Consider the following 141,656-nt stretch of genomic DNA (forward strand, 5'->3'; position numbering starts at 1 on the left):
CGAACCGACACGTAGTATTAGGGGATCGGGTGTCATGAACTGACACGTAGTATTAGGGGATCGGAGTGTCACGTTCCGACACAAGAGGAATAAAGAGAATGAATCTTGAATTATCTTAATATACTCAAAGTTTAATGAACCTATTTCCCAAATGAGTATGGTATGGAGGCTTGAGTCCTCATGGGTGTACTTGGCGTTATTATCAATGATTCTTGTACTTATTGTTGCTACCTGTTGAGTATTGTAGTTAATTTTATGATATTATCTGATATATACTGTTTTCTATTTTGAGTTGACCGATGATATCTACTCAGTACTCGTGTTTCGTACTGACCCCTACTTGTAATTGTTTTTCTTTGTTATTTGTGGAGTGCAGCAAACGTACCGTTGTCTTCAACTCAACCGCAACTCTAGCCACTCTTCATTACACCGGATTTCAGGGTGAGCTAACGCTTCTAGCTTGGACTGGATCTTCTTCTTCATGTCTTGATGCCTTGAAGTTCCGGCATGGACTAGCTTTTTATTTATTCTAGCTTTCTAGATACTCTTAGAATTAGTAATTTGAGTATAGATGTTCTTGTGATGATGACTTCCAGATTTTTGGGATAATAATAAGTGTTTGAGTTTTAGAAGTTATTAATCTATTTTTGTTAATGAGTTTTAAGTCTTCCGCATTGTATTCTGTTTATTATGGTTAAAATGTTGGGGTTTAGATTGGTTGGCTCGCTCACATAGGAGGATAAATGTGAGTGCCACTCACGGCCCGTTTTGGGTCGTGACATCGGTAATGAATATATTCTACCTGATTCTATCATGGTGATTAAAGCTTGATTCAATAAAGTACTTATCTATTATTTTATGGTTCACAAGTTAATATAAATACTCGTAATTGAAACAATTATCGATAATTGTTCACTTCCCTCTTATGGAATTAGACTTAACACTTATGATGTGTTGTTGAATAGTGTAAGATTTGACGCATTATCACATAAATATATACCGACAGAAATATTATTGAGTTCTTTGTACAATCCTTTTGTAACTACTTGTGATCTCATAACAATATACATCTAGAATTGTCATCCTAAAATAATCTAAGCTTAATCGCCAAAATTTACGGTGACATATCTCTAAATTTTTTAATGAACTATTTTGATTCTAAAAGATATGAATTTATATATATTTAATTTGGTTTACTAATTAATAAGTCTATATAAAATCACATTTTTACTATAAAAGTCCATATCTATGTGATCTCCTAACAACGTACACTAATAAACTAATTTATTTTTTTTGTGTGTATATAAAATGAATACTTTCATCAACAATGAAGATTTCAACAAGAAGAAAGTGATCTTCATAATGTGGGTCACAGGAACGGGAAAATCCCGTCTCCCTATTGACCTTGCCACCCATTTTCGAGGAGAAATAATCAACTCAGATAAAATGCAAGTTTACAAGAGACTTCAAATTGTTACAAACAAGATCACACACACTAAAAAACTAGGTGTACGACACTATTTGTTAGGTATATATGTTTAGTCTAAAAAATACTTATATCAAATGACTACCTAGATAATTTTATAGTAGTAATTATAGAAACGTCATCCTAAAATAATTCAAGCTTAATCGCCAAAATTTAAGGTAACAAATCTCTAAAAAAATTTAATGAACTATTCTTATACTAAAAGATATGAATTTACATATATTCAATTTTGTTTACTAATTAATAAGTCTATAAAATATATTTAATAATAATTACCAAAATTCAAGTTGACATTTCTACAAACTTTTAAAAGTCATTCTTATCCTAAAATATATCAGTAATTATGAAATTGGTATGTCAACTCATAAGTCCTCAAAAAGATTTTACTATAAAAGCTTAATGTAATTTTTTTTTAACATCCACCATCAAGAAAATATTATATTTTTAGATACTCGAATGTTAATTTGTAACCAACTTGACAAGATTCAACGATTAATAAGCGATAAAATGTGATCAGTGCATCATATTATTGCTATGAACGTTTTCAAAGAAGATAGAGAAGAAGATCTTGACGAAGCATGGACGAATACTGTTTTGCAACCATGTCTAGATAATGTGAAGAGATTTTTAAAAAACGATCATGTAACGACCAAGTTCGGTCATTTTGAGCACTAGAACTTTTTATGTCAGAAAATAATTTTCGATAGATTCTAATTGATTTTTTGGACTAATCATAATTATAATTATGAAATTAGGGGGGTAGTTTTAATAATTAAGTTAGTAGGTGGTTAAAGGAGATAATAATAAAATAAATAAGGGGTAACTTTTACCCCATTATAATATTAAGGTATACAATTAGGGTGATAACTTATGTGTAGAAAGGAGGAAAAACAAAAGAGAAGGGAGGCGCGCGAATTGTCAAAGCAAATTCACGAAGGGAGTTCAGGTGACCTTTTTCTTTTACTTTTCGTAATTAGATTAATGGAATGTTTATTCTTTCTGGGTTAATGTAGTAGCGGTGGCTATGAAAATTATCATGTGTGTGATCTTGTATATTACAAATCAATTATGTTATGTTGGAAATTCTGTCAACAAAATATATGTATAGAATACTTATTAAAGTCTATTGAAATCATGGTGAGTTGAGGACTTAAAATATTATTATAAGGTGAATTAATTAGGAAGAGAGAAAACATACGTGTTTGATAATGAAGAATGACGGCTCTGCCTTCAGGTAATGTTTCGATAATTCTGATTAAATATTTTTTATGTACGCTTGTTGCTTAGTAAAATGGTTAATGTTTGTTTTATGGATACTATTACTACATTGGTGTGGATTGAAAAGAGATTCGAGTATAAAATTTCTCATGGATGGTGTGAATATGAATAACTTGATGGATAATTGTCTTCTGTTAATAGCCAGTAACTTTAATGGGTTGGACTTGGAAGAAATTTGTCGGAGTGATTGTTAAGGTGTGAATGTTAATCAAATTATCAAAATTTATGTCAAGATTATAAGAAATAGCAGTGATGTGAATTAATTGTAATCAGTAATTTGTATAGATATACTTTGATACTAGTAAGTTGTATCAAAGTGAAATTGTTCTCAAATTGAGGTGGCAACAAAAGTGACTGCCACTTTTGTTTTTTTGATGTCAATTCAATCATAAAACATCACCAACTGAATTAGGGGAAGATTATTGTACAATTGTAATGTGATGATTGGAGGAAAGTAAAATAATATAGTGACTTAGATGACAAAGATGATTTTGTGATTAACAATAGTGGACTATAATTAACTTATATTAATCTGGGGTTATTTTCTTTTGCTCTATAAATTATATCTTCATATATTGAGATAGGTAATTCAATATTATGTGTATCGAATTATTTCAATCCCATTATAGTTATGCTAATGGGAGAAATTTGGACTTATATTTAGGTTTGAACTTTAGCAATTGATTATTGATTTAGGTGAATTTTTGGGTCTAGGATAAACGTATAGTAATAACCTGGGGGTTTGTAGAATCATTAACTTACAAATGGTGCATATATACTTGATAGATTGGAAAGGTTCAGAGGCATTACGGAAGGGAAAAGCGTTGGAGAATTAGTTACTTGACTTCAGTTCTTCGATGGAGGTCGGTTATGGTTTATTTATATTTGATAGATAAACTCTAAATAACGATTAATATGTATTGAGTGATATTGTAAAGTCTCCTATGTACTTGATTGTGGTTGTATGTTTTGATTGTGTGGTTTGTGGTTGGCCTAAAATTATGAGACTGTTGAATTTCTAATCCTGAACCCTCTCTATTAAAATGACGCCTTCAATAAAGAATGCTTGATGAAATAAAATAATGAGATAATTGGATCGGAGTGTCACGTTCCGACACGGTATTATTGGATTGGAGTATCACATTCCGACACGGTATTATTTGATTAGAGTGTCACGTTCTGACACGATATATGGAATTGGAGTGTCACGTTCCGACACAATAACATTAAAGGAAAGGAATCCTGAAGTAACTTAATATACTTAATCTCAAAGTACTTATTTTCCAAATGAGTATGGTGTGTAGGCATGAGTCCTCATAGGTGTGCTTGATGTTGTGATTGATGGTGTACCTATTATGGTGTTGTTGTCAATGGTTCATGTATTTGTTGCTTGCCACCTATTAAGTATTGTAGTTGATTTTATATTATTATTCAATATAAATTGATTTCTATTTTGAGTTGACCGATGATACCTACTCAGTATGTGTTCCTTGTACTGACCCCTACTTGTATTTTCTTTTCTGTTCTTTTGTGGAGTGCAGCAAGTGTACCATCGACTTCTACTCGCCCTCAGCTCTAGCCAGTCTCCAGCACATCAGATTTCAGGGTGAGCTATTAATTCTAGCTCGTGCTGGATTTTCTCATTCACGTCTTGATGTATTTGAATTTCGGACATGGACCATCTTTTTGCTTATTTTGGATCTTAAACACTCTTAGACTTGGTAATTTGAAAAAAGATGTCCTTGACGTGATAACTATCAGATTTTGGGATGATAAGTATTAAACTTTAGAAACTTATTTAAATTGGTTGCTTAATAAGTTTTGGAGCTTCCACATTATTTATATTTTTTATAGTTGAACTATTAGTATATGTTGGGGTTTAGATGTGTTGGTTCGCCCACCTAAGGAGGTAAGTGTGGATTCCACTCACGACTCTTTTTGGTTTATGACAAACTTGGTATAAGAGCGTTAAGTTCAATGATCTCATCACACAAGGAAAAATCTAGTAGAGTCTTGCGGAATGGTATTGGTTCGCCTTTACTTTTCTTGGAGAGGCTATAAGACTTTAGGAAAACTTCATTCCTTCTCTCCTTCGTGCTATTACTTGGATCCAATTGGTATCTAGGTGATATAAGTTGGTATCTGACCTTCTCACTCTATTTTGCAGATGGTTAGAACTAGAGCAACAACTGTGTCAACACCAACACCGATAATACAAGGTGCATCTGAGCCAACCATTGGGGCTGTAACTCAAGGAGGAGCAGTGACAAGAGGTCATGGTAGAGGTCGCAAAAGGATGCCCACTAGAGGCAGAGGACAAACATCTGGTCCAGCTAGGAATAGAGTAGTGGCTGCTCCACTGACTGGTCAGGTAGTGAGAGAGGGTGAAGAAGGGGAAAATGAGAAGATTCAGGATAAGGAAGTACCACCCTAGCCTACCCCTGAGATGATTAATCAGGTTCTTACTTATCTTAGCGGGTTATCTCATCAGGGAAAGACACCTCCAGTGTTCTTTGCACCAGCACCTCAGGTTCAGGGAGTACAACATGCAGCTGTTGTGGCTCCCTACATGGATGGATCATTGGAAGTAGGCATGTTTCCTCGATTGACTAAATAAGTTCTATAATGACAAGTGATAAGCATGACCTTTTCATTAGGTTCTTAAAGTTGAAACTTCCAATCTTCAAAGGTGCTGAATCTGAAGATGCCTATGATTTTCTTGTTGATTGTCATGAGCTGCTTCATAAGATGGACTTTTTTCAATTTTAAAAGGATTTATAATCTAATTTATCTTAATTAAATACTGCATTCATAACTCCGATTTTAAGTTAAATTTAATATTTGTAAAAAAAAAATTATAAAATCTAATACAACATAATTCTCCTTATTTTTGCATTATGTTATTGTTAGAAAGACTATCCTTGTTAAAATAAAATATGTCTTACTAATTATATCCTTTTTGGTAATTAATTCAATTCCCATTTCCTTTTTGATTATTTATTCAGAATCCCCAAAATAATGTTTCAAAAATCAACTTCTCCTATCACTATGATAACTCTATTAGGTCTCTATAAATTTAACAATATAAATAAAGAAAGAAAATCAATCGATTCATACTACACAAAGAGTTTTTTATATTAAAGAAATCTCTCTTGTCATATAGAAGTGTCAGGAGCTTTAAAAATATTTTTTAAGATTTTATTTTTATTCATATATCATTTTTTTTAAATGAAAGAAATAATTATATTTTTTTAATATGTTACTTATTTGGGAGCATTAGAAATTTTATTTGTGAATAATAATAATAATAATAATAATAATAATAATTTGATGTAAAATTAGTATTTTATTCCTTAAATTTAAAATACGGCATTTATCCTTAAAAAATAAAATTTGTTACATTTGAATTCATACTATAACTATATACAAGTTTGCAACAGGAAAATACATGTAGATAAAGTTCGTTATATCGCTAATGATTGATATTGTTCAAGCTTGGGGTCGTGACGAATTCCTTTCACAAATAAGGCCATATATATGTTGTTGTAACGACCCATTCAGTCATTTTGAGTACTAGAGCTTTTTATTTCATAAAATATTTTTCGATAGATTCTAAAGAAATAATTTAGATTATTCGTAACTTTAACTATATAAGTGATGGGGTTAATTTAATAATTTATTTAGTTAATTGTTAAAGAAAATAACATTAAAATTTATAGTGTGCTACTTTTATTATATTTATTATAATAAGTAAGGAGGGTTTATTAATTTTTAGTCATTAGATAAAAAGAAAATAAAAGCGAGTTCGGGCGATTGTGCATAGGCCGCACATGAGAAAAGATCGATTCAGGTATGAACTTAGCTTGGGATATTTTGTTTTAGGTAAAGATCAAAGGATGTAGGTTTATAATTAAGGGAGTATTACAAATTGGGTTCCGTAAAACATAGGTTATTAAATTGTTAGAACAAATGAATACGAATGATAAAAATATAAGGAATCCAAAAAAAAAACTTGCTTGATTTAGAGGTACGTTAATTAGTTTCTTGAAAATAGTTGGAGTCTCTCCCACGAGCAATCGGAAGAATAAATAATAACTCTATCTTCAGGATTCAATTAAGTCACAAAACAAGTAGCATTCAAGAATGTTGCTCTTCTATTCTTGAATTGGTGATTTTACCTTTTGATTAATGTCTCACAAGTATTTTTCAAGGAAAAGTAGTTTTCTGAATGCTTCTCTTTTCAATCAAAAGAAACTCAATTGTAGTAAAAATATGTTGTAAGAAAAAGACTTTAATTAAATTGTATTTATTATAGGTTCATGAATTAAAAGAAAAAATTTATCTTTCAAAAATCCATAACATAGAATTAAAAATTGTCTTCTAAAAGACTCGTAACGTATTTAAAACAAAAGTGAATATTACAATTCACATTCATGCATTTTGTATACTTCAAAAAACTTTTATTAAAAGAATTTGTTTCAAAATTAATTGAAACGCTAACACTTACAATGCTCCACTTGTTTCAATAAATTTTATCTTTAAAAAATTCAAAAATATTTTGAGACACTAATCTAGCAACATGCATCAATAATGGTGTCTTTTGGACTTGAACCATTAGCTAGTGAAGGTTTTCTAAATGATTGACTACTTAGTGAACACATCTTGAACCAAGTGGTTCATTGAACGAAGTTAGAAAAATACTTCAGCATATCACTATGTTCCGGTGAAAATCAAAATTCTTTCACACTTTACGACCATGTGTTCTGAATCCTTTTAGCCAAGTGCTTTAACATTTCCCTATTAAAATCTTATTGAAGCGGCCTCCACTTCGCACTTAGTGCGATGAATTCATCAAAATGACTTTTCATACTCCGACCTCATAGTCTATGAACTTCATTAAGAGAAATTAATCTCATCCTCCTTGACAACAAAGTATCGATAAATCTATCAAGAGTATACCTACACACTCCCATTGAAATCGATTTATTGACTTATTAAGAGAATATAATCCCATCCTTCTCTTCATTAGGAATATCAAAAATATTTATCAAGAGTTTTCTTACTAACTCCAACCGAGATCGGTCTTATAAATTAATTAAGAGAAAAGAATCTTAATCATGCACATCTACTTATTTCATTTTATTTTGAAAATAGAAATTTTATTGATGTGCTTCACAATTGTAACTTTATTTGTTTTTCACTTTGAACCCAAGATTACATCATTATGTAGGGTTTCATAGAGTATAATTAATTTACAACAAGCTTTGTTCTCATACCATTACAGATTTCCACCACTAACTCTTTGCCTAAGCCTTTAGACAAAGGATCCGCTAAATTAAATCGGGACTACACATATTGAAGCGATATCACGCCTTCCTCCACTAATCTCCTCACATAATTGTGTTTGAACGAACTTGTCTCGACTTGCCATTGTAGCAATTACTTGAACCTGAAATATAGCAGTTTGATTATCACACAATAGATAGTTAAAGGTGGTACTAACTTACTCCATAAAGGAATATCTATAAGCATAGGTCGCAGCCAATCAACTTCTTCTCCAGCAGAAGACGTAGCTATACATTCTGACTCCATGGTTGAATGAGTAATACATGTTTGCTTCTTTGATTTTCAAGAGATCGCAGCTCCAGCAAAAGTGAAAATCCAAGTAGTAATAGAGTCATTCGGATCAGAATTCCAAGTAGCATCACTATAGCCTTCAAGAACAACGAGAAATGGAGAATAATGTAGGCTAACATTAATTGTATCCTTCAGGTATCTTAAAACACGAATTAAGGCATTTCAATATTCAATTCCAAGATTACTAGGAAACTTGCTCAAAATTTCTGCGTAACCAATATCCGGATTGGTACAATGCATGGCATACATAAGACTCTCAACAATCTGAGAATATGTCAGCTGATCGAGGACATCACTAGATTCCAGATTAGTTTGATGCAAGGATCAAATGGTGTAGGAGCAGGTTTGTCATCAAAGATACCAAACCTTTTCAGAACTTTCTCAAATATAACTTGATTGAGTAAGAGTCAATCCATTCGTTGATCTTATAATTTTAATACCCAAAATTACATCAGCTTCTCCAAGATCTTTAATTTCAAATTGAGAAGCTAGAAAAGATTTGTTTCTTTGACTCTTTCAATATTTGTTTCGAAGATCAACATATCATCTACATAAAGACATATTATAACACCAGATGTGTTTTGAAATTTACTAAATATACAAATATCACCACCATTGATTGAGTATCCATTAGAAATCATTACTCGTCTAAATTTCTTATTCCATTGTTTTGGAGCTTGTTTTAATCCATTAAGAGATTTAAGAAGCTTACAAACTTTGTGTTCTTGACCAAGAACGACAAATCCTTCTGGTTGTTTCATGTAGACTTCTTCATCTAGATCACCATATAGAAATGCAGTCTTCACATCCATTTGATGTATTATCAAACTATAAATTGCAGCTAAAGCAATCAAGAGTCGAATAGATGTCATTCGAGTTACTGGTGCAAAGGTATCAAAATAATCAATATCTTTCAATTGAGTAAAACCTTTTGCTACCTAGAGAGCTTTGTACTTATCTAAGGTACCATCTGATTTTAACTTTTTTTAAAAAAAATTATCTACAACAAATAGATTTACATCCAGAAGGGATGTCTGATAAAATTCATGTATTGTTTGACATAATATAATGCATTTCATCATCAATAGCTTTACTCTAGAAAGGAGCATCATGTGAAGCCATTGCTTCAACATAAATTTTAGGATCATTTTCAGCTAAATAGACTTGAAAATTTGATCCAAAATCTCTTGGTTTGGCTGATCGTGCACTATGTCTTGGTTGACTTTCTTCCAAAGGTTCAACTATTTTTGTTTTAAGAGTAGATATAGAAGAACTTGTATTTTGTTCCAAAGACTCTTTTTTCTTAGGAAATATATGCTCAAAAAGTTAGTATGAAACAATTCAATCATTGTGCGAGGGCTTGGAGTCTCAAGATTCAAAAATCTATAAGTCTTACTGGTTTGTGAATAACCAATAAATACACAATCTATTCCTCCATATTCAACTTTAGTCAATTGTTGATATGGTAATCTAACATGAACCAAACAACCCTACACTTTAGAATAATTTATATTCGGCTTTGGATTCTCCCAAAGTTCATACGGAGATGAATCATATTTCTTGGAAGGAATTCGATTCAAAATATGACATGTAGAAAATAAGGCTTCAGTCCACAAATTTTCGGTGATATCAGATCCATAAAGCATAGAGTTAATCATTTCAATGAAAGTTCTATTTTTTTTAGCTACACCATTTTGTTGCGGTGTTTAATACATAGTCAATTGTTTCTCAATGCCTTCTTTTTCACAAAAATCAATAAAATCTTATTTTAAATATACCCCACCTCTATCAGATCTAATTGATTTAATCTTTAAACTTAATTTATTTTCAACTTCTGCTTTATATGTTTTAAAATTCTCAAATGTCTCATCTTTTGTTTTTAATAGAAATACATTTGTATACATTGAGTAATCGTCAATGAAAATGATAAAATATCTCTTTCCATGACATGATAAACAATTAATCTCACAAATATCAATGTGGATTAACTCCAAAAGTATGGGTGTCATTTCAACAGACTTAAAAAGTTTCTTTGTTATTTACTTTTACTACAAGTAATACACTTACCAACATGATCCTTTCCACGGTCTTTAATTAATTCATTTTTCACCATGAGTTGAATGGATTTAAAATTCACATGACCAAGACGCTCATGCCATAAATCTAAAGACTCCACAACATAAGCAAAAATATTTTTATTTTCGATATTGAGTTTGAACATGTAATTTGTAGCATAACCTTTTACAACAAACATGTCTTGTTTAGACAAAATAAAATTATATGCCTCAAAAATCATGCTTCGAAAGAAGCGTACCTGACACCAAGTTCTTTCGAATATCAGGAACATGCAATACGTCTGTGACCATCTTTCCGAAAGTGAATTTTAGTTCAACAGTTCCCTTTCCCAAAACCTTAGCAGAGGATAAGTTTCTCATATGCAAAACTTTTTTACCCTACACTAATTCATAGGTCGTGAAAGAATTTCGATTACCTGATATATGACGAGTTGCACCAGTGTCTATCCACTATTTCCCTTGATCTCCCACTACAAATGCTTCTGTGACCATTGCCACCAGTTCATTTTTTATATTGTTATTTCCCTTTTCTTTCTTCTTTTCAGCTTTAAGAATTTTACGATCACGTGCATAGTGACCAATTTTATGACATAAATAACATTCATTCGACTTAGAACTAGAATTAGTACGCTTAAAGTTATTACTCTTCTTTGCGTTCAAAAATTTATTATTGACACGTTCCTTCTTGATCTTTTCTTCAGTAACACGAGCAAACATGATGAATTCTTTCAAGAGGTTATTGTCACGGTATCGTGTCTCTTGTTCAATTTGCAAATTTTGCAATAATTGTTCAAGAGTCAAATCTTCCTTCTTGTGTATGATATTGCTTCTGAACTCCTTCCAATATAAAGGAAGTTTGCACCTAACATGGAAGTTTTCACCAAGAGCAATTTCAGATATAACAATTTTATTAGTTATAAATTGAAATTCTTGTACTTGTTCAGTGATTGACTTGTCATCAACCATTTTGAACTCTATGTAATTTGAAATAAGAAATTTCTGTGAACTTGCATATTCTGCAAAATGAATAGCTACAAGAATATTTCAAATCTCCTTAGCAAATTTACACTTAATATAATATTGATCATAATATTTATTGGACATTCCTCCAAGAATATGATTATTGCATAAGTAATCATCATCTTGACATTTGACAATTTTTCTTTAATTAAAGTAGTCTCGTCTGCTACTATCTCAGAACCAGGAGCGTCAGGACAAGGTTTCTCAAGAACATACGGCAATTTTAATCGTCTTAAAAAGAATTTCATCTTTCCACGTCATCTAGGAAAATCTTTGCCATCAAATATTTCAAAATTAGGATTAGGCAAAGATGGAACATTGTTCGTTATTGATGTGGATGCCATAGAGACAATTATCTTCAAATTATTACTCCCTCCGTTTCAAAGGATGACCTAGTTTGACTTGGAACGGAGTTTAAGAGAAAAAAAAGAATTTTTAATCTTGTGGTTCTAAATTAAAGTTATATCAAATGTATAAAAATGTCCTTTAATCTTGTTGTCTTAAACATGCCATGTGAAAAGTTAAAGTTAAAGTATTGCCAAAAAAGAAAAGGGGTTTTTCTTTTTTAAACAAACTAAAAAGGAAATGATGACATTCTTTTTGAAATGGAGGGAGTAGAACAAATGAATAAGAATGATAAAAATACAAGGATAATACATTTCTTGAAGAAAGTTAGAGTCTCTCCGACGAGCAATTGGAAGAATAAATAACAACTCTATCTTCGAGATTCAACTAAGCCACAAAACAAGTAGCATTCAAGAATGTTGATCATCTATTCTTGAATTGGTGATTTTCACCTTTTAATGTCTCACAGCTGTTTTTCAAGGAAAAGTAGTTTTTTTGGATGCTTCTCTTTTCAATCAAAAGAAACTCAATTTATAGTAAAAAGGTTTTGTAAGAAAAAGATTTTAATTAAATTGTATTTATTATAGGTTCATGATTAAAAGAAAAAACATAAATAGATTTAAAACAAAAGTGAATGTTACAATTCACATTCATATATTTTGTATATTTCAAAAAAAAAATAACGAAAGAATTTGTTTCAAAATTAATTAAAACACTAACTCTTACACAAACTTGCGGGTTACTATACTTGATGGATTTAATTGCATATAATGATGGTGTAATGATTGATTGAAGAATAACAAACAATTTGAATGTTTTAAATTCTTGTACGTGATTGTTGATTGGAAAGTTGAGGCCAACATTATGACGAGTAATAGAGTAAGGTGGGTTAATCAACTTTGATATTTATATGTTAAAATTGGGAATATTTGCATCTGGATGTTTTAGATTTTATTATGTTTTGTTTTGGTGTACCCTAGTAGAGGTTACTGGACATAAAACGTAACCTTAAATTTTTAATTCTTTCTATAGTTATCTTGTTATGAGTCAATTTTTAAAATATTGTGTTAGGTAATTAAATATTAGGTGTTTCGGGTTATTTAAATTCCATTAAGTTATGCTAATTGGAGGAATTAAGACTACCCTTAGGTTTGAACTTTAGAAAAAATGATTATAAATTAGGTGAGTCGTTGGGTTTAGGCTGGACATAAAATAATATGAGTGTTTATAGACTCGTTAACTTATAAATTATGCATATATATACTTGATAGATTAGAAAGGTTCGAAGGCATTGAGGAAAAGAAAAGTATTGGAGAAGTAGCTTGCTTGACTCCGATTCTTCAGTGGAGGTAGGTTATGGTTTATTCTATTTGATAGATAAACTCTTAATAGCGGTTGATATACATTGAATGATACTGTGATATTCTCTATGTACTTGATTGTGTGATTCAATGACTTGGTTGTGTGGTTTGTGATTGGTCTAAAATCGTGAGACCGTGAGATTGATAATCTGAAAACCTGTCTATCGAAGTGATGCCTTGAATAAAGAAGGCTTGATGAAATACTATTAACGAATGGAAAAGTAATGATAACAAATGATAATTAATAATATTTGTGGATTGGAATGTCACGTTTCGACACGGTATTTTTAGATCGGAGTGTCACGTTTCGACACTGTATTGGACTGGAGTGTCACGTTCCGACACGATATTAATGGATCGAGTGTCATGTTCCGACACAATATTGTTGGATCGGAGTGACATGTTTCGACACATTAATATTAAGGGAAAAACATATTGTTATAACAGAATAAACTCAATCTCAAAGAACTCGATTCTCAAAACGGTTTGGTTTGAAAAGATGAGTCCTTATGTATAATCTTGATGTTGTTGACTTATTACTTACTTACTTTAGTGCTGGTTGACAGTGATTCATGTTCTTTGTTGCTTATCACCTACTAAGTGTTATAGTTGATTTTATACTATTATTCTTTGTATATTAGTTACTATTTTGGGTTGACCAATGATATCTACTCAGTACATATTGCCCCGTGCTGAGCTCTACTTGTGCTTTTCTTTGTTTTCTTTTTATGGAGTGCATCGAGTGTACCAACGACTTTAACTCGCCCTCAGCTCCAGCAAGTCTCCAGCATATCAGGTTCCACGATGAGCTATTCATTCAAGCTCGTATTGGATTCTCTCGATCATGATATATTTGATACTCTTAGAATTAGTATTTGGAGACTAAATGTCATTGATGTGATGACTAGGCTGGCAAGGGGACGGGGACGGGGACTGGGGGACGGGACGAAGGGGGGCGGGACGAGACGGGGGACGCGGAGGGGGGATTTCACCGGGGACCAGGATTGGGGGGACCAGGATTGGGGGGACGAAAATAGGTCTCATCCCGTCCCACTATATAAATGGGATGGGATGGGATTGTGGGGGGACGGGACGGGACGGGACGGGATGGCATGGGACGGGGGATTCTTTTTTTTAAAATATTTATATATTTTTATTGATATGGTATGTCTTTAGCTAATACATTTTAAATTTAATTTTCGATTTTCAAATATCAAAATAAATTTTCTAATTTAAAGTTTCAATTTTCAAATTTTAAGATTCATTTTTCAAATTTCAAGTTTCAACTTTAAAGTTTTAAATTTCAAATTTGAGAAGTTTAAATTTGTAATTTAAATATTTTAAAGTAATGTAAATTGTAAACTTTAAATTAAGTATTTTAAAATTAGTTTAGTACTTTAGTATATATATTTAATTGTATATATTAAAATTAAAATTCAAAACAATAATTGTATAAAAAAAATTATTCAATAGAACTTATAAGTTACAACTTACAATTAACAAATATTAGTGGAGTAACTAATCTACGCAGCCACCTTCTAGGAAGGGTTCTGTTTCAATAAGTTCTCATACGTAAAACTAATATTTGTTACAGATATTAGATGAGTAACTAATTTTACGTAGCCACCTTCTAGGAAGGGTTCTGTTTCAATTAGTTCTCGAATGTAATCTAATAATATCTGTTTTCTCCTTTAAAATTTAATTCTAATTGTCGCATCATATCGATGGTGATATCCTCCGTTGTTGGCAAACTTGTTAGAAATTCTTGAGCGTCTAATTCATCATCACTGCATTCAATACAAGTTTTGATCCAAGTTGCTTGTTTTTTACTTAACTTTGGCAAATTGTTATTCCTCCTTTCGGCATTGAACCAGTCTCTAAATAAAACTGTTGTTTCCAAACTGTCTTCCACCAATGAATGTCTATGATCACCGATTTGAAACCTTGCCGCACTGAAAGCAGCCTCTGATGCAACTGATGAAGCTTGAATAGCTAGAATATCACGAACCATTTTGCTCAAAGTTGGAAATGCATCTCTTCGTCTACTCCACCATCCTAATAAATCTTCATTTCCATCTTTGATTTCCAAGATTTCTAAAGATTGATTAAGATATTCTTCAAAATCATCACGGTTAGTAGAATTAAGACCAAGAAAACCTCGCATATAACATGAAATTGGAAGTGAGAAATCAATCTCAACATTAAAAGTTTGACCAACTTCTCCTTCAAAATTTTCACTAGTTCTATATTTTTCATACAAAAGTTTTGCTTCTATTTTTATGCTACACTTACACGTTTCACAATCTGGAGTTTCTTCCAGTAAAATTTCTAAAGTTTCATAAAAAGTGTCGACAAGGTCTTTCACACCTTGTAATTTATAAGCAGGATGAAGTAAAGTAGCCGTTAAAAAAACTTGAGGAATAGGAAAAAAATATTTTTTAAATTTGTCAATCATACCTTCAATTGCAACTCTAAAGTGATCTATTTTTTTATATTTAGAAAATTGAATTGAAAGAGCACAAATATTTATTAATACGGATGAAATAGTAGGATAATAAATTCCCGAAAATATGGTAGTAGCATCATAAAAAAGTCTTAAAAATTGTAACAGTTCTTTAGTTTCTTCCCAATCTTCATCACAAATTCTATCTAATGGGTTAGCATTATGACCATTAAAACCCATTTGTATGGGTCTTCTATATTTATAAGCAACCGAAAGCATTTCGTAAAAAGAATTCCACCTTGTTTTAATATATTTTGGAATTTTTCTAGGTGACAGTTCACATAGTGAACAACGCTCATTAAATTTCCTAATTCTAGCAGCATTGTTTGTATGAAAAATCCAGGTAAGAGCATATTCAACTTTTACACTACCACAATCAAATAATGAAATACCATCTTGTACAACTAAATTTAATATATGTGCAACACATCTAACATGAAAAACTTTATTGTCAATTGGACATAATCTAACTTTTAACATGTTAGCAGCATTTGTATTATTAGATGCATTATCTAATGCGACAGACATTATTTTATCAATAATCATGTAATAATCTAAAACACTTAAAATATTTGTAGCTAAATATGCACCAGTTTTTTTCTCTATTCATAGTTTATAACATATAATTCTTTTTTGCAAATTTCAATTATGATCAATCCAATGTGCAGTTACAGTTAAATAATCATTTTCATTAACACTACGACCCATGTCCGAAGTAATAGACACTCTACTATCTAATATGCTAAATAGACAACGAAGAAATTGACAATGTTTACCTTGATATTCAAAAACATCAGTTTTGACAGTATTTCTTGAAAAGCCTCTATAATCCGGATTATAAGTTTGTTGAATATATTCGACAAAACCGGGATTTGAAGGAAAACTATAAGGCAAACCACAAACAGAAATCATTTTAGCTAAATATTCCCGATCTAATTCCTTATTATATTTACGTTGTGTTATTGGACCAGCGGGGTTAAAAGGATCTAATGTTCCTTGAACCATGTTAGAAGCCGCTATCGATGCATTACCGGTAATATCTAATTCATTAATTGAAATTTCCTTTTTTATATTGGCTAATGCTTTAGCTTCTTTATATTGAATCGGCACACAAGATAACAAATGTCTATTTAATCCCCCCGTTCCACCTTGACCCCCACCTTGTTTATGTTTAAAAGCTTGCTTACACTTATTACAAATAGCAACACTATTTTCTTTATCAAAAGTCATAAATTGCCACACAATAGAAGTTTTAGGTCGTTGATACTTCACCTTCTCCCTTGTGGGAGGTATAAGGGGTGGATGTCCAAAATTTTGCTCCGGTAAATTGATAGTCTCATTTGGAACTTCTGTCACCGGATTAGTAGGTGTTTCATCTAACTCCTCTTCTCCCAAATCAGCTTCTACTTCTTCACCTGAATTTTCATCAACATTAAAATTAATATTACCATAACGTCGTTCTAAACTTTTGTGACCGAGTTGAACATTTGAATCAATATTATAAGGAGTATCATCAACATAAGTAGAATCATTTATGTTAAATCTAACTCCACTCGTTGATTTAGATGAAGTACCACCACTTTTACTACTCTTTTTTTCTTTACTATTTTTTTTACCAAAATTAAATAATTTAAAAAGTCTACTTTCTTCGTTATCCTGTGCTTTCTCTTTTCCTTTACCGCTATTTTTTTTGCTAGAACTCATACTTAATTATATATATATATATATATATATATATATATATATATATATATATATATATATATATATATATATATAAAGTGTAATATAAAAATAATAATAACACAAAAGTAAAGACGAATAATAAAATATAAATATTATGAAACGAATGTACCAAACGTCTGCGTTAATAGCAGACGTTAAACCGATTGTTGAAGCTTGTGATTTGTTGTAACTTGTAATTTGTAACTCCAAGCCAATACTTGATAACAAATATGAGATAATATAATTATATTTATTGATATAATATGAAAATTTTGAATTGAAAATTGAAAAAAATGGATTCTAATAATATGAGAATTAAAATTGAATAGATATTAAGATTGACACTTGAGAGTTGAGAGTTGATAGAATATAGAAAATAGATAAGAGAAATGAGAATAGATGATTTTGTAAGAAATAGTGGAGGATAGGTGTATTTATAGTAAAAAAATGGGTTAAAATGTAATTATAATAACTTGAGGGTTTAAAATAAGTTTTTAAAAGTAGGGGGGTGGTAAGGGATGTTTGGGAAGTCAAAAAGAGGCATAAATCCGTTGGGGGCCCACTAGCCGTTTCCCCAACGGATAGTAACGGCTACATTTTTAAATTTAAAAAAAAATATCGAGGGGGCGGGGGATCCCGCGAACCGGCCGGTTCAGCCGGGCCGGGCCGACCGGGACGCAGGGGTGAACCGGCCCCTGACCGGTCCCCTCATCCCCCATCCCGTAATCCCCTTAAACCCTGGGGATGGGCCGGTTCCTGGGCGGGTCGGGACGGGACGCGGGCCGGGGCGGGATGACTTTCAGATTTTTGGGATAATTTGTAATATAACTTAGAGGTTTAGTTGATTGGTTACTTTAATAAGTTTTGGAGCTTCCGTATTATTGTTGTTATTCTAGTCGAATTATTGGTATATGTTGAGGTTTGGATTCCTTGGTATGCCCACTTAGGAGGTTAAGTGTGGGTGTCACTCACGACTCGTTTTGAATTGTGACAGTTGCTCTCTTTCATATTCAAACAAATACAAATCAGACATGAAAATTACATACTAAGATAATAAATTATGGAGACAACATGATAATGCTAATATAAAAACAATTAAAAAAAAGGGGAAAAAATAGAAAGAAACTTCTTAGAAAAAGAGTTTCAAATGAAAAGAAGCAAAATAAAAAGAAGAATTGAGAGGAAATTATGAATGAAAAAGATAAAATGTTGTGCAGTATTAGACATTTGTTTTAATATTTATAGTTAGTAAAATAATTAGTAACATACGAATATGGAAAGATAAATAACATCTATTGGAGTAATTACAATTTGAATGACTTTAATTGTAAATATCTTCATGTAAAAAGTGACTTTTTTTTGTATTTTAAAATTTTTAAAATGATTAAAAAATTACAAAAAATGAATATTTTCTAGCTCTTAGAAGCATGTCACATTAGCGATTTTAGATTCAAATTATATATATACATACATACATATATGAAATACAATTGAGTATGCATGAAGTGTTCATCAACTATTCAATCCGATCAATTCAAAATCACCTCTAAACAGTCTCAAAAATTAAATATGAAATTGTTTTCATATTTCATGTCTTTTGATATATAATTTGCTCGAAATTATTCATATTTATGACACAACAAATTTTTAAAAAGAAAAAAAAAACTAAGAGAAGAATAAGAATTGGAAGAAGAAACTGGCAGCAAACGACGACAATAACCAAGGTGGAGAAAGAAATTGATCATTTTTTTGGTTAATCAAATTAATTGAAGGGACATTTGATGTAATTATCCAATACTCGGGTAATCCTTTTTTTTTATTTAAGCAAAAATTGACATAAATAGTTATCCATTAATAAAATAGGAGGAACTTTTAGACATATCCACTCAGAACTAGTCTAATTACTCTCCATAACTATAATTTGATAATTACAAATTTGTAGCTATGTATTGTAGGGAGGAGCGAGGTGAGCGAGACTGGGAGAGAAAGGGAAAAGAGTGGGAGGAGTATTTGTATATATGGGAAGAGAGATTGAGAGAAGAAGGAGAGATGCGAGCAAGATTAGGAGAGAGAAGAGAGACGCGAAAAAGGAAAAAATGGGAGAGAGATGAATTATATATATATATATATATATATATATCGGTTAGATATATAATTGTAAATTTGTATATTCTGACGAATTATACATATACAAACGTGACTAATTATCACAAGTGATAATTATAACAAAATATAGCTATAATGATTAATTAAATAGTACAAATTTATTTAACCGCATAATTGTCTTCTACTTTTACAAACACACTATTTTTTCCTTAAAAAACTTTTAACCTAGACAATAGAATTACCCCAAAATCAGATTAGATCTGTTGTGTCATTTTCAATTATGCAGTATCACATGCCATAGATAAAATCTGTGCGTGGATCCAAGAGGTAATGGGGGGTCCATTATCTTCACAAGTTAAACAACTGTTTTATGCTTCAATTAATTACATTGTTAAAAAAAATAAAAGTTGCTATTTGTCCCCCATCCCCCTGAAAAATAATTAACTTAATTATGACTACTTTGACCCTGTTAAAATTTGAAAATAATGTTAGTAACAATGCCAAATATTCATATATAATATATATATATATTTCGCTTGACATTCATAGTTAAAGCGATAAAAGTTTATTACATAGATGATATAAATATATATATTTACATTCATTTGCTTGATGTAACATCGACATATCATCTAGCAATTTTTATTTTTCCCATTGCCTTGAATAACTTTTAGAATTGCCTTGAATTTTACCAAAACAAAGACTATAGTGTCATTTACTAATCAAAAAGAGTACTTTTAGATACTTTGTAGATGTACTCTGACAATCTATTTTCACTTGTCAGTTGTATTAAAAATAATTGTTTAATAATATTTATTTAGGTTAAAAATTCAAGAGATAATTTGTCCCTTTGTGTCTATTTTACTTTTGGAATTAAATATCATTCAATATATGACACATCCTAAAAACATTAAATTTCATATATTCAAAAAATAATACATTACATTAGCCCTATTATTTATTATTGTATGTCAATATAATAGTGGACAATTATCGTTGAACCAGAAAAGTAATATTTAACAAGAAATGGTGGAGCAGGGTGGAGCTAAATTAATTAATTTTTGTCTAAACCTTGAAGTTATATTTAAAAAGTTATCAAATACAAATTATCAATTTAGAATTAGTAACTTAAAAGAAGATTTAAATGTTGAATTCATAAACTTTAAATTCTGACTCTGTCTGGACCTTTAAAAGCTCAAAGTTTAGATGCACATAATATACCAATATTATATCTCCAAAAGGAAGAAAAGGTAAAGAGAGTAAACATTCACATTTCAAAATTTTGTTTCACACACACACAAAAAAATTATCTTAAAAGTTTCAAGCAACAAATTAAATTAAAATAAAAGTTCATTTACAACACATAGATATATTATATATTATATATCAATAAAGGTGATTTATGAAAGCTAAAGCATTACTAGCAAGTTTAGTAACATAAGAAATAGCATCACTAATCTTAGCTTTGACAGCAGGATTTACTTTCCTATCAGAGAAACCATCCAAACAAGAATTTGCATCACTTATAACAGCACTTGCATAAGTCTTAGCATTATCCCATTGAAAATCTTTGTCTGTGTCATTAAGATGATTCATAGCACCAAGTGTTTCTTTCAACTCATACACTGCATCTTTCAAGTCACTAATACAATCTTTAATAGCAGCCGTTTCGTATTTCGTTATCCCTTTATTTTTTCCAAGCTCTGATACCATGTGAGAAGTGTTTTTCGCGCTATCTATCGCGATGTCAAGGGCAGTGTCACATAACTTGATGGGGTTTGTTTGGACATAAGAGGCATATGGGAGAAGGGTGTTTAGGCAAAGTGAAGGGTATGTTGTGATGTTGCATTTGGATTTGATGTAGTTGGAATTTATGTTGCCTTGTGCTTGGGAGATTGTGCATACTAATAATAGAAGAAGAATTGGTAAGAGGGTTTTGGTTAGTTTTTTGGAATTACAAGGACTATAATTTTCCATTGCTTTATCTTTGTGATATTGGAATGTTTTAGAGTTTTACACAAAAGTGTAGATATATATAGAGCTCAATGTCAGGTGGACTAGACCTGTGGTGTTGGGATTAATTTGCGTCTATTTCAACTATTTCACCCCATGTCTGCTATTTCTTTTGTTCATGTTTAATTATTTATTTTACTAAGAATTCCTATTTATAATACTTGTTCACTTTGAAAAATTAAGAGATAATTTATCTTTTCATGTCTATTTTATTTTTCTATTGTTAAATGTTATTCAATTATCTAAAATATTTTACGAAATATCAAAATTTAATATATTTAAAAAAATAATATAATAATATTACCTCTGTCATTTATTGTTTTTAAAAATGTGTGTCAAAGTCAATAATAATGGAACAAATTAAGGGAGTATTAGTGAGGGAAATAAAACCATATTTTTGTTGACCTGACTAATTAACCTGTTCATACTAAACTTGGATTCAACCTCCCAATTTGCTAACCAATTTTCAACCTGCAATAAAATGGATGAAAAATTAGTTAGATTCAATATTTATGATATTGTTAGTTGGTAATCATAATTTATTTGGTATTAGCTTAATATATGTAACATAATATCTAACTAATTATGATTATTAATATAGTAGAGAATTATGACTTTGACTTTTCAAGAAGCATCTCGATTGTATTATTCTTATGACTTCAATATTTTAAGAAACATCTTAATTGTATCGTACTTATGAGTTATGACTTTGAATTTTAAAGAAACATCTCAATTATATCATACTTACACCCGATATATATAGAAATATTCAAAAGAAATTACAAGAAATTTCATTCATTAACCAATCACACAAAAATATATTTAAATCAAGATAGAATAGTTAAAGTCCCGATGTCAAAACAATTAATTTTCTACTATATGCTAATTATATATACACTATGTCTATCGACATACAAATAGGAAATAGGAAGACCTACTGCAACAAAAATAATCTTTAACGACAATAAAGTAGACACACTAATAAAGAGTGTTAATGTCTTTACCGGCATTAATTAAGTGCCATTAGATTTAATATTGCTAAATCCTTTAGGAACATATACAAAAAGTGTTAATTGCCACAAAAATTAATAAAAATATAATGACTTATTTTTAATTAGTGCGTTTATTAAATTGCTTCTAGGAGTTAAACTAAAATTAATTTCTTATAATATTTAATCACTTTATTAATCGCTAGATTACATTCCAAATGCCATTTAATATAAGAGCCATGATTGGTGATGCATGTATGTGTATATATATATATATAAACATATTGCCCAATACCATACTAAATTATTGGACTTGTGGTTATAATAAAGTTAAGTATGTATGAACAAAAATGTGAGTTGTGAAAGACAGATGTGAACAAAAATTGTTGCTGTCATATATGGCAGCTAGCAATCACATGCAGATTTAAGTCACATGAACTAAGATAAACAGTTCACTCAATAATTGTACTGAAAAAAATATCATATCAAAAGTAGTTAGAAAAGGAATGAATTTGGCATTATCAACATTAAATCCTCATTAAAATAAGAGAAAATCTAATCAAATGGAATTTCTTAGTTGGAATTATGACTATATTTCTACCTGCATTTGATGATTCATGAAATTTTCCCTAATAATGTGTAGCTACTGTCCGGGAGGATAAATTACGATCGAAATTTCAAAAAAATATTTTTTTATTATTGCATTTTATTTATTCCTAAACTATATCCTTTTGTGTTGAGGTGACATAGAGAATGTTTTTCACTCTATTAGAAACAAGTGAGAGGCGGAAAATATGAGAAAAATCTCATCAATATTGGACGTATGTTCTTTATTAATTGGACATTATTTTAGTTAGTTCACATAATTATTTATTAAGACTTATACAAATTTAGTTATTTGATTTCTTTCTCTGAAAAAATATTTATTTTTTATCTCACTTAAACATAAACAACCAAAATACAAATGTATCCAGAAATTGTTATTTAATTTTCTCTTTTATAGAATGCTAGCTTCTGATCAATTGTACAAAGTAATTAAAATGATTAAATGGTGATAATGTCACAGTGGATCTGAAAAGATTAGGTACAAATGTTTCTACAACAATTTGTCTTGGTTGTCCATTTGTGTTTGAGGTGCATGGATTTCTAATTTTTTATTGGCATGACAAATGTCTTTTTAGTTAATATATATATATATATATATATATATATATATATATATATATATATTATTAATTTTCTATTATATCGTGGCTTTACTTAAAACAACGAAATTAATTAGAGCAATGATATAATTAACTTTATACTCCTTCGTTCAATACTATTCGTCTATAATACTAAAAATAAATGTTGAATAGTATTTGTACACTTTTTTAAATTTATGAATAATGTTACACTTAGTTTCTGATTTATTCTTATCATTAAGTATAATCATTTTTCTATTATATTTTCAAGACATTTATTTATTATATTAAATGGTGATATACTAAAATTACTCTTATATTTATAGTTTCTTAATGAGTGTGCCAAGTCAATAGTAGACAACAATTATTATTGAACAACGAAAATAATATAGTTGACTCCAACTTTAATACGACATTATTAGATATTGTACCAAATTAAAATTTGATTTACCAATTAATAAATGATCACAAATTATTTACTTTTAACTATAGCTTACCAAATTATCACACTAAAATTTATAATTTTAATATCTATATTTACTTTTAACTATTTATCGAACTCAAAATTTATAGATTCCTAACATCCATTCCTACCTATTATTTTGAAGTCATTAGAACTAAAATTAGGTCAATTTTTTTTTTTTGGAGTTCTAACTTTTCTCACTATCGGGGTCCGCTTTCTACCATTACGATAGCCCCAATCTCCTTTTGTTTGGAATTATCGATTTTTAATGGTTTGAATTTTTTTTTTATAAAAAAAATAGATTAATTGACAATTTGATAGCAAATTAATAAATAATAACTATATCATTCTTTTCGGCATTAAAGTACTTAGGATTTAATTTTAGGATAACTACAAGATGTCAGTGTTTATTTTTTAGCAAAATGTTATCTGTCAATTCATATGTATTATTTATTTGGTTTGTCGCCTTATATCTAATTAGCAACTCTTAATAAAAGAAATGTATATGAAATCTTAATGGTTAAATTAATAACGAAAGCAATAACATTCAATTATCATAAATTAATAATTAATGAATCGATAAGTTAATGATTCTATAACGATTCAACGTGCCTTCAAATGAATAACTAATATGTCAAACCGAATACTTTTAGAATCAAATCTAACCGATTGATATGCTTCAATGCTTCATATTATATTATCTCTCAATTCTTTATTTGTTATATTATCCTTAATAATAATGGGAAAGCAAAAATAGTTTTTTCAAGATTTTCAAAAGTAAATTCTTAAAAGTTTCAAACAGTTGACTATCTGCATGTAAAAAGTCAGTTGATAATATAAGTCTTTGTTTCCCTGCTTTATTCTTTTACTAACTTCCCTCTTTCACACAAACACAATGTTTTTGGGTCAATTTGAATACCCTTTTTCACATTTTGAATGCTTGCTAAATAACTTTTTCTTTTGAAAGTGCTACATGAAAAATGTTTTTCTATACTATTGATTAATCATTTTAAAAAAAATATAATTTAATCATATTTAAATTTAATTTTGGCAAATAATTACATTGACCTTTCATAATTGAACTTCAAATTTATTTTTAAAATAAGTTAATAAAGAACATGCCATCCTAAGTTTTTAACCTTTTGGAAATACTTGGTTTTTTTTGTTAAACGCTAAACAATATAGTATTCAACATCAAGATTATAGTGAGACTAATATGATTTTTTTATCGTAATCAAAGGTCCAGACGAATTTAACTTATCGTTCACTCTTTCGTCAAACATTTTTCATATTTTAAAGATTATTTCTATTTGGGGGTGGGGGTGGGGGTGTAAATGCCCATGTGGTTGGCCACAATGAGGGGTATTGCTGCATGCCTACAATCCTATGGAGGCACATGATTGTATGGACTTTTGGTTGGTTGTAACATGCCATCCCAAAAATAAGTAATTTGATAACATTATCACTTACTTTGGATAGGGCATATGTATAGGCGATGTTTGCGGACAAAATTGGTTACAAAAGGATACTTGGTAAAAGCTTATTATTGAGTGGTAAAAGCTTGACCAAAACCTATTTTATGACAAATTGAGCATCATATGATAATGTTTCAAGCATGTTAGGTTGATATATATGATGTTGTTATACATGTGTTTTAGACTTTTTCGTTGAGATACTCATCAATTGATGTTAGTTGTATGTACTAAAATCAAATGATGTATTTGTCTTGTAAATTCAAGTGCTTTTTATGTAAATGTACCGCCGCAAAAAAAAAAATCAACAAAAATGGTCGCATGTATATATAATGTATCAATATTACATGAATATTATATAATTTGTATGTATATGATGTGTATCTATGTATAAGAGATATATACTGCTTTACAATATTTATACATTGCAACAATTATCTTCCTCAATGAGCTAAATTTTCGTTCCCAATCCTGACAAGCTCAAATCTCCTCGAAATAACTCATAATGATTCACGTTTTTGGGAGGTTTAATTTTAAAATTGAGCTTCAGAGCTCTTCAATGACAGATTTCAATAAACATCAACTTACATCTTACTCCAAACAACTCAAAATTTTAGATATGAGTTCCTCTCGATATCTTATTCTTTTGATGCATAACTTACGGTAAATGATTATACACATTGAAGTTCTATGGGACTCTACAAGATGCTTTCAATTAGAGTTGAAACTCTAGAAATTGTGGTCAACAAATTAGGATTCTTGGAAGTTACTCAACCTTAAACCCCTAGTGTATGCTATATAAAGGTCACTAAATTCTCTTAAAAGACATCTCGAAAATTTCATAAAGAGATCAAGACCTCAAATAATATGCTAATTGATGGATTATTCATCTAGAGAGGTCAAATCTAAATTATCCTAGTTTGAGAAATATGCCACTAAAGGGCCTAGGAGAGTAGAATCAAGGGATCAACAGAATTGTACCCGCAATATTTATCAATAAAATCATGTTTCTCCAGATTTTATTTGTGATTGCAGTTTATTTTTAATCACTTTAAAATTTGTTGCAAAATTGGCACGCCCAGTGGGACCAGATTTGCCCTTCATCTCTTCTCTCCTAAATCAAAAGTGAAAATCTGAAGCTGCAAATGTGGAAGAATGAATACTTAAGTCTCGTCTTTGAGTTTCGTCAAGTCTATACTCCGACAAGCCTTGAAGCAGGGCATTTATAGACATTGAAGTTTTGTGAGACTCTACAAGATTAATTCAATTCGAGTTGGGACAGTACAAATTGTGGTCAACTCAAATTAGGATTCTTAGAAAGCACTCAACCCTAAAACCCTAGTTTATGCTTATATAAAGGTCACTAAATTCTCTTAAAAGATATCTCGAAAATTTCGTAAAGAGATCAAGATCTAGAATACTACATAAATTGATGGATTATTCTTCTAGAGAGGTCAAATCTAAATTAGCCCAGTTCGAGAAATACACCACTAACGGCCCATCGAACATGGATAAATCTTATGAAGTGGAGAATTAAGGCAGGAACAAAATTGTACCCATAATCTTGATGAATAAATTATGTTTTTTCCTTTCTTTTTTGCGATTGCAATTTATTTTCTGTCACTTTAAAATTCGTTGCAAACAAATTGACACGCCCAGTGGGACCAAATTTGCCAATCTCCAAAGGTGGAAGAACGAGTACTTCAAGTCTCGTCTTTAGTTTCATCAAGTCTACACTCTGATAAGTCTTGAAGCAAGGGGTACTTGTAGACATTGAAATTTTGTTAGACTCTACAAAAAGTGTTCAGTTCTAGTTGGGACTCTACAATATGTGTTCAATTTCATTTAGAATTGTTGGAGGCTACTCAACCTTAAATCCTAGTTGCTTATATAAAATCCCTTAAAAGGCATCTTAAAAATTCATAAAGAGATCAAAATCTCAAATATTATCCCATAAACTCTTAGGTATTTTTTTAAGATCAAGATCTCGAATATCTGCAAATTCATGAAATATTCATATAGAGTTAAATCTAAATCATCATAGTTTGAGAAATAGTCACTAACGACCCATCAAATCATGGATAAATCTTATGAGAGGAAAAACAAGGGAGGAACAAAATTGTACTAGCAATCTTAATTAATAAAATTGTATTTCTTCATATATTTTTTGTGATTGCAATTTATTTAGTTTTACTTTAAAATTTGTTACAAACAATGATAAAAGAAAATATGATCGTTTATTCCTCCAAGTATATTTTATTATATATATGTATCTTATAATCATGCTCACGTGTGCAATTTTATCTACAATGAATTAAATAGGCAAGCAAGAAAATCATTTTGTTCTATAAAATAGGAATTTCAAGGATAATGAATCCAATTAATTACTATATATATTTTTTAATATAATAGACCGAAAAGGTTGGCTCTTCAAAATAGAGATGGTATATTGGTGCAAATTCAAGTGTTTGAATGACCCAAATAAATATTTAGTTAGGCTAGTTTGGAAAATGGAAAAGGGTCATATTTGCCCAATATTTTTTGAAAATGGTTATATTTATCATTTCATTATACTTTTTGGATATACTTATTCTTACAATTAAGACTGGCGATGATACTGGAACTAAGTGAACCGGATCGATAAGTTTTGGAACCAAGATAGAATTGGTGTTGTGCGAATCAATATCGTTTTAAAATCGGGATCGGAATGGATTGGTAAACCGGTAAATTTTATCGTGTTTTGTCCCGATCTGAAAGGGAACCGGTAGTATACCGGACCGAACGGGACCGATAACTGGGACTGACCGCAATTTTTAAAAAATTATTTAAAATTTAAAGATTTAATTTTTTGATTGAATATAATTTTTAATATAATAATTAAAAAAATTTAAATTTAAATTTCGAACTTTAAAAGTTAAAATTTTTTAAATTTTCAAACTTTAAAGTTATAAAATTTAAATATCAAACTCTTAAAGTTTGAAATTTTTGGATTCAAACTTTGAAGTTTAAATTTAAAATCTTTGAACTTTTAAAGTTTGAAATTTTTAAATTCAAACTTTCTAAGTTTGGAAATTTTAAATTCAAATTTTAAAGTTATAAAATTTAAATTTCAAACTCTTAAAGTTAGAAATTTATAAATTCAAACTTTAATGTTATAAAATTAAAAATTGAAATATTAAAAATTAAATTTAATACAACAATATTAAAAAACAAATTAAGGCGAATTGCCTACATTTTTATTAATATTTATTTGATATTACAATTACATTTACAAATAATATTAGTAGAGTATTAAAAGATTTAATCTACACAGCCACCTTCTAGGAATGGTTCTGTTTGAATTAAATCTCGAATCATCATACTTTTACAAATAGTTGGTGTCACCATATAAATCCTTTCGTAAATTATTTATAAACATTTCTTTAGTAACATGTTCGGGAATTGATTGAATATAAAGATCTTTCATTGCTTCAATCCCATCGTCACTATAATCATGCATTACTTCATCAACGTCATCATGAAATTTGGTCGATAGTGGTTCACGACCCAAATTTCTTCTCTCGGCATTAATCCAATCTCGAAATAATACCGATATCTCCAAGCTGTCGGCTTCTAGTGAATGCCTATGTTCTCCAAGTTGAAACCTTGCTGCACTAAAGACGCCTTCTGAAGCTACTGATGACTCTTGCATTGCTAATATATCTCGAGCCATAGGTTGTAGTTTTGGAAATCCTTTGCCGCAATTTCTCCACCATGCTAGAATATCTTCAGTAGATTCTGTATTTTGATTAACATAAGTATCAAAATCATTTCTATTATCGTGAGAAAATTCAAAATAATCATGTAAATAAGTATCAATATTATCTTCATCAAATCTACTCCTAGAGCTTTGAAGTTAATTTTCACTTGATAAATTTATATTAACATTATATAAATCATAAAATTTTCTAGCTTCAATTTTTATGCTATCTTTAACTTGTTGACAACTAGGAATTTCTTCTAATACATCATTAATATCTTAGTTAAAATACATTTTTTCAACCATTTTTGATGCACCTACATCTTTATACTGAGGGTTTAACAAACATGCAGTTAAATAAATTTGAGGAATAGAAATATAATATTTTTTAAATTTTAGAATCATTTTTTCAATGATTTGTTGAAATCTTGGTTTATTTTTAAATTTATATAATTTAGAAGAAATCGTACAAATATCAGGCAAAACAGTAAAAATTGATGGACTATAAAGTACAGATGTTCTTTTTGTAGTTAAGTAAAAAAACTTTTAGGAAATCTTTAAGTTCATTTATATCACGCCAATCACTATCATCTCGTCTATATGTCATAGCAGAACTATGAGCATTCCAAACCATTTGTAAGGGTATTCTATATTCATAAGCGACTACAAGTATTTCATATAAAGTATTCCATCTAGTAGCCACCGTTTTTGAAATTTTTCTAGGTGGAAGATTATTTTCAAAACAACGATTTTGAAAATCTTTACGTCTAGACTTAACTTGACATTTAAATATAAAATCTCAGGCATTTTCAACTTTCGTACATCCGATATCATACATATGTACACCATCTCTAACCATCAAATTATATATATGTGCAGTACAACTAATATGATAATTATCACCATAGAAAGGACAAAGAGTATTCCATAACTTGAAGCATTATCTAAGGTTATACTACTTATTTTATCACATATTCCATAACTTTATAAAATATCTAAAATAATTTGAGCAATATAACTACCAGTTTTTTGCATTTGACAACCTTTATAACCTAAAATTCTTTTTTGCATATACTAATTTTCATCAATCCAATGTGCAGTAACAGTCAAATAATCGTTACCGTTTACACTACGACTCATATCAGAAGTAATAGCTATTTTACAAGTATTACAATAAAATAAAGGGATAATGCCCAAGTACCCCTTCAACCTATGCCCAAAATCTCAGAGACACACTTATACTATATTAAGGTCCTATCACCCCCCTGAACTTATTTTATTAATATTTTTATCCCTTTTTAGCTTACGTGGCACTATCTTGTGGACCCAACGATGGTTGACTTTTTTTTCGAACTAGTGCCACGTAGGCTAAAAAGGGTAGAAAATTACATATAAAATAAGTTCAGGGGGGTAATAGGACCTTAGTATAGTATAAGTGTGTCTCTGGGATTTTGGGCATAGGTTGAGGGGGTACTTGGATATTTTCCATAAAATAAACAACGAAGATATTAAAAATGTTGTACATGATAATCAAATACAATCTTTTTATTTTATTTCTATCAAAACCTTTAAAATTTGGATTATATAAAGTTTGAATATAATGTATAAAATCGGGATTTTCAGCAAAACTAAATGGCAAACCCATAACACATATCATTTTAGCTAGTTCTTCAAGATCTTTTTCTCTATTATATGAAAGTGGTAAACTAGAGCCAGAAACATTAGACGGATTTACTTGTGTTTGTACCATGTTAGAGCCGCCTACTCCTACATTTTCAGGAAGGGGGGTACCGTTTTTTTAGTTTCCGCTACCGCTTTAGCATGCAAAAATTCATTTTTACAACAAGACATTAAATGACTACTCAAATGTCCCGGCCCGCCAGATTTACCAACAATTTTATGATCTAATCTATGTTTACATTTATTACAAATAGCTTGTGTTTTATCTTCGTTTTGTGTCATAAATTGCTAAACAATCAATTTTTTAGCACGTTCTATCTTAGGCCTAGGATGTACGGGGGGAACAGGGACAGGACAAGGAAAGGGAGCGGCACTGGGAGTATTAGTAGCCGTAGGTGGCTCAGTTTCATCATCATCATCATCAAAAGTAGGCGTATCAGTATAATTATCAATATCATTATCATTATCATTATCACTAGGCAAATCCTCATCAAAATTACCAAAGCGACGTTGTAAATGTTCATGATAAGGATCTAATCCTGAATTACTATCAATATTAGAAACCGTATCACAACATGTGTATAATCATCCGTATTTATTCTTAATGTAGTAGATTTTTTAGTTTTTGATTTAGAGGAACTACAGGTTTTTGCATTATCGGAGGATGTAAAGTTACACATATTTTTTACACGCTCTAATGCACTTTTTTACCCTTTCCTTTTTGAACAATATTTTAATCAAAATTCATATTAAAATATTAAACGTGAGATTATATATAATATGGAAAATGTAATGCAAATAATAAATCACAAAATAAATAAATAATTATTTAAATATAAATGAAATGTAAAATAAAAGTTGGAACGAAAAAAAGTAGACGTTTATAACCGCCGAAAGCCGAACGTGAAAAGTTGAATTTTGAAGCTCCAAATCCAATTTCCAAAGACCAAATAATGCAACACCAAAATTTAAGATATTATATATTAGAGAATTAGAGATTAGAGAGTAGAGAGTTGAGAGTTGAGAGAGTAGAAGATGAATAGATGATTTTCTGATTTAAAAGAATGCAATTTAGGGGTATTTATAAGTAAAAAAATGGGTTAAGATATAATTTTTAAAACTTTAGGGTATTAAAAAAGTTTTGGGGGGGGGGGGGGGGTAGGATTGTAAGTGGCTGAAATTTGGGTCAAATAGCCGTTTGGAGAGCCCACTAGCCTTTACCCAACGGCTATAAACGGATAGATTTTTTTTAAAAAGAAAATTGACCAGACTGGTAACGAACCAGTAATTTTCGGAACCGGGAGGGGTAGGTAAATCCCGATTTCCATCTTGTTACCTGTCTCGGAATCGAACCGAATCGATTTATACCGAGACTAACGAATATCAAACCGAAATCGAACCGGACCGGTAACCGGGACTTACCGGTTCCGCTGCCATACTTACTTACAATCTAACTTTAAGTGCATAGTTGCCCTTGAACCATTAAATCTCATTTTTCTCATCCCATGTAGCATCCATCTATCTATCATCTATCTCTCTCTCTCTCTCTCTCTCTATATATATATATATATATATATATATTTATATATATTAGTCTTATTATATATTCTACCCAACTCAATTATTGAGATTCACTAAATCCAATTCTTATACCCTTTCTCCTCTCGTCACTTTACCTACAAAGAAACATAATATTGATATTATAATTGATATTTTTTTATATCGGAAAGGGAGCAACTGACCCATTTCATTCATTTTAGTCAACATTGATACATCCTAAAAATAAATAAAAAATTTAACAATTTGAACTTAGAACATCAAATTTAGCAATGGATCAGAAAGAACTTTTCAATACTAGGAGAAAAAATATAATTCATCAGGTCAACATTAAATGATTTTTATAAAAAATATTATCACAATCCAAAGTATATCCTAGGTATAACATGGTATATAGGACTTCGAGAGCCCAACACAATCCACTTAGCATACATCATACAAGATAATAAAAATAAAAAAGTTCAAAAGATAGAACTTCATATTTCAAAAGAGTTTGACCAAATGGAACTCTAACATAAGTCTCTATAAGCCATCTAAATACATCATAAGGAAAGTGATTGAGATGTAACTCATTCATCACATACAAAATCTGAAAACGAAAATGACATAAAACTATAAAAGTATATCGGTTCCCGGAACATGAAGACCTACCAATCATGAAGACTTACCAATTTTCAAGTCAAGGAAAACCAACTAGCCACAAGTATGGGAGGTAGGATGCATCGGACCTTACATTAGTGAAACAATGTGGAACAAATAAGCATTAGTACATAGAATGTACTAATTATGGAGCAATATGCACAAATAGACATGATAATATGAATGACTTAAAACATACGTAGGCATGATCATTCTTTGAACATTTAAAGGCTTAACGAAGCAAACCATAAAAATAATTAGATATAATCAATGCATTTGAAATAAGGGACGTAAGAAAAGATTTGAAAAAAACATAGTCAGTTAGTGGGATTTTTAACTTTTAACCGATAAAAAGATCATGAGAGCTATATCATAAAATTCGGTATGTCCCTCATACCGGAAGAGGGGGAATCTTCTTGCCAAGGTATAATATGTACATATTATCATTTGCTAAAGTGGATCCACTAGCTAGGTCATTTAAGACAACTCTACAAGGGCACATAGTTTGGGACTAGAAATTTATACTAAAGGCTTTCCTATGTGAGCCTCCACCTCAAAGCCCTCGCAGTGCTAAGTATAAAGTAACTTTGTCTACTGAACTGAGGCTTAGAAACACAAACACAAAGTACTTGATTATTTTCACCTTTGTACTCTGGGCTCTCATGGTCCGTTCATGTCACAATTCAATTATTATAACTAAATCCACACTAGCTAATTTACCTATGGACGAATCATATTTTACTAATCAAAGTATTATACATGTAATTCTTTTAATATAATTATACGCACAAAGACAGAAAATAAGAGTTTCAAAATTAGTAAATAAAAGAAAGTAAGGAATTTAACAGCTATTACACTTTCCAAAATTTGCTAATCACCATACAAGTACTTAAACAAAAAATGTCGAAGAATAGCAAATAATTAATGAAGTAAAATAATGTCCGAAGAAAATAGAAATCGATTCTTGGGAGGATTTGTGTTAGCATGGATAGGAATGTCTCACCCTCGTATAAAACTATTGTTTGGTTAGATATGACGTCGCGTACGTGAAAGATTTCGGATCACAATCTACACTCAAAGAAACATACATGAATAACATCAACACAAATATTATTTACTATTAGATAACATAGACCGAATAAACTTATTAACTAATTTATTCGACAAAGTGTAACACCTCAAAAGTTAGAAAGTCAAAAGAAAAGGGAAAGTTCTTATTTTAGGCATTGCGAAGGTTCTACGATTCTAACCTACAGATTATAGGATGTCCTGCATACTGTAGGAAGGAAATGTAGGCCTAGAGATGTTTTTATTGGAATTTTAAGTTTTTGGAGTTTGACTTGGGAATGAACCAGGTGAACTGTAAGAGTTTTAATGGGAAGTAGATGACACTCATAAAATGGAATCAAAGATTTGATTTAGGACCTCAGGTCTATGAAAGGTTTTGATCATTAGTGGTTGGTTTTACGGGTCATAGGTGTTGGGTATGTAGCAAGAATTGATGGGAAATAGAGGGAAGGAGAGGAATTTGAAAAGTTTAGAACTTGAAAGGTTGGGAACTTGAAAAGTCCTCTAATGCTTTATTGAAAAAGGCAATAGTCCCTCATCGGTAATGGAAATGAAAATAGAAGAGTTTAAATAAATAAACACTCCTATTAGTTGTTAAAAGGGTTGGAAAGAGGGACCCCCTCGTGCCGTCGTCGTCGCTCGCTTCGGCTTTGGCAAATGATCGAGAGATAATTTTTTGGAAAAAATTTATTTTAATTTTTATTAATTAATTTAAATGGCCAAAAATTATTTTTCAATAAATTAGTTGATAACAGAATTTAACTGAAAACAACTTTTTAGTTAACCCGACCCGACTCGGATCCGCGCGAGTGACCCGTTTTAAATTCCGTTATATTCAAAATTTCCCGCCATGACTGTTCTGAAAGGTTGCAACTTTCAGGAACAGTCAATACCATTTGAAAGTTTGCAACCTTTCATTAATGGTCGTGTCAATTCTGAAAGGGTAGCAACCTTTCAGAATATATTATTCTTGCCTATAAATACCATTCAGTATTCAGAATATTTAAAAAACGAATTTTCTGATCTTCCTTCTTCTTAAAACCAAATATATTTCTTCGTGTACTTTCCTGCTGTGGATTGATTCGCTGATAGTAGAGTTTTTGGTATCTATACTCTACTGATTAAGATCATTTTACCCTGGGAGGTTATATTCCAAATCAAACCTCGGATACTAGAGGGGAATAATTTCCTTAGGGGGACACTGTGAATTCAGTGGACTTGATTTTCTTCCTGAATTTTTCAAAAGAGTATTCCAGATTCTGGTAAGCTTTACAGATTAAATTATTTTTTACAAATAAATTTCTGTTCATCTTATTTACTGGTTCTAAAAATCTCATTTACTTCGTGTTTCTGAATGATTTATTTCAACCAGTAATTTCTATTTTTCTTAACACAGATTGGCAACAATCTTAAGGAAATTATTTAAATCTGTGTTTCTGGTGGAGACAAAAATCTTTGTGATTTTATACTCCTTTAAGTCTGCAATTATAATTTATTGCTTACTTATATTGTATCAATTTTGTTTATCAGAAATGGAAAACACTGGTGTTACAGTGGCTGTTGCTGCACCAACCCGAACTCTTGTATCATAAGCAGAGAAACCGGGTAAATTCACAGGTGTGAATTTCAAAGGATGGCAGCAACGAGTATTTTTCTGACTTACCACTCTTGGTCTGCAGAAATTTACCAGTGAAGATACTCTAGTACCTGCTGATGATATGCCAGACAGGGAAAAATTTATGATTGTTGAAGCATGGAAACAGTCAGACTTCCTATGTAAAGGTTACATCTTGAGTGCTTTAGAGGATGACTTATATAATGTCTATAGTGCAATAACAACTTCAAAAGAGTTGTGGAATGCACTTGAGAAGAAATATAAGACAGAAGATGCATGCTTGAAAAAATTTGTGGTCGCAAAGTTTTTAGACTATAAAATAGTAGATAGTAAAACTGTTGGATCACAAGTGCAGGAACTTCAACTTATTCTCCATGATCTGATTGCTGAAGATATGGTAGTAAATGAAGCTTTTCAAGTGGCTTCAATGATCGAGAAGTTGCCTCCTTCGTGGAATGATTTCAAGAATTATCTAAAGCACAAGCGTAAAGAAATGAAGCTTGAAGATCTTGTGATTCGTCTCAAGATTGAGGAAGATAACAGAAATGCCGAAAAGAAGTCGCGTAAGAGTTCAACAATCATTGGAGTTAATATTGTTGAAGAAGCTCCTACCAAAGACAAAAAGAGAAAGAAGTCCAACGGGCAGAAGTCAGAACAGGCCAAGAAGAAATTCAAAGGCAACTGTTATAATTGTGGCAAGGCTGGTCATAGATCTTCTGATTGTCATGCTCCAAGAAAGGACAAAAACAAAGGCAAAGGCAAAAGTCAAGCAAACATCGTGGAAAAGATGGAAGATGCAGATGACTTGTGTGCAATGATATCAGAATGTAACTTAGTTGGAAATCCCAAGGAGTGGTTTCTCGACTCAGGTGCTACTAGACATATTTGCTCTGCAAAAGAAGCCTTTGCAACGTACACTCCTGCTGAGTACGATGAAGATTTATTCATGGGAAACACAGCAACAACAAGGATTTTAGAAACTGGGAAAGTAATGTTGAAAATGACATCCGGCAAAGTGTTGACTTTAAACAATGTTCTGCATGTCCCTACTATTAGGAAGAATTTAGTTTCTGCTGCACTACTCATTAAGAACGGGTTTAAGTGTGTCCTAGTTAGTGATAAAGCTGTAATAAGTAAGAATGAAATGTTTATAGGAAAGGGCTACCTCAATGAGGGTCTTTTCAAACTAAATGTAATGGTTATTGACAGTATTAATAAAAATTCTGCTTCTGTTTACTTATTGGATTTAAGTGATTTATGGAATGCCCGTTTGGGACATGTAAATTACAAAGCCTTGCGAAAATTGGTTAATCTAGAAATATTGTCTGATTTTAAATGCGATAAGTCGAAATGTGAAATTTGTGTGGAAAGTAAGTTTGTTAAACATCCTTACAAGTCTGTTGAAAGAAATTCTAAAACTTTAGACTTAATTCACACAGATATATGCGATATGAAGTCAACACCATCTCGTGGTGGGAAAAAGTATTTTATAACTTCTATTGATGACTGCACTCGATTTTGTTATGTATATTTGCTTAATAGTAAGGATGAAGCAATTGATGCATTTAAGCAATACAAAAATGAAGTGGAAAACCAATTGAATCTAAAGATAAAAATGATTCGGAGTGATAGGGGTGGAGAATATGAATCTCCTTTTGCAGAGATATGTTTGGAATATGGTATTATTCATCAAACTACTGCACCTTATACACCACAGTCAAATGGTTTGACAGAACGGACGAACAGAACATTAAAGTAAATGATGAATGCCTTAATGATCAATTCTGGTTCACCGCGAAATCTTTGGGGGGAAGCCATCCTTACAGCTAATAAAATACTCAATAGAGTACCCCATCGAAAAACACAATCAATTCCATATGAGTTGTGGAAAGGAAGAAAACCCAACTTGAAATATTTCAAAGTGTGGTGGTGTTTAGCCAAGGTAGAGGTTTCTTTACCTAAGAGGGTTAAAATTGGATCCAAAACAATAGATTGTATCTTTATTGGGTATGTTGTGAATAGTAAAGCCTGTCGATTTTGAATTCACAAATCTGAAAATCCTGAGATTCATGTTAATACGATAATTGAATCAGATAATGCAGAGTTTTTTGAAAATATTTATCCGTATAAAACTGAAAGTGAGTCAACAAGTGAAAGACCTAAGCGACCACGAGAAGAATCAATGGAAAATATTCTAACTAGTGAGGAACCTAGGCGAAGTACTCGACAACGAAAATCTATTTCTTTCGAACCAGATTTTGTAGCATTATTGCTTGAAAATGAGCCTCAAACATTTAAAGCAGTTATGTCTTCGTCAGAGTCAACTTATTGGAAAGAAGCAGTCAATAGTGAGATTGAATCAATTTTAAGCAATCACACTTGAGAATTGACTGATCTTCCTCCAGGAAATAAACCTTTAGGATCAAAATGGATCTTTAAAAGGAAAATGAAACCTGATGGGACTATTGACAAATATAAGGCTAGACTGGTAGTCAAAGGGTACAGACAAAAGGAAGGTCTGGACTACTTTGATACACAGTAACAAGGATAACATCAATTAGGATGTTAATAGCACTAGCAGCAGTGCATGATCTTAAAATCCACCATATGGATGTAAAGACAGCCTTCTTAAATGGAGAGTTAGAGGAAGAAATTTACATGGAACAGCCTGAAGTTTTTATAGTTCCTGGTAAAGAAAAGAAAGTGTGCAGACTTGTGAAGTCACTTTATGGACTCAAACAAGCACCCAAACAATGGCATGCTAAATTTGATCAAATAATGTTGGCAAATGGATTCAAGATTAACGAATGTGATAAATGTGTTTACATTAAAAACGTTATGAATCATGAAGTCATTGTTTTTTTGTATGCTGATGACATGTTAATAATGAGTAAAGAAATTGACGATATAAATGCTACTAAGCGCATGTTGTCCAGCAAGTTCGATATGAAAGACTTAGGAGTTGCTGATTTGATCTTAGGGGTCAGGATTATCAAAACTCCCCAGGGACTAGCATTATCTAAATCTCATTATATTGAAAAAGTATTGGATAAGTTCAATTACTTGAATTTCAATGTAGTCAAAACTCCAATTGATTTAAGTTGTACATTTAAAAAGAATGAAGGTCAAAGTGACTCTCAATTGGAATATGCCAGAGTGTTGGGAAGTTTGATGTATATTATGAATTGCACGCGACCAGATATAGCATGTGCTATTAGTAAACTGAGTCGGTACACTAGTAATCCGAATCAAACTCACTGGATGGCTATGAAACGTGTGTTAGGTTATCTAAAATGGACACAACATTATGCTTTGCATTATAATAAATATCCTGCTGTGATTGAAGAATATAGTGATGCAAATTGGATCACCGGGTCAAATGATGTAAAATCCACGAGTGGTTATGTATTCATACTTGGTGGAGGAGCTGTCTCTTGGAAATCTTCCAAACAGACATGTATTGCTCGCTCCACAATGGAATCTGAATTCATTGCTTTGGATAAGGCTGGTGAAGAAGCGGAATGGCTCCGGAATTTCCTAGAGGATATTCCATTCTGGCCAAAATCTGTTGGACCAATTTGCATACATTACGATAGTCAAGCAGCAATAGGTAGGGCAGGGAGCGTTATGTACAAAGGGAAGTCTCATCATATACGACGTAGACATAACACCATAAGACAACTGCTCTCTAGTGGAATTATCACAATTGACTATGTAAAGTCGAGCAATAATGTGTCAGATCCACTAATGAAAGGCCTAGTCAGAGAGGCAGTTGAAAGATCATCTAAGGGAATGGGTTTACGGCTTAGGACAAGTCAGCATGACGGTAACTCTATCTAGCAGATTGGAGATCCCAAGAGCTAGATTCAAGGAGAAAAACAAAGTTGTGGTTGACGGTTCGACATTGTCAATTAACTCAATCCATTCTCATGATGAAGACAATGTTCAGGAAAAGGTTAAAACTTTAAGGCTTGTTAATGAGGTAATAAAGCTTAAAGTTTTTAATGATTTGCTAAGTTTGGTAGATTTGACCAAATAGTGTATCTACGAGATGACACGGTTAGAAATCACCTATGTAAGTGTGAAGTGGAAGCCGCTTCAAAGAGAATTTCATGTCAAAAGCCTATTCTCTATACACTCATGAAACCAGGAGGTGTTCATGGATGAAACGAACACAACCGTAAGAATCATAAACAGTAAAGGGTTAATTGTGTGACATATGGTTGTTTAGGTATACACCAAAGTTCGACGGTTCAAAGATATCACATCTACCGATTGACTGAGTATATCCGACATATGTTCACTACGGAAAGTCCAAGGGGAAACCTACTTATCCAGATGCAATTAATCCTTGCTTGTAAAGTACACAATTGTCCTTTCATTCCTATGTTATAACTATTCCCCATCAATGTGGGGGATTGTTGGGTATGTAGCAAGAATTGATGGGAAATAGAGGGAAGGAGAGGAATTTGAAAAGTTTAGAACTTGAAAGGTTGGGAACTTGAAAAGTCCTCTAATGCTCTATTGAAAAAGGCAATAGTCCCTCATCGGTAATGGAAATGAAAATAGGAGAGTTTAAATAAATAAAAACTCCTATTAGTTGTTAAAAGGGTTGGAAAGAGGGACCCCCCTCGCGCAGTCGTCGTCGTCGCTCGCTTCGGCTTCGGCTCGGCTTTGGCTTTGGCTTTGGCTTTGGCAAATGATCGATCGAGAGATAATTTTTTGGACAAAATTTATTTTAATTTTTTATTAGTTAATTTAAATGGCCAAAAATTATTTTTCAATAAATTAGTTGATAACAGAATTTAACCAAAAATAACTTTTTATTTAACTCGACCCGACTCGGATCCGCGCGAGTGACCCGTTTTAAATTCTGTTATATTCAAAATTTCCCGCCATGACTGTTCTGAAAGGTTGCAACTTTCAGGAACAGTCAATACCATTTGAAAGTTTGCAACCTTTCATTAATGGTCGTGTCAATTCTGAAAGGGTAGCAACCTTTCAGAATATATTATTCTTGCCTATAAATACCATTCAGTATTCAGAATATTTAAAAAATGAATTTTCTGATCTTCCTTCTTCTTAAAACCAAATATATTTCTTCGTGTACTTTCCTACTGTGGATTGATTCGCTGACAGTAGAGTTTTTGGTATCTATACTCTACTGATTAAGATCATTTTACCCTGGGAGGTTATATTCCAAATCAAACCTCGGATACTAGAGGGGAATAATTTCCTTAAGGGGACACTGTGAATTCAGTGGACTTGATTTTCTTCCTGAATTTTTCAAAAGAGTATTCCAGATTCTGGTAAGCTTTACAGATTAAATTATTTTTTACAAATAAATTTCTGTTCATCTTATTTACTGGTTCTAAAAATCTCAGTTGCTTCGTGTTTCTGAATGATTTATTTCAACCAGTAATTTTTATTTTTCTTAACACAGATTGGCAACAATAGGGTGTCCTCGTAGAATGGTCCCAGACTTAGAAATTTGTGAAGTTTAACTTGAGTTCCATGGATAGGTCTACAAACCGTACAATGGACGGCGGATTGTAGGAAGTTCTCATCGGAAATTATTGAATTTTGAGTTTCTGAAATTGGTTCTATGATTGATCAAGACGGGTCGTAGAAATTCCTACAAGCCATAGGTCACATCCGTAGGAACCATGCAACAATTATTTTTTATAATATTTTGATCTTTTTCTATGCATCTAATACCTGTATTATGTCGTTTTGCCCCTATTTAAGACTTAGAAATATCCGTATACCCCCCAAACTTCCCCAATTATCTCATTCACTCAAACCCCCAAGTCTCATACACATTCAATCCCTCCAAGTCTCATCCACATTCAACCCCAACAACTCTCTATCAAGGTCAAGAACAAGAATCTAGTCTATCCAAGTTAAGTCTCCTTTTCACCATTGATTTTGGGATTTGAATAGAAAGTTATGTAGAGTTTCATCAATGGCTTCCATCAGCCATTGAGCCCCAAGGTTTCTCAAATATATAAGTTTAAATTGATCAAAAATTGATTAGGTTTTCATTCAATTCTTCATGGTTCTAATTGTGTTGATTAAATAATTTGACTTTAACCTTATTGCGATTGTTTTGACTCAATTACATACTTTTCAGTTGTTTTCACCATGCATTGATTATGTTGAGTATGTACCCTAATAGACATGAATTTGTGGAGAAACTATGAATCTATGAATGATTTTTTCATGAAGTTATGCATGATTTGTGAAAAAGAAATGTTTAACGATCTAGGTTTCTATGATGTGGTGAGTTATGAAGGGTGATTAGTGCGTCATGCGGAAACTTATAATTAGCAAATCATATGATTGATTAATCAGATAACAAAAACTTATACTGAAAATCAAAATATTATTATATCAAAACTAATATAAAGAACGGAAAAGGGCCTAAAATACCCTCGAAGTATTGAAAATGGTACACAATTACCCTCCATCCACCTATTGGCCCCCAAATACCCTTCACATCCACCTTTGGGTCCAAATTTACCCCTTCATTAACAGACCAAAATTAAAAAATAATTAAATAATAATTTTTAATGACGTGACACTCAACCATTGGTTGTAAATTAATTATTTAAAATAATTTTAAACCCATCCATTTTAACTAAACCCACCCATTACCCACCCATTGAATCTCATATTAGGAAGGTTGTAGAAGAAGAAGGAGGCGGAGGATATTCTGTTTGTCGCTGTATTGGGAAGATCTGTATGGTCGATGTGATTTTCTTCCTCTGTACGGAAGAGAATTTGGCTGATCCTTCTAAGGCTCTTCAAACTCCTATGGAACAGATTTTGCCTAAAGGGAATTCCATTGTCAGACATTTAGATCCAAATTCTAAGTTATTATGAAGATTTTTTTATAGAATTAGAAATTATATTGGTGTTGTTCCTTTTGCAATCACATGTTCTTCAAAGGTTAACGGCTTGATTTCTATTTTGCTTCTGTTTTAATTTTTTTTTTGAACCATTAGTTTTTAGAATGAATTGGTATTTTGAGATACTGTGTAGGAATACTGCTAAAGGATTTGCTGAAAAGAAAAAAAAACCTTTTAGCTTTATATGAGATTCAATGGGTGGGTTTAGTTAAAATTAGTGGGTTTAAAATTATTTTAAATAATTAAATTACAACCAATGGTTGAGTGCCACGTCATTAAAAATTATTATTTAATTATTTTTAATATTTGTCTGTTAATGAAAGGGTAAATTTGGATCCAAAGGTGGATGTGAAGGGTATTTGGGGGCCAATAGGTGGATGGAGGGTAATTGTGTACCATTTTCAATACTTTGAGGGTATTTTAGGCCCTTTTCCGTATAAAGAAAACCATTGAAACTGTAGAGAGAATAAATCTCCCCATAAACAAAAATCTTAAACGACTACATTGTAGATGTTATTGTTATGTTAGAAGAAACAAATCTATATTTATAGAGTCCTAAAACCTTTTCCTATTAGAAAAGGACTAGTTACTCCAAAACCTTTTTCCAAAAAGGAAAGAATAAACCAAGTATGAAAAAATATTATATTTTCCTTTCAAGAAAAGTAAAAACATTTATGGTAATGTTTTGACTTTTCTTCAAGGAAAAAAAATCTTAAATTATGATAAGAAAATCAGGACAAAACCTTAAACACGATGAGCATCTATGAAAATGTGAAAGGATCTTCTCACATATTAAGAATCATAGTTTGGTAAATTGTTACCTCACATATGTCTTATTCAAGATTTAATGAGCTACTTTATGATATTTTCAGTTTGAATTAGTAACTTAATTGTACTTTTCCATGTATGATGATATGCTTATGTTTGTGACTATTTTATTGGAATTTAACTTAGCACCGAGAGAACTTTGAGACTCGAACAGGATAGTCTCTAGTAGCAAACCCTAGTTTCAAACTACGTGCCCCAATACATTTCCCTTAAATGACGATATATGTGTTATGACACTACGCTTTACCTTTACAAGTAGACTCTCCTTTCACGTTATTGAAGTTATGTAAAATTTCATCTTAAAGCTTGCATGATATATTATTGGTTAAAGCTAATATCTCACAAAATGAACTAAGTTGTCCTTAACGATTTTATGAAGCTTTCTTGTGATTTTAAGATGTATTGATGATGTTCATATATATTTTATGATGTTTCTTTAAAGATTTTACTATGCTTAGATTGGTCATGCATTTCATGTTGGTTTTTCTTACGTCCCTTTATGATCATATTTCACATTTTTATTCATATCCCTCATACATAGTATTTTTCATGCACTAATGCATACTTGTACTTACATTATTTAATAATATAGGGTGTGCCGCTTCCTCTCCTCTCGCTCGTGGCTAGTTGATGACTTCAAGGATCTGAAGACTTGGTGAGTCTTCATAATCTAAGGACTATGTCACCATTATTGATTTTATGTGTCTTTATTTATGGAAATTGTATGTGGTGTACAGGTTACGTCTCGATCACTTTTTTTGATGTAATAGAAGGCTTGTCAAGACTATTATGATAGATTTCCGCTTTAATGTCAAACTCTTCTACGTATGAGATTCTTTACTTCGTCTAATATATTGTGTATTTGTATTTTAAGTGGCTTGTCCAGGAACTTTTGGGATCCTATATGTCATGTCACATCTAGGGTGTTCTTTGAATCGAGGCATAAAGGTAGTAAAGCAAGTGGACATATACAATAATATATGATCGATTAACTCAACAATTCAACTACCAATATAAGCCAAATGAATAACTTCATTTTCGACATATCACTTGGCAAAAATCAGTCATTCACAACTAGTAATGAAGTATTCCTTGAAAAGTATCACACAATGACTGAACATGCAAATCACCAAGTGGATAATCTAAAGTTAATATCTTAAAATGTCACTGAATTATGAAAAATTACCTTGTAAAGTCATTAAACTTTGTTTTGTATCACTAGAATCACTCAACCTAACGTTTTTATCTTCTAAAAACATTAAACAATATTTATCACCAAAATAAATCTGGCATGGCAAAATAAATATATTTTATGCCATGTTATCATGGCCCCATAAATAAATAAAATCATAAAATATATTTATTAATATATCCACTACTCACAGTTATCTTCTTCTAAAACACTTAAACCCTAATTCTCTTGCCAAATCTCCCGCTTCCTTTTTCTACTTCTTTCTCTATTCTCCCAAAATTCTCACCTCACAAAGAAACGCTGTAATGTCTATTTTAAGGTTATTGATGCTGAATTTTTTCATTAACAATTAATTCCTTCATTTCTTCGAGAAATAATGGGCTGAAATCTGTAAAAAAAAAAAAACGAAAAGGACCACTACGCGCTTGCTAAAGCAATCCTAATTCAATTGAGGTAAAAATTATAAATATTTAGCTATATTGTCCTTTTATTGTAGAATATCTAAAAATTGGTTTAGGACTTTTTGTATTCTAATTATTTTCCCCCCTGTATTCAGAGGAGAGGAGACAGAAAGACTGACTCTTTAAGAGAAAAGTCATGAAGGAGTACATTGTTGAAGTTTAGTTGAAGAAAATATTAGAAATCATAGCAAAATATAGAATTATCTTTGTAATTTTTTGTGGTTACCTATTACAACACAATATATTCTTTTCTTTTTGGCTACAATGATGCTCATAACAACCTAGTATATAATACATTTTTAGAAATGCTCTAATATTATTTGTGTGTTGCTTATTTATATTGGAATTGATGTACATGGTTGACACGGGAGATAATTTAGTCAGTGCTACTGAATTTAACATTTATTTCCAGTGTTGATTAGAATTTTTTGATTGTCGGTAATAGTCTAGAAAAATAAATTTTATTGCAAAAACAGAATTTAAGAGGGGAAGACATGAAATTAATAAATTTTATGATTTTGTTTATTTGTAGGTTCATGATTACAATACATTAAAATAAATAAATTTTATAATTTTATTTATTTGTGAGGTCCACAATGACATGACATCAAAAATAATTTAATTTATCATGTCAAATTTGTTTAAAAATAAATTGTAATCGAGTGATTTTAAAGAATAAAGGTGTTAAGTTGAGTGATTTTAAAGACACAAACTAAAATTTAGTGACTTTACAAGATAATTTCATATAGTTCATTGACCTTTTAAGATATTAACTCAAATAATCAATAGGTAGTCACACACAAAAGGCGATTGCAAAGTAAATTTCAATTTTTAGCATAAGCTTAGTGGGGAATACCAATGACGAATCTAAAAGTATCAATACAAAAAATAGAAGCTGAAATGGATAAAGTGTTGGTGTCACCATCGATGTCATGAGTTCGATGATGAGAGAAGGAATGTGGCTGAATTTATTGATGTCGTGTCAAACATTATGCAATGTACTGAAATACCAAACAAAATGAAATCAAACAAATTTGAGAATTTTATATGGGAAAAAGACTATAACCACTAATAATTTCTTAAGCAAAATGTAATCCTAACAATGGTGATCTATAGTAATCTAAAAGAGAGATAATAAATATGGATCAAAAGAGAGAGGGGGGTGGGAAGAGAATTTAGAAAGAGAATATTCGTGAGCCTTTGGATAATGTGAAAATGAACCATATGAATCAGAATTAATTTTTAATATTAATTAGTTATGTGTAATAATTGATTACAAAAATGTCCAATTAAAATGAACACATGCTCATACTAATCAGTTCTTAATACTCACTCTGTTTAAATCTCCTTTTTTGTTTGTTTGTTTAAAAAAAATGACCTCTTTTTTTTTTTGTAATAATTTTCCAAGTGGCACGTTTAATGACACAAAATCAAAGGACAATTTTGTATATTTAACCTAACTTTAATTTAGGACCATAAGATTCAAATTTTTTTTATACTCTTAAACTTTATGTCAAGTCAAACCAGATCATTCTTTGTAAAACTGAATTATTACTTCTTTTTTATTGTTCACATGCTTGCAAGAATCGGATTTGAAACGACACTTTTCAGACGCACAGTCTGAATTTAAACTGTTTTTATCGTGATAGAAACTCATGATTAATTATAGTAATTCGAGAAGAGCGCCAGAGCAGCAAATTCCATAGCCGCGACAGTTGTTCCTCCATCAAAGGCTCTGAGCCTGCTACGTAGCTAGGCTATGAAATTGATTTTCTGATAATAAAAAGAGAGAGAATAGAAGATCATGCTTACAAGCAGCCGTTTCCATCGTCTTTTGCTAACCCTGATTTTATCAAACCCGTTTCTTCAATCCTGATGAGAACTTTTTCTTGCCTCAAAGAGAATGAACATATTCTTTATGTAATCTCAAAATCAAAGAGTATGAGTACATTTAAAATAATTTAAGACAATATATAATTAAGATGTGTGCTGAAATTTGTAGTATAGTTAAAAAATAAAAGGAATACTTGTGCTTCTTTCTTAAAAAATAAAAATAAATAAAAGATGTTTCAATTAGAAAGGAAGCGTAAACTATAAAAACGAAAGGGAAGGGCAGATCCACTTCTACAATTTCATTCACTGAACACAACAATGGTTCCTTTTCGCTCCATTTCGATCTTCACCTTCGGCTTCCTCCTTCTCTTCCGATGTTCCTCGTCGGCGGCGGAGCAGCAACAGTTCGCCATTGATGGGAAAGTATTGGAACTCGATGAATCCAATTTCGAAGCGGCTATTTCCACTTTCGATTATATGTTTGTCGATTTCTATGCTCCTTGGTGTGGTCACTGCAAACGTCTTTCTCCTGAGGTCTTTCTTCCTATCGTTTTCTTTTCTATTTGCTTGATTTGCTTTCTTTTTCTTTTTTTCTTTTTTTTTTCAAAAAAGGTTTGGATTTGTTTATACTTCAGTGCTGTATTGTTAGAGTGAAATTAAGGATGATTTAAATTGAATTACATAGTTAATAACAGAGATAGTTTGGATTTGTTTATACTTCAGTGCTGTATTGTTAGAGTGAAATTAAAGATGATTTACATTGAATTACATAGTTAATAACAGAGATATACTCATTGCTGTAGTTTTCAGGAAGTAATCTTCCACCAAAATCTAAAGATATTAGAATCAGAAAATATTAATGTGCTTTAGTTTTAGTGAAGCTTCTAATTGTATAAACATTATTTTCAAATAGTAGAAGAAAATTGGTGACATTGTCCCTCAGACAGTGGCTGTGATGGAACAATACTATAGGATATAAGTAATATTATCGTAAGGTTTTGCTTCAAAGTTTTAATTATTAATTAACTATATATGGAAGTTTGATGCCTACTGATGTAAAATGATGGTTTGGTACATGAATCTACTCTGCCTCAGATGCTAGTGTATATATGTTTGCACTCTCTTATGGTACCTAATAAGGTGTTGATAGTGTTATGTTTGACTCTTGTGAAATTCTTATAAAAAGAAATAGGCACTTGAGAAATAGATTTTTATGATCTAACCTGATTTGAAACTGTAGAGGGATGGAGGGCTGACTTATTATGGTCACGTAATTAAACTCATGTGAAAAAGGAAGCTCTCCTTTATGCTACGAAAGAAAATAGAATGATTTCATTTACAGTGAAAGAAGATTTTGGATGTCACCCATTTAACTTAATATATGTTCACATTCATGATACATGAACTTCCAGAAAAAAGCTTTTTTTCATGAACAACAAAGTTCAAGAGGCTGAGGAAACATTGCTGGAGGCTGATCTTAGCTGTTGGATTAACCCTTTTATGGTCACTAGTGAGGAATTACTCATTTTGTAACTTCTTGTGACTTTTTTTTTCTGTTGTGGTACTGGTCAAATGCTTAAAAGAATTTGTAAGGTTCATATGCAAAGTCAAATATCCAATCAGGAGAGGAAAAAAGGGGTCAGCGATGACGATACCTTGGAAAGCATGTCATTCCTCCAGTACATAAAGTGGAGAAGAAAGATAGGAGCAATAGAGGATTATTGAGAACAAAAAAGGATATTTTATTAAATGTAAAAGGCTTAAAGTAATCTTGCAAAGGAAGTTCATTGATATCAGACAGGATCATGATATGTCATGTGAGAACTAAGAAGTGATTGTTACCACATGTTAATAGACTGATAGGCATACTTGTTTGTCGTTCTAGTCTTATCAACTGTTCCCTGTCTTCTAAGAGAAACTTTCTCCCCTTAATAGGAGTGCCTGTATTTTGGGTGGTCAAGTGTGTTGCTTGTGATCACTGAAACTTCTTGAGGGATGAGATTGAATTGTTTCTTTCTAAAGTTTGATGATATTGATATGTTCATCAATAAAAGGTATTATCAAGCTCTTTACGTGAGTTCACTAAGCTTCATATTCTGCATTCTATGTTAGAATTTTTCCCCAACAAAGGGACATTTTTCATTTGCTTGTTTTATTGGATAATAGATATTTTTGAATGTGACATCACGAAGCACTCTGACAAAAGTTCCTTGCAGTTGGACAAAGCATCTGCCAATCTTGCTGTATTGAAGCAGCCCATTGTAATTGCAAAAGTAGATGCTGACAAATACAGTCGTCTTGCTTCTAAATATGAAATTGAGTATGTCTGCTTTACACATATTAGTTATTACTACAATTATTTTGTTTAACCGTTTTCATAATGTGAAACTTGCTTTCTGGTTAAATCAAGTTGCTTGAACCATAAAAGAGAATAAGTTTCTTTAGTTTGGTATAACATTTTTATTAGCATTATTAGATCCACAGTTTGTTATCTTAATCAATTTGTTAGTCTGCTATGGATTGTCAAAGACTGTAGATGCAGATCCTATAAAAAACTTCCTATTCCTAATCCAGTATTTCTTTTTTTCTTTTTTCTTGAGAAAGGTAACTGTATTAAAAAGAAAGAAGCACTGAGAAGGTGCTGTTCAGAAGTATTTACAGAAAATTCTAAGATGATTTTTATTCTTAGAGGATTCTATAAGATTTATCATTGCTTCAGCTTCATTAAAAAAGGTCTATTTACACTAAAAAGTAAATGTTTCATCTTTATCCCCTGACTAGAATTTTCCTCGTCTTCAAAGCATCTGTCATTTCTTCCTCTCCAAATATTCCACCATATACATGTAGGTTAGTATACCACCATTTCTTCTGCTTTGTATATCTTCCTTTAATGTTCCAGCACTTTAAAGTTCACATGTATCTCTGCGCATAGTCCGTTTTAAGCCCCATCACGTTAAGGAACAACTGCTACAATTGATCAGTAGCATGACAATGCAATAATAGATTATTGACATTCTCAGATTCTTTTTTTTTGTTACATATATAACAGTTTAAGCACAACATGATTCCTCTGTAGATTTCCATGTGTTAAGCAAGCTATTCTAGCCACCAACCAGGTGACCCATGCCACTTCATAAGTGACATTTGTTTTCCAGATTTTTCCTCTAGGCCAACATCCTCCTTGCTCTCCAACAGAATTCAGAAGCCTATAACAAGATTTTACTGTAAAGGCACCATTTCCATGAGCTTTCCGGATTAGCTTATCTTGTCCTTGAGTCCCTTTGAAAGGTTAGAGTATTTAAAGAAATCAGACATTATGCTCAATTCCCAATCATTTAAATGTCCCTGAAGTTGAAATTTCATCCTTCCCCTCAGAATAGCCAAACTAGCATCAGGTAGAACAGTACGTCTGAATAGATCAGGGAATAATGTCTTTAAGGGAGATACCTAATTCAGTTAATATCCCAAAATCGAAATCCTTTTTCCATCACTCACTACAAACCCAATATTACCTACAATGTTTTGCCAAAGAGCTTTAATAGTCCATAAACTCGCTCCATATGGTGAAGTCACTACTTTTGTAGTCCAAAAACCTTGAGAACCATACTTTACACTTATTTCTTCTTTCCATAGTGCACGTTCTTCTAAAATCTAAAGTGAATCTTCACAACCATTGCATCAGTAAGCTCCAGTTGTGTTGCCTCAAAATTCTAATGTCTAAACCCCTTCTCTTCTTATTAAGTGTAAATGAACTCCATCTAACTAATGGAGAGTTCTCTTATCTCTGTTGCCATGCCAAAGAAAACCCCTTCTTAGTTCGTCTAATCTCTTCTCCACTTTGACTAGTAATAAAGACATCACATATGTGGGAAGGGCATCAAAGATACTATTTATCAGCATTGATCTTCCCCCAGTGTCGCTAACCTCTCTACAACCCCCTGCCAAGTGGCTATTGCTCTGTTGCTTGTTCCTAGATCCCATTGCAACCCCATTCCTGATCCATTATTCATCCCTATATGAAACCATTTTTGGATTGCAACAGACAAATTGACTGAGGACACTTGTTTAAATCACATAGGTTATGATGCACGCACACAAAAACATGGAACGTAGCTTGAGCATCCTGCCCAAGCCTCTTTGCTGTCTATCTACACCTGACAGCTGCCACCACCATCCACTGCCCTGCACCTCTCCCGGAACATCTTCTCGGAGCCTCCTTATCTTACCTCCCTCTATCCCAATTCAGAACATGATCTCAATGTGCCTTCTCTTCCAGACTCTCCCATATCTAAGTAGTTCCAACATTTCTGGAATTTCCTTGTTCATCTAATGTTGCGTTCTGATGTAGGATGCTCTTTATTTGGTGAATCCTAGTCAGAGGAGCTTGGTCAGATAAGCATCAAGGGATATGATGAGGAATGTGCTGCTGGGTAGAAGATGATGTAAGGGGGAATGGGAACGTAATTCTGAGTTGTGGACTTTGTGGCCAAAGGATTGGGTGAATCGGGGTCTTAATTAATCTATGGAGGATGTTTCCTATAGAGTCCCCATGAGGCTGAACCAGCTAACATCAATTCTTTTCAGTTTCCTTTTTCACTATAGTATAAACATTGGCTGAAGTCCAAACATTTTTTCCTCTTTGGGAGAGGATGAGAATATATTTTCTTCTCTTTTCATGAGACAATTAAAATCCAAAAGACAGACTATACCTATTCACATGTTTTAGAAATTTTGGTAATCTATTCTAGTAAATGAATGCAATTGCTGCCTGAGATGAATTAATGTGGAGAAACATGGTCAATGAGGATTCATATACCGGACCCATTATGTTTTGAATTGAGGCGTAGTTGTTGTAATGCAGTTATTGGGTAAAAAGACAGTGAAATGTTTCTTTTGTTGCAATGCAGTGGATTTCCAACTTTGAAGATATTCATGCATGGAGTTCCAACAGATTATTATGGACCTAGGAAGGCAGATTTACTTGTGAGATTCTTGAAGAAGTTTGTCGCTCCTGATGTGTCCGTACTCAATTCTGACTCTGCTATTAGTGAATTTATTGAAGAGGCTGGCAAAAATTTTCCTATATTCATAGGCTTTGGTTTGAATGAGTCTGTCATATCACATTTGGCGGTGAAATACAAGAAAAGTGCATGGTTTTCTGTGGCAAAAGATTTCTCAGATACAACCATGGAATTCTATGATTTTGACAAAGTACCTGCATTGGTAACCCTTCATCTGAGCTACAATGAACAGAGCATATTTTATGGCCCGTTTGAAGGTCAGTAAGTTCATGAAATTTTGGTGTAGTCACAACCCTTGTGCTTGCTTTATTCCCTTTTCATATGGAACACACAATTGACAAATACTGAGACATGTTTATTCTTGAACTGCTTCAGCTTATATGCTTTAGTAGCTGCGCAAGTTCCATGGCTATGAGCTTTATACAGTGTCTTTCATTTTAATCGCTTGGTTCTGCATATTAAAGAACAACTGAGAACTATTTTCAGCTGAAATTGTGCCTTGAATTTTATTACAAACAGTGTCTGGATCTAAGCTTTCCTGCTATGGTTGCAGAAAAGTTCCTTGAGGATTATATCAAACAGAGCTTGCTCCCTCTGGTTTTACCTATTAATCAAGACACTCTGAAGTCGTTGAAAGACGATAAGAGGAAAATTGTTCTAACAATTGTAGAAGATGAGGATGATGAGAGGTCAAAAAGACTAGTAAAACTCTTGAAAGCTGCGGCATCTGCGAACCGTGACTTGGTGTTTGCTTTTGTTGGGTTCAAGCAGTGGCAAGACTTTGCCGAGTCATTTGAAGTATCTAAGAAAATTAAACTACCAAAGATGATTGTGTGGGACGGAGACGTGGAGTATTTTTCAGTAAGCTTGAAACCTTCTTTTCCTCTCCCTCTCTTTCTCTCTCTCTCTCTCTCTCCAAGTGTAGTTTTCCCTAGCAATGTTTTACAGCTCTAAACAAGATTTTGCTTGTGTCCACCTTCACATGTTAAGTTAGCGGCCAGCATGACCTTGCACATTCTATAATTTCTCATTTAAGTATTGCAGTGACATGAATCTGTAGTTAGCCTACTTTCTGTTTGGACTTCCTCCTTTTTTGCCAATTTCCTTAACTATTAATTAACTAGCTGGTAAAGGAAGTACAAACATTAATTATTCGTGTATTATATACTTGTTTTAGAGGTTCAGATTTCCAACAACTGATCTTGAACTATGGATGACCTGATGACTTTAGTAGATATCACCTAGGTCATCTAAGTACTAAAAGAAAAAGAGAAACACGGAACATAAAGCCCAAACACGTGAAATAACGTTGTAAATGCTCAGTTTGATTGTTATCTGCTCTCCAGCTAATAGATTCCACCAGAAGCTTCAGGGTGACTACTATTGCAGGACTATGTCAATTTTAAAACCATTGGACATGGTCTTAATTTAATCTTTAATTGTACATGAATTTGGGAATTTAGTCTTTGTTCATCTATGAGTATGTTTATTTTGCTTCATGTGGAGTATGAGTCACTTTTGACTTTTAGATTTGATGCCTTCTTAGGTTCTTATTAACTGATAAAGCTCTGCATGAAACGCTTGAGTTGATTTTATCTTGAATCCTTGTTAGTTACCTAGTCCATACATATTTGCTTTATATTTATATGCTTCTCTTCTCTGGGAAGAATCGATGCTGGATGCATATCGTGAAAGCTATAGGGGAACCTGGAAGAAAATTTTGAGTTGAATCTTGAGATGACCTTGTTATGTATTGCATTTTGTTGGTGCGCTTGGGATTATGTTATAGGTTTTAACAGCTTCTTACCCTCATTTTTTAAGTTTCTGACTGACATATAGTGTAAAACACATTTTTAAGTTTACTCCCAACTTTAGGACTAAGGTGAAACATTGAGGTGATAATGATATAGTAATTGACTTTATTTGCTGATGTTGAGCTTTTACACGAACAATAGGTGATCGGCTCAGACAGTGTTGAAGACGAAGATCAGGGGTCCCAAATTACGCGGTTTCTTAAGGGATACAGAGATGGAAGTGTTATACAGAAACACATCATTTCAGATGATTACAAGGCTTTCAGAAACTCAATGTTTCTGATCGGAGCACTTATCCTTGTTCTCGTTGTGATACTGGTGGCGATGATGATGCAGGCTGTTAAAGAAGAGCCCTCTAGGGAACAGGTTGATCATCCAGGGAGCTCCACATCTCTATCAGAAGCCAGAGAAGCACTTCGTTCTGGCGATAAAGAAGAAAAAATAGATTAAGTTTACACTTTTCGGAACATTAATTTCAATCTAACAGAAATAAGTAGCTTGAGAGATTTTTGACAAGATGACCAATTTTTCGTAGCAGCCTCAGAAAGATGGTTTAAGTTTATCATAAACGAATACACCAACAGCTATACTTATAGAATTGCTTTAGTGAAAGGACTGGTGATTTATTAATTATTGAAGTTGTAGAAGAAATGGGTTTGTGCTGTGTATAATATGAGTTAAAAACGAAAAACTAGAATACTACTTGTTTTGATCTTATACATAATAAATATATGTTGTTAAATCCCACAGTTTGTTGAAAGCAGGACAAGATAACTCATCTTTCTAACTCTAGAGTTGAAAAAATGTGATCAATTTTACAACCCATACCAATTAGATACTACTATTTTTACATCTTCATTTTTGCAAAATCAGTAATGATGGCTGGAAAATTGCTGTTCTTTGGTGAAGATCTTGTATCCAAATTGAGACGAAAGATGAAAACCATCAACCTCATATTTACATTGGCCAAATAAACAGAAATCATTGGCCACTTGGGGGGGGGGGGGGTTGATCAATTTAAATAAGAAAATATGATTAGTAAAGATTCATATAACCAACTCCAATCGATTTGAGTCGGGACCAAGGCATCATCCTTATTGTGAAACGTTAAACGTGTTCATCCTCTGATTACAACTGACCCAATTCATTCAAACTAGAAGCTTTAGTCATGTGTGCCAATGATCTATACATAGAAGCTCAAACCCTAAGCAAAAAGATTTCAACTAACAAGACCTAAACCATCTAGAAAATGGAGACTGTTAACATCCATAGCACTAAACAAGAAGGGTATGTAAAAAAGGGCTACTGCATACAGCATGAACACCCATCGCTTTGCGCGTGCACTCGTGAAAACATCAAAATAAAAATAGTAAAAACCTCAATATAGAAACCAAATCTATAACATAAGCGTCACACTAATAATATACAAATCCAGCGCTTCCCGTCATTTTCCAGTCTGCACATATGCCAGAGCTGCATCTCCAAAGCTGTTGCTTTGTCTTTAGGTGTGATTTGAGGTGAAATTGACCCAACTTCACTGATCTTTGGTTAAAAGGGTAGTACAGACTTGAACCCAGATTTTCTAGAAACGACACATCATGACTCACATCCCGGAAGAGACTGAGCTGAAGCAAATGGCGAAAAGCTAGTAGTTGACTCACTATGACGCAGTGGGTTGGGATGCCGACTTGAGGAGCCTATATAACTGGACGAGGCATTTCCTGGACTAGGAATATATGGTGACATGTATCTTGAATTAAGAGGAGATAAAGAAGGATAGCCCAATGAGTGAGGGGAAATCAAATAAGATGCACGAGATCTCTGGGAAGACGCATTTTGAAGGTCAAGTGAACTGCGGCTTATAGTAAGATGAGGTGACTGATGGTAGGACTGAAGCGACTGATGATTATAAGGAGTACTAGAAATTGATTGAGGACGAGAAACTGAAGGGGATCGGGATGCTCCTTGGCCTATTTGTATTGCTGATGATGAAGCTAATGATGATCTTAGGGATGACAACGAAGATAAAGAAGCTAGACTAGAAGAAAGCAATGGCGTAGATTCTGATGCTGGTGGCTCACCATTGCTAGTCCTTGCATCACGTTTACAGACGGGGCAAAACGTTCTCCATGATGTAAGCCACGCATCAACGCACATAGCATGAAATTCTGCAAAAATTCCGAGGAGATCTGATGAGAACAAACAGAATATGACATATATCAACAAATTACTCCCCCAGATTGGGGAAAGTATTCATATTAACTATAAAGTAAAACCATAGATACACCAAAATTAGCACTTTCACAATGTGATATAGCAGCAGGGACGAGGATAATACTCTGATATCCTCTGATCACACTTTTACTGTAGAATTAAGGTTTTACCATAGTGTGCTGCCTAGAATCTTGACAATGACTAATGCAGAACTGATATTCATAGATATGGATCCAGAATATAATTATTGAATATTACTCAATATTTTTTAGAAGTGGAAAGTGCAAGAGAACAACAACAATCCTGGGAGTTTTAAAAAAAAAATCACGGGTAATCCTTCAATGTAAATTGCATTATTCACAGAAAATACAAACTTATCAAATTTCAACCAACATTATCAATCTCAAAATCTATGAAAAAAATCAGCATGTTCCATTCTATAAAACAATCTACATGTACCCTTGAACAACATTCTCTTCATGTTGTTCTTTTTACATCAATAAAACACCTACTTTGCCCATAAAAAAAAATTACACCTCCGCAATAAAACATGAGAGCTAAAATGCTTGGGGTTTTCAGAAATAGTTGGCAGTAATCAAACCCAGCACGTGTACTAAGTTCTGCAGCAATAGCCATGACATGCTCATGAACTAAATTTCTCTTGGCTGCCTTAGCTGTGAACTCTGTGATACCCAGCTTAGGGAGTTCTGATCCCCCTGAAGAATACAACTCCACTTCTACAATATTAATGCAAGGGCTTTCGACTAATGTTTCTTCAAACCCTCAATTCTTTTGATGTAATTACTACAGGAGTTCGCTATTGTACTTCTATGTTTATAATACCAGTTAACTTTCTCAAAAAAAAAATGTTTCTGATCTCTTTGACAACATTAATTCCAATTCACTCCTCAAGCAATGGTATAAATCTGAATTTCTGCTCTAAAAACAACCTTCATCTAGACATGCATAGATTTCAAAAGTCTATGCAATTGACATGCTGAAACACATACGACACCTTCAATCAAAAGTTGTGGAGAATATGAGGAGTAATGTCTCTATTTCTGAGAACCCATCCAGCTTCAAGCTGGGGCGCAATCAACAATGGAAGACATTCACCTTCTAAGGACATTGTTGGGCAGTATAGGGAGAGGAATAGAGGTGCACATATGGTATTCATTAACCTAGAAAAGGCATAGGACAGTCCCGAGGGAGTTTTATGGAAATGCTTCCAAACACTCGGTCCAGATGGGATTGCACCAGGGATTAGCTCTCGGACCGTTTTTATTTGCCTTGGTGATTAATGAATTCCCATAGTAATGATCTCGTCCATGGTATTGATCGACAAGTCAGGTGGCGTAGTTGACAATCGATTGGAAATTTGGAGACAGACCCTAGAGTTCGTTAAGCAGGACTAGACCAGAGTACATGGAGTGTCAGTTCATTGACAAACCACAGGAGACACAATGGGAAGCAAGGATAGCTATGATACACAAGTCATCCTCAAGAGAAGAAGCTTCTAATATCTCAAGTCAATAATCCCAAAAAAATGGGGAGATGGCATATCATATTTTAACAGGATGGATGAAATGGAGGCTCAATTGGTGACCTAGGTGATAAACATGTCACCAAGACTTGAAGGAAAGTTTTATATAGTGGTAGTTAGACCGGCTATGCTGCATGGGATTGAATGTTTGTCCGTCAAGAACTCTTACGTTCAAATTTCAGAAGACGATAGCAAAAAAAGGATGTATGAACAGACAAAAAGAGACAAGATTAGAAACGAGGATATACTGGACAAGGTGGGAGTGACCTCCGTAGTGGACTAGATGAGAGAAGTGAGGTTCAGATGGTTCATGCATGTGAAGAGGAGGAGCACAGATGCCCAATGAGGAGGTGCAAGAGGCTGGTAGAGATAGGTTTAAGGAGATGTAGGAGTAGATCAAGTAAAAATTGGGAAGAGGTGATTAGACATGTTATTACTCATCTTCAGCTCACTGAGGGCATGACCCAAGATAAGAGAGCATGGAGGTCAAAGATTAGAATAGACGGTTAGTAGTAGTCAAGCAACTTCTCTCTTCCTAGTGATAAACACATGGTTCTAGACCGGAGGACCTATCTGCTTTCTTACCAATAGTGGTACCATTTTGTTAGCATTAGCCTATTCTTCAGTTTTATTACAACGGTTGTTACTAATAATTTGGCTATCTTTACAATTTAGTTGTCAGTATTTCCTTTCTCCGATATTTCATCATAGCTTATTACTCTTTTCTTTTTCTCAAACTTAGTTTTAAAAAACAATTTTCATGAGCCTAGGATCTTTCAGAAAAAGTCTCTTTACACCACAAAGGTAAGAGCAAGGTCTGTGTGCACCCTACCCTGCACAGACCTCACTTGTGGGACCACACTGGGTGTGTTGTTGTGTTTGCAAGTAATATTATGATGTAGAGTTGAAAATTTGCAAAATGTCATCTCAAAAGTACATGCATGTTATTTTGTCAAAAAAAAAAAGTGCATGCATGTTATAGTGATTACACCAGAGTTTTTCCCCAATAAAGGGACATGAGGTAACTTTTTGACAGACGGAAGGCATGAACAGAAGTACACAGTTTCGTGGCCAAACAAGTAGCAATAATGCGACCGGATAATAGAGCGTTTTTCATCCAGGAAGTGAAAACATTCTTTAAGCAAGCACAGAGTCCATCATGCTGCCTGATATGTGGTTGCGCTAGGCAACAAGTCAGAGATGAAGGGAAGCCAGAAGTGCCACTTCTAAATTCCCTGAGTAAGTTCTAAAATATGTAATAAACCTGAAATCTACCAATAGTGATATCACCAACCCCAATGTCAGCTCTGTCAAGCGATCTTAGAAACCAATCACCAGGTTGTAAACTCAAAAAACACATTCGGGGAAAACCTTGTCAAGTGACAACAATGCAAAGAATGAGCCTCGCCCAAGGAAAGAACCAACCCTAAGGAATTAGTGCATTCATTGCTTTTACCTAAGTGCCAAACAGAACCTTTATATATGAACAAGCTGAATTAGCGCATTCATTGCTTTTACCTAAGTGCCAAACAGAACCTTCATATATGAACAAACTGAAAATCACAATACCTCAGGAAGAGAGAAAAACTTACTGTGCCTGCAAGGAAGAATTCTAAGCTTGTCTCCCACAATATAGTCTTCAAGACAGATAGCACATGTTACTGATGTACAATTATCCTCCAAAACTGATGTAAATATCAAGCTTGGCATAGCTTTCACCAAATGACTACTCATTCCATGAAATTCACGAAAGCGTGAGGCCCGAGGCCGGTCTCTTCGTATCCGATGTCTACGGACAAAGAAACAGGTAGCAAGCACTGCTGACATAGCTAGTAACGAAATGAATGATATAGCCATGATGGACCAGGCAGAGTTCTCAAAGCTTGGGATTATCCATACTTCAACATCAATGTCACCAGCATACTTTGTCATTTTTTCCCCTGAAACTCTAGAAACAAACACCGCGGGTATCTGTACACCAGCAGAGTTTCCTGCCACTGTATCATGTGACTAGTTAACACTCGGAAGTTCAAAATTCAACAGTTTTAAATACTTGAGCAACAGGAAGCAAGAGTTAAAAGGAAGGAAACATGTATATTAAGGTGGGTAATGGTAACAAAACTAAATTTTGGAAAGATGGTCGGATACACCAAACCTCTCTCAGAGAACTTTTTCCAGATTTGTTTCTAATATGTGAGAACCCTGATGCTAGAGTTAGCGATTGTTGGACAGAACAGGGATGGGACATATCTTTAAGAAGACTACTTATTGACTGGGAGGTGGAGAAGGTGGCGGCGCTACTGGAAAAACTAGCTTGAATGATTATTACTACAACAGCAACGGACAAGCAACCGACAAGATCCTGTGGAAACATAGCAAGGATGGGAGTCTTCTCCGCTAACAATGCCAATAAAAGAGGACTAATGGGGATGACAGGGACCCCAAAATATAATTGGAACTACTTTTGGAAGAGTGATATTCCTACAAAAGTAAAGTGTTTCACCTGGTCAGTGATAAAGAGGGCATGTTTAACAGAAGAAGTTCTACAACAGAAAGGCAGACAACTGGTTCCTAGGTGTTTTTTGTGCAATTTGACAGGGGAAACAAAAAACCATCTTTTCCTGCGTTGTAAGTTTACTGCTCAAATTTGGAACTTGTTTCTATACTTCACAAGCATGAACTGGACAATGCCAGAACATACATTAGATTTGTTGAGCTGTTGGATTTGGAGGGAGGCAGTAAGAGTCAAAAGAGATGGTGGAAGCTAATACCATCATGTGTATGGTGGTCAGTCTGGAAAGAAAGAAATGGAAGATGTTTTGAAGATAGATCCAATTCCATCCACAAAGTTTGACTTCACATATTTTTAAGCTGCTTTTTCAAATAGAAGATGGTCTCCTTGCAACTAAAATAGGTGAAAACCCCTGTGAATATGACTTGAGTATGAATCTCATTACTAAGTTAGTTATATGCTGAGACACAGTCGTCCCCATGAGAGAGAGAGAAGCAACTTCTAGAAAAGCTCTTGATATATCAACAAACGGTGCTACTTCGATGAATGATCAGAAGTCACCCACATGTCATTTTGTCTTTCTGACCGGATAGTAATTAAAGATAACCACATTTTCGTGTACGCTGTCTACTTTTAATGCACCCTTTAAAAACCAGGATTAAATCCCAGAATGTCAGTAAATCATTACATCAAATATAAGATCAGGATAGCAAAAAGCAATAGACATTGTCAGTGAAAATGTGTTATTTCTTAACAGTCTTCCTCAATCACCTTTCACCCAGTTATCAGTTCTGGAGCAGTTTTCAGCTGAAAACAGTCATGACTTATAAAACATACTTGTATAACTGTCACTTATCAAAAGAAAAAAAAAAAACTTGTACAACTATTATCCAGGAACCAGGATAATTTACAAGAACGACATTTGAATTGTGCTCCAGATACTTTTTGTGTGGATCAAGTTCAGAGAGCATAGGTCATTTTTTTCTACACTGCTATATCACTGATCAATTATGGGAACTGTTCCCTCACATGGTGGGGACTTAAATGGTTCATGCTTAGAGACAACTGAGTTGATGAAGTGCTGGAACATCAAGGATAGGCACAAGTAGCAAAGGGAACGGGGGCGGCACTATACCTTCATGTATTTGGTGGTCCACTTTGCGTTAAAGGAATCTAAGGTGCTTTGAAGATGAAGAAAGCTCTATTAAAAAGATCGAATCTTCCATTGTATTTAACATGTTATAGCAAAGTCGAGCTCGAGCAGTTTTGGTAATGAGATTGCCTAATGTGACATAGCTGGTTCTACAGAGTTTGTGAAGTTAGTAGCGAGTCCTATGTAAACGTGAGTCGTAAAATTCATTTGCCCACCTTCTACCCCAATAAATCAAGAATATAGAGTATTAGCTGACAGGATACAAAACTTGAATCAGTTCCAGTGATATCCGCTTAAAATTAATCCATAAGCCATTTATGAACTCTTGTTACATACATAACCAAGTATCAAGTAAGACAGACCACTTCAAGTCTTCAACCTTCATTCTAGAACCCAAAACCCTAGTTCGAGCTGAATCATATATTTTAACAAACATCTTATATTGTAACTACATAATGCACTAATCAATAAATTCAAGAGGTAGAGTTTATTGAAATCTGTTTACTTTTTAGAACACCACCTTACTTTCTACCTCAATAAAATCAAGATTCGTGTAGTATAAGCTGGTGGGATACGGGACTTCGATCAGTTTCAGCGATATTTCGCTTAGAAAAAAAATCAATAAGCCAATTTTTGACCTCTGGCCACTTACATAACCAAGTATCAAATAAGTTCATTTCAAGCTTTATTTTGGAACCTGGGACCAGAGAGTTTGAGCTGAATCAGACATTTAACTAGAATCTTAGATTGCCATCAAGTTGTAACCTCAGAATGCACTAAATCAATAATTTTTAACTGGAAGAGTTCATTACTTGCAACTAGATCACCGTATTCATCGTTGTAGATAATGGCTGCCTTGAAACCTGCCGCCTGGGCTTGTCTGACTTTATCTTCAAAACTACATCCACCCCTTATTATCAGCAAGAACAGATCATGGGTGCTATTTTTAACTGGTTCAACCTTGTTGGTCAAAGTCGAGCAGGCATCTAAAGGCTCCGCCACATACAATATCCCGCATTTGCCTGATCCTCTTACTGAGGGAGCTGATATTTGAAAAAAAATATATTTAGTACAAATACAACAGCATCAAAGAAAGTAAACAAGATGTCAAAAAGAAGTTTTAACGAAAACAAGACTAAGTTTCAACGAAAAAGCAGCAGTAGCAGCAGTAAAATATCAAGAATCAAATTATAATACATCCACAATTTCTTATTAATAGAGATAAAGTTCAATCACTATAACTTAGGATAGTGATTTCTATTAGCTAGGATAGATGAGTTCTGTTAGCTACAGTTTGGGATATATGGCCAAGTGTAAGCTATATATCTCCCTATTCTTCTGTAGTTTCGTGTAAACAATTGCGTATATTTTAAGTAATTCTACTCAATAGAAAACACACTGAATTCTCTCAATATCTGATCGTGTAACATGGTGCCAGAGCCTACAATGGAATCATCAACTTTCAGATCCACCTTTCCAACAACCACCTTAAGCACTCCAAGTCTTTTTGCTACTTTACCCCATGCTCAACTTTCTTTTCCTATGAAACTCAAACCAACAAACCACCTGACTTGGAAAACACAATTTGTTCCTATCATCAAATGTTACAATGTTATTCAATCATATCAATGGTACACCAGCACCTCCCTCCACCATGATCAATACCATAACAAGTCAATCAAACCCAAATTCTGAGTATCTAAAGTGGTTACAAGAAGACCAACTCTTACTAAGTTGGATTTTATCATCTTTAACCAAGGAAATTTTTCCTTATGTGACTGGTTTAGATTTTGCCGTTAAAGCTTGCACCAGTCTCTCAAAAGCATTTGGCATAAGCAACAGCCAATTACACATCACCTTGCAAAACACTCTTGGTGACAAACCACTGGCTCAATTTCTTCGCGAAGCTAAAGCTATCGCTGATGAGCTTGTCACGGCAGGCACACGTGTCTCCTGATGAATTCAATGCCACCATTTTCCAATTACTTCCTTCTGATTATCATCCCGTCATTGCAACATTATCTGCAAAAATGATTTTCTGATCTTTCTGGTAGACTTATGGTTCATGAGATCCTCTTGCAGAACTCTCGCATACCAATCTTTGTTGTTGCCGTTGTTGCTCGACAACACACTACATTTACACACCAATTCCATCGGAGCTCCCAGAAAAACAACACACAGAAACAATGGTGCGTCCTCTAAAGGAACAAGACGTTGTTAACTAATCCTTGTCAGATCTGTGGACTCAATAATCATCAAGCTAACTGATGTTCGCAAACGTTATGATCCAAATAATATCACAGCCAATGTGGCCAATGTTAATGTTTCTTCCAATGATTGGTTTCCTAAAACTGTTGCTTCTCATCACATGACTCCTGACTAGGGGTGGCAATTTCAGCCCATATTAGTAAAATGAGCCCACTTTGACCATATATAATGACTTGGATCGCTCATATTATAATTGGTCAAAAAATATGGGCTTCAAGCTATTTTAAAAGTCTCTTCAAATATGGTCAATATGTGTATCCATTTGATCCATATTATATCACTTATTTTCACTTTCACTCAATAAAAAAAAATTAGAGGTAGGTTGGTGGAAGTTGGGGTGGAGTGGTGGTGGGGGGCGGAGAATGCCCGGGAGGAGAGGGTAAACCTTTTTTTATTTTTTGCAAAAACAGTTTGTTTTTTTTTTTGAAAAAAAAATAGGGTATGTTGGTGGAAGGTGGGGTGGGGGCAAGGGGTTGCCAGGGGGCGGGGTAATTTTCTTTTTTTTTTTTTTGAAAGATAATGTTTTTAGGGGTAGGTTGGTTAAAGGTGGAGCCTGGAGGGGGGGGGGGGTATGTTGAGAGGGGTTTTGAAAAACAAATTTGGTTAAATGGGTTAGAACCATTTTGACCATATTATATTTGGATGGATATGATCCAACCCATTTTTTCTCAAACCATATTCAACCCATGCAAAACCAATCCAATCCGACCGTTTGCCACCCCTACTCCTGACTTGTCTGCACTTGAGATTCTCAGAGGAGTACAAAGGGCCTGATATGGTCACTATAGGTGATGGACATAGTTTGCACATTAAAAACATTGGTCACACTACACTATCTTCTAGTAATAATCAGTTTCATTTGAAAAATGTTTTACATGTGCCTACCATACAACAATTGTTGTCTGTCAATAAATTGGCTAAAGATAGCTCTTTTAAATTTGACTCTGATGGGCTTACTGTGAAACAATTAACAAATAAAAAAATTGTTGTTGAAGGGACTAATTGAGGACAGAATTTCCAGGGTACCTATTGCTACATTAGAGGACATTACAAGGAAGAGCAAGGCTTTTAAATCAGTTCAAACTGCTACACCCGATTGGCATGCTCGGCTTGGTCACCTTCAATAATCAGCAGTCTCCTTTGATGTTAATATACAAGCCGTGTTTCCCTAGTAACTCAATAAAATCCTCTGGCCTACGTCAAGTTTGTTGTTTAGGCAAACATAGTCAGATTTCTTACCTGTCACTGCCTCTATTGATGTAAACCATTGGAATTGATTCATGGAGATGTATGGGGACCAACTCCCAACTTATATTTTTACATGGAAACAAGTATTTTGTTCTATTTGTGGATGATTTCTCTCGTTATTGTTGGTTATTCCCAATTAAATAAAAAATGAGGTTCTTTCTACTTTTGTTGAATTCCACAAATTGGTTGAAACCAATTTCAAACCAAAATCATTAATTTTTAATCAGATTTGGGTGGTGAATTTCGTAGTATCAACCTGGTATTCAACATCACATTAGCTGTCCTCATACACATCAGCAAAATGTTCAAGCTGAAAGGAATATCAGACACCTGGTGGATACATCCCTCACCTGGCTCGCTTATTCTGCAGTTCCATCTAGATTTTGGAACTTCGCTGTGCACGCTATACTTAGTTAACAGGATCCCACTCAAGTGCTTCAACATGTCTCACCATTTGAAAAGCTTCAGGGCACTTCACCAGATTATGAACTGTGTCGTGTCTTTAGCAGCTTTGTTTTTCTCGGTTACGCCAAGGACCATCATGGGTATGTCTGCTTCAATCCTCATGATAGTCAAATTTATCTTAGTAGACATGTTCATATAGATGAAACCCATTCTGTATCTAAGGAGAAAAAGTTGTTTGATTCCTCTATTCTAGGCACTCCTCCGGGGCAATTTATTTCCACTCAATGGCTCATATTGATTGCGTCAATACCGCAACCTGACTCAATTGTACCATCATCTTCGAAACTTCCACATAATTCAGAAGATTCTTCTAACAACAACAATTCTGGTCTAGCTTCTCAGCTTCCAGTGTTTCTCAAGACCACATTAATTTCCATTCGGAGAAACAACTGGATACCCTTCCAACTCCTACTGAGCCATCACGACCACCTGAATGAACTCATCCAGTAGTTCTAGGGCAAAATACTAAGAAGAAGTTATTGGTTTTCGTCTATTTCGGATGATAAAGTTCAATCTTCCTCTGTTACTCTTTCGAAACCAACATGCTACGCTAAAGTACTCAAAGTTCCATCATGGAGAAATGCTATGAGCTCTAAAATGACTGCTTTGGTACAACATCAAACATCAAAACTTGATGGCACCACCAAGTGGTACAATGATTGGTTGGTAGTCAAAGAATCAAGTTGGGGGAATAGATTATGAAGCCACTTTCCGTCCATTTATCAAGCCTACAACAGGCTAAGTGTTCTTTCCTTGGCAATCTACAACGGATGGACTCTTCAGCAATTGGACATTTCCAATGCAATTCTCAATGGAAATTGGAAGCAGATGTGCAAATGTCTCAATCTCCAGCTTTATTGATTGATGATGTCCTGCTTATGTGTAAATTGAGGGAATCAATCGATGGTCTAAAGGCTTAAACAAGCCCTACAGTCTTGGTTTCACAGGCTCTCATACTGACTCCTTGCTCTTTATCAAACACTAAAACAGTGATGTTCTTTATATCCTCGCCTATGTCGATGATATTATCATCGACAGGGAGTCACTCAAATGCAGTTCACACCTGCATAACTCAATTTTTCCAAAGAATTCAAGTTGCAAGATCTCAGAAAACTTCAATACTTAAACGGAATTGAAGTTAGAAATCTCGGCAGTAGTATTATTCTTTCTCGACAAAAATACCTTCAGGATCTTCTCACCTCTGCTCGCATGGAACATGCCACATCTGTCAAGTCTCCTATGGCTAGCACATGTAACCTGCAACTTCAATAAAGCGAATCGCTGGTAAATCCCAAGTTTATCGGAGAACTGTGGGAGAACTACAATATCCAGACTTGGCTTTTGCTGTGAACAAATTCTGCCAATTTTTATCTGCACCAACAACCACTCACTGGACAGCCTGCAAACATGTTCCTCGATATGTCAAAGTCACCTTGCAGCAAGGATTTTTTATTACTCACTCAACCAGCTCCCAACTTCAAGCTTTTTGTGATGCTGATCGGGCAAGGCAACACAGGTCGTAGGAGATCTACGGTAGGTTTAGCTGTGTATATGGGACGAAATTTAACATCCTGGCCAGCAATGAAGGTTGAGTATCGATCCCAATACCACAGAAGAAATAATATGGCTTCGTTCTCTTCTTCAATAACTTAAATAGCCAATTAGCCAATCCGTAACCCCAGAATCATCTGGTCTGAAAACATTGGAGCTTCATATCTAGCCGTCAATCTGTGTTAAAGACTCGAATGAAGCATGTCAAAGTTGGTTTTCACTTTGTCAGAGAACAAGTCGAGGTTGGTCATATATAAGTGCAGTTTATATCCTCTATCGACCGATTAGCAGATATGTTAACTAAGCCTTTGTCCACCAGCCGGTTTCAACTCATCAAAGGCAAGTTTTCAAGAATCTTGGGCAAACACCAGTGTTTTGGAGAGCAAGAAGCCAGAAAAAGCATTGAGGGTTTGCTTCAAAGAAGCGTGAAGTGTGAACTGTGAAGCGAAGCGCACACATTTTTCTACTAAAGCGTTATTTAGTACAAAAATAAAAAATACTAAATATGCATATAGAAATTGCCAAGAACTCAATATAAATAACATAGTATAAGAAGTAAATAAAAGATACTCAATAATCCTCATAATCATAACATATTAAAAATAAATTAAGTATATAACAGATGGTCAATAATCCTCATAATCATAACATACTAAGCAAATGCAAAGAGCAAAACCAAATCAGTTTAAAAAAAACAGGGCATAACAGGTGAAAGAAAACCTAGAAGCAGTCGCTAAAGCCTGAAAGAGAGTCCAGAGGAGAAGAAGAAGAAAAGAGAGGCAGAACTTATCGTTTGAATGGCAGCAACAGTTGTTGAGATGTTTGAGTCACAGAGGAAGAAGAGGGAAATGTTTGAGTCGCAGCAGACAAGTGTGTTATACAAAAGTTAAAAAGAACACTAACAGCACTTAAGCGCGCTTTTTGTCGCCTTTGCTTTTTAAGCGCGCTTCTCGCTTCGCCTACTGAAGTGCTTGCTTTTCAAGCAGCGCCTCGCTTCAGAGCATAAAAGCGCAGTGCTTGCGCCTTGCTTCGTGCTTTTTGTCGCTTTTCAGTTCTCACAAGACTGGGCAAACCTTCTTAGCCTGAGGGGGATGTTAGAGATAAAGTTCAATCACTACAAATTAGGATAGTGATCTCTATTAGTTAGGATAGATCAGTTCTGTTAGCTACATTTTAGAATATATGGCTAAGTGTTGTTAGTCATGAGCCCTGAACGTTAGTTCTTTCAGTTCCATCTGGACTGATCTCTCACAATGCAAATAAAGATCTGTTGATTCCTTCTCGTACAACAAAGGAAAAAGTAGAAAAAGGGTAGCCTTGCTTAACAAGAGTGAAGCTTCTTCTGTACAGAATGGTAAATAACTTCTTTTTCCCAACAATGACCTATTGACAACTCCAAATTGCCAAAAACTAGATTGATAGGGTCTAGTTTACCATGTAACAGAGGCAGGTAAAATTAAACAAAAAAATTCAGTATACATAAGCTACTAAAACTTTTAAACGAACTCATCTTCCAATTTCCATTCAATATCACTCCACAACTACTCCAGTTTACAACAAAATAATACAAAATAGAAGAAAGATCAAAACTAAATACGATACGAATAAGGGCATAACAAAGTAAAAGTAAGATTTAACTCACCAAAATTAGCTTCAATGTCTTCAAACGATAAAGTTTCATTCTTTCCTACCAAAACCACATTACCAAGAACTCTACAACCCAAAAAACAAACAACACTCAAGTACCAAAATACCCACAAATTCATCATCTCTAACAAACCCTCTCTGCCAATTATCAATAAAATAAGAAGAAACCCAAAAACCCACTATTCAATTCACCATCTTTGACTCCACAAGCACAACCCAAATCTCACAAAACCCCACAACACTATACGCTAATTTTCAAGAAAATCCCACAAAAAAGAAATCTTTTTTTTTAACTTTGTCGAAAGAATAGAAACATCAGCTTCCATTCTCTATCCAACAAGAAGGAAACATTCGCTTAGTGATAATTTTAGTCCTTTTTTTCCTTTTCTTTTTCCCTGTAGGGTGTTTTGGGAGAGGAGGAGAAAAAAAGAAAAGTTTGTGGAAGAATTTGTGAATTTTGGGTGACAAAGTATACATTTAAGAAAGGAAAACAATAAAAATATTGCCATATTTATATACGATATGGTTTACACAGTGTGTGCTCACTGTTGTGTGATGATTATCTCAAGCTAAAAATACAAGAACATAAATATATAAATACATAATAACAATGGGGGAAAAAAACAATTAAAAAGAGGTAGGAAAAAAGGGGTAAATTATACATGCATCGCATGACCATAATAATTTCACTCTGTTAGGAATATATCTTAGGGATCGTTGGAGAGTCTGTATAAAAATAATATTAAAATGTGTATTAGAAATATAAATGTAGTTATACTTATATTACTTATATTGATATTATATTTTATGCGATATTTGATTAGGTGTATCTAAGCAATATATATTACATGATTTGGAGTATATATCTTGTATACTCTATCAGATGATTGCTTAGTGAGTTTTATTTTCATTACCCTTTTGTCCCTTTTCCAAGTAATGATTTTTTTAATCGAAAAATAGACATAAATCCTTGTTTATCAAAATAATAGTAAGAATTAATTTATTCTAATTTTTAGCTAATGAATATAATTAGTTTTTGCTAATCTATTGAATATGTAACTTGCCCCAAAATTTTATGAAAATTTTGACAGTTTTTTGGCAGAAACTTTAGAAATTATAGTGATTTTTTTAAAGATATTTTTATTTTTCATGTTCTTCGTAGTATTATCATTGTTTTCTTCTTCAAGTTTTACTAGTCTTTATATTCTCGAATTTCAAAGAATGTTACAATTGGTTCTAAAGTAAAATGCAAAATGTCTGCCAAATTAGCATAATGACATAAGACTTGAATTTTATTTTATATATTTCACTGTTCGAAGACCATCAAATTATGTAGCATTCAAATTTATGAATTAAAACTTTGATATAAAATTAACTTTCTTAGGTGAATTATTATTATTATTACTTATAATAGTAATAATTCGATCATGGATATAAAAGGATAAACTTTTGTTGTGTTAAAAACATTTAATCTATTTTGAAATTTCTCACTTATAATGATACTAGGGTGTTTGCACGGACAAATTTTGTATCGATGTTGCACGGGCGAATTTTTTATTAGCATAAAAATAAAGAAAACGCGGTCATATTTGAAATATATTTACATTACTTTTGTGTAAGGTTATACAGTAAGCTCGCAAAGAAAAGAGGGAAAATGGATGTTAGTGGTGCAGTTGTGTGTTAGGCCTTTGAAGTTGGATTCTGAATGGAGTTCAGGCAAAAAGATTTGACTGGCCTGGTGGCAAAGCAGAAACTGTACGAAGTGGTGGGCAACTGATTGACCTGATGAGATCTCCAAAAGTGTTATTTCCTGTAAGGCAGAAATATTACATCAAATATTTGTATTTGAGACTTTAGCATAAACCAATGGAGCTGCACTTACCTGTTCTTTACAGAGGTAAAAAGTAGCTGCCAAAAAGCTTGGATCAACTATAAAAGTTATTTCGAAAGAAGATGTTTGGTTAGTATGTTGGAGAAATATAGGTTGAACAATGAATTAGGAGTGATAATGACCTTTAGTTTGGTTTTTCTGGAGTTGGTGGCTCCAACTTCTGCTTCATTCTTAGTGATGATGATTCTGCATGTTTACTCGTTTGTTCTTGTTCAGCCTGTTGCTTTCCTTTTCTTACTTCCTGGATATTGATTTCGTTTGGTGTTGTAGGAGGATGTGGTGTATTCCTTTTCCATGCACGACTGAATGTATAGTTTTGTAGCATTCGGATTTGGAGCACGTGTAAACGCCTTTTTTTGCCTGAATAGAAAAGATCTTGTTGGTAAGCCTGTGTGATCCTTTATAGGGGGATAATTGCATGAATTGATTATGTATGAAATCATGTTAATCACTTTATTTATGTAAGAATCATACCTATATTATTTAGTTAGAGTTTATATCTGACTGTAATTTCTTTCGTATTTTTCTTCCGCACTTAGGGATAGCAATTTTTCTCCCTTTTTTTATAATAATCATTCCTGTTGTTGTACCTGAGTTATCTTCCAGATTTACATTAAATCGACACCTGTGATTGTATGTTGAAAACGTTATTACTTGTCATAAAAAATTAAGTACACAAATTTGATGTTGTTGGTGCAGTAATATAGTACTTGGGGATGAACATTATGTGTTGGCCGCAGTTCATGCAGTGAATTTGCATGATGATTGGGTAACGGACGTCCTGTCCACAGTTAAAACATACTACAACATAGTATTTCTTTTGGTTAGCCGGGAAGGATATCTTTGCTTCAATTGAAAATGTCTGTCCCTGTGTAAGGAAAGTGAATGCAGGTGTTTGTTGTGAGTGTTAGATAAATAATGAATTAATTTTTTTACTAATATTTTTCTGGGATTTGGCGTTTGCAATTGGGATGACTTCTTCATCTACTGGAGTGGAGATGAGAGATCCAGATTTGGATGTGCTCCTCAAAGTAAATGTAGTAAGTGTAGCTTTATTCTCTATTATCCTGCATATAATTCCAAGAAGCTCAATTGTTGACAGTGTTTAATTCATCTATGTAGAATAAAAACATAGTGAGAATAATGGAGGAGTAAAGTAATACCATGCTCGTAGTTGTTGTCATTGTCCATAAGGGGGATCAATTTGAATTGCTGTGTTTAATTTGATCGTCAATGATACACTTGTGTGAGTTAAATTAGGTACTTATAAGTTGAGGAAATGTTAAACATGTTAATAAGCATTTATAATTAGTAAAATTGAGAGAACTTTGAAGCACTACGAATCAAGAATTTGATAGTGTTCTATTGACTTCCATAATTGAATTTGAGCAAACCTCCCTCATATAACGCGTATAGACATACTCCCTGAAATTACCTCTATAATGACATAGTCCTTCATTACTCCCAATTTCACCATCTAATGAATTTCTCCTGCCTAAAACAGGTACTTGAATTTCCTAGAAATGAACCACAATACACATATGAAACAACATCCTATGAGAACCTGACAAGAAAAATTGAAATTTGAAAATATACTTTAATATACAGGTTCTAAGTTGCAGTAATATTTATGCATGTTTGATGATGGCTATGTGTCTGTGTAAGTATCGAATAAAAGAACAAGGGAAGGGAAGGGAAGGGAAGGAGAAAAATTTCAGTTCAATTTTAAGTTTATAACCAATTTTGAACTCAAAAATATGTGCGGGGGATCAAAGGATAGCATTGAAGCAGTAGGTTTCTACTGTTCGCTTCATTAATTAATTTTCCGATGGATTTATTTTTATCATCGTATTTTTAGTTTCACAGTTAATTTCATGTTATGTTTTTATGTTTTCATTTGAAACTATAGACAAACAAGATGAAACTCAGAAATACAAAAAACTAAAGTTCAAAGCAAAGTCCAAAATTAAGATAAAAAGGAGCTAAAGAAGACAAAAAAAGAAAGCCAAAATTGAAGAAATCTAAACCCACACAAACGAAGCATAACATCAAATTGCATTCAACTATTTTGTTGTCACGACCCGAAATGGGTGTGATGGCACTCGTCTTATCCCACCAAGACAAGTCAGCCTAAAACCCAATATCTAACAAAGTGCGGAAGTAAATGACATCCCAACAACAATTTCTATAAAAAAAAATCAAGTCATATTAATTCAATCCCCAAAACCAGGTTGTCACGTGCACAAGCCTCTAATGTAAATATTAGAATTGAAACAAAATAGAAGTCTAAAATGAAGTTGTCTTTCAAGTAAAAACAAAGTCATAAACTGGAGTAGGAAAGTTCGCTGAGATGACGAGCAGCTACGTCACAATCCTCCACAAGATGCCTCGGAAACGAAGAGAATGGAAGGTATCACAAAAATCCGGGCCCGTAACCTACAAAAATTTGTAGAAGCAAGGGGTGAGTACCAAACCACGCGGTACCCAACAAGCAAACCTCTAAACACAAGCTAAGTGAACAAAATACTGGTACTCCTTACGCCCTATCTAAACCTCCACGCTACAGCCTAACAGTTTACCAAACACACCACTCAATAACCACACTCTAACAGTTTACACATTCTCAATAACAACTCAATATTCAACAGTCACAAGCTTCACAGAGAAACAATCACAAGATCAGCAAAACACATGTTCAAGTTCATTAATAATAAAAATGTGCAATGCCATGAGATGCAATGTCAAATATCGTGATGCATGCCTTTCTTAACGATACACACCCGTTGTCTCTCAGTCCAGGACCCATGGAGGACATACATGTCCGTGCATCTGTCGCGGCGCACGACACGACCCTCGATAATAGTAACCTTCGCGGCGCGCAATACGTCCCTCGAAATATAATATCCATCGCGGCGCGCGATACGACCCTCGAAAATAGTACATCCTCTTACCACAACCATGTCTCAGATACAATGCAAATAATGACATGCTCAAATGAAAAGGAGGAGATAAACATTTGATAACAAAGCACAATTTGCAACAAGAATACAACACCAACAAATAAACAACAAGTCTCCAAATCATTCTCAACATCACACAAGGAAATACACGAATTTCGTACGCTTAACAAGAGTTTAGAAATCCACTTGCCTTAGCCAATCGAATAATTACTCTTGGACTTGAGCCTTCCCTTTCCGTTGAGCTTCTGAACCAATAGAATCTATTCAAGTATATATTCACAATAAGGTTTTCAGAACTAACAACATTCACACTTTTATGTGTTTAACCTTGACCCAAAAATACACCCCAACTTTATAATCAAATTTGTAATTATTGACGTTAATTAATATTTTAAGTATCATATTCAAATGGTATTTATATGATACTATAAATCTAATATTTAATTACCTACCCCATGTACCAAAACTTAACTCAGAATGTGATGATAATAATAATTTTAATCCAAATTACCGATTACTCACGGAAGGAGCACAACCTCCGTTCCCAACAGTTCACTCATACCCCTTGAATACACTTTTCCAAATACTTGTTTTCCATACACACATGTACGACAACCATTACACATTGAAATACTAAAAAAAGACTCAACTAATTACAATTATTTTTATAAGGGTTCCACACAAAATTAATAACCTAAGAATATATAATAATATCAATAGCCACAACACTGTTTTCTTTTCTTTGTATCATATTGTCCCAAACCCTCCAGAAAGATGCACAGCATCATAAATCACCCCTGTAACCAACACTTTATAAGCACTATCACTATACTAATTATATATAATAATAATAATAAAATAATGGTGCTTCCAGTAGTCCCAAAATCCCACGAATGACACACTAAATAAGAATAAAATATTAACCACTCCGCTAAATCAAATTCTTAATTCATACAAAATTTCCATTTGACATAGAGTCAATATGACAAAACAATTGCGATAAATTGCTCTATTAATTGTTACCTGGAGATCGAATTTCTTTCCCTTTCCTCTCTCGTGCGTCGCTCAGGTAAGGTTTCTGCCTTTCCTTCTTTTCTAAATTAATTATTTATTAAACTGATCAAAACCACTAACTTATTTTATTTATATATATATATATACATGACCCTAATAGTATAAAATCTTAAATAACTGATCACTGTAGCCCACTAACTATCTATTAATTTTTTTTTCTACAATTACTCATAAATAAATTAACTCAAGTTATACGAATAATTTAAATTTTCCAAAAATAACCTCACGGGTCATTACATTTGTAATATGCAAATTGAGATCATTTAAAGCTAGTATGGTAAGACTAATCAGTCATTAGTGAAATGTTGGGTAAAATCAACATCCCAAACATAAAGTTGCGTGTATATATATATATATATATATCTTTATCACAGGCAAGGAATAAAACTGAAATGAATTCTGTTACGATCCAATTCACATAATCCATGATTGGTGGTCACCAAGTATAAGGCTTCCGAGGAAGTGCCTACCTAAGAAAGAGTTATTGGATTCGGTCGAACCCATAAACATCCACCTAACTCCACCTCTATCTATTAAGAATATACAAAAACCACCATGCAATCAATGGTGCAAATAAAGACAATAGAATAAATTTAAGGAGCATTGGAAGACCTTCTACTTATGCAGCCACAATAAAAGTGTTAAATGACAGAAATTATATCATTGTCAAAGGCAGAACACTGGATCGTGAACTTCGTGGCCATATGGTATCAACATTTATCTCTCATTACTTTACTGAAGTAACAGATTATACCAAAATTCTAACTACAAAAACCCCACAAAAAAGAACACAGTAAAAAATCTCTCACCTTCCCCATTGCCATCTCTTTTTCTTCCTTCGTATAGGAGACGATCCATAAATTTTAAACTTGGCAATGTTCAATATACAACAATCCAAGTTATTACGATAACGACATAAAAAGTTTCAAAGACTATTATAATTAGAAATCCTTGGTTGTTATGTTGTCAAATCACAAATCTACTCTACAGTTGCTGTAGGTAAACTCACGCGAGTGTGGCACAAGAGTTATGCAACACAGAAGTTGATTTTTTGACCAATAAAAGACCCTCTCTACAAATAGAAGACCAATTATGTGAAGCCAATAATATTGAAGCCTGTAATATTGGTAAGTCATTAGGCTAAACAGAAGCCGTTATTATTTGTATCTTACCGTTGTATCTTGATCCTCCGATACGGCATGCGAGTATTATAGGATATTCATGGAGGCGCTGCAACACTTTGTTGCCTTCGTTATCCAGAATGGTTTGATCCCATATAGTGAAGGTTAAAGTGTTTTTACTATTGAGTGCAACAAATTAATGTGCATATTTATTGTTTGAAAATTTACGAAAAGAAACAGTTAAATTCTTTTTTGGGTTAACCAAATATGCTTATAATATATCCATAATAATAAGTTCCTGTAGCCATTTGTTCATAGTTGTAAGATGTCTTGGTAGAAAACAATTGACGACGATTGCTGGTATATCTGTTGAGGATGACACTTAAAAAGAGCATATGTACATTTGAACTGTAAATTCACAACTTGAGGTGGATTTGTAGAAAAGACAGAGTGTAAAGTTAGGTTGCATGATTGACCTTATGTATATATACTGTAAAGAAGAAGGTGTGGTGGTGAAGAAAAGGAAAATTTGTCATCAAGTGTTATGTGAAATTTTAGGAAAGGTTTAATGTAACAACAATATAATCCTACAAAGAGTCTAAGAGAGTAGTGTGTATACAGCCCTACCCCTGTTGCTGCTATGTGGCCATTAAGAAAAGTTCATAACTTGGATCAGATAAAAAGTTTGAAGGCGTATCAGCTGAATTTTATTGTGGTTGTGGTGCAATATGGTTAAGTTAACTTGTAACTTTTGAAAAATCTTAGCTTATGAACTCCAAATCTTAAATTAAAATGTAATGTAACATGACATTTTCAGCTAATTTGTTATTGTTTTGGGCATCGGCAGAAGGAGCTACTAAATTCAGGACATTATTACCTTCACCTAGGTATGTCAATGTTTTTAGTTTTGCTAACCTAGACGACCTACATACACCCCAGATAAACAAATGAAAAACAATAGCAATACTCCATGGATTTTTTCCTATTGAGCATCGGCGAAAGCATAGAGAAGATGTATGCGAAATCCTTTGGCCAAAACTAGGGAAAACGAACAAAGCAAACACAAAAGACACATGAATAAACGAAAGAAAGACACAAACATACACATCAATAGATGTCGTCCAAGTCCAATAAACAAACTCGCAAAGGAAAGACAGGAAAATAAGCAGGGCAGAGAGAGGGAGCATACCTTTGTTAGCCTAGAAGATCGACGAATTTGCAGTTTTCCCAAGGAAATGGAAAGAGGCTCTGCATATATTAGTATTACTAGTTTCTCCCATATAAATAAAAATATTTTTGTGAATATTGTATATTAGCAATATTTTTAAGTTATATTATGTGTTATAAAATAGAAAATACAAATTACATGTTCTTAAAATTAATGAGCATCCTATATGGTGTTTTTGTTTCTAAGATCCAAAATCCAAAAAACTATACAACTACAATATTTAAATGAATAAGTGAAATGTTATGTGCTACGTTAATGAAATATGTGTAAAATCAGTAAAATATAGAAATCTTTTACCGTAAAATTAATGTTGTGTGTTGCAGATATTAAGCCCTAGCAAGGAAATTAAATAATAAGTGTCATGAGTGTATACTTCACTAAGAAATTTCTTTGACGAATCCAGCAACATCCATAGCTGAAATTCTTGCACAAATCGAACAACGTTCATAGCGTATTTTAATAGCCTTTAACTTTGATATTGATTGAGAAAAAAATGCTCAGAAAAATGATTTACTCTTCTTTAGAGCCCATAAAAATGGAGAGGGGATTTGAGAAAAATGAAAACTATTATTGGCTTCATATAATACTCACTTTAAATGATTAATTAGTCCCTTTAGTTTCTTTTCATGTATTTATCATTGAAAATAACATATATTAATATATTAACTATGAGATTCATTGTATTGAAATCTACAACTTTTAAGATTCTAGCAATGTAAAGTAACTGCTTTTATATTTTAGTTAATGTGCAACTTAAATCTCTACCTATTTGCTCTCATTAACTAACATTTGTCTCTTCATTTTCTTTAACATTTAGATTATTTAATTTTCATAACTCTTCAAATATTCTCAATTCATTAATAATAAAAAAAAGTTTACTGCTCAATATTTTTCAAAAAAAAAAAAATCAAATATGAATATAACATTTTTATTTAGTATAGGGATAAAATGGTAACTCAACTTTACATCTTGGAGCTTCCTATTTATAATATAATATGATTATATAGATTAATAGATATAGACGTAGGAACAAGCAACAGGTGGAAATACATCCTCTCAAACACTGAGGGTGATAAATAATTTGTATCAGTTGTATAATCAGGTGAAACTACAATAAGAGGATCTATTTGACTTACACAGTAAAAACTAATTAAATTAATATTTGATAAATTAAAAATTTATTTGAGATAATATTATTTTTCGTTTTTGATTTAGGTCAATGAAAAAAATTACCTATATTTCGATAAAATAATAAGATAATATATTTTCAAAAGCCTCCTCTATAGGTATATGGTCTAATCAATATTAAAAATTTTAGTAAAATATGATTCTATTGTGGTTTTTTTAATTAAAATTTCAATCTAGTTGAAATTCATCTCTAACTTTGCATCAAAAAATTTCAATGTTATATTTTTGAACTGCACCATAAAATTGTGAAGAGTTCTAGATGTGATATGTGTTTTCTTATGCGTAATTGGTTGTAAAGGTATCATATTAACTTCAACTTAATCATCAACATTGTTTTGCAGATATCCACATATGGACCTCTGAACATGTACCACTTTCATCCGGATAATCCAAAAGGTTACTGACGTAAATTTATTTATTTTAATTGGGATCATTAGTCATGACTCCACGTTCATACATGATGTTTTTACAAAACACTCTTTAAATTAATAAAAATTAGTTTATCAATTAAATAATACCTCTATAGAATAATAATATTTCGTGATTCCACCTATATTAATTTAGTAAAATTTCACGGTAATAATATTTAATATTGATCCATAATTATCATCCATCTCATAGAGGATACTGCACTAATCTAATCTCAACTGTCCTTTTTAGTTTATTATAAAATAAATAAAATGATTTATCTCTATGATGAAGTAGTTATTTTATTTATTTAATTGTTTAGAAAATTAGTTGTGAAGGGGTAGTTAGGGGGTGGGTGGGTTCACACTTCACATGGTTGATTTACTTTACTTTTATTATAATGGAGACCTAATGAGACAACAAGCAAAAGAGTGACAAGAAAATAAAGGATTTTAAGTGCAAAATGATATTTTTAATTGTACTAGAATTTAATTTGATTAGCAATTGTCTTTGTTTATTTAGGTTGTCCATCATTGTCTTTTCCTATTCCCTTTAGTTTTTTTGATATATTTTACTATATTAACAAAAAATATTCGATACAAATTTTATGTAAAAATTTTTTAATGACGCTTTAAATATAACTCATGAAAGTAGTCTGAATTTTCCTTCTAAATATTGTACTTCTTTTATGTTGACAATATAGTTGAAAATAATTATGAATTTTTATCTTGAGTTATTTAAGTAATGATTTTTTTGAACTAAAACGATCATGAAAAGAGAGACATTGTTTATTAGCTTTTGCTTTGTATATTCATGCGTATTCTAGTAGGAGTTTGTTATATGGACTTGAAAGTCCAGAATTGTTTTGTCTATTTAAAAAAGAAAAAGAAGTGAAAGAAAATTACATACATTTAGTTTCTATATAAGCTAAAAAATAAAAAAATGGAATTCTTAATGCATGGTGTAGATTCGGAAATTGATTTACAATTAAATCATTTAATTAGTTGGAGGGTATAAATAGTATTTGAATCATAAATACTGCAATTAGATTTATATGAGATACCATAAAGAATTTCTTTTAAGCAATTGTGTCATCTACTTAAGTAAGTAGGATGTTTAAGCACGTAGCACGTTTAAGAAAATAATACATATAAATAAGTAGATGAAGTATGTGAATAAAACAAATAGGTATAGTATATAAGTGAAACACTCAAAATAAAAAAAGAATAAACTAATAAATTAACGAACTAATTAGCACTCCTTATAAATAAACTCGATCCTTCAACACTATCAAATTTCTCAAATCAATTTCACATAAACATGATCATTATATATATAAATAAAATTGAACACAAATGAGTAACTTATAGAAAACTAACTAGACAATGACATGAAACTGCAGAGTCAATCAAATAAAATGATATTAAGACGTCTTCCTTCACAATAAACAAAACACATTCACGTATTAAGAGCAAACATTACCCAAAGTTATTTTATTATATTTTGTAAAATTTCTTTATCATTTCAAAAAATTATAAAAATTATTGTTTTTACTCAATATATCGATCACAAGTACTGAGACACACGTGATATATCAGGATGTTACTTTATGCAATATGTCGTCGTCATCACTTTACGCGATGCATCGGAATGTACATGATGTTTCGAAATGTTGAGTCGTATTCGAAATCGAAACGTGATGTATTAGGACATTAAAAGATGTATCCAAAATCGAGACGCGATATATCAATATATCATGATGTTTTAGGATGTATCCGGACTCCACTACGAAATTTAAGAAAGAACACATGTTAACGTATGACTAAAATCAACAAATTATAGTTTAGTAGACAATATAATTACTTTGACAAGAAGATTAGACGTAGATATCTCTTGAACATTCCTCTAATTTTTAATATACGTGTATTACGTGTGACACTTCTCTATGTTTGGAATGGTAGAAATAATTTTTCGAAAAATAATAAGATCAAGTATTTGTCTGCTAGAAATTTCTTTTTGAGGAAAACATATTCCCCCACAAGGGAATATGAAAATATTTTTTTTTTGGAAGGTTTTTCTTGCTTTTTTTTCTATGATAAATAATAAGTAAAGGTATTATCTTAAAAATATTTGTATGAAATCTAAAAGAACACCATGGGTGAAGGTCGAGAAGGTAGGGTGGTCAAGGGGGAAGAGACAATAATCTTGAAATCCGATCCTTCATGAAATTTGATTTTGATATTACTTAAAGAATTATCTTTTTGATTTCGAAGAAATTTGTTTTTTATAGAATGCATTTTTAAAAATAATTTAACAAATCAAACATGAGAAAATTATAAAATATAAAAAAATAACGATATATTCAATGTAATCTCAAAGTGAAATTTTAAAATTATAAAATGTAAAATAAATCTCATCCTTACTCCTTTCCCAGAGATCGTTTTTAATAGATCGCGTTATGAGAGGAAAAAGATTCAAAATCTATCAAATAAAAAATTGACATAAATAAAAAGTCATGACAAAATAATGTAAATAAATAAAAAAGACAATAATGTATACCAAATCACAACCTTAAGACAAAATTATGTTCCTTCATATCCATCTCAATTCTTAATTTGCAAATCATTGCTCCAACTCACATGTAGACATTATTTTCAAGCTTTAATACTCAAAAAATCTCATTAAAACACAACCAAATTTGCTAAAACTTTTATCAACCTTTCATTATATGTTTTCCCCAAAAACTATTTTTCTTCTCCAACAAACAACAGAAAACATCTATCATAAAAATAAGCCATTTTCCTGAATTTCTTTTTTCTTCAGAAAATAAAGGCCAGATTATACTTACTCAAATATTTCCAAGATATTATTCCTTCATTTCTTCTATAGGATATAAATAAAACATAACATAGTTAATCCACATATTTAGCTGAAACCTTAAAATATTGAGATTTGTCACTTCCACACCAATAAGAAATAACATGTCTATACAGTCAACTACAAAATCCCACCATTCTATTTTTCTTTATATAATCAGTAAGGGGAAGAAGATTAACACAACTACATAAAACACAACATTAATCAAGACAACTGACTTCTCTGGGCTTGCAGCATGGCAACCTCAAGAAGCAAATCTTGATCTATCTAATATAGTTGACATGCAAACACTAATGAACAACAAAAGTAAAAAAAAAAAAAAAAAAAAGAGAAGTATCTTCAATATTTTTTTCCATGTACCTATTTGAACTCCCAGAATGTTTCTGCCCCTATTTTCAACAAAGTTTTAAGATGATGAAACCACGTCCTTCTGCTAGCTCTGATCTGTCAATAGCGAAGCCGCGACTCTCTTCAATGATTTACTAGCTTTCTCCATATCAGATACTGAGTGTCCTGCTGACACAAACAATCGAAGCCCAACTGGCAAATTACATTTATCAAGTGTTGATCTCTTTGAAGTAACAACAAAAACGGAATCTTCCTTCAAGACCTGCAATGACAATATTTGTGGTGTGGAAGATTATTATTAGGATGTGTATGAGATACAGAATAAGAAGAAACTACAGATACACTAAGATGATCACTTACACGATCCGCGATATCTTCTAATAGTTTTAGATCACTCTTTGAAGAACCTGTGGACTTCTTGAGTCTTAGAAAAACTATCGGAGATAGTGGATCGCTCATTATTTCCATCCCCTGAATATCTTTTAGACCTGAAACCATACCAGGTAGAAAAGTTAATATCTTTTCACAACCCTTGACATGAGCTTGAAGACTTCAAGGAGAAGGGGTAAGGAAGACACTTGGTGTAGAGCAAATATACCTTTAAACAGTGTATTAATGTTCTTCCTCAATTTTGTGATAAGACCAGGATTTTCTTCCAATATATCAAAAGCTTTGACTGCGGCACTTGCCAGATAAGGAGGCAAAGAAGCAGAAAACACATAGCCAGAGCTACTGAGACGCTGCCAAACAAAGAACACCATCAAAAAGGCTTAATTGGAAAAAGTGAACAGGAGTTAATGACAAGATTATTAAGATTGAACGTGTTTTTTTTTTTTGGTTGAAAGGCCAGGGGAGAATTTATGTACAAAAAGCGAGGCATGTGAACCCGTGGTCTCTCCGTAAAACTAGGTATTTTATGTACGCACTTTCTAAAATTGTATATTATTATTGTTGACATTTATGCTACAGGATTCAAAAAGACTAAATGGTGAAGGTTTGAGTTACATATCTAGAAGACTAGGGGAACTCCTACTAAATATATTCTTTCCTTCTTCATTTTTTAGTGTTGCACCTATGTTCTAGAAATCCTAGATTCGCCACTGGAAGTGACTATAGTCTGGTGGCAACCTATCACACTTCAATACCTGGTGTTCAATGACTCTTGTACTCCCGGTGCAAAATCCTCCTTCTGTGGCCAATGCATGCCCCATGGCAGCCGTAATGATATCTATCTTGTCAACCTGCAACAGGATAACCTGTTTAGGATATACAGAAAATACAATCCATAATAATTGAAGATTGCGGCTATCAGTAACATACCGGCACATTGTAATACTCTGTTAGACCTTTACCAGAACTGCCAAGCACACCCAAGGAATTGCTTTCATCCAACAATACCCGGAATCTGTATTTTTCTTTCAGTTTGATGATTTCATCCAATGGAGCTATTTGACCAGAATTCTAGAAGAAGTAGAAACAAATGAATTAAAGAATATTCCTCTCAGAGAAACAGGGTGCTTGGCAATTAACAAGTTAAAACAACAAACAGAAACCTGCACATTTTCTTGTCGGTTTTTTTTCCTTTCCGTTTTCTTATTACAAGATAAATGCAACCTTATCCCAATTTAAGAAACAGCCAAGCCAATTCTGACACTTCATTAAGGAAGGGCTAAGATATGGGGTGGGGGGACGAGAGAGTTTGCATTAAATTGAGAAGTGAATTATCCTATAGACTTATCTCTTGAATGGCAAACAAAACGTAACCCAGTCACAGGTTTCAGAACTTCCTGGATCATAACAGGTCACCACGGCTAATGCAAAAGTTAAAGTGTCATATACAGTTAATCAACCTTGCTTACATCTTTAAAGTTAAATCCCGGTCAAATTTTGAGTCTGACTGCAAGCCTAAATTGGATTTAACTTATTGCAAGCTTATGAAATTCTCACCTCCTTCGTCCCCTGAGGAGGTGATCATGGTCCAGGCAATGCTATGACATACAGCTTTGACAATTAAATAAAACCCTGTTAATAAAACAGAAGGTACCTGATATAGTGCTTCAACAATAATATATCGCCTAAGTTTTTTAGCTTGCTTGTTTTCTTGAGTGATTTTCTCCAATGTATTTCTCAAGGACTCCATATCATTGTGCTTGAAGTATATGATTGTACTTCTAGAGAGCTGAAGTCCATTTTGTATTCCCCAATGGACACCTTCATCCCTATGCACGCAAAAGATATAGTTGAAAATGAGAACTAATTCATGAAACTCTAATATGTTTATAGAAGCAATGTACAACAGAAAAACCTTACGGATGCAATACCTATTTATGGGTATAAATTTGTTTGTTAAGTTGACAAAAAAATTATCAGGAGACGTACGGGTGAGAAGCTTATTAATATTAAAAATCCACCTTCTGATACTAAACATAGCACAAAGAAATCTGAGTACAGAGTGGTGGAAGATTCTTAATGATTTCCATCTACAAACATCAGCTTATTTTATTTTTTTTCATTTTAGAAGTCTTAACAATACCACAGCCATTTTGATTTTTTTTTCTACAGCCTGGTTCCTTCATAATCCCTTCCTCCTACCCCAAGATACGATACTCCATCCTGCGTAAGGATCCATTCAAAAAAAAATTTGTTCTACACTGGTTAAATTTGTAAAGAATGATATCAACAATCAACGAGCAAAGAATGAATAAACTTACGCAACAATGACATCTCCCTTCTTGCAAAATGCTGGAATTGCACTGAACATGGTAGAAAGTCCATAAGAGTAGAGTATAGAATCGGGAGTTCCAAGAAACTTAGCTATCCTGGCCTCACAATCAAGGTGAACATCTGCATGAAATAAAGAATGATAAGGTTGGGCCTCCCAAAAGAGAAAGTGGAAGTTGGCAAGGACAGCAGAAGAAAACTAACTAACTCCTTAATGATGAATATCATATTATACCAATTGTTCCATAGAATCCACGAGGACCACAAGAACCTACACCATATTTCTCCAATGCCCTGGTGCATGTCTCCTGATATACGACATCAGGTAATGATACATTTGAAAATCAAGCACCACATGCAAAATATAGGTTGACAATTCAAACTATTCAAAAGAAGGGTTTCTTACAAGTAACTTTTCATTTCCTAATAACCCAAGGTAATTAGCTGAAGTGAAATTTATTACTTCCTTGCCATTAATAGTTGTATGAGGACCTGCAGCGCTGCATTAATAAAACTTGTAAGCAATTAGACAAATGAGAGAACTCAAAGAGAAAACAACCACAGAAATATGGAAGGTTTCTTTGAAGCAAGCTATAATGTTGGTACTTGGTACAATTTATTAAAGTAGCTCATAGAAGGGAAGGAAAAAAATTGGAGGCAGGCGGAAAAGGGGGGGGAGGGGGGGGGGGCATGATCTTCACAACTTGACTTAAAATTTTTTAGCCTGAGTAAGCTAGAGTATAAGAGGCAACAAACACCAAGCAAATCTTGATGACTGTCGGGTTAACAAGACAAACTTGCAGATATTTCCTTTTCTTATTCTTCAACCCCAAAAAGGGAATAGGTAGATGTGTCACGCAATTAGAGCTTATCTAAATTTTTCTTCTCTTGTGAGCTGCATGCTCAGTGGTTTTTTTAGTGTCAATAGCTTTTAAAATCCCAATGAACTTATTGAGTCCCATCCCTTGTTACCCCATTGAGTCTCATCTTCTTTAACCTAAAATGTTTGAGACCAAATCCTTAAATCAGTTCTAATTCCTCCTGGAAGTTCTAACGTACTTGCTAGGCTCAGTTCAGGATCATCAGACCATAAGAAAAAGAGAGTAGATAGGTAGCCCTAGAGGCTCTAGAGGTGGTTCCCACAGTATACAACAGTATGACATTTGAATTAGTTCCTTGGCTGGTTCTCCCCTTAAGTAAGAATAGAATCTTATAGTGGTAAAAGCATAGTTAGACAAATGAGGAGAAAAAATGCAGAATAGTGATAATAGAATCTAACAAGGAGGTTTATGCTTTCGCATTTCAAATGAAAGAGTATTTCCACCTTTCAAGTACTGGAGGCTCCGATTTCATCTCATCTGTAATGGTGGGAATAAGAGGTTCCGGGACCCATTCATCACACAGTTCATCTATTTCCTAAAAAGCAGAGCACACATGTTCATCAGCTTAAATGTATTCAAGCAGCATGCTGCATAGAAGATAGACAACTTTGCTACTTACAAACAAATGCTGACAAGATACAAACAACATTTCTCTTTATCTTAACAATTACAAAAGCAAATAATGTCCACCTCCTCCATTTATTAAATGCTCCCCCCGCCCTAATTTATGTGGCACCGTTTGACTTGGCATAAAGTTTAAGAAAGAAAGGAAGTCTTTTGAAATTTGTGGTCTAAGAACTACTTGACAATTTGTGAGACTAATAATCATTCATGAAGGGTAATAATTTTAAAGCAAAGGAGACACTCTTACTGGGAGGAATTAAAAAGGAAAGTGTTTCACCTAAATTGGGACAGAGAGAGTACATAAAGTACAAAAGGACCCAGCATCGATAATAATGTACATGGTGCCAAGGAAAGACTTCTATGCTTATAAATAAGAAGCCTACCTCCTAGCTATGAACATCAAACAGTGGAAAATATATTAGCACCAGATGACACCAATCACTATACAAAGGTCAAGATAAAGATTTGCAAAAACAAACAGAAAGTTTGGAGTTCTTCAATTTACAAGTTCACTGCTCATTTTCCCAAGCACCTTGCAGTTAAGAGAACAGGATATGGAGGAATCTACAGTATACTTGAAATAGAAGAGTTTGACATCTTTAAGTAGGAGGATCTCTACTTTGAGAGAGTGTTAAATGCAGCAGCTTTAAAAAATATTATGTTATTCTTCTAAGAATGTAAGTTCTTTTAAGTTACTTCTTTATTATCTTTTATGGCCTAGGAATTTTGCAACTTTAAAGAGAAGCCAGCTAAAAGCTGTGTCTTCTGAATATTAATCAGAAAGTTCCGGTCTTCGAATTTGGATCCCTGCCTTGATCACTTTCCGACAAGATAATCATTTAACTCCACAAAACAGAAACTGGAAGATGGGAGTGTATTGTAATTCAATAATTTTCTCTCCCACTCTCTTTTCCTTTTAATATATCATTTTGGAACTGAGGAAGAGCAATTCACGAGTATGAAATATAGATTGGACGTTGAACATGTAGTGTTCATATGAATGAGAAAAACAACCAAACAACAATAATAATGCCTCAGTCCCAAACAATATGAGAAAATTACCGAGTGTGGAAGAACACAAAAGATGGACTAACAGAATAAGGCAAGTAACAAACAAAGAACCGGTGGATAATTTAGGTGTGACAAAGGAAGACTGACAAACCTTCTTTGTCAATGGTCTTTTAGGTGGTTTATAACTTTTCTGCGATAGTAGGAAAAGGATGACCACCAGGAGAAGACCCTCAACAAATAGATGCCCTGCAGGAGAGGCAAAAGAGTATGTCTTCTCAGAGGTCAGCTAGTTAAACAATTATAGCTGTTTTATGGATAGGGAAAATACCTCCAATGTTAACTCCAAACACCACAGCTCTTGCAAACGGAGCTTCGGATATCCATGTGACCCAATCAGATGCATCTCTCAGCTTATTTGTAAGAACTGATATTGTTGTATCCATTATCTATGTCAATTGCAGACAGGGCTGCCAACAGAAACCACATGGAAAAGAAGGTTTTTACACTCAGGTCTATCACATAATGATTGGTATGGAATCTGAATGCTCAGAAGCTAGAACTGATGCTCCAAAACAACTCAAAATTCTCGATTGATTCAGGCGAAAATAAATTAAACCAGAAGTATATTTGAGGATCATCAAATAAGTATTCTCCCGGGTATCCCTCTCCCTCTTCTCTCTCTCTCAAAACACGCATACTCACAATATTAGCTCCCGAGTTAGACTTCCTCCCATGAGTTTATTACTCACTATGGCTAAGCTATATTATTGTACCAAACAGATGAACCCTTGGTCTCCAAGATACTTCTCCTATCTAATTTTAGTACCCTTTTCTTTTGGACAGTAATATTAACCAATTACAGAGTCCAATTGACATATATTAACACATTTCTTCAAAGAAATATGGGACATAGTGACTAGTTGAAACGGAACTCTCTAAATCCCATTTCATCATTTCAATAAAACTATAAAAAGGAAATCTGAATGAAAAATATGAGTTAAATCCAAGCACAATATTCCTACTTGATCCCTTCCATGAAACCATAATTCAGATCGAATTTCTCAAACAAGATCACAAATTGATCCAAACCCACCCTAGATTTGTAAATAAAAATCCTCTGAAGCACCAATCTTTTTTTTTTTTTGAATAAAACTAAGATTTGAAGATTACCCACGTAAAAGTTTACATCTTTATAGGAGAAACTGACCTGAAAGAGTGGTTCTTGAAACTTCAATGGAGTCTTCAACGATAAATTTATTACCAAATTCAAGATTTTAAATAGAGGATTTGGTGATTCTTGGTTTTGAAATGAATATATAAATATATATAAATTATAATGAGCATTGATTGCAGAAAAAGGAAAAAAAAATACAGATTGGCTTTACAGGGATGAAGTGAGATGGGGCCAGCAGGCTTAATGGTCAATACAACTTTCTGAATATTCATCTTTGGTCAAATCATATGGAGTTTTTTATAAGTATTATTTTTATAATTATAAAAAAAATTCATCTTACATAAATAGTAGTACTATTTTTATTCCTATGTCCTTCATAAATTGTATTAATTATTCTACAATATTTTAATATTTTTTAATATAATAAACAAGAAGTAAGTAGACAGTTTATTTGAAGATATTTTGGTCATTTTCTTTTAGTTCTATGCTATGTTTGTTTGTAATGAGTTGCTCATCCTATCTAATTCGATTTTCTCTTCTTTTTTATATTCGTAGGTCAGTTTACTCGATTCTTTTTAGATGTAGGCATATAAAAAATGATAAAATTAGAAATGAAGATATTCGGGATAATGCGAAAGTGACTTCCATGATGGATAAAATAAGGAAAGCAAGATTGAGATGGTTTGTACATGTGGAGAGAAGATAGGCATCACTCTTGTGAGGAGGTAAGAGATGTTGGTTATAGTAGCTACGAGGAGCGGTAAAGGCATTATACTGAGGAACGTGATTAAACAGGATATTGTACAATTTTAAATTACCAATAACAAGACCGTGTGAAGGATGCGAACTAGAATAGAATTTTAGTAGATAGTGCAGGATTGTTTTACTTTCTGAAGGTTTTTACTTGTTGGTGTTTGTTTGTCCGTCATTGTACTAGGTGTATTATTGTAATTTTACCTTTTGATATCTATCATTGTTCGTTGTTTACTGTATTTCGCTCTATTGTACTTGTTTCAAATTTAATTTTTTTTTTGCAGATTTTGTATTGCTTCCTTCGTTAGTTGTTATGTTTTCTATGTTATTTTCTTCTTTTTTGCTTGGTGTATCTAAAATAACCTAATTTTACTTACTTTCACGAGATAATAATAAAATTTATGTAATATATCCTATTATTTCTTTTTATCTCACATGTTCCATTGCTTTTGTCATACTGTACTCTCACCTCATTTAAATCTTAGTGAAGTTATTAAGTCATCAACCCATGTTCTGTCGCCTCTATCATATTCTATTTTAATTTCTTTTTGTGAATATCTTCCATTTGAATCTTCTGACAGGTATTGAGCCATCATTTAAATGTTAATTTTTTTATTATAATAAATATTAATATGTCTTAGACTTGAACTTTTAAGTTCATTAAAGATAGTTAAATATCGTATTTGATATACTTAACGAAAAAGCTAAAACGTAAAAGAAAATATAATAAGTTTATATCTTCTTCTTTTTTTTTTTAAATTTGGATTTGTGATAGTAGGGCTTTATTTGAGAGAAAATTCTTTTTATAAAAGATTTTTTCATATTCAAGGCTCGAACCTAAGATCTATGATTAAGGAAGAAGTAGCCTTTCCACTATACAATATACGTTCATAATGAGTTAATATCTACTTTTTCTTCAAACCTTGTCATTTTTTGTAAGAATAAAATGATCGATATTTTAATTAATCCTATTTCAATTCGATCCACACGACCATATTTTTAAACACTTTTTAGAAAGAATTACTATTACTTCTTTTAAATTTTAAAATAATTTAATTTTAAAATCTTTTATTTTACTTTTAGTGACGACTTTTACAACATCATGATATTATTGCATTTTCAACCATAAAACAACTTCAAAAGTCATATAACTACACAAATATTATTGTATGTATAAAATTAAAATTTTAAAAATCTCTCCTTAAATTAAGTGTCCAATTAAATTTGATCACGTAATTAAAATAGAAAAAATATACATTTTCACTCATTAAGTGATAAAAACAACATATGACAAATTATTTATGAAAAGAAAGAAAATAATATTAAAAATTAGTATTATAATTCAATTTTTTAAAGAAAGTTGAATGAAATAAAGAGACTTTATGTAGACAATTAAAAAACTAAAACTGGTAAATTTTAATTATTCTTTAAAAACAAAAACAAAAAGATAGAAAAGAATAATACTTAATAGTGTTGGTGAAATCTTTTAACAGTTTATCAATATTTTTTCTCTATATCTATTTAAAATTTTGGTTAAGTTTTAAGCGAAAAGAAAGTTATTTCAGTAATTTTTGTATAAATCTTCAATTTAGAATTATTACTCATCGAAAACTCAATAATATTACAAAAGGAATCTTTATCTTTTAGACTATATAACTATAGTGATCTTTTATAGTTTGATATAAATATCCGACGTAGATAAGTATTTATTATATTATTCTTTTGTATTGAGATGATTCCTTTTAAATTCATGTCATAATACGTTTTACCAAACTGATTCGAGTAGATAGACGGAAAATTCAAGTTGATGTTATACATAGATAAAATTTTAATCAAACTTCTAAAATGTATCTTTTCTTCATCATATTGACATGAAGAGAACTACAACTTTTTATATAATTTTTAAATATTTAAATTGATCTATCCAATTTAACTTACAAGAATAATCAAAATTGACTCCCGATAAGTGAAAAGGGGAGTAATACATTCTACTTTTGTATTCCTTTCACTTGCATAGCATGTCATAGAAAAACACTTAGTTTGACAACTTAAGAGTTGCAACATTGATAAACATTTTCTCTTAAATACAAGTAGCAACTACGAGTAGAGATTATGACGGAATGATAAATACTCTGCCATCCATTATGTCAACATCACATTGCTTATTAATCCATGAATGAAAAATGTAAAGTGTATTTCCAATATTATCATACCTCACTAGACGTTTCTAATCATATACATAATGACAATTCAAACGTAACGATCTCCAAAACAAAATGTTCTCTATAAAAAAAAAAAACAAGAATAGAGAAAGGGAAAATACATTTCTCATCATATAAAAAATAATATAAGAGAAAACATGACACAACGCCAAAGATTGGAAGGGGAAATATCGACTGATGGCTAAAATACAATAATACTGAAACACAGTTACTATTCATCCTTTCTGAAATCAGATCCTGGAGGACACGCGGGTGGGCAAGCTCCAGGGGTTGCCGATGAGATATCTCAACAGTAATGAGCCAAGCATTTTAACTTTTCGGAATGCGTATAGACTGCAAGGTAGAAGCGTTTTAACGTTAATTGATTGTAGAAGATATGAGCAAAAATATGGCTAAACTAATATAATGTTCCTTTCTCTAACAAGATCAGCAAACAAATGCTTTCTTCTAATGAAGTGTTTGTTCAACTGTGCGATAAGTGGAGAGAAATAGAGAGAACTCATTCGTGTATTCTCACTTCTTTTTTTTTAAAAAAAAAGTGTATTTCTCACTTGATTCAAATGCAATATATGTTAGGTGTAGAATGCACAAAGAAAGTGTGAACACAATAAATAGAAGACGATGGTGCATTTATCGCACCACTGAACGAAGACCTTGAACTCTAAAAAAAATCAAGTTGACTTGAAGGATACAAGGTGCTAAAAATAGGAGAGTCAAATAACGGGTAAAAACTTCCGTTGAGGATTGGATTTCAAGATTTACAAAAAATATGTATTTTACCTCACCTTTCAAAAATAAAGGGAAAGGATATAAAATGCACATAGGTCTTTAAAAAATAAAACTCAGATCAATGACCTGAAAAATATTCCCCCCCATATATTAAAATTCTTACTGACATTCCAATCTAAATGACACCACCATTCAGAAGTTAAAACATTAGTCGTGCCAAGCAAAATAGAGGAGCTAACTGCTACTTTTCTCAAATTTCAGGGCAACTAGTACAATATTTCCATAAATGGCAGACAGCAATCAGCTTAATTGCTACATGAAACAAGTATATTATTTTATCAAGAAAACTATGACTAGATTGATATCTTAAAGTTGCAAGACAAGTAGAATTTTTTCTTTCCAGGTGAAGATGAGGCGATGCATACATAAAAGAATGTTAAAGAGAAACCTAGAACATCTTCTCACACAGTGCAAAGCATCACAAGTTAAAATAGCTAGATTAGAAGATGAAAGTTCCATTTACCTTTATGTATGGACCCATAGGGGTTCCAAAGAGAATGACCTGTCATTTCTTGTCTGAGCTGCAGGAGCTCCTCCTGGAGGTGCATGCACAGTTATTGGAAGTACCCACTCACATTTCTCTCTACCCTCTACCAAAAGAGGATGTTCATATCTGATACATCATGCATGAAGTATTACAGAAACAAAGAGGGATAAATTCGTGAATTTAGTCTATTTGAAGAAGAAAATACCAAATTACGAAGGAAAATCTATAAATAGAATCAGATAGATGAATCAGGACATGGAGAACAAATTGAGGGGAGAAAAGAACACCAAGATTACAATTATGGTGCATTTGATGAGAGACCATAAAGTTCCTTCCCTTACCATATTTTCTTTACAATTGAATCGATATATCTAAGTGAAGCAAATCAAGGGCATGCTTCAACCTTCCATGATTCACTAGAAATAATTATGTCAAGAGAGTTCCACTTTAAAATAGAGATTGGAAGTTCAATCATGACAAATCGCAAGGTGTCTTCTGATTTTCCAGTTTGATGGAAGTGGTACCAACAGCAAAAATTAAATATTGATAGCGGGAGAGTATTTCCTGTTAAAGGTTTCTAGCATAAGAGTCATCATAACAATGCTGAGTATCCTAGTTTATTGTGAGAAGATGGAGACTCATCGTTATCAGCTTATGATTAGGACGGTGGTTCATGATGCATTGCCCAAATAATTTTAGAAAAAGAGGCAAAAGATTGTCAGTCAGAGCTACTTAAGTTCGAATGAATAAGTGATAGAATCTTCTTCTCCATGTGAGTTTCCTAGCACATTTGACATCTATTTGTTCCGAAGGGTTATAAGTCATGTAGAGGTGAGCGTTTAGCCTCTTGATGATTTACCTGGACTAAAATGGAGATACGTAATTAATGGGCTGCAATTTTATTCAACAGCTTACATATTGTTCACGGATTCGCAGGCATGAAGAATTGGAAGGTTGAAGCAGAAAAAAATTGTGCACAAGATCCCTGTCAAAATTTCTTAAAGTCCCTCATATTTGATGGGAATAAAGAAGAACCGAAGTAGATGATGATCTGATATACTTCTAAATCCTTTTGATCTGGTGATCTTTTTCAGCTTTTAAGATAGTCTGCAAGCGTCTTTTGTATGATACTTTTCCCTGTAATGTACTTTACCCTCCCCTTTTTTGCACCCTCTTATTGGAAACTCCAAATCTTCGATCAATGAATTATGCAGCGACAAAATATTCTTGTTACATGAGCAAGTAAATACCTTGACAAGTCAGCATTCTTGGGAGTGGTAAAGAATTCAAATCGAAGAGCCCATTGTACGGAGACATAGTGAGTGGAAAAAGACATAGGACCATCCATCGGAATGGAAAAAAGGAAGCTTGTCTGAATTAAATCAGCAACCACCTCATGATGATCACTATGAACCTGAATAAATCAAAAAGCCTTGGTGACTAATCACCAAATGAAGGGGCTCAAGTGTTTATCTCTTCTAAATAAATCCACCAAAACACTTCTGTCAAATGCAAAGAGTTGTAAAGAAATCATCAACAGGTAAAGAATACCTTCGTAATAGAAGGAGCATGTCTCCGTGAAGGATGTACATAGCGTCGGCTGATAGTTTCGGTCATCTCCAGTGTAATTGAAAGCTAGAAGGCAACAAAAGGATCAATAAACTCCAGAAAGCATAAACTAATGAATAAACCACATGTTTAAGGCTTATTACAAGCATGAACTTTGATGTATAGGACTACCTCAAGGCATCTTCTAGAACCCTCTTCATGAAAAAAAGTCAGGGTTCCACCTATCTGTTGCCAAAGAATAAATTGAAGGTATAAGTTCCCAACCAGTCAGGTGCAAATAGGCATTGGTAATAGTACTAATGAAAGGACCAATACACTGAATAATTCAATTACCATATCACTGAAGTAATATGTCGACTCAGAATTTTTTGGAGAAAATCTTAGAAGCACTTGGTCATCCAGTCTAATGTTGTAAGATCTCCCTCGAATAAACCCTTCTGCTGCAGAAAATGTTGGCGACCAATTATCATGAAGATCTTTCGTTAACAAATCGTCAGTTGGATTATATGGAGGGAACAAATACTAATAAGATATATATAAGTGCAAGCTCGATTTACATGCTCCAGATTCACTCATGCCTGAGACAGAAGGTACCATCGAATCATCATATTTGGAGAAGGCCTTGGTACTTTTCAGCTGTTGACTTGGGGACAAAGCATCTGCTGAAAGAATGAAGTAAAACCCTCAGCTCTTGTTTGGTTAGAATAAAATAAAAGCCAGCTTGATTAAGAGGTGTTGCAGCATTTCCATTGGAAAATAAAAGAGCATAGAAACAAGACATCAGCCACAGCTATCTATGGAACTGACATTAATCTATTGAACCATGAAAACAGATAAACGTTTTCTGAGACTAGTCTTATTCTCTTAAATTATTTCAGCGATAACGCTGCGTCATATGTATATAGACATGTTTTTGGTCATCTTACCCCCACTAGAATCATACAAGACATCAGCCACAGCTATCTGTGGAAGTGCCAGTTGTGAAGATATGCTTGACCGTCCTTCAAGATATGAAAGATCTTTGCTTGAAGTCCTTGCCAAGGAAGACCGCAAGGATAATGAGCTTCCGAATGTCCGGTGTATATTATCTTTCATGGGATTATAGGAGGAAACTGATGAAACTTCATCCCTTGAACTTTCATATCCTTCCTCCACACCATCAAAAGTTTCATTTATTTTAGCCTGCAAGCACACAAAATCACATCAACAGCTCAACATGCATTCTACAAGTGTGCTCTCTGTTCTGTCAGATTTTGATTATTCTACAATAAACTATTAACTGAAGTTACTGCATTGGCATAACCAGATCCCGCCACGGAAAAAGAAACACATAACATGTAATGACCCGGAAGGTCATTTTTGGAATTTTTTGTAAAATTACCGTTTTACCCCATGTGGTAATTGCCCCGAGTCATTCCTGATCAGTCAATGAAGTTGGTTTGGAAATTTTGAACTATTTGTTAACTACGGATATTTAGTCAAGGGTAGTCTTTTTAAAATAATTAAATTAGTTGGTCTATAAGTTATTTAATACCCGCCCATGTGTTGAAATAAGTTAGTGGGAGTTGATATTTTTAGATCATAATTTGAGAAAGAGAAATGGGTACGCCACATTGAAGACAGCAGCGCAGGTACTACAAATCCTTCCATAATCTTTCCAAATATTTTCTTTCTCTTCTTATCAATTAATGATGACCACTATACAGTGATCAGAAATGATTGGATATTGATTAATAATGAAATCATAACAATTTAATTTTTGAGAAAGTTGTTGTTTTCAGTCATAGGTTGAAGCGTGTCCGTGGGTATTCTCAATGGGAAGTTAATGGTATTTATGGGACAATGATTATGGGCTAATCATAGGGGTGTAAATTGAGGATTTGTAGATTGTAGTTTCCAGTGAATTGGCGCACTAGTTTGTAGCTTGGCCTCAATATTTTTTTTCCAAATTTTCTTGTACTAATTACTTTTTGATTCAAGTCTTGATAAAATTGGAATAGGTAATACCCTTCGGGGTGGGGCCCAGTGGTTTGGGCTTTGGGCTTGGGACTTCCATGTTGTAGGTCTCAAGTTCGAAACCCCTTGCCAGCGAAAGCAAGGGGTTTTGCCTTCCGGATCGAGCTCGTCGCACCGGCTTGCCTAGTGCGGGTTAGTTTGCATGTTATTGCATAGGAGCGCGGATTTTACTCTGTGCGCACCCAAAGGGTAGCGACTGTGGGTTTCCCTTGTCAAAAGAAAAATGGAATAGGTAATTAAATATTAGGTGTATTGTATTATATGATTACCATTTGAGTTATGTTATTTGGAAGAATTAAGAATTAACCCTCGGCTTGGAACTTAGGAAATATATTATAGATTTGGGTGAATTTTTGGTATAGGTTAGACGTATAGTAATATGGGTGTCTAAAGACTTTGTTGCTTACGAATATTGTACATTTGAACAGATTGCATTGATTTGGAAGCCCAACGAAAGGGGAAAGCTCAAGTCCTGAAGTGATTGTTTGATTATTTGAGCCAAGTGGGTTTGTCGATCCTTTTTAAGTGTATAGAATCGTGTATTTCCTTGTTGTATTTGTTGGGGCGCAATGAGAATTGGTGATAGGTTAACTTGGTCATATTGGATGATCCTAATGATGAAAAGGGGTGATAAAAGTAACTTGATTAGCTATTGATGTGTGAGGTGTTGAGAATGATTGAAAGGTTAATTGATTCATTGTTGATGTTGTATCACAATTCTGTTGTTGTGAATTGTGTATTGATATGAAAATGGTCATCTCCTCATTATTTGTGTGAACATGCCTATTTGCATTGGTTTTGAGACACGGTTGTAACAAGTTTTGTGTGAATTGAGGAAGAATAAGGAATTTAAAGAGCATGTACCATTTCGGGGGATGTGTCGCACGCCACGACAGATATTATGATTCGAGGGACGTATCGCATGCCGTGACAGATTCTATTATTGAGGGGTTGTGTCGCATGTCGTGATGGATGCATGGACTGATACATCCCCATGGGTCCCAAACTTTAAAGACAGCGGGTGTGTATCGCTAGGTCAGACATGCAACAATATACTTGGCATTGCATATCTTTATCGTTTGTCAACTTCTGAGTGTGTATTTGTGGAACTTGTGATTGATGAATATTGTACTTGTTGAGGATCTGTAATTTTGTTAGTGTTGTTATTGATCTATGTACTATGTAAATTATGAATTGTTAGGTTAGGTTGGATTTATGCAGGTTATAGTTGTGTACGTTCGGTTGGAGTTGTAGAAGTACCCATATTTTATATTACTTGACTTTGTGTTTAGGAGTTTGCTTGCTGAGTACCGCGTTATTTGGTACTCACCCTTTATTGCTACATTTGTATAGGTTTCAAGTCCGGATCTTCATGATACTCCCACTTCTCTTCCCGTCTGAGGCTTTCTATGGAGATTTGTCATGTAGTTGTTTGTCATCCCAACGGACCTCTTACTCTTATTTATGGTCTTGTTCTACTTAAGAGACGATGTCATTTGAGACTTGTATTTTCTTTCAAATCTTAATACGTTAGAGGCTTGTGCATGTGACAACCAAGTTTTGAGGGATTTCATTGATTAACTTTGTAATCCGCATTATTAATTGTTGTTTAACTTTCAGCCTTATTTTATCGTTATATTTGGGTTTAGGCTAACTTTTGTTTTGGTGAGATAAGACGAGTGTCATCACATCTATTTTTGGGTCGTGACATAACAAGAAGTGACAGAAGAAAATGAAGGGACGGAATAGACAAAGAGAGGAAGAAATTAAAGAGGGTTCTGCTAGTCTAAAATCATAACTGTTTTCTCTTGGCAAGTACAAATTGAAGTAGATAGATTCACCTTTCTCTTCTGCCTGAGATCCCCAAGTCTCCAAGAAATTGGAAGCCACAAACATGTGATTGATACAATATCTCATTTTTCTTCTTACTTTTCTTGCAATGTCAGACGTTGCTCCATTCCTAAATGGGGATGGGTAACGAAAGTTAAGTGATTCTACTTTGTGAGTGTTAATGCTAGGTTTGTTAAATTATGAAGCAAGTCTTAGTTATCCTCCTAAATTGAATTCTCATGGTGAAAACGTTTTAGTTGGATCAATCATTTCTAGGAGAACCCATGACATCGTGGGGTTCTAGTCCAGAAAATTTGGTTCACGTTTAGACAGTGCTAAAAAAGTTGATAAACTCACAATCAAATAACAATACATCAGAGCTCCATATAGTAATTTATTTCTTCTAGCTTGACACAGTCCTTGGCTCTGTATTCATAATCAACTTTCATAGAAATTCAATTTTATTTTTAAAGATAAAAAGAAAAGGAGAAGAACTGAAAAATGTTTTTCTTCACTCATAGGCCTCATTGCCTTAGGGAAATAGGAGGGTAGTTTGGTCTTTCAACATTTGGAATTGGAAAGTTACACCAGAAGTAAACATTGCCTAAGGTTGTGGCCAGCAATAGTGTGGGGAAGGCATTAGGCTTTTCAAGTTTAGTTTTCATATTAGAAAGGAGAATACTCTACTATTCCCCGGAAACAGTTTGGAATTGAGTTGCAGTTGTTATCATTGTAATAGTTACTAGAACCATCTTTCATGCTTTTCTTTCAAATTCTAGTGAATCCTAATACAGTCAATAATTCTTTCCCTTCCCACAAGAAGCATACTGAAAAATAAGTAAAACTGGTAACAGAATGGTTTACCCAGTCAGTATCTGCATCCATCTCTTTCCAGTAAACATCCAAAAGCAGAGTTGAAGCAGGAACAATCCCTGTTACATTGAAAAACTCAATATGATCATGTCAAGTATTTCCGGAAAAAACAAAATTAGGATGGAATTGTCAGAACTGAGAAGCCAAGAAAGAAAAGAACAAAAAAACATATACATATAGCCATTTAAAAGAGATCAATTCACTGTATCATATTAGGTAATGCAAAGTAATCGTAATAGTACATCATTTGACTTGTCAGCATTGTAGTAATAAATATGTCTGCCCACAGGAAAAGATAGTTCAGCCAGATAATAAGGATTTCTGAGAAGTCAAATTAAACAAGTAGTAAAACAATGTTCTTTACTTGAAGGAGCTTGTAGGTATTTTATAACTTCCATATAATGTGGCAACCATATATACAACAATGAACAAAATACCCAGTGTGATCCCACAAGTGGGGTCTGGGGGGAGAATAGAGTGTACGGAGAGCTTACCCCTACCTTGAGAGACTGTTTCCGGTAGACCCTCGGCTCAAGAAAAACATTTCAAAATAGGTTTGAGAAATACAAACTGAAAGAAGCTCTGATGAAAATACTAAGAAAAGAGAAATATTGAAAGCAAAAATAGCAAGATAACCGAAGCAAAAGAACTATAGTAGTGATAAAATATATATGCAAGAAAACATGGGTACAATGTGGCTCCTCAAAAGAACCAAATTTTCTGAATTCGTTTTCTTGTCACTATCTTTGCCGCCACCCCCACCCCCCTAGTATTCCTACGTTATTGAAGATATCTTCCAATAAAACAATGACCTGATTTGAAACTTTTCATAAAAAATTCAACCGCTAAATCACGAACCAGAGAACAGAAAATGAGTTTAAAGGTTTAAAAGAACAAAATAGTACCACTACTGCGCCCTTCTTCACTTTGAAGGCCATTACTCTTCTGAGTTACCCATAATTGCAGTGGAATTCTTGTTTCCTGCGTGGATTGAGATAAAGAAATTATTAGAATCCAAAAGCAGAAAAAAATTTGTGCACTTGTACCAACTCTAAAACCTCAAGCCTTGGCATCTTTAGCGAGAAGGTTATAGCTTTATCGTGTCCCTCTTTTCCATCCGAAAAAGAAGAATGAGAGATAAGGTGGGAGCTGTAGTGTATTTCTCTTCATAGAATAGTCAAAGGATACATTGTAAGGAATAAATTTTCATATAGAATGTTTATATATATTATTTGTATTTCAGGTGGGCAGTAGTTACTTTTTCTTTTTTCGCAATGGAACAGGAATTTTCTAGTCGTTGATTTGCATACAGATGAATAGAAACATAAAGGTAAGAGCACATTCTCTTAATTCCATTCTTAATTACCAAAAGTAAAAGAGACTGAACATAATGCACAATGACCAACGAAAACAGTAGCATAGTTGCATTCTTAACAAATCCAAAATTGACAAGTTGCTGCTTAATTGAATAATATGGGTATTGGAGATGTCAGAAATGCTAAAATAAAGCATATGACCAAATAGCACTCTGGATATCGACAAGGATACAGAAAAATCAAACATGCAATTACAAGAGCATGTCACAAAAGAAGCAGGGCAACTCTTGAAAGCAGCCAAAATATGAATCAAATCAAATAAAGATGATAAAAGATAAATGAAATAACAGAACAGCAAGAAACTAACCAGCTCCGCAAGATCTTGTATAGATTCTTCGCTGAAGTGACCATTTTCCATTATCAAGTATTTTCCAGATAAAATACTTCTAACATAGTAAAGGTAACGAATGGTTGCACCCCTGTATGATGGTGGCATGGTGCTTGGTAGAATTGTTCGCACCATAACTGCAAAATAAAAATAGAGCCTTTCTTTATCCATGTCAAAACAAATTGAATACCTTTAAAGCAGCACTGTTAAAACATTTCAAATGTTGAACAATTTGTTCGGGTTAATTGAACACATTTGTAATGTTGAACACTGAGTTATTAGATAAGTTCAATTTAATTAGGTATTAACCAATACTTAATAGACTTGTGTAAAGGTACTAACCAATATAGCATGTGTAGAAGTCTGGTACACATACGTCTAGTTTTTTTCAAGTTCTTGGAACATTGAAGAATTATTAGAAAATACTAACACCATGTTAGACTCGTAAAATGAGTACATACTACATACGAACAAAAGAAGGATCCGGGCAACATTTCTTTTTATCACAAGATTCTAGTTGCTTTAGGACTTCAGTTATGCTAATTCTTTCCTTTCCATTACTTTCTCATTGACAAGAACTAGGAATCTAAAAGAGTTTGTGATTAGGATTCTCAAAGTCCTTTTCTTATAAACAAAATTAGATTCAGCTATGTGATTTATTCAAATGATTAATTGGATTTTGCCTTGTGGTTGTCATGTTCATTTCAAGAATTTATAGTTTTGCTAAATTAAGTCCCTTCCTACACATTTCCCTTGATTTCCCCACAATGTAGTTGGGCTTTGACAAAGTTCCAAGCAAAGTCCTTCTTACCATGACCAGCTTCATCACTCAAATCAAACTACAAAGCTCAATGAAATTGTCATCATCTTCGACCAAACGCTTCAAATTTTACTAAATTTTTAAATTTCCCGATCCTGCTATCAAACACTAACTATCAAAACAAAATATATATATATATATATATATATATATATATATCATTCTTTTGAATTACCGCCACTTAACCAAGTACCCTAATTTCATTTCTTTTGTATTACCTAGTATAGTACCGCGTTGACACCCTTTGTTGCTTATGTTTAGGCGAAATCTCTTTGCACGTTTGTCAATTAATAGAAACAACACGGAACTAAATAAATGTCATGTATTTAGAATGAGCAAGAAACATGAGGATAATGTAAAGCTAAAGGTCAAACTTACATTTTCTGGAGCTACCGGCGGAGACAATCTGATTTGATATTAATGCAGGAGCCAAATTATCCATAAAAACATACTCTCCTGGAAGAGTAAAAACATTAAACCTCAAAGAATTACAAAAAGCATGACAAGATATAAGAACATATATATTTAGTAACAACACATGCAGAGCAGAAGTAGACAATTTTTCTTAAAAGATCGATGGTTTCTGGCTATTGGCCATGAGAAGTTCCCGATAATTTCGAAAATCCATTTTCTAATGTAGCATATTAATTTTAGGCCTTTATAGATTTGGATTATGCCCTCTCAGCTGATGAAGATCTTTAAAATCTCACATATTCAATAGTAGTTGCACCATAATAGATGAAACACGAGCATAACCATTTGGACTTGTTAATAGACGCATCTAGTGTCCATGTTTAGTAATTTTAGTACTAAATATGCATGTCTATTGTTGAAAGGCAAGAAAATCACCAAAACTCTGTAGAGTATTCCTTATAATTATATTATTGCGTTAAGAGAATTATCAAGAAATTGGTTTAAAATATTCTCAATGATTATGCCATCGTAATTTGGGATTCCAGCAATTAGAAATCTTCCATTATTCCATCTAATGAAGGACTTCTCCATGAAGAGTTCTCTTATATATTGTTAACTACCAATGTCACTACACGTTAACTTTCTGAAAGTTAAGCAATATATATATAAAGTAAGACAAATCAGCTTAGTACAAAGATGGTGCCAAGGAAGAAACCCTTCTGCACAAAAATAAAAAGAAGGCTTCCTGATCCCCATATTCCTGTTTTTATAAAGACACTATGAAATCTAGCATACTATATTCATCCTCTATATCCTGTAATTTATACCAAAGCCAAATGGCATAAATAGTTGTATTTGAACTTCTGTAGATAATTAATCACCCCTTCAAAAGAATCTAGCATTTCTTTCCTTCCATATATTCCATCAAACACAAGCACGGATTATGCTTCAAATCTTAATTCTACACTGATTCTCCTAGGGCTCCAGTTGACTAGTAGATCTTACAGATCTTACACTGTTAAGGCACAAGGTGGTCACCCCGCAAAGATTTAAGTAAAAAAGACTAACTCTGACTAGCCACAGGGAAATGAAGCAATCAGTGGCTGCCACTTTCCACCTCACTGCTACAAAAGAAACACCTATTGGAAATGATCATACTCCGTCTCTGAATGTTGATATGCACGAGACACGCATTACTTGCTACCAACCTCATAAAGCAATGGACTTCATAAGACGCCTTGGACTTCCGTAGTTGTTTCCATGGTCAATTTATAAGAGTTATCCCCCACACTAACAAGTATCTTGTAGCATGACTCAACAGAGAAGTGCCCATCCAGTTTTCTTGTCCAAACAATGCAGTCCTCAACATCCTCATTATGTGAAATTTGTTCCAGGTCTTTCAAGAACCCTAATGATACTTCTCCTGTGATTTCCGAATCTGTTTGATTGTCATCTCTTTATGGCTGTAACCTTTGTAGATGTTTGGAAATGCGAGTCTCAATATATTGTCCCGCTACCTTTGCTCCCCCCAAACTAACATTAGTCCTGTCTCTTATCCAAAGGGCTCGTTTGGTAGGAGGGATAAGGGATCACTAATCCTGGCATTTAATTTTATAATGAGTTTGTCCCATGTTTGGTTGGGATTAAATCATGGGATAACTACCCCACATTTGGGATAACCAGTTCCCAACCAAACGAGCCCTAAAAGTTATATTTACTTCTCCATATTGAGTGCACCTCTATTCCAAATCTCCATAGCCACTTCCCTAGCAATTCTTTGATAAAGACCTGAAGACCATTAACCCCGAGCCCCTCTCTCCACTTCTTTCGAGACATAACATTCCAACTAACTAGGTAATGTCTCCTTGCTCCGTCAACTATATCCTATAGAAAATTTCTTAGTCTTTCTATCTTGCCTATCATGCTAGCCGAAGCTTGTGATAAGGCCAAGAAGTAGATGGGCACACTACTCTACTCGTGATTAATACTTCATTTCCCCCTTTTAACAAGTACTCATCTACTGACATACAAGACTTCTCTTGACCCTTTCTACGACCGGATTCCATATTGCACAGTCCTTTTAGGAAGTACCCAAAGGCAGACCAAGGAAACAAGGTAAGGAGAACTATAGCATGTCAAGAGTAACATTTTCAACTCTTTTCTTAATGATTATATCAACTAAGACAGTAAAAGGGGATTGAGTCAATAAAATACAGAAAGACACAGCTAAATATGCATTGAGAATCAGAAAGAACCTCTGCGTTTCTTAAAATCAGGAGAAGGTTTAGTAGTAGAGAACCACTGAGTATCCAATTTCTCGATTCCTTTCATTTCAAAACCAAGTTTTTCAATAAGCAAAGAAGAAGAAGTCGTTGGGTTCTTGATTTCAATAGTAATGGTTATCGGATCACCCGGTCTATACACTTCTCTATCCGGTTCCAGCTTCAGCTGGGGTTGTTGTAGATCCGTCGCATTGGATCTTCTTCCACTGACACTGCCTCCGCCGCCACCACCGCCGCCGATGCCGGCAGTGATGTTAAAGAAGGAGAAAACACGGGAAGGTTTATTCGGGGTTGACATTCGGAAACCAAAAATTGGAAATTTATTGAAAAGATCAAAAGGGTTAAAAAATAAGGGGAATTCAAGAAAGGGTTTGTTAGATTTTGCTAAGAAAATGTAAGCTCAGTGAAGGTTTTTGGTGATGGAGAGTGAGATCTTTGGCCAGTTTCATATTTCTCTGATGAAGGAGAAAAATTGTTTGTCTACTCTGGAAATTTGCATTATGGTACTTTGTGTTTTCAATTGTGTCTTTTTTGGCCTTGCAATTTGCATATTCAAATTTTAAATATAATCTCATATACATTTAAAACTCATATATATTACTTAAAAATATTATATTATTATAGGGTTATTCAAAATCGAACCAAAATCGATAATATCAATCAATAATTTAGTTGTTGGATCAATGGTTCTAGTTAACGATTTTACGACTCGGGTCTCGATTTACTATAACTTCTTATCAACTTATCGATTCGGATCTCAGTTTCGCCAGATTTCTCATAATCCGATAAGAAATTTAATTAATTATATTTATATCACTTAAGACCTAAGACACTTTAAGCCTTTAGTTTTACACTTCACTCTTTACACCGACTTTATAATTGACAATCAAATTTCACAATAATATTTCAAAGTTGCGACATTAATCATTGATCATCTGTCACTACTCTCACTCTGGCGAGTTATATTGAATAACATTCTCTAAATTTCTAAATAGAGGTTCAAGTGGTTGGTTCCTTTTCTTTAAGTTTTTATTTTTATCTTCTCATTACAGCGAGTGAGTAAGTGAGATATGTCTGCAATATTGCAATACTACAATCTGCAATGAAAAAGTTTTTGTATGTAATAGTCTCATGATCATTAATTGTTATCGTTAGTAGTGTTATAATGATTTTTCTTTGTAGTTCATATCAAAATTGGCTTGATTGTTATGAGGAATTCTTTTGAATTTGCCAGTTTGGGCATTATTGACATCTCTGTCCAGGTTAATATGGAGTTTTATGAAGTGTTTTATGTAGTAATTGACTGTCAAGGAAAAGTTCATCAGGACTACCGGCTACTGCGTACTATTAACTAGTGATTAGTCCATTAGTAAATCTCAATAAAAATTATGTTAATTGTTCATGATTAACCCGATAATCGAATCGATAACGATCAGTAATCGATAAATCAATAATCGATAAATTGACATCTTAATAGTTCCAAAACAATTTAGCATGACTACAAACTGATAACCAATAAATTTCGAAATCGAATCGATCGATACGCAGTTGTATCTTGTCATACCTTTTTTTTTATCATTATACATATTATTACTAATATAATATTGAAAAGTAAGCAAATCTAGATAGTTGGAGCTTTTTTGATTACTTATGTTGTGTATGACAGACTACGTGAAAAAGAATTTGATGAGAATAGAACTACATATCAATCAATTCAATTTGATTTTGAAACATATCGATTTAACTTATCAATTATCGATTTGTATGCATGCTAATAGAGTCATTTAGATATCGATATAACCGTTAAGATTTTGTTTTTAAAAAAATCATGTAATATCACTTATTAAAGTGAGGTAACAACCAAATGAATTCGCCAAATTGTATTATTGCTCAAAAGTCAAAAGCAAATAGTGTTGGCACCTTGTAGGATAATCGAGAACTTGAGACAAACGGTCAAAACTGAAAGTATGAAACCAAACTTTAATTTAAGAACTTTATATATATGCCGAATGGTACAATATAATTTATTGATTTCCTATCGATTACTAAATAATCCGTTGAGAAATAACTTCAAATCATTGCAAATAGATTCGATATGAATTTAAGTAACAATTAAAATAAATATTATATTTAAACTATAAATACAATACAGTATAACGGATAACAACCATCCAAACTAGGGGTAAGGAACGAAAGTGTGAATGAATAACTTTAAGAACAGATATTTTGGGTTTCCAACTTCAAAAAGATAAAGAAAAAAAAGAGAAGCTTGCCAAATATTAGTAGAAAATGTGACAGTAGGTACAAATAGTAAGCATTATTTAAGACTTATCAGCTAGAAAGAAATAGTTAAAGACCAACAATATCAATTTATCAATTTGAATCCATAATAGTGTGAAAAAGTGTTTTCACAACCTATTTTTATTATTGAACAGTCAACTAATTTCATTAGAAGATTTATAAATTAATATACGTATATATTTATTTAATTTTTTTTAATACAAATACAAAATTTATTGAAAATTATTGAGTTCATCCGGATTCACAGACTCCCACCTAGGTCTGCCTTCGAAGGGAATAGTTACAATATTCAGGGTATCTTTCATGAACATCAATCCATATAGTTTTGCAAAATTCTTTATTTCATGAGACACACTAATTTGATATAGAATTGTTACAAAGATTTGAATCATTTCAAGTTTGATTCATATGAGACTTGTTTCTTCAACTAATACAGTTTGTTTCAAGTTGATTCATGTGATTTGTCACGCCTGTTTAACCCTAAGGAGCCGTTTGGCTACGATATGTAACATCCCACAAATTGAGATAGTTAGGAAGAAACTTAGAAGTTGAAATAGTTACTTTTGAAAAAAACTAACATCTGTAAATTTTCTTAATTCGGAAAAAGGTGAGTTTTTAGTCAACTTCAGATGACCATAACTTCTAGCTCAGGATGATTTAGAGGTAGAACTTGTTATGGTTGGAAAGCCCTAGGAAGTATCTTTGCAACGCTGCCAAGTTTGCTTAATTTCAATTTTGTATGAGTGAGATATGTTTTTCGAAAGTTGGGTTGTTGGATTAAGGATAGTCCAATCCGGATTTGGGAAGAGCAAAGTTGTTTTTTCCTTACCCAATTATTTTATTTCGTTTTTTGGTAATAAATTGGGGACTAAACTGATCTTATTGAGTTCACGCTTGTAGAAAAACAAGTTAGGATTTTGAGAGAAGAGAAAAGAAAAGGAAAAGAGGAGAAGGGAGAAAATAAAGCAAGAACGTTCAGGATCATCGAAGTTCGACTGGTGGAATTCGTCGAGGGTGATCCCTAAAAACGTACGTGACTATGGGGTTCATTCATCCACACACAAATTTATTTAATTCATCGAGTTTTGAGTAGATTGAATGATGAACATTGAAGTTCTTAAAGAACAATGGTTGAATTCTTGTTGGTTGAGTTGTTGCATGCCTAGAGTTGATTTGATTCGTGTTTCCGGGTTGTTTTTTGAGTCTAATCTATTGAGTATTGAGGGTATTAGTGATTCTAAGTGTTTGGAAAAAGATCCATGAAAGTTTAGAAGTTTTAGAGATGAAAAAAAGAGAAGAAAAGTCGAAATGCGCGTCTGTATGGCCTTTGGGTGACGCGCCTCCCATAGCCCCACAGGACAACCTCTATCTGTAGGGACTTGAAGCAGCGCGCCAGCTAGAGTGCCCCAACTTGGCCTCTGAAGTTTGGCGCGTCTCTCAAAGCGCCAAGGACGCCAATTTACCCCATTCATTCTCTATCTTTTCGTGCTAGTTTATAAGTGATGTACCCACATTTCCTAGTTGATTCCAATATTCTAAGATACGTCTAATCATCATCAAATCATCCATAAACATGAGATCATGAACCTTGAATCCATAATCCAATTCAAGGAAAGTTATCAAAGTCAAAGAAGTTAGGACCAAGTCTAATAGTTAAGAAGCAAGTCAAAGCAAGTTTTTTAAAAGTTTCCAAGAGTCTTTAACAAACATGTTAACTTTGTCTTAAGGCTCAAGTTACAAGTTAATCAAAGAGTTTAATTTCAATCTTTACAGAAATATAAGAGAACTAAGTATTTCCCTAGGATTTGTTTCAAAACTCAAGTTTTAAGCTAACTAAAGAGTAAAGAGTAAACAGTTAAGTTGATGTTCTTTTCTTCAAAAGTATAGGGGGACTAAGTATCCCCAAAGAGATTTATAAATGTTTTCACATTTAAACAAGTAAGGAAACTAAGTTTTCCAAAGAGCCTTCGGGCTAGTTTCAGAGAAGAGTTATATCTTTATAAAATGAAGCAAGCAGGGAAACTATGATTTCCAAGAAAGTTTTTAAAGCTAAGTTTTGAGTACTAATCTCAAACGACAGAATCAGTATATTTTTTAGAGTAATTGTCACGATCCGAGTCTACATCTGGACGTGGTTGACACTCAAAGACCATTGCTGGTCCCCAAGCAAACCCTCATCCTGGCTGACTACAAGCGGAAGACTAACTTAAGCATACAAAAGCTTAAAATGGAAGAAAATCAATAAACTCAACTTTAAAAGGCTTTAACTCAAATAAATAACTTTGAATAATCAAATAACCGCCATAAATAGGCAACTTTAGTCTTTAAAATATTTAATAAAATAAATGATTAATACTAACTCTTCAACTATACTGACTGTCTATGAAGCCTCTAACTGACAAGGATGGAAGTCAGGACAAGACCCACGACCTCCTAACTAAACTGAAAAGAAAATGAAATCCTCCGGAAACAAGGAGGCTCACCATGGCTAACTCGAACTCTGAGATGTATCAACGAAGCTCCTGTTGAAGACCTGGATACCTGTGTCTGCATCATCAAAAGATGCAGGACAAATGACTCAGTATGTGGAATGTACGAGCATGTAAGGGTAATTCTAAAGCATAACATAAGCTTGATACTTGAATAAAAAGATGGAAACAAACTTACCTCTTCTCAAACTTGAAACTCAAGGAATACTCAAGAATAAGATACTCCACTCAGAGGTTAAATACTGAACTCAAAGATGTGATACTCGACTCAAGATACTCAATTCAAAGTACTCAACTCATGATACTTAACTGAACTCATTTCAATATAAAGTAGTTTAAACAAGTGCAGTATAAAGAAGAGTTGTTTAAAAACATGATGTTAACTCAAGATAATAATATCAAAAAAATATATCATGCTCCCGCTCAAGGTCTACTTGTGCAATGCATGAATGAAGTCTCATACACCCATTCATACTAAGCAAAATCCCTCGAGGAACCATGTAATATCGCCTCTGCGGAAGTTTCTCTAACCGGCAACTATCACTACAAGCCTAAGTGATGATACAACGTCTTACCTCACGTTGTAAGAGGACCATTCTACACCTTTCCATCGGTATAGGACCTTACTCAACTTAGTGGATCCACTAGCTCTCCTTACGTGATCATCTAAAAAGTATGACATGTCAATTCCCATGTTGGCTACATGGTTTATATGGAGACTTGAGTTAATATGAACTCTCATCTCCACATTGGTGCTCAATACTACTCCCAAAAATGTACTTCTGCTCATACTTTTAATAAAACTTCTTCCTTTGGATTGAGATAATTTACTGAACCCATTAGCTTTAAAAAGCTCCTTTTGGAATCAATGTTCCCCTTTTAGTTCAAAATTCTTTTGAAACTTCTAGTTCTCCTCTTTACTAAAATGTGAAACATTTGTAAACCTCTAGGGAATACTTAGTTCTCTTATATCTTTTTGAGAAATGAACTCAACTCTTGCTCTTTACTTAACTTGAAACTTTAACTCTTAGGGAATACTTAGTTCCCTTATTGCTTTTGAGAAATGAACTCAACTTTTTCTCTTTACTTAACTTGAAACTTTTACTCTTAGGGAATACTTAGTTCCCTTATAGTTTTTGAGAAATGAACTCAACTTTTTACTTGACTTGAAACTTTAACTCTTATGGAATACTTAGTTCCCTTATAGCTTTTGAGAAATGAACTCAACTCTTTACTTGCTTGAACTTTAAGTCTTTAAAACAAAGTGAAAACATTTGTGAAAGACTTTAGAAAACTTTGACCTTGACTTACTCTTAACTTCCTTGAATTGAAATATGGGTTCAAGGATCATGATCTCATTTTTTATGGATGATTTCCTTATTTTCAACTTGGAGGGTTCATGCGAAATTATGAGCATGAACTACTCAACTCGAGAACTGAAAGGTACTTCTTAACTCAAGATTGTTCGACTTATAGGGTTCATGCGGAATTATGGGCATGAACAACTCAACTCAAGGACTTCATGGGTAATATGTAATAGTCCCATGATTACAATATAATCTCAAAATAAATAAGGAACTCAATATTCAAGACTTCAAACTTGGAGATACCACTCCTCTCAATGATACTCAATTTATGGAATTCATGTGGAAGTTATGGGCATGAACAACTCGACTCGAAGGTCTAAGTAACAGATGGAACTAATGTATATGACTTTGTCACTCTCTCATTTACTTCCTCAAAAACATAGTTTAAATCAATGATGGATCTCAAAGAATTCACAATTGAACTTTAAGACTTTGTTGAGCTCTACTCTTAACTCTCTCTTGAATGTAAATTATGAATTCAAGCATTATGGTTCATGATATGAAGGATCTATGTGATAATTTAGACTCATGAATACATACTATTTACTCTTATACTCACTTGCTTGAGTCTTGAAACAAGTTACTTAGAAGTCGTGGAAGACTCCTCAAAAGGACTTTCTTAGAACGTTTGAAAGAATTCTCAAAACTTAACTCTCAACTCTACCTTGAATGTGAATTTTGAATTCAAGGTTATGATCATGTTAAGACTGATTTAGGTGTTTAGAAGTAGCTTAGATTAGTTATAATTGAAAAGGAGTGAAGGTGCACTTTAAATGAACTCAAACGGAGCTACCAGAGACAAAATGGACTGGGCATATGACCCTGGGGCTATTACTGGCGCGGAGCCCCAACGCTTGATGGACAGAGATGGGTTTGGGGCGCTCTGGCAGGCGTGCCGCCAGGCCCCCAACCCAGAATTTCTGCCGAGCACTTTCTCACCCTAAATTGCCTATTTCGAACATTTTCTTCCCCAGACACTTGGATTCAATTACTTAACTTAATAACACTCTAATCTACTGGAAACAACACTAAAATTACTCAATTTGATCTCAAGAATCATCAAAACTCCAACACAACAAGATTTAGATTGAACTTCAAGAACTCATAAAGAACTCTAATCTTTAAACAAAGCATGAACTTTCGCTAAAAAATTACATGATTGACGTGTGGGTGAAATAACCCAACACTATGGAAGCTTACATACCCTTTAGGGATTAGACCCATGGCGAAAATTCGCAACTAGACTCAAGAATCTCGACGAACACTTGATCTTCTCCTCTTTTCTCTTCTTTTCTCTTCTTGCCTCTTCTTGAACTCTCAACTAAAATCCTAAGCGTATTTTTGGATTATGAAACTGAACCTAAAAGGATTATAACCTTAAAATATGACTAAAAACAAGTTAAATCTGATTGGGTAAGGAAAGGACCAAAATACCCCTCATTATTTTCGGCTAACTTTCCTTAACTAGACAACCTAACTTCAAAAGGTCATATCTCACTCATCCAAACTCAGAATTTAGCAAACTCGGTGGCTTTGAAAATATAATTCAAATATATTTCCAATGGTATCTTGTAGAATACCTAACTCAACCTTTATTGGGAGTTATAATAATAATAAAAACTATTTTTTTATAATAATATGAACTTAAAAATAATAGGTAAAAAAAGAACATAAGGAAAAGAAATATTATAAAAATTATTCTGTAAGTTTAAGGCAGTATGGTAGCCTTTTGGAATTCCTCATCATACATGTCTCAAAGTAGGTATTTATAGGTGTAATATTTATGGGCTATAAATTTTTATATTAAATAATTTGAAGGTTATGAATATGAAAGGTTAAGAGTTATATATATTATTAAAAGGTTAGAAGTTATATATATTATTAAAAGGTTAGGAGTTATCTATATTGTTAAATTAATTAAGATTTGAATTCATGTAATTGGAGAGGTATGAATTAAAGAGATGATTTTATAAAATAAAAAAATTGAATAAAATTAGAGAAAATGTAAAAAAAACCCCACAAAAAAAAGATAAATAGGATCCTTAGCCATTAAGAGGTGTCACATCAATACTTTTTTTTATCTTGCTTTTATATATATATATATATATATATATATATATATGATTGTTTTTTCTTAAAAAAATAATAGAAATAGAAGGTATAATAATAATAAAAACTATTTTTTTTAATAATAATACGAACTTAAAAATAATAGGCAAAAAAAGGACATAAGAAAAAGAAATATTATAAAAATAATCTTTCAGCTTGAGGCAATATGGTAGCCTTTTGGAATTCCTCATCATACATGTCTCAAAGTAGGTATTTATAGGTGTAATATTTAGGAGTTATAAATATTTTTATTAAATAATTTGAAGGTTATGAATATGAAAGGTTAAGAGTACATATATTATTAAAAGGTTAGAAGTTATATATATTATTAGAAGATTAGGAGTTATCTATATTGTTAATTAATTAAGATTTGAATTTATGTAACTGAAGTGGTATGAATTAAAGAGAGATTTTATAAAATAAAACAATTGAAGAAAAATTAGAGAAAATGTATAAAAAAAAAGAAGATAAATATATATATATATATATATATAGAAGAGTGAAGTGGGAGGACGACCAAAAGGGAAAATTATAATTTCACGCTAACAAAAATCTATCAAGAATGATGATAAAAAAAATATATAATTCTAGAAACATCTTAAGTTATTGTTAATGCCATTAACCTATTTTGTTATTACTTCATTTCCTTTTTATTTCTTTTGTGAGTTATTGTAATATCTATTTTATTACTACTCTATTTTACTATTACTTTAGTTTAATTCTTAATATTTTTTCTATTCATTATGCTTATAAAAAAGCCTACTTTTTATATAAAATTATCATGAATTAATTATTTCAATTTTTATTTTGTCTCTAATTAATACACTTGAAAATACTGAATTGTGATAAAATTAATAATATACATTAGATTGGAATAAAAGAAAATGATGTTAAAAGTAACTTTACAAATAAAAATGAATAGGATAATATATTTGTATTAGAGATGACCAAGCATAAAAATGTAATTTTATTCTAACAAAAATCTATCAAGAATAAATAATTTTAGAAATATCTTTCTATATATGAAGTGAATGATGATCAAAGGTAAAAATGTAACTCATGCAAGAAAAAATCTACCAAGAATGATGACAAGAAAATTAAATAGTTCTAGAAACATCTTTAGGTATTATTATTAGTATTACCTCATTTTTGTTATTTCTTCATTTTTTTATGAGTTATTGTGATATCTATTTATTATATGAAATGTAATAAATAATGACTACGCTTATCTCTTAATAATTATTTATCAAGTATAATATTAGGTGGAACCAATAAAAATAAAAATAAAAATTTACATGTATATTAAATTTTGTGTATTGAAATATTTTTTAATTTTGTGATCTTTAATATGCTATACGAAAAAATTAAAATTAAGAAATTATTTTCTTTTTGAAATGAAATAAAAAACAAGTTCATATAAAATCAAAACGGAAAAGGGCCTAAAATACCCTCAAAGTATTGGAATGATACAAAATTACCCTTCATCCACCCATTGGCTTCAAAATACCCTTCGCACCCACCTATTGGCTTCAAAATACCCTTGTCATCCACCTTTTGGTTCAAAATTGACCACTTATTTAACGGTTTTAAATTTAAACTATTTAAATATTTTTTTAAATACGTTGCACTCAACTATTTGTTATAATTTAACTTATTAGTATAATTTATAAATCAATCTACTGCCCACCTATTACTAATTAAACCCCTCCAAATTAATAAAATCGTCACATTATTAATGCAACAACAGAAAAGCTACTGCCAATTGAGTGTTTTTATAAATTTGAGGCAAAAATATCTATAGAAGTAAATTATCATACATTCAAGTGTATAAATAAAAATTACCGATAAACTTAAAAGTCTGACTATGTTCATCTTAATTATTCTTACGTTTTCAATTATGTGATGTTACTTCATAGGTAACTTTTTTTCAAAATAATATATTAAAGGTTTTTAAAAAAGCATAAATATTTATAAAGTTATATTTAAAAAAGTGCATGAATTAATTCAGGATGTATTACTTATTTACCTATAATCATAAATTTCTAATTGAATCTTGAAAGAGAATCCTATTGAAAGTGTCCTCCTAAATAAGCGGTTCAACCTAAATTTAATTGGTGCTTCAATTCAGACTAGAATAATTTTGGATATCATTTTCAGGACTCTATAATTTCATCGTGTTTTATTAGTGTTTATGGCGATTTTGATATGATGATTGAATTATTAATTGGATGGGGTTTAGTTAGTAATTAGTGTGTAGTGGGTTGGTTTATAAATTATATTAATAAATTAAATCATAACCAATAGTTGAACGCCAAATATTTTTAAAAATATCTAAAGAGTTTAATTTTAAAACAATTAAATAAGTGGTCAATTTTGAACCAAAGGTGGATGACAAGGGTATTTTGGAGCCAATAGGTGGATGCGAAAGGCATTTTGGATCGGTGGATGAAGGGTAATTTCGTACCATATCAATACTTTAAGGGTATTTTAGGCCCTTTTCTGTAATAAAAAATGAGGGAGTCATATATTAAAAATGAAATATATATGTGTTATTATTGAAATGAGCTTTCATATATTATTATTTTTTAAAAAAAAAAATTGTTTGGCTTCCTTCTATTAATTTGTGCATATATGTGGAGTTTTAAAGATTTGAACATTTTAATATAGAAATATGATGATCTGAAAACTTTAATTCTTTGTTATAATTTCTAATTTGATATATATTTGAAAATTACATTAAAAAAAGCTTAAAACGCAATGTAACAATTAAAGATATTTTTAGAAAAAATATAGTTAAAAAACATAATGAAATTCGATTGACTCCCTTATTTTTATCGAAACGAAAAAAGTTGTGTATATTGTTTGAAACTAATGTAAGAACTAAAAAGTACTGAATCACAGTAAAATGACAACTAAAAATATGTGATAATCATCTAAAAAATTTCGTTTACTTTCCTAAAATTACTAATGTCACATAAAATAAAACAGATGGAGTAACATATATTATTCGAAATAACATAAAAGGTACTCCATAAATTAACAATTTAAAATATTTTTTTAGAAAACACATAAAAAAATTTAGGTCACCTTTTCAAATTTCATTTGTGTCACATAAATTGAAAGGAAAAAAACTAACATATGTTGGGCCTGCGCCGGCACGGGCACATGATATCTAGTATATATATAGAAGCATGAAGAGTAAGACGACCAAGGACAAATAGGTAATTTTATACTAACAAATGGACAAATTTCTATTCTAAACGCAGGTTCTAGACCCATTCGACTTTCATCTTCCAGAACCATCCGTCTTCAATCCTTTACACTCCAAACAAAAATTTTCAACTGATTCCAAATACAAATGCTTAAACATGATTCTAAAAGCATCATTTCTACCATCTCTCTTGTTCCAACAATAGTTAATCGATTAGGAAGCCCTCACAACTTCAGGTACGTCCCAAATTTATGGCTGAAATCCACTGTTGATGTGAAGGTTTATTTTGCCCTCACATCTGTGCGATTTTGTTGATTTATCGAGAAAAAAATAACATATTACTACCTTCGAACAACTCTGATTTTGTTGATTTATTGAGAAGAAAATAAGATATTACTAACTACTGACTGATCTAACAAAGACTTAACATCCATAGGAATGAAATCTTCCAAAACTTTCTCTAAAGAGAAAAAAGATGTACAATCGCGTATGTAGCTACACAACAATCACCGCCACACTGTTTGTACCGTCACTTCTTCAGGTGTTCTTGCCACTGTTTCTGCTACTTCTATTCCTACCCATAATTCGTTAATCAAAGTCCCTTAAATATACGAGTGGCTTTGAGTATATAATAGTATTGTGGGATATGGTCAATCATTAAACTGAATACAATCTTCGTTTGTATTATACTTTTCATCATATAGTTTGTCACGATTCAAATCGAGTCGTGAGTGACACCCACACTTAACTACCTAGGTGGGCGTACCAACAAATTCAACCTTAAATTATATTATACAAGAATAATGTGAAAGCTAAAAACCTAATTAAATATCGTTTTTCAAAATCTGAAAATCATCACAACAAGGACACCTAATCTCCATTTACTAAGTCTAAGAGTATCAAAGACACCAAAATAAATGAAATAAAGTAATTCGTGTCCGAAAACTATGGACATCAGGTAATGACCGAGAGAATCCAACCCAAGCTCGAATGAATAGCTCACCCTTGAACCTTGAACCTGATATGTCGAGACTTGATAGAGTTGAGGGCGAGTCAAATTCGCCGGTACACTTGCTGCACTCCATAAAAGGAACACAAGGAAAAATACAAGTAGGGCTCAGTACGAGGCAACAAGCAACATATACTGAGTAAGTATCATCGGCCAACCCAAAATAGTAACTAATATACAAACAAAAATAGTATAAAATCAACTATAGCCCTTAATAGGTGGTAAGCAACAAACAACATGAACAAGTGACAAAGCAAGTACGTAATCAATCACAATATCAATCACACACGAGGACTCATGCCTCCACACCACGTTCGTTGGAAAATGGATTCTTTGAGATTAACTACATTAAATTAATTCAATATCCTTTTCCTTTAATCTTACTGTGTCGAAACGTGACACTCCGATTCAATTGTACCATGTCAGAACGTGACACTCCGATCTAAGAATATCGTGTCGGAACGTGACACTCCGATCCAATTATATCGTGTCGAAACGTGACACTCCGATCCAATTATACCATAAATTTTCATTTATTATCACCACTTTCAATTCATTGATGATATTTCATTAAGCCTTCCTTATTCAAGGCATCACTTCGTAAAAGAGGGTTCAATAATATAAATGTCACGGTCTCAGGATTTCAGACCAATCACAAACCACCAACCAAGTCAGACAATCACACAATCACACCGTCAAGTACATAGAGAACTTCACAATATCATTCAATGCATAGCAATCATTATTAAGAGTTTACTATCAAATAACATAAATCATAACCTACCTCCATTGAAGAACTGAAGTCAATAAGCTACTTCTCCAATATTTTTCCTTTCCTCAATGCTCCGAACCTTCCCAATCTATCAAGTATATATAATTTGTAAATTGACGAATATATAAACACCCATGCTACTATATGCCTAATCTAGACCCAAGGATAAATCTTATTCCTCAATTTAACATGACTTTAGTGTAATTCACCTTATATTTAATTACCTATCTCAATAAGTTAAACTTAAATTATAATATGATATTTAAATAGCTATCAAATTTTGAAAATTAGAAGTGTACCACAAATAATTAATCGACTAACTATTTCTAATATCCAGAGTAACCATTATTCCACTCCTGTTTGAGCCTAAAATGTGATAGGGCAATCATTGCCCCATGATTAACATGAGAGTCATACACATTTCCCCCATATTCCAGAACGTACCATACATATAACAACTATTTTTTTTTTTCAAGTTAGTGACTAATCACTTCTCTTGTTTTTCAATATTATTCAATTTCTCGATTAACACTTTTTCCCAAATTCTTTCAATTAGCACATTATACCCGTACAATTATTATCTAACTAACAAGATTTTAATAGAATCTAAACCCATACATATTAGGACAACTTTCACACATAGTAAATAAAAAATTTATATTTATATGTTATAGCAAAGTTTGCATAATTACGCTTCATAGTATAATTCGCTATACATATACAATTGTATGATTCACTGGCCTAAATTGTATAATTCGCTGGTCTCGCTATATATATACAATTGTATGATTTGATGGCCTAAATTGTATAATCGCTGGCCTATTTCGCTGCAATTGTATAATCCGCTGGCCTATTTAACTGCAATTGTATAATTCCCTGGCCTATTTCGCTGCAATATCTGTATAAAATTTGTTTTGTATACAATTGAATCGAAGTAAAATATTTATATTGTATAATTATAAATTTAGGAAACAAAGATATACCTTTTTTTCTCGTTTTATACAAAAACAGAAATACAATTTATATACTTATGTTGTATAAAGCGAGAATAAATTGTATTTCACTACAATTGTATAATTCGCTGGCCTTTTTCGCTGCAATATTTGTATAAAATTTACATTTGTACACGATTGAATCGAAGTAAAATATTTATAAATTTGTATAATTAAGTGTATAGCACGAAAATATATGTTTTTGCATGTGTATATATACAATTTTCTGTAAACACAATTTATACACTTCTGTTCTGTTGTATAAAGCGAGAGAGGCGAGCAGAGGGAGAGTGGCGAGCGAGAGTTTAGGGAGAGAGGTGACTGGCTAACGTTGACAAACATTTGCTATTGGGCACAATTAAATCAAACGGTAGCTACTCCATTTATTTTAGATTATTAATTTGCTATTATATACAATTATCCCTACATATTAACTAACCAATAGAAAACCCTTTGAATAATTCACAAGTTACAAATAGTAACACGAAACGGAAAACAAAATCGACTATATCATCTTCTATCCACACCCGGAAACTATATCTTATAAACTGCTAATGAATTTCCCTTAATCATTAATTTCTATCCATGTATACAAATATAAAAAGGTTAAGAGTTTCTCTGTACCTGCACGCCTTTGTTTCGTGTCTCTGTTATTTTTCTCCGATCTTGCATCTTCTTTTCTACATATTATGTTTACCATAATTAAAATATGACTAATTATAGGAGTGGTGAAAGTAACCACTATTAATTTTGATATTATTTTGTTTAACCACCAACTAAATAAATTAGTAAAACTTCCCAACTATTTTCATAATTATGATTATGAATAATTCAAAATACTCATTTAAAACACATTGGAAAGTATTTTATGAAATAAAAAGTTCTATTGCTCCAAACGATCAAGAGGATCTTGATCAAAAATCAGTTGATGATCTTTTACCTTTTGTTGGTTATAGTGAAATAAAATAGTTTTACTAGTATTTGTAGAATTAGGTAACAATTAAATGCAGTCTATTCTTCAATCGTGATGGATATGAAGAAACCCATCCCCTTTGGTCTTCAAGGTTATGGTAACCTAATTCCGACTTTCTTGATTTTTCAATTTCTTATAAGAGGTATATTAATTTTATTACTTCAGTAACATTACATTTTGGGTAAGATTAAAATCGACTTGGAAAAATTAAAGAAATCATTTTGTAAGCTAGCATTAATGCATATATCGAACAAAACTTTAGGTTACATGCCTTTTATCTTAAATTTAGGCTTAAAGAATTGTATATAGCCGTACTTTATTTTATTTATTTGGTAAAGTCATTTTCTTGAAGATTGTACTTTGTGAAACATGTAGCTTTATTTATTTGAATAAGAACTTTGTGAACTTCTAAAGGAACCCTTTTCAAATTATGTTTATTTTAGAAGATTATATCTATACCATACAATGCTAAGCTTCATAAACTCAATTAGTCAGAGCAAATTGATGGCATTAAACTGATACATTATACTTAGCGTTGACTCTGTCTGTGACATAATTGCATCCAAATATGTAGCATGCTATACATCACTCTTAGTGGTAATCTATGTAAGTATCAAAAAGAGAACAAACGCTTAAAGCTAATCAGAAAATCTCCTTACTTTTAATTGATAGCAAACGATTCTCATTCTCATCGTCGCATCCTTTATAGTTTAGATAAATTCTTCTGCTTTTAATCAAAAAGGTTTGTTTCATGTGTGGCGCACAAACTCATTTTATTTTATTTTTAAAAATTAATTTGTATTTGTTTATTTATAATAATAATTTAAAAAATATTTTTATTTTTATACTCTTGACAATTCAAATTGTTCGTTTATGTTTACTATTACTACAACATATTCAGTATAATCCTATCATCTTTCATGTATGTAATTTCTGTGTTAATTATGGGTGCGTTTGGTATGATGGAAAATATTTTCCTTGAAAAATGTTTTTCCTGGAAACCAAGTAGTTTCTAAACTTATTTTCTCATGTTTGATTGGTGAGTAGACAATATTTTCTGGAAAAGATTTTTAGTGTTTGATTTTGAATGAAAAATATTTTACTAGAGTAGAAAATAATTTATGAAATTGTAAGTATTTTTTTAAAACAAAATTATTATTATTATTTGGGGGGGGGGGGGAGGGCAGGGGGTAGGGGCTAGGAGTGAAAAAATAAATATTTGAACTTGATAATATTTTTTTTAAAAAAAAATAAAATTTGGGGGGGGGGGGGGGGGAGTAAGAGTTTAAAAATAAAAATTTAAAGTTGAAAATACTTTTAAAAAGCAAAATTAATCTTTTCGGAAGGGGAGGGGGGCTGGCCGGGGGGGGGGGGGTCAGGGATCGGGTGAAAAAATAAAATTTTGAAATTGAAAATATTTTTTTAAAATTGATGCTTTTCCAAAAATAAAATGTAATTTGAAATTAGAGGAGAGTTCTGGAAAATGTTTTCTTTAATTTTTTAAGGGAAGTCATTTTCCTTAATTTTGAGAAAAATGAGTTGATTTGGAAAACATTTTTCAAAACTTTTGTCCCAACCAAACATGAGAAAATTGGAAAACATTTTCCAGAAAATGTTTTCCTTCATACCAAACACACTCTATATATAATGCTTTTTAAACATAAGTGTTCATAGAGTTTTATTTAACTTATTTTATCTCTAAAATAATATTAAATTTATCTTTAAAATTTGTGACTTAAATATGAAAACAAAAATAGCACAATTCTAAAGAGATAAAAGAAGAGGAAGAAGAATATAGAGTTGATAATGTAAGAATTGATAAATAATGACCGTATAATTGTACTTAAAGAAAATACATAACCAATTAACTCGATAAATTTTGAAATAGTATAAATATTTGGGATCAAAAATTAATTTGTCATAGAATTATATATCATATACTTCAGAAACTTCCACAATAGATAAACGACGGGCTGACCTTCTTATAATAGTGAGTTGCACTTTTTAGTCTTGATTTCTACTTCTTATTACAATTTTGAATCATGATAAATTAGTGTCATTCATCCAGAGTATGAATCATATTAAATATTAGATAATGAATGCTTTAAAATTTGATAAATAAATATTTTCTCAATTAATATCAATAGAATTTCAGAATTAAGTTACTTTATTACCTTATTTATATTATTAATTGGCAAAATAATTTGGAAAAATGCACAAGTAGCCCCTGAACCTATGCCCGAAATCCCAAAGACACACTTATACTATACTAAGGTCCAATTACCCCCCTTAACTTATTTTATAAGTAATTTTCTACCTTTTTTTAGCCTACGTGGCACTAGTTTGAAAAAAAAATCAACCATCGTTGGGCCCACAAGATAGTGTGTCACGACCCAAATCGGGTCGCGACTGGCACCCACACTTACCCTCCTATGTGAGCGAACCAACCAATCTAAACCTTAACATTTCAATATAATATCAACAGAAAGTAATGCGGAAGACTTAAACTCATTAATAAAATCAATAACTATTATTATTATCCCCAAAATCTGGAAGTCATCACCACAAGAACATCTATGATCAAATTACTAAACTAAGAGTATTCTAAAAAGCTAAAACAAGTAAAAGCTAGTCCATGCCGGAACTTCAAGGCATCAAGACATGAAGAGGAAGACCCAGTCCAAGCTAGAAGCATTAGCTCACCCTGAAATCCGGTGTAATTGAAGACTGGCTAGAATTACGGTTGAGTTGAAGACGACGGCACGTTTGCTGCACTCCACAAATAACAAAGAAGAAAACATAAAAGTAGGGGGGTCAGTACAAACACAAGTACTGAGTAGGTATCATCGGCCAACTCCAAATAGAAAACAATATATATCAAGCAACATCATAAATCAACTATAATACTCAACATGTAGCAACAACAAGCACTATAATCATTACCAAGTACTGCCTAGTTCACACATTAGGACTCAAGCCTCAATACCATACTCATTTGGGAATTAGGTTCATTAGATTGAGTATATTAACATCTTTCAAGATTCATTATCTTTATTCCTCTTGTGTCGGTACGTGACACTCCGATCCCCTACTACTATGTGTCGGAACGTGACACTCCGATCTCCTAAATCTACGTGTCGGTTCGTGACACCCGATCCCCTAATTCTACATGTCGGTTCGTGACACCCGATCCCCTAATTCTACGTGTCGGTTCGTGACACCCGATCCCCTAATTCTACGTGTGGGTTCGTGACACCCGCTCCACTAATCTCATTCTATTAATTCATCAAGCCTTCTTTTATACCAAGGCATCATCAATCCCAATACTTTAGTTCATCAAGCCTTCTTTTATACCAAGGCATCATCACTAACAAGGGGTTTTCAAGATTTGGGATTCAATAGCTTCATCATGCTTACTTCATCACAATTATATAATCACATTCATGCAAGCATACAATTTAGCATATAGAAGACTTTACAATACAACCCAACACATATCATTCGCTATTAAGAGTTAACTACGAATAGTATAAAAACCATAACCTGCCTCCACCGAAGATTAGTGATCAAGCAAGCAATTTCCCCAAGCTTTGTTCTTCGTTTTATCTCTTCCTCGTTCGATCCTCTCTCTCTCTCTCTTTGTTCTTTCTACTTTTCTTATTCAAACCCTCTTTCTTTTACCCTAATTAGCATATAATTAAGAACAAAAGATGGCAATAATAACCCACTAATTAACTTAAGGTTACCTCTTTTAACCCCCAAGTAATTAGACTTATTAAAATTAACCCACTAACTTTATAATTAAAGCAGGAATAGTCCAAAATGCCCCTTAAAATAATTAAAGAAATCCGACCCAGTCTGAGATTACGCAGCCTGTGACGGCCCGTCGCGCCTGCGACGGTTCGTCCTGCTTCTCCGTCACAGACTCAGAGACTCAATTTCTCTGAAGAGTCTGTGACGGTCCGTCACACCTGTGACGGTCCGTCCTGCCATTCCGTTACGAAGTTTAGAGAGTCGATTTCAGTACTCAATTTCCAGAATTCTAAGTATTTTAGAATGAGATACCCTCGACGGTCCGTCGTGGGGCCCGTTGTCTTTGCCAGTTTTTCCAGAATCAAAGTCTGCTGCTCAAAACGACTAAACAGGTCGTTACAATAGATACCAATTTACCCATCGTTTGTCCTCGAACGATCACAAGAAGGAAAACAAGGGCGAGAAGGAGTACCTGAATCTGTAAACAGGTGTGGGTATCTTTCTCGCATATCAGCCTCTTTCTCCCAAGTGGCTTCTTCGACGGGTCGATTCTTCCATTGAACTTTGATGGATGCAATCTCCCTTGACCTCAGCTTGCGAACTTCTCTATCTAAAATGGCAACAAGCTCCTCCTCATAAGACAAATTTTCATCAAGCAGAACTGAATCCCAACGGATAATGTAGTTTCCATCCCCATGGTATCTTTTCAACATAGACACATGAAACACCGGATGTACTCCGGACAGCCCTGGAGGCAAGGCTAACTCATAAGCCACCTCCCCTATGCGCTTCAGAACCTTGAAGGGGCCAATATACCTCTGGCTTAGTTTGCCCCTTTTTCCAAACCGCATCACCCCTTTCATGGGCGAAACTTTCAGTAAGACTTGTTCACCCTCCATAAACTCCAAGTCTCTAACCTTTCGATCTGCATACTCCTTCTGCCTACTATGCGCCGCTAACAGTTTTTCTTGAATAGATTTCACTTTCTCTAATGAATCCCTCAAAAGGTCAGTACCCCAAGGTCTAACCTCAAATGCATCAAACCACCCAATGGGAGACCTACATCTTCTCCCATATAGTGCCTCAAATGGGGCCATATCAATGCTTGAGTGATAGCTATTGTTGTAAGAGAACTACGCTAAGGGTAAGAAGCTATCCCAATGACCACCAAATTCTATCACACATGCGCGAAGCATATCCTCCAACACTTGAATCGTTCGCTTAGACTGACTATCGGTCTGAGGATGGAACACAGTACTAAGGTCCAACCTAGTACCCAATTCCGCATGCAATGTTTTCCAAAACATAGAAGTAAACTGCGTACCTCTATCTGATATGATGGAGAGTGGAACCCCATGCAACCGAACAATTTCTGAGATGTAAAGTTTGGCTAACTTCTCTGCATTATAAGTCACCTTAACCGGAATGAAATGAGCAGACTTAGTTAATCTGTCCACAATTACCCAAATAGAGTCAAACTTCCCCAATGTCTTTGGAAGACCAACCACGAAGTCCATTGCAATTCTCTCCCACTTCCATTCAGGAATGGGCATTCTTTGAAGTGTCCCTCCAGGCCTCTAGTGTTCATACTTTACTTGCTGACAATTTGGACATTTGGCAACAAAATCAACAATGTCGCGCTTCATTCTACCCCACCAAAAGTGTTGCTTTAGGTCACGGTACATCTTGGTTGCACCAGGATGTATAGAATATCCGGAACTATGAGCCTCTGTAAGAATAGTGTGGATCAAATCATCAACACGGGGCACACATACCCTTCCCTTAATTCTCAAAACACCTTCCTCATCCATTATTGCTTCTTTATCCTCTCCTCGCAACACTTTATCTCGGATCCGGATCAATTTCTCATCATTAAACTGCTTTCCCTTAATCTTGTCAAGAAAAGAAGATCTTGCCTCCACACAAGCCAACAATCCTCCCTTCTCATTTACTTCTAACCTCATAAAGTCGTTAGCCAGAGTCTGGACCTCTCTAGCCAATAGGCGTCTAGAAACTTGTAAGTGGGCTAAACTACCCATGCTCCCTGCTTTTCTACTTAAGGCGTCTGCCACAACATTAGCCTTTCCTGGGTGATACAAGATGGTAACATCATAATCCTTCAGTAGTTCCATCCATCTCCTCTGTCTCAAGTTCAAATCTTTCTGAGTAAAGACATACTGTAGACTACGATGATCTGCATAGACTTCACACTTGACTCCATATAGATAATGTCTCCATTGCTTTAATGCAAACACTACCGCAGCCAACTCCAAATCATGGGTCGGATAATTACGTTCGTGCACCTTTAATTGCCTCGAAGCATAAGCAATTACGTTCTTCTCTAGCATTAGCACTGCACCCAAACCCGAATAGGATGCATCACAATAGACAATGAAATTCTTACCTTCCACTGGCAAGGTAAGGATTGGTGCGGTAGTCAACAAAGTCTTGAGCTTCCAAAAGCTTTCTTCACACTCGTGTTACCATACAAATGGAACATTCTGTTTAGTCAAGTTCGTCAATTTGGAAGCAATGGAAGAGAATCCCTTGACAAATCAACGGTAGTAATTGGCTAAACCGACAAAGCTCCTTATTTCTGATACATTAGTAGGTCTTGCCCAATTCTTCACTGTCTCAATCTTAGAAGGATCCACCATCACCCCATCCTTAGAAACCACATGCCCCAAGAAGGACACTGCATCTAGCCAAAACTCACACTTGGAGAATTTGGCATAAAGCTTTTTCTCCCTCAACATTTCCAATACCATTCTCAAATGTTCTTCATGTTCCTTCTTGCTCTTTGAGTATACCAATATATCATCAATAAATACGATCACAAATAGATCCAGATATGGCTTAAAAATCCCGTTCATCAAGCTCATGAAAGCAGCAGGGGCATTCGTAAGACCAAAAGACATCACTACAAATTCGTAATGCCCATACCTGGTCCGAAAAGCAGTCTTTGGCACATCCGTTACCCGTATCTTCAATTGATGATAACCGGGCCTCAAGTCAATCTTAGAGAAGACACAAGCACCTTGTAACTGATCGAACAAGTCATCAATGCGAGGAATGAGATACTTGTTCTTAATAGTTACCTTGTTCAATTGTCTGTAGTCTATGCACATCCTAAAACTCCCATCCTTTTTCTTCACAAATAATACCAGAGCACCCCAAGGAGATGCACTTGGTCTAATAAAGCCTTTGCTTAGCAACTCTTGAAGTTGTGCCTTTAACTCTCTTAACTCCGCGGGAGCCATTCTATAAGGGGGTATAGAAATGGGGCGAGTACCCGGTTCAAGATCAATGCAGAAGTCAATATCTCTATCCGGTGGCATAACCGGAAGGTCTGCGAGAAACACATCTAAAAACTCACGAACTATCGAGACCGACTCAATCGGAGGTACTTGGGTAGTATCATCCCTGAGATGCGCCAAGAACGCTAAACAACCCTTACTAACCATTTTCTTAGCACGAAGGAAGGAGATGATACGAACCGGATTAGAAGTGTAGTCACCCTCCCACACTAACGGATCTGTCCCAGGCTTGGCTAACGTCACAGTTTTAGCATTACAATCCAAGATCGCAAAATTTGGAGAAAGCCAAGTCATACCCAGAATTACATCGAAGTCAACCATTTCTAACATAACCAAGTCTACATGAGTATTGCTCCCCATAAAAGTTACAGGACAAGACCTATACACCTTTTCAACTATCACAGACTCACCCACCGGAGTAGAAACACGAATAGGCATGTCAAGCAATTCACAATGTAAATTAAGATCATTAGCAAATGAGGAAGATACATATGAAAATGTGGAGCCAAGATCAAATAATACAGAAGCCATGCAATCACAAATCAAAAGATTACCTGTGATGACAGCATCCGATGTCTCCGCTTCAGATCTCCCAGGGAAAGCGTAACAATGGGCCCCATTACTTGTCTATCCGTTGCCCCTACCATGTTGTGTTGTAGTAGTTCCCATTTGTCCGTCACCCCGGCCGTTTTGATGACCACCATTACCTCGGCCACCACGTTTTCCAGAATAACGGCCTCTACCATGACCACCTCTACCTCTAGCTATTGGGGGTCTATAACTCTGTTTTGGACAATTCCTCCTAATGTGTCCAGTCTCCACACATCCATAACACTCTCTGGATTCAAGCATAGGTCTCTCAGAGAAGTGTTGACCGGTCTGAGGTTGACCCCCAAATACAGTCTGTAGTGAAGACTGAATTGGTCGAACTGAGTAACCTCTTGAACCCTGTCCTCTAGAGTAAGAACCATTAAACTCACCTCCCTTTCGAAACCTTTTTGATGTTAATGCCATGGTGAAGTCATCTGGCTTCACTCCCTCTACCTCTATCACGAAGTCTACCACTTCTTGAAAAGACTTCGCTGTAGCCGCTACCTGTAAGGCTGAAATCCGCAATTCTGACCTCAACCCCTTCACAAAACGGCGAATCCGCTCTTGTGGACTGAAACAAAGTTGGGTGGCATACCTGGATAATGCACGAAACTTAGCCTCATATGCAGTAACCGACATCCTACCTTGCTCTAGGCTCAAAAACTCATCTCTTTTCCTATCCCTCAAAGTCCGGGGAATATACTTCTCCATAAAAAAGCTAGAGAATGATGCCCAAGTCATAAGTGGTGCCTCTGTTGGTTGACACTCAACATGTGACCGCCACCACATTTTGGCGTTCCCTTAAAACTGATAAGTCACAAACTCAACACCGAACCGTTCTACTATACCCATCTTGTGTAGTAGCTCATGACAGTAAACCAGAAAATCATAGGCATCCTCGGATTCAGCGCCCTTGAAGACTGGAGGTTTCAATTTCAAGAACTTACTGAAAAGTTTATGTTGATCATTTGTCATTATAGGCCCTGTAGTCAGACGAGGAAACGTGCCTATTTCCAATGGAACATCCATACGGGGAGCCGCAGTAGCCGCATGTTGTACCTCCGGACCCTGAGGTGCTGGTGCAGAAAACACAGGAGGTGTTTGACCTTGATCAGATAACCCACTAAGATAAGCAAGAACCTGATTGATCATCTCTGGGGTAGGTTGGGGAGGCAATCCCTCATTTTGTACTTGTTCAGTTTCCCCTTCCTCACCCTCTCTTACTACTTCTTCAGTCGGTGGAGGAGTCACTGCCCTAGTATCAGATGGGCTAGGTGCTCGTCCTCTTCCTCTAGAGGACGTCCTCCCACGACCTCTACCACGGCCTCTTGCCGCTACTCTTCCTCGAGCTACAGCCCCAGTGGCTGGCTCAGACGCTTCTTGTCTTGCCGATGTTGATGTTGGCGCAGTCGTTGCTCTAGGTCTAACCATCTGCGAAATAGAGTGAAGATGGTCAGATACCAATTTGTATCACCTAGATACCAATTGGACCCAAGTAATAGCACGAAAGAAAGAAATAATGGAATTTTTCTGAAGTCTTATAGCCTCTCAAAGAAAAGTAAAGGCGTCTCCCTACCGTTCCTTAAGACTCTACTAGACTCGTTCTTGTGTGATGAGACCAACGAACCTAATGCTCTGATACCAAGTTTGTCACGACCCAAATCGGGTCGCGACTGGCACCCACACTTACCCTCCTATGTGAGCGAACCAACCAATCTAAACCTTAACATTTCAATATAATATCAACAGAAAGTAATGCGGAAGACTTAAACTCATTAATAAAATCAATAACTATTATTATTATCCCCAAAATCTGGAAGTCATCACCACAAGAACATCTATGATCAAATTACTAAACTAAGAGTATTCTAAAAAGCTAAAACAAGTAAAAGCTAGTCCATGCCGGAACTTCAAGGCATCAAGACATGAAGAGGAAGACCCAGTCCAAGCTAGAAGCATTAGCTCACCCTGAAATCCGGTGTAATTGAAGACTGGCTAGAATTACGGTTGAGTTGAAGACGACGGCACGTTTGCTGCACTCCACAAATAACAAAGAAGAAAACATAAAAGTAGGGGGGTCAGTACAAACACAAGTACTGAGTAGGTATCATCGGCCAACTCCAAATAGAAAACAATATATATCAAGCAACATCATAAATCAACTACAATACTCAACATGTAGCAACAACAAGCACTATAATCATTACCAAGTACTGCCAAGTTCACACATGAGAACTCAAGCCTCAATACCATACTCATTTGGGAATTAGGTTCATTAGATTGAGTATATTAACATCTTTCAAGATTCATTATCTTTATTCCTCTTGTGTCGGTATGTGACACTCCGATCCCCTACTACTATGTGTCGGAACGTGACACTCCGATCCCCTAAATCTACGTGTCGGTTCGAGACACCTGATCCCCTAATTCTACGTGTCGGTTCGTGACATGTTGGACCTGCCCTTTATGCAGCAGTAGTTTCGGTTGAACTGGACCCGATCCCCTAATTCTATGTGTCGGTTCGTGACACCCGATCCCCTAATTCTACGTGTCAGTTCGTGACACCCGATCCCCTAATTCTACGTGTCGGTTCGTGAAACCCGATCCCCTAATTCTACGTATCGGTTCGTGACACCCGCTCCACTAATCTCATTCTATTAATTCATCAAGCCTTCTTTTATACCAAGAAATCATCAATCCCAATACTTTAGTTCATCAAGCCTTCTTTTATACCAAAGCATCATCATTAACAAGGGGTTTTCAAGATTTGGGATTCAATAGCTTCATCATGCTTACTTCATCACAATTATATAATCACATTCATGCAAGCATACAATTTAGCATATAGAAGACTTTACAATACAACCCAACACATATCATTCGCTATTAAGAGTTAACTACGAATAGTATAAAAACCATAACCTACCTCCATCGAAGATTAGTGATCAAGCAAGCAATTTCCCCAAGCTTTGTTCTTCGTTTTATCTCTTCCTCGTTCGATCCTCTCTCTCTCTTTGTTCTTTCTACTTTTCTTATTCAAACCCTCTTTCTTTTACCCTAATTAGCATATAATTAAGAACAAAAGATGGCAATAATAACCCACTAATTAACTTAAAGTTACCTCTTTTAACCCCCAAGTAATTAGACTTATTAAAATTAACCCACTAACTTTATAATTAAAGCAGGAATAGTCCAAAACGCCCCTTAAAATAATTACCAAAATCAGACCCAGTCTGGGATTACGCAGCCTGTGACGGCCTGTCGCGCCTGCGACGGTCCGTCCTGCTGCTCCGTCACAGACTCAGAGACTCCATTTCGAAAAAGGGTAAAAAATTATTAATAAAATAAATTCAGGGGGGTAATAGGACCTTAGTATAGTATAAGTGTCTCTGAGATTTCGGGCATAGGTTGAGGGATACTTGGACATTATCCCAAATAATTTTCTAAAAGAATGCAATTTTCCTTTTCAAGAGTCACAAAAAGTTTTGTTTCATGGCCCACAAACTCATTTACTTTATTTATAAAAATTAATTTGTATTTGTTTGATTATAATAATAATGTGAAAAATATTTTAACTTTTATAATCTTGACAATTCAAGTTGTTCATATATGTTTATTACTACTACAACATATTCAGTATAATCCTGCAATCTTTCATATATGTAATTTCCGTTTTAATTATATATAATGTTTTTTAACAAAAGTATTGATGGAGTTTTATTTAACTTGTTTTATCTCCAAAATAATATATAATTTATCTTTAAAAATTGTGACTTAAACAAGAAAACAAAAATAGCACAATTTTAAAGAGATAAAAAGAAGAAGACGAAGAATATAGAGTTGATACTGTAAGAATTGATAAAAAATGACCGCATAATTGTAGTTTAAGAAAATACATAACCAATTAACGGGATAAATTTTGAAATAGTATAAATATTTGGGATCAACAATTAATTTGTCATAGAATTATATATCATGTACTTTAGAAACTTCCACAATAGATAAACTACCGATTGACCTTCATATAATAGTGAGTTGCACTTTTTAGTCTTGATTGCTACTTCTTATTACAATCTTGAATCATGATAAATTAGTGTCAATCGTCGAGAGTATGAATCATATTAAATATTAGATTATGAACTTTACAATTTGATAAATAAATATTTTCTCAACTAATATCAATAGAATTTCAGAATTAAGTTACTTTATTACCTTATTTATACTATTAATTGGCAAAATAATTTTCTAAAAGAATACAATTTTCCTTTTCAAGAGTCACAAATAGTTTTGCTTCATGGCCCACAAACTCATTTTATTTTATTTATAAAAAAAAATTTGTATTTATTTGATTATAATAATAATGTGATATTTTTACTTTTATAATCTTGACAATTCGAGTTGTTCATATATGTTTATTACTACTACAACATATTCAGTATAATCTTATAATCTTCCATATATGTAATTTCCGTTTTAATTATAGATAATGTTTTTTAAACATAAGTATTCATAGAGTTTTATTTAACTTGTTTTATCTCCTAAATAATACATAATTTATTTTTAAAAAATGTGACTTAAATAAGAAAACAAAAATAGCAAGATAAAGAAGTATATAGAGTTGATAATGTAAGAATTGATAAATAATGACCGTATAATTGTAGTTTGAAAAAATACATAGCCAATTAACGGGATAAATTTTGAAAAAGTATAAATATTTGGGATAAAATATTAATTTTTCATAGAATTATATATCATGTACTTTAGAAACTTCCACAATAGATAAACTACTGATTGACCTTCATATAATAGTGAGTTGCACTTTTTAGTCTTGATTGCTACTTCTTATTACAATCTTGAATCATGATAAATTAGTGTCAATCGTCGAGAGTATGAATCATATTAAATATTAGATTATGAATGTTTCAGTTTATAAATAATTTTTTTCTCAATTAATATCAATACTTGAATTTCAGAATTAAGTTACTTATTACCTTATTTATATCGAAAAAATTGAAAAAGGGTCAAAATACCCTTGAACTATTCGAAATAGCTTAAATATACCCTTGAACTATATTTCGGCTCGAATATACCCTTCCCCTCAAACTATATGGTCAAAAATACCCTTCTCATTAACAGGATCTGTTAAACGCCACTTGGATGCCATGTGGATACCACATGGCATGCCACATAAGCCAATAGAGTTCCACTCATGCCATGTAGAAATTAAACTTACCCCTAATTTTCCCCTATTTTCTCTATTTCCCTTAGAATTTAGAAACGATTTCACTGAAGAACATAGAACCCCTTTCCTTTAGAACTTATGTATTTTGTGAAATCGTTCTAAGAAAATGGAGAAATGAGGAAAAGGGTTCTATGTTCTTTACTGAAATCGTTTCTAAATTCTACAGAAAATGGAGAAAATTGGGGAAAATTAGGGGTAAGTTTATTAGTCTACGTGACATTAGTGGAACTCTATTGGCTTATGTGGCATATCATGTTACATCCACATGGCATCTAAATGACGTTTAACTGATTCAGTTAATGAGAAGGGTATTTTTAACTCTATAGTTTGATGGTATGGGTATATTTGAGATGAAATATACTTCAAGGGTATATTTGAGCTAATTCTGATTGTTCAAGGGTATTTTTTACCCTTTTCCGCATTTATATTAAAATTTTGGTTATCATCGACTAGATATTGATAAAAGAAAAATTATAAAACACAATTGTTAAAAAGGCTTAACATTTTCATTTTAAATTTTGTTAAACAACAAAATAGTTAAAAAAAAAAAACTAAACTAAAGATTGTACACACTCCATTTTGATTTATGTAATATTAATTTGACTTAAAATGACTTTTTTTTTTGTATAAAAATACTTCTAAAACTCTTGGTCTAATATAAACCATAGATGTTCATATGACTATAAATCTTCTTAATAATAATAACATGTATATTTTAAAGTCAAAATGTTATTAAATATATTAATACATCATTCTTTTGAAGTTGACTACAGATAAAAATATGTCACATAAATTAAAGTTAAAATGACATATATTTTCATAGTTTTAAGAGTTAGTTACATTATAATTTTAGTCTTTTTCAAATTACAAAAAAATTCTTAGAATTAAAAAAATTTAGATTTATCAGCAGACATGCGAATACATCGGTCATGATACATTGTTATTCAGGAAACTTGTAGACACATATCTCACGGATGAATCCGAGAGGAGAGAGTTATATCTGAGAGGGAATATGGATGTACTTGAGAGGAGAGAGATGTATCGAAGAAACGATAGAAATGTATTCAATAGAGGATGAAGATGTATTCGAGAGAGGATATGTATGTATTCAAGAGGAGATAATGATGTATCTGACAGAGGAGAGAGATGTATCTGATAGGAAATTTTGTAATTTTTTAAAATGCTATAAAATTTTAGAAACTATAATAAAATAATATGTGAATATATATATATATAGGATCATAAATTGAATCCTTAGCCCCAATAAAAGGATCAATGTATATATCAAATTTGTGTCTGATTTTGTCACGATTGTCACCATACAATTTGCTTTGATGCTTAGTAATCTCAACTCCTACTTGGTACAAATACATTTTAGCAATTTCTTCCAAATATATATCATTTGCAGGTAAAGTCATGACAAAAAATGATTTTTTTATTAACCCGTTCAAACGAACTATCATAAAAGATTTTTCTGTTCCTTTTTTTTGGTGTACTCTGCAAATTCATTGTGCTTAGCATTCTTGGACCATCTTTTTTTTATGAATAGAAGTAAAATTCAAATTAAAGAACAAACTTTAAGTGCGTGACAACATAACCAACTCATGGATTCAAACATATGACAACTACAAATAATAGAACTGTCAAGAGCATTGAACTGGACAATTTCAGTTTTCTCACTTTCACTTTTAAAATTGTACATTTTGTTAGACTCCCTTCAATTTCAACATTGATTACTCTTGCGGTTGACCTTTGTAGAAATTCATGTTGAAATCTTGTGTAAATTCTCCTAGTGTACACGCTAGCATCATGCTTTAATATCCCACAGTCTTCAATGAAAATTTTAGGATCACCTCAAGATTTATAATCTTTTATGCTTCAATATCACGCATTTCAATTGTCTATTGCTCATAATGCTTTACAAACTCCATTATACTCATTGTCTTGCATGACATTTCAGTGAAGACTCTATTTATGCTCTGACTTCTTTGGATCCATTTGATACCTGAGAAAGTAGAACAACTAAATACAGGACATTATTTTTTTCTCAAATCATACAACTTTTAAAGCCAAGTATTACTTGCACAATTCCAATCATCTGTCCTTTTTTTCCATATTAACTCAAATTCCGATTCTGAATTGCATCTTCATCAAGGAGTATCATCACGGTATCGAAATCCTGATCTAAAGTAAAGTTACAGTATATTTGTTGAGCATTTCTGTCAATGTTCCATTCACACAATCTATATTTGTTCCAGGAAAAACTATCTTAATAGCAAAATCTATGGCAGGAGCTTGATCAGCAAAGAAAGTATTTTTTCAATGGTTATTCACACCAACAAATGAAGCACAAATCATGTCATATCTATTTGTACGACAAATAGTGTCAAAAAACATCACATCTCCAAAACACTCGTATCGCAATTTAGATATACTATCTCTACAAAAGAAATTACATAATCGGTCATCTTCATCAACTTAAAAGAATAAAAAAAGTTTGAATCCTCTGATTGTAAAAACATAAAATGATTTATCATGGTTTGGGCATCTCCACTACTAATCATATTCCTCTTATGTGCTTGTATAAAGTTATGAGCATCTTGTTCGATAAATTCCGCATTTTCAATTTCATCAGCTACGTTATGAAGGTATCTAATCACTTTTTTGCGAATACCGACATCCACATAGAACCAAGAATACTTTTAGTAACACCTGTAAGCTTACGACCTGATTATATGAAATGTTTCAAATTATCTTCTACCATTGGATGACAATGAACATCATTGAATTCACATACTTCCCATATCCCATTTGAAATTTTGAATTTTATACGAGCCATACAACCACATCTACTCTAATCTTTATCACTTCTTTTCTTGAAAAGGGAAAGCTTATCAGATTTTACTTCATAAGAATAGAGAAATAACCGTCTTGTTACTTCTTTATTTATGTTGTAAGTCTTTGCACTTTTTCGAACACCAAAACCTTTGGCCAGAACATATGAATTATATGCATTTTATGATTCTTTTTCAGAATTAAATTTCATATCAATCTCAAAAGCAAAGTTCTTTTTAACGTTATAAACATTATTTGCTCTTGTAGAATATTCGTTGTCGTTAACATTGAAATCTACAATAATAATTTTAATTTCTGAGTATCAAAACTTAAAAAATAGATAAAAATATAAATATTTATTTAATAGAGAATCTTCATATTCGAATTAAGAAAACATCATATAACGGAAGTGTATTACCTTCTTGAAGAGAAGGCACTTTATCTACATTTACGTCCTTCATTTTTTAAAATTTGAAGCAAAATCTACACATGAAACAAATTATATCATTAAAAATTGTATTTTTCAAATATTATCTTAGCACATAAAAATATTAATACATGCCTTTTGTTTTACTATACAATTTATTTCAGATTTAATTTCAGATATATGATCACTATTAAATTTGAATGCAAAATTTTTTGAAATTATCAATACTAATATCTTATATGAAAGGAACTTTCTACCAAACATTAAGATCATTTATGACAATAATGAATTATACACAAAAGTCTACATAGATAATTGTGTCACACAATCTTGAGCATTCTGCACAAGATAATGCAACATTTTTCTTTCAAGATATGTATAAAATATATTAATCTATAATAAGGATTATTAATAAATAACTTTTCATTCTATTTAAAGTTTTAGTGAGAAAATATAATATCATTGAACAAATAAAAAGAATATTGAGAACAAAGATAGTAAAAGAAATAAGTTCATATATCTATATTTATATCTATATATATATATATATATCTATATCTCTCTCTCTCTCTCTCTCTCTCTCTATATATATATATATATATATATATATATATATATATTTTGTAATTTTACTTGAACAAAATTTGAACGGCTCTAGATAGTAAAAGATTAACAATAATGTTTTGTTTTAGAGTAACAAATGGTGTATTTTTGTTTTAGAGCTTTTGCTTTGTTTGGTAGGCAGCAATCCTAATTTAAGGAGGGAAAATAATATTCTCTTTCCCTCCATTTTTATTGTACTATATAATTATTTTTAATTATTTTTATTTTGTTTCATTTGATTTGATTTCATTTGCAAAGTACACATATTGACCCACAATTTATGTGTCAAAAAATGGGTGAAGCCTCACATAACTTTGATTGTTTGGGTCTCTATCACCATATATTTTATTAAATATTTGCAACACTTAAAAATTGTTTAACGGATAGAAAAATCCTGCAAAATTAAACTATTATTTTAAAAATAGATCTTACTTTAATAGGATAATGATATATTTTCTCTTACATATTTGATTTGTGAAAGAAAAGATGGAGGATATATTCAGTTTGAACGTGTCAGAATTTGTAGACATAAAGCATAATCATGATTCTCATTTTATTGTTATGAGGACAAAAATAATAGGGAAATCTAAAAGTACTAATGGGATTAATGGTAAATGTCAAGACACAATTTTGGCACGAATTGACATGAGAGGGGTAAATGCACAAAATAGTCTTTGATTCCAAAATCGCATGTATTTCCCTCCAAAAAGAAAATTACCTTTGATTTTTTCTTTCTTATTTACTCTCTCTCTTACTTTACTCATTTTATCTCCTTCATTTGACTCATCTGTTCTAATTTTATTTTGTTGATTCATTTGTTGTTCAAGATTTTATTTATTGCTAGATTTATATAATTTTATCAAAAAAAATTCAAATTGTCAGAATAGTCAATGAAACGAAGTATTGAATAATGTTTTGGGGTTAGATGAAGATATAGTTTGTTGTCCTAAAATGACACATTCAATTGACTTGTTACTGTGAAGGAGCATATCCTTTTCATTTATTTTCATAATAACGATTCAACTTATAATAGTGAAAAATCTTCAAAATTTGTGAAAACAATTCAAATATAAAATTTTACAATCTTACTTACCAAAAAATATATAAAAGTAGAAATTATTTAAATCCTAAAAGCTTCAAAGAGACTGTTTTTAAAAAAAAAAATACCAAAAGTTGGGACCTAGTCTAGATTCAAACTCGTGAGCTATAGACTATTCGTTTAATCTTTAACCATTAGCATTGCAATAACATTCGTTCATAATTATGGAAGAAAACGTATTTAGTCTCTTTCATATAAGTGTTTAATGAATATCCCTAGAAAGTTTATGTCACGACCCAAATCTGGGCCGCGACTGGCACCCACACTTACCCTCCTATGTGAGCGAACCAACCAATCTAAACCTTAACATTTCAAGGTAATATCAACATAAAGTAATGCGGAAGACTTAAACTCATTAATAAAATCAATAACTATTATTATTCCCAAAATCTGGAAGTCATCATCACAAGAACATCTATGATCAAACGACTAAACTAAGAGTATTCTAAAAGCTAAAAATACATAAGAAGCTAGTCCATGCCGGAAGTTCAAGGCATCAAGACTTGAGGAAGAAGATCCAGTCCAAGCTAGAAGCATTAGCTCACCCTGAATTTCCGATGTAGTAAGACTGGCTTGAGTTACTGTTGAGTCGAAGATGACGGCACGTTTGCTGCACTCCACAAATAAACAAGAAGAAAACAATAAAAGTAGGGGTCAGTACAAAACACGGGTACTGAGTAGATATCATCGGCCAACTCAAAATAGAAAACAGTATGTATTAATCAATATCATAAAATAAACTAATATCCTTAGCACGCAGCATTTACAGTTACCATAACCCTTGGTTACAACACCAAGCACATCAATGAGGACTCACACCTCCTCATCATACTCATTTGGGAATTTAGTTCATTAGATTGGATATATTAACATATTTCAAGATTCATTATCTTTATTCCCCTCGTGTCGGTACGTGACACTCCGCTTCTCAATATACTATCCTGGTGTCGGAACGTGACACTCCGATCCTCATTCTATCTTGGTACCGGAACGTGGCACCCGATCCATATTCTATCCTGGTGTCGGAACGTGACACTCCGATCCTCATATACTATCCTGGTACCGGAACGTGGTACCCGATCCATATTCTATCCTGGTGTCGGAACGTGACACCCGATCCATATTCTATCCTGGTACCGGAACGTGGCACCCGATCCATATTCTATCCTGGTGTCGGAGCGTGACACCCGATCCATATTCTATCCTGGTACCGGAACGTGGCACCCGATCCATATTCTATCCTGGTGTCGGAACGTGACACCCGATCCATATTCTATCCTGGTACCGGAACGTGGCACCCGATCCCCTAATCTCACCACTTTCGTTCATCAAGCCTTCTTTTATACCAAGGCATCATCATTAACAAAGTAGATTAGGGTTTCTTTTCAAGATTTGGGATTCAATAGCTTCATCATGCTTATTTATTCACAATTACATAATCACATCATTCATGCAAGCATACAATTAAGCATATAGAAGGTTTACAATACTACTAACACATATCATTCGCTATTAAGAGTTTACTACGAATAGTATGAAAACCATAACCTACCTCCACCGGAGAATTGAAATCAAGCAAGTTAATCCTCAAAGCTTGGTGCTTTCCTCTTCTCTCGATCGGTTCTCTCTCTTTGTTCTTTCTATTTTTCTTATTCAAACCCTCTTTCTTTTACCCTAATTAGTATATAATTAAGAATAAAAGATGGCAATAATACCCCACTAATTAACTTAAGGTTACCTCTTTTAACCCCCAAGAATTTGAGTTATTAATATAAACCCCCGAAATATATAATTATAGCAGGAATAGTCCAAAACGCCCCTTTAAAACTTAACCAGAAATCCGACTCCAACTGGGATTACGCCAGTTGTGACGGGCCGTCGCGCCTGCGACGGTCCGTCCTGCTGTTCGTCGCATAGTTTAGAAACTTGATTTTTTGGGTGAATGGCCTGTGACGGTCCTTCACACCTGTGACGGTCCGTCCTGCCACTCCGTCACGAAGTTCAGAGAGTCGATTTTCAGTACCCAATTTCAGATTTTCTAAGTGTTTGGAAACGAGACCCTGCGACGGTCCGTCGTGCCCATGACGGTCCGTCGTTGGGTTCGTCGCCTCAGCCTGTTTTTCCAGAAATAAAATCTGCTGCTCAAAACGACTAAACAGGTCGTTACAATAGATACCAATTTACCCATCGTTCGTCCCGGAACGATCACAAGAAGGAAAACAAGGGCGAAAAGGAGTATCTGAATCTGTAAACAAATGTGGGTATTTTTCTCGCATATCCGCCTCCTTCTCCCAAGTGGCTTCTTCAACGGGTCGATTCTTCCATTGCACCTTGATGGATGCAATCTCTCTTGACCTAAACTTGCGAACTTCTCTATCTAAATAGCAACAGGCTCCTCCTCATAAGACAAGTTCTCATCAAGCAAAACTGAATCCCAACGGATAATGTAGTTTCCATCCCCATGGTATCTTTTCAACATCGACACATGGAATACCAGATGTACTCCGGACAGCCCTGGAGGCAAGGCTAACTCATAAGCCACCTCTCCTACTCGCTTTAGTACTTCAAAGGGACCAATGTACCTTGGACTTAGATTACCCCTTTTTCCAAACTGCATCACCCCTTTCATGGGCGAAACCTTCAACAAGACTTGTTCACCTTCCATGAACTCTAAGTCTCTAACCTTTTGATCTGCATATTCTTTTTGTCTACTTTGCGCCGCTAGAAGCTTTTCTTGAATAGACTTCACTTTCTCTATCGAATCCCTCAAAAGGTCAGTACCCCAAGGTCTAACCTCGAATGCATCAAACCAACCAATGGGAGACCTACATCTCCTCCCATATAATGCTTCAAATGGGGCCATATTAATACTTGAGTGATAGCTATTATTGTATGAGAACTCCGCTAAGGGTAGGAAGCTATCCCAATGGCCACCAAACTCTATCACACATGCACGAAGCATATCCTCCAACACTTGAATCGTCCTTTCAGACTGACCATCGGTCTGAGGATGGAACGCAGTACTAAGGTCCAACCTAGTACCCAATTCCGCATGCAATGTTTTCCAAAACATAGAAGTAAACTGCGTACCTCTATCTGATATGATGGATCGTGGAACCCCATGTAGTCGAACGATTTCTGAGATATAGATCTTGGCTAACTTCTCTGCATTGTAAGTCACCTTTACCGGAATGAAATGAGCAGATTTAGTTAACCTATCAACAATCACCCAAATGGAGTCATGCTTACCCATTGTCCTTGGAAGACCAACCACAAAGTCCATTGCAATTCTTTCCCACTTCCATTCCGGAATGGGCATTCTCTGAAGTGTTCCTCCAGGCCTTTGGAGTTCATATTTTACTTGTTGACAGTTTGGACACTTGGCAATAAAGTCAACAATATCACGCTTCATTCTACTCCACCAAAAGTGTTGTTTTAGGTCACGATACATCTTGGTTGCACCCGGATGTATAGAATACCTTGAACTATGAGCTTCTATCAGAATAGTGTTGATCAAATCATCGACGCGGGGTACACATACCCTTCCCTTGATTCTCAAAACACCTTCCTCGTCGATTTGTGCTTCCTTAGCCTCCCCTCGCAATATTTTATCTTGGATTCGCCTTAGTTTCTCATCATCAAACTGTTTTCCCTTAATTTTGTCAAGAAAAGAAGATCTTGACTCCACACTAGCCAACAATCCTCCCTTCTCATTTACTTCTAATCTCATCAAGTCATTAGCTAGAGTCTGAACCTCTCTAGCCAATGGGCGTCTAGAAGCTTGCAAGTGAGCTAGACTTCCCATGCTTCCCACCTTTATACTTAAAGCATCCGCTACAACATTCGCCTTCCCCGGATGATACAAAATAGTGATGTCGTAGTCCTTCAGTAGTTCCATCCATCTCCTCTGTCTCAAGTTCAAATCTTTCTGAGTAAAGACATACTGTAGGCTACGATGATCCGTATAGATCTCACACTTAACCCCATATAAATAGTGTCTCCATTGCTTTAATGCAAACACCACCGCAGCCAATTCTAAATCGTGGGTCGGATAGTTACGTTCATGCACCTTTAGTTGCCTTGAAGCATAAGCAATCACACTCTTCTCTTGCATTAGTACTGCACCCAAACCAGAATAGGATGCATCACAATAAACAATGAAGTTCTTACCCTCTACTGGCAAGGTAAGGATAGGTGCGGTAGTCAACAAAGTCTTGAGCTTCTGAAAGCTTTCCTCACATTCGTCCGACCATACAAATGGAACATTCTGCTTAGTCAAGTTCGTCAATTGGGAAGCAATAGAAGAGAATCCCTTGACAAATCGGCGGTAGTAGCTAGCTAACCCAACAAAGCTCCTTATTTCTGACACGTTAGTGGGTCTTACCCAATTCTTCACTGTCTCACTCTTAGAAGGATCCACCATCACTCCATCCTTAGAAACCACGTGCCCCAAGAAGGACACTGCATCTAGCCAAAACTCACACTTAGAGAACTTGGCATAAAGCTTTTTCTCCCTCAACATTTCCAATACCATTCTCAAATGCTCTTCATGTTCCTTCTTGCTCTTTGAGTATACCAATATATCATCAATTAATACGATCACGAAGAGGTCCAAATATGGCTTAAAAATCCCGTTCATCAAGCTCATGAACGCATCAGGGGCATTCGTAAGACCAAAAGACATC

General features: G+C 33.3%; 4 protein-coding genes and 3 long non-coding RNA genes across 13 annotated transcripts; 3 read left to right on the forward strand and 4 right to left on the reverse strand.

The window, feature by feature from the left end:
• Positions 1 to 2,351: 2,351 nt before the first annotated feature.
• LOC138339613 (uncharacterized) lies at positions 2,352 to 5,651 on the forward strand. Its single transcript, XR_011212476.1, has 3 exons — positions 2,352 to 2,432; positions 4,306 to 4,370; positions 4,932 to 5,651. It is a non-coding gene; the product is annotated as an uncharacterized lncRNA (long non-coding RNA).
• Positions 5,652 to 45,056: 39,405 nt separating this feature from the next.
• LOC112940335 (uncharacterized) lies at positions 45,057 to 45,609 on the forward strand. Its single transcript, XR_003244333.2, has 2 exons — positions 45,057 to 45,339; positions 45,443 to 45,609. It is a non-coding gene; the product is annotated as an uncharacterized lncRNA (long non-coding RNA).
• Positions 45,610 to 47,294: 1,685 nt separating this feature from the next.
• Positions 47,295 to 54,757, forward strand: LOC101247779 (protein disulfide-isomerase 5-2). Its single transcript, XM_004250356.5, has 5 exons — positions 47,295 to 47,714; positions 49,397 to 49,500; positions 52,088 to 52,458; positions 52,755 to 53,062; positions 54,157 to 54,757. The coding sequence occupies exons 1-5, from the start codon at positions 47,499 to 47,501 to the stop codon at positions 54,463 to 54,465; spliced, it is 1,308 nt and encodes a 435-aa protein (XP_004250404.2). The 5' UTR covers positions 47,295 to 47,498; the 3' UTR covers positions 54,466 to 54,757.
• Positions 54,758 to 55,066: 309 nt separating this feature from the next.
• Positions 55,067 to 69,182, reverse strand: LOC101248068 (receptor homology region, transmembrane domain- and RING domain-containing protein 2-like). The gene is made up of 4 exons (XM_004250357.5): positions 68,612 to 69,182; positions 62,250 to 62,480; positions 59,365 to 59,769; positions 55,067 to 56,183 (listed from the first exon to the last, which is right to left on the reverse strand). The coding sequence occupies exons 1-4, from the start codon at positions 68,736 to 68,738 to the stop codon at positions 55,612 to 55,614; spliced, it is 1,335 nt and encodes a 444-aa protein (XP_004250405.2). The 5' UTR covers positions 68,739 to 69,182; the 3' UTR covers positions 55,067 to 55,611.
• Positions 69,183 to 72,689: 3,507 nt separating this feature from the next.
• LOC138339622 (uncharacterized) lies at positions 72,690 to 76,966 on the reverse strand. 2 transcript variants are annotated; one of them, XR_011212488.1, is made up of 3 exons: positions 76,852 to 76,965; positions 73,658 to 73,727; positions 72,690 to 72,943 (listed from the first exon to the last, which is right to left on the reverse strand). It is a non-coding gene; the product is annotated as an uncharacterized lncRNA (long non-coding RNA). The 2 variants fall into 2 exon arrangements; XR_011212489.1 differs by lacking the exon at positions 73,658 to 73,727 and having other exon boundaries at positions 76,852 to 76,966.
• A 4,444-nt stretch (positions 76,967 to 81,410) lies between these two features.
• LOC101248352 (long chain base biosynthesis protein 1) lies at positions 81,411 to 88,512 on the reverse strand. The gene is made up of 13 exons (XM_004250358.5): positions 88,156 to 88,512; positions 87,277 to 87,415; positions 87,100 to 87,194; positions 85,757 to 85,848; positions 84,839 to 84,932; positions 84,668 to 84,740; positions 84,423 to 84,555; positions 83,756 to 83,930; positions 83,032 to 83,172; positions 82,857 to 82,952; positions 82,310 to 82,451; positions 82,072 to 82,199; positions 81,411 to 81,973 (listed from the first exon to the last, which is right to left on the reverse strand). Exons 2-13 carry the CDS (start codon positions 87,389 to 87,391, stop codon positions 81,797 to 81,799), a joined length of 1,461 nt encoding a protein of 486 aa, XP_004250406.2. The 5' UTR covers positions 87,392 to 87,415; positions 88,156 to 88,512; the 3' UTR covers positions 81,411 to 81,796.
• Positions 88,513 to 91,017: 2,505 nt separating this feature from the next.
• LOC101248637 (uncharacterized) lies at positions 91,018 to 104,408 on the reverse strand. 6 transcript variants are annotated; one of them, XR_011212491.1, is made up of 13 exons: positions 103,855 to 104,408; positions 101,564 to 101,641; positions 100,345 to 100,502; positions 99,567 to 99,642; positions 98,653 to 98,720; positions 94,869 to 95,124; positions 94,521 to 94,604; positions 94,276 to 94,379; positions 94,114 to 94,167; positions 93,925 to 94,008; positions 93,624 to 93,813; positions 92,350 to 92,499; positions 91,018 to 91,430 (listed from the first exon to the last, which is right to left on the reverse strand). XR_011212491.1 is itself a non-coding variant. In XM_019211191.3 (13 exons), the coding sequence occupies exons 1-12, from the start codon at positions 104,177 to 104,179 to the stop codon at positions 92,352 to 92,354; spliced, it is 1,596 nt and encodes a 531-aa protein (XP_019066736.2). In that variant the 5' UTR covers positions 104,180 to 104,408; the 3' UTR covers positions 91,018 to 91,430; positions 92,350 to 92,351. The 6 variants fall into 6 exon arrangements, 4 of the variants coding, with proteins under 4 accessions (XP_019066736.2, XP_010312852.2, XP_019066735.2 ...); XR_011212490.1 differs by having other exon boundaries at positions 94,276 to 94,382; positions 94,500 to 94,604; XM_019211191.3 differs by having other exon boundaries at positions 93,624 to 93,787; positions 94,521 to 94,601.
• Positions 104,409 to 141,656: the final 37,248 nt, after the last annotated feature.

This window comes from Solanum lycopersicum, chromosome 11, assembly GCF_036512215.1.
Source record: "Solanum lycopersicum chromosome 11, SLM_r2.1".
NCBI classification, from domain to species: Eukaryota; Viridiplantae; Streptophyta; class Magnoliopsida; order Solanales; family Solanaceae; genus Solanum; species Solanum lycopersicum.

Excerpts from the sequence above, each read along its gene's own strand:
- LOC101247779 (XM_004250356.5), top strand. The coding sequence starts at position 47,499 with ATGGTTCCTTTTCGCTCCATTTCGATCTTCACCTTCGGCTTCCTCCTT. Across the intron at positions 47,715-49,396 it reads GCAAACGTCTTTCTCCTGAG|TTGGACAAAGCATCTGCCAA; the intron begins GTCTTTCTTCCT and ends AGTTCCTTGCAG. Across the intron at positions 49,501-52,087 it reads GCTTCTAAATATGAAATTGA|TGGATTTCCAACTTTGAAGA; the intron begins GTATGTCTGCTT and ends GTTGCAATGCAG.
- LOC101248068 (XM_004250357.5), bottom strand. The coding sequence starts at position 68,738 with ATGATGAATTTGTGGGTATTTTGGTACTTGAGTGTTGTTTGTTTTTTG. Across the intron at positions 62,481-68,611 it reads AGACATTGAAGCTAATTTTG|CTCCCTCAGTAAGAGGATCA; the intron begins GTGAGTTAAATC and ends TTCAAATATCAG. Across the intron at positions 56,184-59,364 it reads AATTCTTCCTTGCAGGCACA|AATTTCATGCTATGTGCGTT; the intron begins GTAAGTTTTTCT and ends GAATTTTTGCAG.
- LOC101248352 (XM_004250358.5), bottom strand. The coding sequence starts at position 87,391 with ATGGATACAACAATATCAGTTCTTACAAATAAGCTGAGAGATGCATCT. Across the intron at positions 85,849-87,099 it reads AAAGACCATTGACAAAGAAG|GAAATAGATGAACTGTGTGA; the intron begins GTTTGTCAGTCT and ends TCTGCTTTTTAG. Across the intron at positions 83,173-83,755 it reads TTGTTGAAGCACTATATCAG|AATTCTGGTCAAATAGCTCC; the intron begins GTACCTTCTGTT and ends TACTTCTTCTAG.
- LOC101248637 (XM_004250359.5), bottom strand. The coding sequence starts at position 104,179 with ATGTCAACCCCGAATAAACCTTCCCGTGTTTTCTCCTTCTTTAACATC. Across the intron at positions 95,125-98,652 it reads TGGATGCAGATACTGACTGG|GCTAAAATAAATGAAACTTT; the intron begins GTAAACCATTCT and ends GTGTGCTTGCAG. Across the intron at positions 94,168-94,275 it reads CATATTACTTCAGTGATATG|ATAGGTGGAACCCTGACTTT; the intron begins GTAATTGAATTA and ends CTTTGGCAACAG.